The sequence below is a fragment of the Nerophis ophidion genome, linkage group LG14, assembly GCF_033978795.1.
Source record: "Nerophis ophidion isolate RoL-2023_Sa linkage group LG14, RoL_Noph_v1.0, whole genome shotgun sequence".
Taxonomy (NCBI): Eukaryota; Metazoa; Chordata; class Actinopteri; order Syngnathiformes; family Syngnathidae; genus Nerophis; species Nerophis ophidion.
Genome location: NC_084624.1, coordinates 12843518 through 12987333, shown reverse-complemented (window position 1 = coordinate 12987333; position 143816 = coordinate 12843518). Strand labels below are relative to the sequence as shown.

The following is a 143816-nucleotide window of genomic DNA, read 5'->3' as shown; positions in this document are numbered from 1 at the left end:
CACTAGCAAGCTAATATTAACATGCTAACTTTGTCCAGCAAATTTTTTTTTTTTCTCTCTCTCTCTCAATATGCAGCCATACACCTTAGTCATATAACTTGGCATGCAACACTTTGTAACTGTTAGCATGCTAGCATTAACATGCTAACTTTTTCCAGCAAATTTTAGATTTTTTTTTTTTCTCTCATTACGCTTTAGAGTTTGATATCCTGGTATGTGACACATGCTTTTAGCATGTAAACATTAGCGCACTAGCAAGCTAATATTAACATGCTAACTTTTTCCAGCAAATTTTTAATTTTTTTTCTCTCTCTCTCTCTCTCTCAATATGCAGCCATACACCTTAGTCATATAACTTGGCATGTAACACTTTGTAACTGTTAGCATGCTAGCATCAACATGCTAACTTTTTCCAGCAAATTTTAGATTATTTTTTTTTCTCTCATTACGCTTTAAAGTCTGATATCCTGGTATGTGACACATGCTGTTAGCATGTAAACATTAGCGCACTAGCAAGCTAATATTAACATGTTAACTTTGTCCAGCAAATTTTTTATTTTTTTTTCTCTCTCTCTCTCTCAATATGCAGCCATTCACCTTAGTCATATAACTTGGCATGTAACACTTTGTAACTGTTAGCATGCTAGCATTAACATGCTAACTTTTTCCAGCAAATTTTAGATTTTTTTTTTTTCTCTCATTACGCTTTAGAGTTTGATATCCTGGTATGTGACACATGCTTTTAGCATGTAAACATTAGCGCACTAGCAAGCTAATATTAACATGCTAACTTTTTCCAGCAAATTTTTAATTTTTTTTCTCTCTCTCTCTCTCAATATGCAGCCATACACCTTAGTCATATAACTTGGCATGTAACACTTTGTAACTGTTAGCATGCTAGCATCAACATGCTAACTTTTTCCAGCAAATTTTAGATTATTTTTTTTTCTCTCATTACGCTTTAAAGTCTGATATCCTGGTATGTGACACATGCTGTTAGCATGTAAACATTAGCGCACTAGCAAGCTAATATTAACATGTTAACTTTGTCCAGCAAATTTTTTATTTTTTTTTCTCTCTCTCTCTCTCAATATGCAGCCATTCACCTTAGTCATATAACTTGGCATGTAACACTTTGTAACTGTTAGCATGCTAGCATTAACATGCTAACTTTTTCCAGCAAATTTTAGATTTATTTTCTCTCATTACGCTTTAGAGTCTTATATCCTGGTATGTGACACATGCTGTTGGCATGTAAACATTAGCGCACTAGCAAGCTAATATTAACATGCAAACTTTTTCCAGCAATTTTTTTATTTTATTTGTCTCTCTCTCTCTCAATATGCAGCCATACACCTTAGTCATATAACTTGGCATGTAACACTTTGTAACTGTTAGCCTGCTAGCATTAACATGCTAACTTTTTCCAGCAAATTTTAGATTATTTTATTTTCTCTCATTACGCTTTAGAGTCTGATATCCTGGTATGTGACACATGCTGTTAGCATGTAAACATTAGCGCACTAGCAAGCTAATATTAACATGCTAACTTTTTCCAGCAATTTTTTTATTTTTTTTCTCTCTCTCTCTCTCAATATGCAGCCATACACCTTAGTCATTTAACTTGGCATGTAACACTTTGTAACTGTTAGCCTGCTAGCATTAACATGCTAACTTTGTCCAGCAATTTTTTTTTTCTCTCTCTCTCTCTCTCAATATGCAGCCATACACCTTAGTCATATAACTTGGCATGTAACACTTTGTAACTGTTAGCATGCTAGCATTAACATGCTAACTTTTTCCAGCAAATTTTTGATTTTTTTTTTTTCTCTCATTACGCTTTAGAGACTTATATCCTGGTATGTGACACATGCTGTTAGCATGTAAACATTAGCGCACTAGCAAGCTAATATTAACATGCTAACTTTTTCCAGCAAATTTTTTATTTTTTTCTCTTTCTCTCAATATGCAGCCATACATTTTAGTTATATAGTTTGGCATGTAACACTTTGTAACTGTTAGCATGCTAGCATTAACATGCTAACTTTTTCCAGCAAATTTTTGACTTTTTTTTTTTTCTCTCATTACGCTTTAGAGTCTTATATCCTGGTATGTGACACATGCTGTTAGCATGTAAACACTAGCGCGCTAGCAAGCTAATATTAACATGCTAACTTATTCCAGCAAATTTTTTATTTTTTTTCTCTCTCTCTCTCAATATGCAGCCATACACCTTAGTCATATAACTTGGCATGTAACACTTTGTAACTGTTAGCATGCTAGCATTAACATGCTAACTTTTTCCAGCAAATTTTAGATTATTATTTTTTCTCTCATTACGCTTTAGTCTTATATCCTGGTATGTGACACATGCTGTTAGCATGTAAACATTAGCGCACTAGCAAGCTAATATTAACATGCAAACTTTTTCCGGCAAATTTTTTATTTTTTTTCTCTCTCTCTCTCTCTCTCTCAATATGCAGCCATACACCTTAGTCATATAACTTGGCATGTAACACTTTGTAACTGTTAGCATGCTAGCATTAACATGCTAACTTTTTCCAGCAAATTTTAGATTTTTTTTTTTTCTCTCATTACGCTTTAGAGTCTTATATCCTGGTATGTGACACATGCTGTTAGCATGTAAACACTAGCGCGCTAGCAAGCTAATATTAACATGCTAACTTATTCCAGCAAATTTTTTATTTTTTTTCTCTCTCTCTCTCAATATGCAGCCATACACCTTAGTCATATAACTTGGCATGTAACACTTTGTAACTGTTAGCATGCTAGCATTAACATGCTAACTTTTTCCAGCAAATTTTAGATTATTATTTTTTCTCTCATTACGCTTTAGAGTCTTATATCCTGGTATGTGACACATGCTGTTAGCATGTAAACACTAGCGCGCTAGCAAGCTAATATTAACATGCTAACTTATTCCAGCAAATTTTTTATTTTTTTTCTCTCTCTCTCTCTCAATATGCAGCCATACACCTTAGTCATATAACTTGAATGTAACACTTTGTAACTGTTAGCATGCTAGCATTAACATGCTAACTTTTTCCAGCAAATTTTAGATTATTTTTTTTTCTCTCATTACGCTTTAGAGTCTTATATCCTGGTATGTGACACATGCTGTTAGCATGTAAACATTAGCGCACGAGCAAGCTAATATTAACATGCTAACTTTTTCCAGCAAATGTTTTATTTTTTTTCTCTCTCAATATGCAGCCATACACCTTAGTCATATAACTTGGCATGTAACACTTTGTAACTGTTAGCATGCTAGCATTAACATGCTAACTTTTTCCAGCAAATTTTAGATTATTATTTTTTCTCTCATTACGCTTTAGAGTCTTATATCCTGGTATGTGACACATGCTGTTAGCATGTAAACATTAGCGCACTAGCAAGCTAATATTAACATGCTAACTTTTTCCGGCAATTTTTTAATTTTTTTTCTCTCTCTCTCTCTCTCTCTCTCTCTCTCTCAATATGCAGCCATACACCTTAGTCATATAACTTGGCATGTAACACTTTGTAACTGTTAGCATGCTAGCATTAACATGCTAACTTTTTCCAGCAAATTTTTGATTATTTTTTTTTCTCTCATTACGCTTTAGAGTCTTATATCCTGGTATGTGACACATGCTGTTAGCATGTAAACATTAGCGCACTAGCAAGCTAATATTAACATGCTAACTTTTTCCAGCAAATTTTTTATTTTTTTTCTCTCTCTCTCTCAATATGCAGCCATACACCTTAGTCATATAACTTGGCATGTAACACTTTGTAACAGTTAGCATGCTAGCATTAACATGCTAACTTTTTCCAGCAAATTTTAGATTATTTTTTTTTCTCTCATTACGCTTTAGAGTCTTATATCCTGGTATGTGACACATGCTATTAGCATGTAAACATTAGCGCACGAGCAAGCTAATATTAACATGCTAACTTTTTCCAGCAAATGTTTTATTTTTTTTCTCTCTCTCTCTCAATATGCAGCCATACACCTTAGTCATATAACTTGGCATGTAACACTTTGTAACTGTTAGCATGCTAGCATTAACATGCTAACTTTTTCCAGCAAATTTTTTATTATTTTTTTTTCTCTCATTACGCTTTAAAGTCTTATATCCTGGTATGTGACACATGCTGTTAGCATGTAAACATTAGCGCACTAGCAAGCTAATATTAACATGCTATCTTTTTCCAGCAAATTTTTTATTTTTTTCTCTCTCTCTCTCAATATGCAGCCATACACCTTAGTCATATAACTTGGCATGTAACACTTTGTAACTGTTAGCATGCTAGCATTAACATGCTAGCTTTTTCAGCAAATTTTAGATTATTTTTTTTTCTCTCATTGCGCTTTAGAGTCTGATATCCTGGTATGTGACACATGCTGTTAGCATGTAAACATTAGCGCACTAGCAAGCTAATATTAACATGCTAACTTTTTCCAGCAAATTTTTTATTTTTTTTCTCTCTCTCTCTCTCAATATGCAGCCATACACCTTAGTCATATAACTTGGCATGTAACACTTTGTAACTGTTAGCCTGCTAGCATTAACATGCTAACTTTTTCCAGCAAATTTTAGATTTTTTTTTTCTCTCTCTCTCAATATGCAGCCATACACTTTAGTCATATAACTTGGCATGCAACACTTTGTAACTGTTAGCATGCTAGCATTAACATGCCAACTTTTTCCAGCAAATTTTAGATTATTTTTTTTTCTCTCATTACGCTTTAGAGTCCTATATCCTGGTATGTGACACATGCTATTAGCATGTAAACATTAGCGCACGAGCAAGCTAATATTAACATGCTAACTTTTTCCAGCAAATGTTTTATTTTTTTTCTCTCTCTCTCTCAATATGCAGCCATACACCTTAGTCATATAACTTGGCATGTAACACTTTGTAACTGTTAGCATGCTAGCATTAACATGCTAACTTTTTCCAGCAAATTTTTTATTATTTTTTTTTCTCTCATTTCGCTTTAAAGTCTTATATCCTGGTATGTGACACATGCTGTTAGCATGTAAACATTAGCGCACTAGCAAGCTAATATTAACATGTTAACTTTTTCCAGCAAATTTTTTATTTTTTTTCTCTCTCTCTCTCTCAATATGCAGCCATACACCTTAGTCATATAACTTGGCATGTAACACTTTGTAACTGTTAGCCTGCTAGCATTAACATGCTAACTTTTTCCAGCAAATTTTAGATTTTTTTTTTCTCTCATTGCGCTTTAGTCTTATATCCTGGTATGTGACCCATGCTGTTAGCATGTAAACATTAGCGCACTAGCAAGCTAATATTAACATGCTAACTTTTTCCAGCAAATTTTTTTTTTTTTCTCTCTCTCTCAATATGCAGCCATACACTTTAGTCATATAACTTGGCATGCAACACTTTGTAACTGTTAGCATGCTAGCATTAACATGCCAACTTTTTCCAGCAAATTTTAGATTATTTTTTTTTCTCTCATTACGCTTTAGAGTCTTATATCCTGGTATGTGACACATGCTGTAAGGATGTAAACATTAGCACACTAGCAAGCTAATATTAACATGCTAACTTTCTCCAGCAAATTTTTTTTTTTTCTCTCTCTCTCTCAATATGCAGCCATACACCTTAGTCATATAACTTGGCATGTAACACTTTGTAACTGTTAGCATGCTAGCATTAACATGCTAACTTTTTCCAGCAAATTTTAGATTTTTTTTTTCTCTCTCTCTCAATATGCAGCCATACACTTTAGTCATATAACTTGGCATGCAACACTTTGTAACTGTTAGCATGCTAGCATTAACATGCCAACTTTTTCCAGCAAATTTTAGATTATTTTTTTTTCTCTCATTACGCTTTAGAGTCCTATATCCTGGTATGTGACACATGCTATTAGCATGTAAACATTAGCGCACGAGCAAGCTAATATTAACATGCTAACTTTTTCCAGCAAATGTTTTATTTTTTTTCTCTCTCTCTCTCAATATGCAGCCATACACCTTAGTCATATAACTTGGCATGTAACACTTTGTAACTGTTAGCATGCTAGCATTAACATGCTAACTTTTTCCAGCAAATTTTTTATTATTTTTTTTTCTCTCATTACGCTTTAAAGTCTTATATCCTGGTATGTGACACATGCTGTTAGCATGTAAACATTAGCGCACTAGCAAGCTAATATTAACATGCTAACTTTTTCCAGCAAATTTTTTATTTTTTTTCTCTCTCTCTCTCTCAATATGCAGCCATACACCTTAGTCATATAACTTGGCATGTAACACTTTGTAACTGTTAGCCTGCTAGCATTAACATGCTAACTTTTTCCAGCAAATTTTAGATTTTTTTTTTCTCTCATTGCGCTTTAGTCTTATATCCTGGTATGTGACCCATGCTGTTAGCATGTAAACATTAGCGCACTAGCAAGCTAATATTAACATGCTAACTTTTTCCAGCAATTTTTTTTTTTTTTCTCTCTCTCTCAATATGCAGCCATACACTTTAGTCATATAACTTGGCATGCAACACTTTGTAACTGTTAGCATGCTAGCATTAACATGCCAACTTTTTCCAGCAAATTTTAGATTATTTTTTTTTCTCTCATTACGCTTTAGAGTCTTATATCCTGGTATGTGACACATGCTGTAAGGATGTAAACATTAGCACACTAGCAAGCTAATATTAACATGCTAACTTTCTCCAGCAAATTTTTTTTTTTTCTCTCTCTCTCTCAATATGCAGCCATACACCTTAGTCATATAACTTGGCATGTAACACTTTGTAACTGTTAGCATGCTAGCATTAACATGCTAACTTTTTCCAGCAAATTTTATATATATTTTTTTCTCATTACGCTTTAGAGTCTTATATCCTGGTATGTGACACATGCTGTTAGCATGTAAACATTAGCGCACTAGCAAGCTAATATTAACATGCTAACTTTCTCCAACAAATTTTTTATTTTTTTTCTCTCTCTCTCTCAATATGCAGCCATACACCTTAGTCATATAACTTGGCATGTAACACTTTGTAACTGTTAGCATGCTAGCATTAACATGCTAACTTTTTCCAGCAAATTTTTGATTATTTTTTTTTCTCTCATTACGCTTTAGAGTCTTATATCCTGGTATGTGACACATGCTGTTAGCATGTAAACATTAGCGCACTAGCAAGCTAATATTAACATGCTAACTTTTTCCAGCAATTTTTTTTTTTTTCCTCTCTCTCTCTCTCAATATGCAGCCATACACCTTAGTCATATAACCTGGCATGTAACGCTTTGTAACTGTTAGCATGCTAGCATTAACATGCTAACTTTTTCCAGCAAATTTTAGATTATTTTTTTTTCTCTCATTACGCTTTAGAGTCTTATATCCTGGTATGTGACACATGCTGTTAGCATGTAAACATTAGCGCGCTAGCAAGTTAATATTATCATGCTAACTTTTTACACTTTATCTCTGCTTTTTTTTTATTACAGCCATATTAATTGGTATGTGAGACATGCTAACTGTTAGCATGCTAATGTTTTAGGCTGGCACTTTAGCTCGTTTTGCACGCTTACACGTAAAACCCACAGAGTCACACACTTTCGAGCCAGAGGTCCAAGGCACAGATAATCATCACACCAAATGAACCATTGTGGGAATCGGTTTGAATCGAGACTCGATGCTGGATCGTCAGGAGCCCAAAGATTGATTAATGCAATACCAGTTTTGGGCCCTAGGGGCGCACTCGGGTCAAATGACTGCCCATTGTCGCCCCCAGCTTTTAAGACGGAGCCCCGAACGCCGGCTGGGAGCGGGAGAACGTGACGCCGAGGAGGTGAAGAAGCATTTATTCTTCCGGGTGAGCGACACACTCCACTTTTAAATTTGTCCCGAGCGGCGCTCGCTGATGTCCTGTGGCCCGCAGAGCACGGACTGGGAGGGCCTGATGGCCAAGAAGGTCAAGCCGCCATTCGTGCCGACCATCCAGGGCGCCAACGACGTCAGCAACTTCGACGACGAATTCACCTCGGAGGCGCCCATCCTGACGCCGCCCAGGGAGCCTCGGATGCTGAACTCCGGGGAGCAGAACCTGTTCACGGACTTCGATTACATCGCAGACTGGTGCTAGTCTTTTTTTTTTTTAAATCACCATGAAGAACTGTCCCTTTTTTTTTTTTAAGGAGGAAAAACACAAACTTGTGGGAGAAAGCGTGGCTCCTCCTGAACGCTGTCTGACCACTGAGAACATCTTTTACTTGGTCTCCGTGCAGACCTCCTTTTTATTGCTCGCCCTTCTCATCCCTGAAAGCGGCACAAAGTGCTCAAACCACGCGGGACTTCAACTCCGCCCCCTTTTCTGTAACCACGCGTCCACTCGAACGTTTCCATCCAGCGTTAGGAACCACTCCGTCTATCAAAATGTTCTCATTCCACCCCAACAACGACGTGGTTTCACTCAACAATAAATCCCGCAGCAGATAGTTTTGCTCCGTGTTTACCTCAGTGGACGCCGCTCCAAAGACACGCCCACAAATGATCGGCGGCGAATGAAAGGAAAAATGTGATCAAGCAGAAAATCCCGGAGCTGAATTTGTTGGGAATCTTCTCTGAATGTCAATTTGCATGATTGATGTCACTGCAGGGTCTATTAAAATATAAATATCATTCATGCACACTAATTTCATCGAAACATTCAGATCGTTATCGACATTTACTTTTGGAACGAGATTGCACAACAGGGGTAGGGAACCTATGGCTCGAGAGCCAGATCTGGCTCTCGGATAAATCTGAGCTGACATCGCTTGACACGATAAGTAATAAATAATTCCACTTGTTAAAAATAACGTTCAAAATACAAAACATTCTCATGCTCTTTTATGTTCAAGAAGTTGCATTAATGGTAAGGAGTGATTTATGTATTATTGGTTAGTGTGGGGCTTGTTACATATAGTTTTATTTTTCAATTATACAAAAAAAGAAGGGAAAAACCAAAGGAAAAAAAAATGAAGACAGCAGAAACAAAAGGGAGAGAAAAAAAAGATTAAAAAACAAATTTAAAATGAAAAATAAACGAGAGAAAACAAAAAGAAAAAAAAACAGGAAAAATTATACAAAAAACAAAAATAAAAAGGGGAAAAAACAAATGGAAAAACAAAAAATTAATGAGATAGACAAAAATGAAGAAAAAGAACAAGAAAAATTATACAAAAAACACAAAACAAAAATAAAAAGGGGAAAAATTAAGTGAAGTGAATTATATTTATATAGCGCTTTTCTCTAGTGACTCAAAGCGCTTTACATAGTGAAACCCAATATCTAAGTTACATTTAAAACAGGTGGGTAAGTGTCTTGCCCAAGGACACAACGCCATTGACTAGGATGGCGGAAGCGGGAATCGAACCTGCAACCCTCAAGTTGCTGGCACGGCCACTCTACCAACCGAGCTGTACCGCCCCAAGCAAAAAAGTTAAGTCAACAAAAACAAAAGAATAAAACAAATCAAAAATTGGCTCCAGTTTCAACCCCGTCACTCCTCCTGGCTGCTGCTTATAACAGAGCGACAGGTGATTACATAACAAGGCCCAGATGGGCCGTCCACGCACCTGTCGCTGATTTCGAGGCCGATCCTGGCACACCCTGCTTCGCTGCAGGCCTGCAGGCCACGTCCCCTCCACAGTTAGCATCAGAATAACAATGTTATTCCAAACAATAAGAGACTTATTATACTCTAGAAATGTTGGTCTTAGTTAAAAATGCACGCGTTTAGTTGTGTTCAGGGTTAAAAAAAAATATATGGCTCTTACAGAAATACATTTTAAAATATTTGGCTTCTTCGCTCTCTCAGCCAAAAAGGTTCCCGACCCCTGTTGTACAAAGTTGTTTTATTTTCCCGCCTTGTTACCAGGACACAAACTTTCCAGATGGTACATCAACATTCAAGTCATGAGTGTTGCTCAGCAAAGAAAAACTTATTTTTTGCAGTCTTTGTTTGTTGCCTATCTTCAATGCACACATTAAACATGTTATAGTGGAAAGTTACGGGAACCCCGACGTTCTATCATCTTGGTTATTACAAAACCCGTATGAGTTGGAAAATTGTGTTAGATGTAAATATAAACAGAATACAATGATTTGCAAATCCTTTTCAACCCATATTCAGTTGAATATGCTACAAAGACAACATATTTGATGTTCAAACTCATAAACATTATTTTTTTGTGCAAATAATCTTTAATAACTTTAGAATTTGATGCCAGCAACACGTGACAAAGAAGTTGGGAAAGGTGGCAATAAATACTGCTAAAGTTGAGGAATGCTCATCAAACACTTATTGGGAACATCCCACAGGTGTGCGGGCTAATTGGGAACAGTTGGGTGCCATGATTGGGTATAAAAACAGGTTCCATGAAATGCTAAGTCATTCACAAACAAGGATGGGGTGAGGTCACCACTTTGTAAGCAAATTGTCGAACAATTTTAGGACAACATTTCTCAACGAGCTATTGCAAGGAATTTAGGGATTTTACCATCTACGGTCCGTAAAATCATCAAAAGGTTCAAGAATCTGGAGAAATCACTGCACGAAGCGATGATATTACGGACCTTTGATCCATCAGGCGGTACTGCACCAAAAACTGACATCAGCGTGTAAAGGATATCACCACATGGGAACACTTCATATAACTACAGTTGGTTGCTACATCTGTAAGTGCAAGTTAAAACTCTACTATGCAAAGCCAAACCCATTTTTCAACAACATCAAGGAACGCCGCCGGCTTCTCTGAGCCCGAGATCATCTAAGATGGACTGATGCAAAGTGGAAAAGTGTTCTGTGGTCTGACGAGTCCACATTTCAAATTATATTTGGAATCTGTGGACGTGGTGTCCTCCGGGACAAAGAGGAAAATAATCATCCGGATTGTTATAGGCGCAAAGTTGAAAAGCCAGCATCTGTGATGGTATGGGGGTGTATTAGTGCCCAAGGCATGGGTAACTTACACATCTGTGAAGGCACCATTAATGCTGAATGGTCCATACAGGTTTTGGAACAACATATGTTGTCCTCCAAGCAATGTTATCATGGACGCCCCTGCTTATTTCAGCAAGACAATGCCAAGCCACGTGTTACAACAGCGTTACTTTGTAGTAAAAGAGTGCGGGTACTTTCCTGGCTCGCCTCCAGTCCAGACCTGTCTCGCATGGAAAATGTGTGGCGCATTATGAAGCGTAAAATACGACAGCGGAGACCCCGGACTGTTGAACGACTGAAGCTCTACATAAAACAAGAATGGGAAAGAATTCCACTTTCAAAGCTTCAACAATTAGTTTCCTCAGTTCCCAAACATTTGAGTGTTGTTAAAAGAAAAAGTGATGTAACACAGTAGTGAACATGCCCTTTCCCAACTACTTTGGCACGTGTTGCAGCCATGAAATTCTAAGTTAATTATTTGCAAAAAAAAACAAACGTTTATCAGTTTGAACATCAAATATCTTGTCTTTGTAGCATATTCAACTGAATATGGGTTGAAAATGATTTGCAAATCATTGTATTCTGTTTATATTTACATCTAACACAATTCCCCAACTCATATGGAAAAGGGGTTTGTAGTATGGGGTGCAGTTGGTAGAGCAGCCGTGCCAGCAACTTGGGGGATCCAGACTCGATTTCCGCTTCCGTCATTGCCGTTGTGATATTTGTGATGCCCTGCGGCGAGGTGGCGACTTGTCCAGGGTGTGCCCTGCCTTCCGCCCGAATGCAGCTGAGATAGGCTCCAGCACCCCACCCCGACCCCAAAAGGGACAAGTGGTAGTAAATGGATGGATATTTGTGATTGATTACAAAACTTTAAGAGTGTTGTCATGGAAGTAACCAACTTTCACATACTCTTAATATCCATCCATTTTCTACCACTTATTCCCTTCGCGGTCGTAGGGGGCACTGGTGCCTATCACAGCTACAATCGGGCGGAAGGCGGGGTACACCCTGGATAACTCGCTACCTCATCACATGGCCAACATAGATAGACAGACAACATTGTCAATTTTTTGCAACTCAACGTCAAAAAAACGGAAATGCTGATTATCGGTCCTGCTAGACACCGACCTCTATTTAATAATACAACTTTAACATTTGACAACCAAATAATTAAACAAGGCGACTCGGTAAAGAATCTTGGTATTATCTTCGACCCAACTCTCTCCTTTGAGTCACACATTAAAAGCGTTACTAACACGGCCTTCTTTCATCTCCGTAATATCTCTAAAATTCGCTCCATTTTGTCCACTAACGACGCTGAGATCATTATTCATGCGTTTGTTACGCCTCGTCTTGATTACTGTAACGTATTATTTTGGGGTCTCCCCATGTCTAGCATTAAACGATTACAGTTGCCCACATTTGAGGTCCTCTCCAAGGTTCTCATAGTCATCATTGTCACTGGCTATTCTGTTTTTTTTCCCGACCCTAAGTAAAGATTCGTTTACTTGCCGATTCGTCTTTTGTAATCGAGAGGTGGCTTATATTACGCCGTAGTTGATTGGTCGATATGTTCCTTGTGACCAATCAGGACATCTGTTATGAATGATGACGTTATGACCGCCATTTTCCAAATGTAAACGATGTCGGTTCTCGAGAGAAAGGACGCTTCACGAGTAAAAGAAATTAATAAACGTGTCAAAAAAAAGTTTCGTTGGGACTGGATGGAAAGGGAAATCACTGATACTGTTGGGAAGAAGGAAGTTACGACTTTGTTCGGCCATTTTATTCGGGAAATCGATCGTCCCGGAAACGTTTTGTGAACGTGGTGTCATGATAATATTGACCTTGGATCTTGAGGTTATTGAATTTAGTTTTTGCTGGAGCTTGGACCCTCTTCCAAGCTTTCTTTAATTATGTCCCAAGACCCAGCGCAGGTTCCAGCCGTATAATATTTTACAGGGGCAAACCCTGTGGAGGCCGGGAGTATCTCCCGCATTGCTCTAACCAGTTATCCCAATTTGGTTTGTCCTCATGCGTAAATTTCCGGATCATGGTTTGCAACGTCTTATTTAGCTACTCCACCAGTCTGTCAGTTTGCGGGTAGTATACGCTGGTGCAGATTGCTTTAATTCCCAATAATCCGTATATCAGGCATGTGATTTGACCACAATGAAAAAGACTGAAAACATTTCCTGGGGTCTGGGGGCGGTGCCCTGGTGGGAGGACAAGGAAGCTCCTGGTTTTTCACCTATTTAATATGCTAAAATTAACAAAGACAGCACCATGAATTGATTAACGTGGACCCCGACTTAAACAAGTTGAAAAACTTATTCGGGTGTTACCATTTAGTGGTCAATTGTACGGAATATTTACTGAACTATGCAATCTACTAATAAAAGTATCAATCAATCAATCAATTTGAAGAAAATATTTTAGTGTTTAAAGACACGAAAACATCATTAATAGAACAAACATTCCCCAATTATTATCCCACTAATAACAATTCACAGTTTTAATGTATATGCCTGATTGCCTACAAGTTTAGTTATAAATATGACAAAATACCAAATGAAAACATTTCTTTCTTTTCACCCAAATAGGATATACATTTATGAAAATAATTAAACATGTTTAGTATTGTTTACTCATATTTGAAAATAGGAAATAATAATAATGTGAGGACACTTGACATATTGCATGAAACAAGTGTGAAAATATTTACCTTCAAGATTGTTCCACCACTGACAATATTGTTTCAAGAGACTACATAAGAACTTAATATTACAAAATAGTATTATATGCAAATTTATTTCCAAAAAAATTGTTAACTGGAATCAATAATGCAACTCTTTGAATTTCTGTAATTTCATAATATATTTTCACGTGGCTTTTTATTTTTAGAAAAACCCATTTATATTTCGCAAAGCAATGATTGGTTAATATTTAAAACAAACATGCGTATTTCGCAAGCAAATATTTTTTAGCTTACCTCATTATTAACTACCCTGTCTGCAACTGAAGTGGGTTTTTTGGGTGGATCTTTCCTCCCGATGTCTACGGCAGTTGTCCATGTAAACAAAGGATGAAGTCCGTGAGGTTTGCTCACATCCAAGAGTACCAGCTAGTAAAAAGTTAGTTTTCCTTGCTTCAAGTTTTTTCATGTTTTTGGCTTTTCATATGTACTTCCAAAGCCTTGAAACCTCATGATCCATAGTCAATATTATCATGGTGCACAAAACTTTTCCGGGACGATCGATTTTCCGAATAAAATGGCCGAACAAAGTCGTAACTTCCTTCTTCCCAACACCATCAGTGATTTCCCTTTCCATCCAGTCCCACCGAAACTTATTTTTGACATGTTTATCAATTCCTTTTACTCGTGAAGCGTCCTTTCTCTCGAGAACCGACATAGTTTACATATAGAAAATTGTGGTGATAACATCATTCATAACAAATGTCCTGATTGGTCAACAGGAATATATCGACCAATCAACTACGGCGTAATATAAGCTACGTCTCCATTACAAAAGACGAATCGGCAAGTAAACGAATCTTGACTTAGGGTCAGGAAGAAAAACGGAAGATAATTTTTTTTCCCCGCCGAGATTAAAAAAGACGGAATTCCGACTTTAGACAGAAAAAAATCACATAGTTCCTTTATCGTACTTGACATAAAGGACGTACCCTGGTCAGTTAGAATCTCTTTTCGGGATTCCGACTTGGGAGATGACCTGAAACAGTGCTTGTGCTAACTCTTTGCGGAGATGGAGCGCAGCGGCACTGCTTCGGGATAACGAGTTGTGTAATCCACCAGGACTAGCACAAAACAATATCCCCGTGTGCTCGGGTGGAATGGTCTGATGAGGTCCATACCAATTCCTTCGAAGGGGACCTGCATGAGTGGTAATGGGCGCAAGGGCGCCTCGGGGGTGGCCACTGGAATGACCAGCCTGGACCAGCAGTCCGGGCAGGTAGATAGAACTGGACCATTACGCGATTGAGTGTCTTATCATACCCCTTGTGGCCAGCCATGGGGTTGAAGTGCGCCGCCTGGAAAATCCTTTTCCGACGGCGTTTCGACTCCAACAACTGGGTGATTTCCTCTCTTGTCTCAGTGTCGCGGCTCACTCGGTATAATCTGTCCCTAATGATTGAAAAATGAGGAAATACCCGCGCTGACCGTCAATGGAAGATAGAAAAGTGACCGTTTCCAATGAAGATTTATTTTTAAATTACTTAATACAGTTCAAACAAACTAACAAAATAGAACACCTCCTTTTTCTACAAAAGAATGTTTTATGTATACAAATATGAAAGCAGCCTAAAATCGCAAGCATCGGTTCTGTGTCCTTGTGTGTGTTGGTGTGTACACACACACACACACACACACACACACACACACACACACACTGGGGCAAAATAGTATTTAGTCAGCCACCGATTGTGCAAGTTCTCCCACTTAAAATGATGACAGAAGTCTATAATTTTCATCATAGGTACACTTCAACTGTGAGAGACAGAATGAGGGGAAAAAAAATCCAGGAATTCACATTGTAGGAATTTTAAAGAATTTATTTGTAAATTATGGTGGAAAATAAGTATTTGGTCAACCTTTCAAAGCTCTCACTGATGGAAGGAGGTTTTGGCTCAAAATCTCACGATACATGGCCCCATTCATTCTTTCCTTAACACGGATCAATCGTCCTGTCCCCTTAGCAGAAAAACAGCCCCAAAGCATGATGTTTCCACCCCCATGCTTCACAGTAGGTCTGGTGTTCTTGGGATGCAACTCAGTATTCTTCTTCCTCCAAACACGAGGAGTTGAGTTTATACCAAAAATTTCTATTTTGGTTTCATCTGACCACATAACATTCTCCCAATCCTCTGCTGTATCATCCATGTATCCATTTTGGTATAAACTCAAGTCGTCGTGTTTGGAGGAAGAAGAATACTGAGTTGCATCCCAAGAACACCAGACCTACTGTGAAGCATGGGGGTGGAAACATCATGCTTTGGGGCTGTTTTTCTGCTAAGGGGACAGGACGATTGATCCGTGTTAAGGAAAGAATGAATGGGGCCATGTATCGTGAGATTTTGAGCCAAAATCTCCTTCCATCAATGAGAGCTTTGAATGGTTGACCAAATACTTATTTTCCACCATAATTTACAAATAAATTCTTTAAAATTCCTGGATTTTTTTTTCACATTCTGTCTCTCACAGTTGAAGTGTACCTATGATGAAAATTACAGACCGCTGTCATCATTTTAAGTAGGAGAATTTGCACAATCGGTGGCTGACTAAATACTTTTTTGCCCCACTGTGTGTAGAGTAGGTGAGGGTCCATTCGTGATGACTGGAATGTGTGTCCATCTTTCTTGGGGAGGGGGGGGGGGATTTCCTCTCAAAGGCTTGAAATCTTAGGGACTGGAAAAATCTTCCAAAACCGAAAAAAAGATGGAGAAAAAAATCCAAAGAACAGCAGAAGTGCTGCTGAGTTTTCACAGGAGTGGAAGTTTGTCCACGGGTGTGTCGAATTTGAAGTCTGGGGGGAAAAGTTCGGCGGCACGAGGGTAGATGAGGCGATACGACTGTCGGATTGTAACGTCGGCGACGCCAGCGATGTCGCCGATTTCTGTGAAGGCACGGAGAGTGTTGACAAGTGGACTGATTACCGGAAAGGGTGTGCTGACTCACCCTTCTGGGTCTTCTTGTCCGCCGAGGCCTGGGAGGCCATGTAGATGGCGGCGGCGGCCACAGAGATGGGGCTCCTCCCGGGCACCAGGTCCAGCTCCACGGCCTTCATGGCGATGTAGGTGGCGGCCATCTGCACCTGCTTGGGCAAGCCCAGGTTGGAGCAGAAGCGGGACATGAAGTCTCCTGTGGTGATGAGGTCCACGCTGGTCTCCAGGGCCTTCAGGATCAGCTTGAAGCACCTGCCGATCTCCTTCTTGGAGATGCGGGACACGGCGCAGATCTCTGCGGACACGAGAGCATGTCGACTTTAGTGTGGGGATGGCAGTGAATGCATCGTGTCGTCCTCAAGGTTGTTGACCTGCTCAGATCTTTTCACCAAGTTGTTGTTTTTACCACGCTTATAAACACTATTTTGTGTTTCAGGATTTTATTGTTTTAAATATTACTTTGTACTGCAGCACATTCACAGGTATTTATTTGAAGTGCCTAACAAATTAAATAGTGTCACTTAATATTTCTGGCGGGTGTTATGACGTCCTACTCTGTTCAGTGGTCCTTGAATGCACCAAAAAAAACCCTCGTTCTAATATAAGAGTCTTTGCTAAGAGAACACAGCTTGTAGTTGTTCATGTGTTTATACAAGTTTAAATTGGAGTTGTTCATGTGTTTATACAAGTTTAAATTGGAGTTGTTCATGTGTTTATACAAGTTTAAATTGTAGTTGTTCATGTGTTTATACAAGTTTAAAGTTTACATTTTAGTTCGTGTTTATACAAGTTTATATTGTAGTTGTTCATGTGTTTGTATATTGTAGTTAATCTGTTCATACAAGTTTAAATTGTAGTTGTTCATGTGTTTATACAAGTTTAAATTGTAGTTGTTCATGTGTTTATACAAGTTTACATTGTAGTTGTTCATGTGTTCATACAAGTTTAAATTGTAGTTGTTCATGTGTTTATACAAGTTTAAAGTTTACATTTTAGTTCATGTGTTTATACAAGTTTATATTGTAGTTGTTCATGTGTTTGTATATTGTAGTTAATCTGTTCATACAAGTTTATATTGTAGTTGTTCATGTGTTTATACAAGTTTATATGGTAGTTGTTCATGTGTTTGTACCAGTTTAAATTGTAGTGGTTCATGTGTTTATACAAGTTTAAAGTTTACATTTTAGTTCATGTGTTTATACAAGTTTAAATTGTAGGTGTTCATGTGTTCATACAAGTTTAAAGTTTACATTTTAGTTCATGTGTTTATACAAGTTTAAATTGTAGTTGTTCATGTGTTTATACAAGTTTATATTGTAGTTGTTCATGTGTTTGTACAAGTTTAAATTGTAGTTGTTCATGTGTTTATACAAGTTTAAAGTTTACATTTTAGTTCATGTGTTTATACAAGTTTATATTGTAGTTGTTCATGTGTTTGTATATTGTAATCTGTTCATACAAGTTTAAATTGTAGTTGTTCATGTGTTTATACAAGTTTAAATTGTAGTTGTTCATGTGTTTATACAAGTTTAAATTGTAGTTGTTCATGTGTTTATACAAGTTTAAAGTTTACATTTTAGTTCATGTGTTTATACAAGTTTATATTGTAGTTGTTCATGTGTTTGTATATTGTAGTTAATCTGTTCATACAAGTTTAAATTGTAGTTGTTCATGTGTTTATACAAGTTTAAATTGTAGTTGTTCATGTGTTTATACAAGTTTACATTGTAGTTATTCATGTGTTCATACAAGTTTAAATTGTAGTTGTTCATGTGTTTATACAAGTTTAAAGTTTACATTTTAGTTCATGTGTTTATACAAGTTTATATTGTAGTTGTTCATGTTTGTATATTGTAGTTAATCTGATAATACAAGTTTATATTGTAGTTGTTCATGTGTTTAAACAAGTTTATATGGTAGTTGTTCATGTGTTTGTACCAGTTCAAATTGTAGTTGTTCATGTGTTTATACTAGTTTTAATTTTAGTTCATGTGTTTATACCAGTTTACATATTAGTTGTTCATTTATACAAGTTTAAATTGTAGTTGTTCATGTGTTTATACAAGTTTAAAGTTTACATTTTAGTTCATGTGTTTATACAAGTTTAAATTGTAGGTGTTCATGTGTTTATACAAGTTTAAAGTTTACATTTTAGTTCATGTGTTTATACAAGTTTAAATTGTAGTTGTTCATGTGTTTATACAAGTTTAAATTGTAGTTGTTCATGTGTTTATACAAGTTTACATTGTAGTTGTTCATGTGTTCATACAAGTTTAAATTGTAGTTGTTCATGTGTTTATACAAGTTTAAATTTTATATTTTAGTTCATGTGTTTATACAAGTTTATATTGTAGTTGTTCATGTGTTTGTATATTGTAGTTAATCTGTTAATACAAGTTTATATTGTAGTTGTTCATGTGTTTATACAAGTTTATAAGGTAGTTGTTCATGTGTTTGTACCAGTTCAAATTGTAGTTGTTCATGTGTTTATACTAGTTTTAATTTTAGTTCATGTGTTTATACCAGTTTACATATTAGTTGTTCATTTATACAAGTTTAAATTGTAGTTGTTCATGTGTTTATACAAGTTTAAATTTTATATTTTAGTTCATGTGTTTATACAAGTTTATATTGTAGTTGTTCATGTGTTTGTATATTGTAGTTAATCTGTTAATACAAGTTTATATTGTAGTTGTTCATGTGTTTATACAAGTTTATAAGGTAGTTGTTCATGTGTTTGTACCAGTTCAAATTGTAGTTGTTCATGTGTTTATACAAGTTTAAATTTTAGTTCATGTGTTTATACCAGTTTACATATTAGTTGTTCATTTATACAAGTTTAAATTGTAGTTGTTCATGTGTTTATACAAGTTTACATTGTAGTTGTTCATGTGTTCATACAAATTTAAATTGTAGTTGTTCATAAGTTTATATGGTAGTTCATGTGTTTGTACCAGTTTAAATTGTAGTTGTTCATGTGTTCATACAAGTTTACATTTTAGTTGTTCATTTATACAAGTTTATGTTTATACAAGTTTATATTGTAGTTGTTCATGTGTTTATACAAGTTTAAAGTTTACATTTTAGTTCATGTGTTTATACAAGTTTATATTGTAGTTGTTCATGTGTTTGTATATTGTAGTTAATCTGTTCATACAAGTTTAAATTGTAGTTGTTCATGTGTTTATACAAGTTTAAATTGTAGTTGTTCATGTGTTTATACAAGTTTAAAGTTTACATTTTAGTTCATGTGTTTATACAAGTTTATATTGTAGTTGTTCATGTGTTTGTATATTGTAGTTAATCTGTTCATACAAGTTTAAATTGTAGTTGTTCATGTGTTTATACAAGTTTAAATTGTAGTTGTTCATGTGTTTATACAAGTTTACATTATAGTTCATGTGTTCATACAAGTTTAAATTGTAGTTGTTCATGTGTTTATACAAGTTTAAAGTTTACATTTTAGTTCATGTGTTTATACAAGTTTATATTGTAGTTGTTCATGTGTTTGTATATTGTAGTTAATCTGATAATACAAGTTTATATTGTAGTTGTTCATGTGTTTATACAAGTTTATATGGTAGTTGTTCATGTGTTTGTACCAGTTTAAATTGTAGTTGTTCATGTGTTTATACAAGTTTAAAGTTTACATTTTAGTTCATGTGTTTATACAAGTTTAAATTGTAGGTGTTCATGTGTTTATACAAGTTTAAAGTTTACATTTTAGTTCATGTGTTTATACAAGTTTAAATTGTAGTTGTTCATGTGTTTGTACAAGTTTAAATTGTAGTTGTTCATGTGTTTATACAAGTTTACATTGTAGTTGTTCATGTGTTCATACAAGTTTAAATTGTAGTTGTTCATGTGTTTATACAAGTTTAAATGTTATATTTTAGTTCATGTGTTTATACAAGTTTATATTGTAGTTGTTCATGTGTTTGTATATTGTAGTTAATCTGTTAATACAAGTTTATATTGTAGTTGTTCATGTGTTTATACAAGTTTTTTTAAGGTAGTTGTTCATGTGTTTGTACCAGTTCAAATTGTAGTTGTTCATGTGTTTATACTAGTTTTAATTTTAGTTCATGTGTTTATACCAGTTTACATATTAGTTGTTCATTTATACAAGTTTAAATTGTAGTTGTTCATGTGTTTATACAAGTTTAAATTTTATATTTTAGTTCATGTGTTTATACAAGTTTATATTGTAGTTGTTCATGTGTTTGTATATTGTAGTTAATCTGTTAATACAAGTTTATATTGTAGTTGTTCATGTGTTTATACAAGTTTATAAGGTAGTTGTTCATGTGTTTGTACCAGTTCAAAGTGTAGTTGTTCATGTGTTTATACAAGTTTAAATTTTAGTTCATGTGTTTATACCAGTTTACATATTAGTTGTTCATTTATACAAGTTTAAATTGTAGTTGTTCATGTGTTTATACAAGTTTACATTGTAGTTGTTCATGTGTTCATACAAATTTAAATTGTAGTTGTTCATAAGTTTATATGGTAGTTCATGTGTTTGTACCAGTTTAAATTGTAGTTGTTCATGTGTTCATACAAGTTTACATTTTAGTTGTTCATTTATACAAGTTTAAATTGTAGTTGTTAATATGTTTATACAAGTTTATATTGTAGTTGTTCATGTGTTTGTACATGTTTATATTGTAGTTGTTCATGTGTTTGTACATGTTTACATTGTAGTTCATGTGTTTTTACAAGTTTATATTGTAGTTGTTCATGTGTTTATACAAGTTTACATTTTAGTTGTTCATGTATTTATACAAGTTTACATTTTAGTTCATGTGTTTATACAAGTTTATATTGTAGTTGTTCATGTGTTTGTATATTGTAGTTAATCCGTTCATACAAGTTTATATTGTAGTTGTTCATATGTTTGTACCAGTTTAAATTGTAGTTGTTCATGTGTTCATACAAGTTTAAATTTTAGTTGTTCATATGTTTGTACCAGTTTAAATTGTAGTTGTTCATGTGTTCATACAAGTTTACATTTTAGTTGTTCATATGTTTGTACCAGTTTAAATTGTAGTTGTTCATGTGTTCATACAAGTTTACATTTTAGTTGTTCATGTGTTTATACAAGTTTACATTGTAGTTGTTCATTTATACAAGTTTAAACTGTAGTTGTTCATGTGTTGATACAAGTTTATATTGTAGTTGTTAATGTTTATACAAGTTTGTATTGTAGTTGTTCATGTGTTTATACACATTTATATTGTAGTTGTTCATGTGTTAATCCAAGTTTACATTTTAGTTGTAATTTGTTTTTCGAAGTTTACATTATAGTTCATGTGTTTGTACAAGTTTATATTGTAGTTCTTCATGTGTTTGTATCTGGTAGTTGTTAATCTGTTCATACAGTTTTATATTGTAGTTGTTCATGTGTTTATACAAATTTACATTTTAGTTGTAATATATTTATACAAGTTTACATTTTAGTTCATGTGTTTATGTAGTAGTAGTTCATGTGTTTATACAAGTTCATATTGTAGTTGTTTGTGTTTATACAAGTTTACATTTTAGTTGTTCAACCTCCTCCTGCTCTCTCAGGGAGAGCATGTCCCAAATTCTAAGCTGCTGTTCTGAGGCATGTCAAAAAAAATAATGCACTTTGTGACTTTAATAATAAATATGGCAGTGCCTTGTTGGCATTTTTTTCCTTAACTGGAGTTGATTTTTTTTGGAAAACCTCGTTACATTGTTTAATGCATCCAGCGGGGCATCGCAACAAAATTAGGCATACTAATGTGTTCATTCCACGACTGTATATATCGGTATCGGTTGATATCGGAATTGGTACAATATCGGATATTGGTGAAAAAAAGCTATTATCGGACATCTCTAAAAAAGTAGCGGCTTTCCAGAATGTACGGTAGATTCTGGTCGCGAGTGAGCCACTAATCAAAGAGATAGGTGGAGTCTTGTTGAAAGTGGAACTAATCAGCCTTAACAAAGCGTGTCGCCAATGATAATGCACTTTGGAGTGGAGTAGCCTGGTGTTGCACAGAGCAGTAATCATGTCAGTGTGTTGACTGTATCGGGATATCAGTGTTACAAAACAGGTGCTGACCTTTAAAGGTCCTCGGGACGCCCTCCTGTCTGCAGGCGATGTAGAGACAAGCTGATGCGATGGCGTCATTTGCTCGCCCTTTCAGGCTCTTCTGTTCATAAACTTGCTTGAAAAGGTTATTGGTTCTATCCTGCGAGGCAAAAAGACACGGAGAACACAAAGTGAGATGGTCAAGCGTCCCCCGTCGGCGCTGCGGGCGGTGGACACGTACGATGATGTTCCTGGGCAGGTTGATGCGGTCGGCCATGGTGGTGATTTCCTTGAAGGCGTTCAGCATGGCCCGGTCGGAGCTGCTCATGGTGCGACGGTTCTGGTACTTGGAGTTGCCAAACTCATCGAAGCTCGCAGCACCCGTGCCCTGTGGCGGACGTCACTTCTGATTAGGGGGAAGGCCAGGAGAGATGTGGACTCACCTTGCTGATCATGGTGGTGAGGTCTCCTCCATTCAGCAGCGTGTTCTGAGCGTCTCCCACTCTGGACGGGTCTTTGAGGGCTTTCTCGTTGGAGAACGTCCTCCACTCTGAGCCCACGTCAATCACTCGGTCACCTGGACAGGTAACAGGAGACCAGTCATGACCACCACATAACCTCCCAAGACACATATCCAACATTTGTAGAAAGGTTTTACAGACATGAGCTTGGATGGAAAAGAAGATTTCCCGTAGATGTGAACACAAAAGCTACTCATCATTTATGGGCCGAAGCCCTCTTCCAGGCCAAGACGCCGAGAAGTGAAAGTTCAAATAATATGATTGCTAGTTAGACAGAGATGTCTTCTTTCACACCTCCCTCACACAAACGGTACTTCCTGTCCCTCCTGTTACCATGAATTGATTAACGTGGACCGTGACTTAAACAAGTGTAAAAACTTATTGGGGTGTTACCATTTAGTGGTCAATTGTACGGAATATGTACTGAACTGTGCAATTTAATAAAAGTCCCCATCAATCAATTGATCCGTTTAGCACTCGGCTTCTAAAACTTATTGCTCATCCTCTTTGTGTTCGGGCTCAAAAATATAAGGTTCTGGATCATAAGTAATCGTTGTTGGCTCTCGCAAAGTCTGCTTGATTGGCATTGTTTACCATGAATTGATTAACGTGGACCCCGACTTAAACAAGTTGAAAAATTATTCGGGTGTTACCATTTAGTGGTCAATTGTACGGAATATGTACTGTACTGTGCAATCTACTAATAAAAGTCCCCATCAATCAATCCATCCGTTTAGCACTCTGCTTCTAAAACTTATTGCTCATCCTCTTTGTGTTCAGGCTCAAAAATATAAGATTCTGGATCATAAGTAATCGTTGTTGGTTCTCCCAAAGTTTGCTTGATTAGCACTGTTTACCATGAATTGATTAACGTGGACCCCGACTTAAACAAGTTGAAAAACTTATTCAGGCGTTACCATTTAGTGGTCAATTGTACGGAATATGTACTGTTCTGTACAATCTACTAATACAAGTTTCAATCAATCAATCCATGATTTGGACATCAAAGAAACACGTCTCTTCTTTTTGAGAGACCAATCGACTACTGAGAGCAGGAGACATTTTCATACTTGCCAAACCTTCCCGAATTTTCCGGGAGACTCACGAATTTCAGTGCCTCTCCCGAAAATCTCCCGGGACAACCATTCTCACGAATTTCTCCCGATACAAGTTATATTGTAGTTGTTCATGTGTTTATACAAGTTTACATTGTAGTTGTTCGTGTATTTATACAAGTTTACATTTTAGTTGTAAATATGTTTTTACAAGTTTACAATTTAGTTAATGTGTTTATACAAGTTTACATTGTAGTTGTTCATCTGTTTATACAAGTTCATATTGTAGTTCATGAGTTTATACAAGTTCATATTGTAGTTGTTCATGTGTATATACAAGTTTATATTGTATTTGTTAGCCGGACAACACTGTCCGGCTGCCCTCACGTCCGCTTTTCCTCCATATAAACAGCGTGCCGGCCCAGTCACGTTATTACATCTAGGGCTTTTGGAGAGTGCACAACTGCACACACAACAAGAAGGAGACGAATCAGAAGAACGAAGAAGAGACAGTCATGGCGACGACGAGTAAGAAGAAAACGTAAGCTTGAAAAGGAGACTATTATATATGTCTCCGTTATCCGTAGGTTTATTTATAACCCATAAAGTAGGCAGGCACGGAGCTATTTCTCAGCGTGTGTTTATTCCAGCCGGCACGTTAATATACTGACACACAACATCCGGATTCCCATCATGCACTGCTTCAAAACTACAGCAAGTAGTAATGTCCAAAAACATAAGAGACAAAGCAGAAGAATGAAGAAGAGACATGGCGATGACGAGAAAGAAGAAGTACGCTTGCAAGTTCCAAGATGATTGGAAAAAAAGAATTTCAGTTCATCCAGGACAGTTTGAAGGGGAAGGGATAGGCTGCCTGCATATTTTGTAGATCAGACTTCTCCATTGAACACGAATATACTCATTCATGAACGGATAGAGAAGCACAAGGCGGCGGCAATGCAGCACCGCTCACAGCCCAGTATTATGGGCCACCTTGCTAAATGGAGACCTGAGGGTGTAACATGCCGAGGCAAAGATGGCTATGCTGATGGCCGCAAGCAACATCCCCTTCTCATTTGCGGATATTTTCAACAAATCCGTGAAGGATATGGTCCCGGATTCAGAGATTGCTCGCCAGTACTCAAATGGCAGACCAAAGGCTACTCAAATAGTGAAAGGTAAGTGTAAGCAAGTACAGTACAGTTAGTAGAACAACTGTGTTTTCATCTTCTTCCGCTTATCCGCGGTTGGGTCGCGGGGGCAGCAGCCTAAGCAGGGAAGACCAGACTTTCCTCTCCCCAGCCACTTTGTCCAGCTCTTCCCAGGGGATCCCAGGCCAGCCGAGAGACATAGTCTTCCCAACGTGTCCTGGGTCTTCCCCGTGGCTTCCTACCGGTTGGACGTGCCCTAAACACCTCCCTAGGGAGGCGTTTGGGTGGCATCCTGACCAGATGATCAGACCTCATCTGGCTCCTCTCGATGTGGAGGAGCAGCGGCTTTACTTTGAGTTCCACCCGGATGGCAGAGCTTCTCACCCTAGGGGAGAGCCCCGTCACCCGGCGGAGGAAACTCATTTCGGCCTCTTTTACCCGTGATCTTGTACTTTCAGTCATGACCATAGGTGAGGATGGGAATGTAGTTCGACCGGTAAATTGAGAGCTTTGCCTTCCGGCTCAGCTCCTTCTTCACCACAACGGATCGATACAGCATCCGCATTACTGAAGACGTCGCACCGATCTGCCTGTCTATCTCACAATCCACTCTTCCCTCACTCGTGAACAGGACTCCGAGGTATTTGAACTCCTCTACTTGGGGCAGGGTCTCCTCCCCAACTGTATACTGTACTATGTATATGAGAAATTCCAGCTATAAATATACTCAAACCCCCCCAATCTCCCTAATTCGGGGGTCTCAAGGTTGGCAAGTATGGACATGTTGCAAAATATACTCACTCACCTACTACAAGGCCACATTCAGGGCAGATCATGTCCCCTGCACGGTAGTCCTCCACCAGGATGGCATCGGGATGGTTGGGACACTGAACTCTGGGCAGAGTCAACCCATCTCCACTGCAAAAACAAAAGGTACCAAGTGAGGTAAACGTGCTTGGATGAGCTACTCATCCTTTTTTAGAAAAAACTCCATCAAAATAGTAAACCATAATTATGCTTTGTAATTCGGGAGAGATTACAAATATAATGTTGACATCTTGGTGAGCTGCAAGGTTCACAGTCAGGATATCTGTGTTTGAATCTCCGTGGGATCATGCTTAATTTATCACAGCATTTGGGAAGCCTCTAGTTGATTTTTATTATGTAAATGTTATATTTGTATCAACATGTGATAGCAGGAACCCTGCCATTAAAATCTAGGCTGCTAATGTAACTATAGCTGAAAAAATAGTACAATAGCAATAGGAGAGACTATTCATCCTTGAACACCATGGAGTTCATGTAGGCTTTATGATGCAGTTACATTATTATATCAACTATCACAGACAGAAACTCTTCATTTAACATCATGTCCTTTTTGCTGCTTCAACACAGAAAAAGGTCAAATGGATTGTAGCTGAGATAGGCACCAGCGCCCCCCCGCGACCCCAAAGGGAATAAGCAGTAGAAAATGGATGGATGGATGGAAATAACAGACGGACAGGGCTTTGCTGCCGTAACACACACACACACACACACACACACACACACACACACTGCTGATTGGCTCTTATCGCTCTGAATACGCACTGCTGATTGGCTGTTACCACCTTCTGGCAGAATGTCTGCATGATGGACATACTTGTATATATTCGAGTTATACCCGCGAACAGCGATCTAAAAAATGTGTGAATATTAAGAGGCCAATGATGCTCTTGAAAGGAGACAAATTGCACAGGGCGGCGGTGCGAAAGAGGTTGGCGCCAGCCAGCTCAGCTGTGTTGTGTTGTGCTAACTTTTGGCTCTGGCAGTTGACTATTTGCCAATTGAAGCCAATCCTTGTCCCAAAGGATCTGACTTGCCGACGTCTCTTACAAGCCTTGTTCTAACATACCTGAGGCCTTTCACCTTGGACACCTGCTGTGGATTTGGCTATACTCTGTAAGGAAATGCTGATTGCTCTGAGACGGCAAGGGAAGGTCTATAGAGGCATAACAAATATATAAGTTAATTCTAATTCCAGGTAAAGATTAGTTTTTAAATATATGTACAACTTTTTTTATTTTAAAGAAAATAGAGGAACCATCCATGATTATGCCAATTATATAGTGATGTCACGTTGACTGTGCCCACAGCCACGCCCCCACCACTGCAACTATATTGGCAAGCTGGGGGAACTTCAAGTATGCCCAATTTGCTTTTCCCAACTGGTAAAACACTGCACTTCCAAATGTTCAATATTTATTCAAGTGCACTTTTCGCTAACAGAGTCAACTTTATTTTTATCGTTTGTTATTATTTACTTAGAAAGGTTAACATTTTTAATTATCCTATTAGAATGGCAAACAATACTAATGAGAAATCGTGTTTAGTTTGTGTTTTAAAGGAATACTTGCATTATTATTATTATCATAATTACATAATATAATTTAGTGCTTATAATACATAATCCTTATGAGGGACAAGAACACATGTTTTATTCATTGAAACTCGTAGATCAGGGGCGCTCACACTTTTTCTGCAGGCGAGCTACTTTTCAATTGACCAAGTCGAGGAGATCTACCTCATTCCTATTTATAATTTATATTTATTTATTTATGAAAGAGACATTTTTGTTAACAGGTTAATGATGTTTAACAATAATACAAGCATGTTTAACAAACATAGATTCCTTTCTTTCATGAAGACAAGAATATAAGTTGGTGTATTTGATTCTGATGACTTGCATTGATTGGAATTAGACAGTGGTGCTGATAACGTCCGCATTTTCAAATGGAGGAAAAAAAAAGTCCTCCTTTCTGTCCAATACCACATGAAAGTGGTTGGATTTGGCATCTCATTTGTCCAACTTGCATACTCGTTTTCAAACACTTTGTTATGAGAGTAGCATATGTGTGTGGCCTTTTAATGTCTGGCAGCAGGTGAGTGACGTCAGTGAGAGTGCGGGTGGGCAAGCAAGTGAGATAGCGGTCGCTGAGGGCGGGGGAGAAATACATTGGCATCAAACTCCGTAGTTTGCTAGCTTGTGCACGCTAGCTTTCTGAGACTCTTATTTTGTTAGCACAGGCAGGATGAAACAGGTCTTTTATGGTGAAGACAGGAACTGTTCGTTCGGTCTTTAGAGTTTTGACAGTAGGTACGGAGTCTCTAGAAATAAAATGTGTTTCTCTGCGTCCGCCCTGTTAGTGATTTTTTTCTTAAATATGAGCTTGCAGCAGCCAGCGTCATCTCACGCGATCCTCGGGTGCCTAGAATGTCAAACAACTGACGAAAGTGAAGTCTTGGTATGATTGATGATTTCTCATTTTTATGTCTATTTTTTAATGCCTGGCTTGAGATCGACTGACACACCCTCCGAGATCGACCAGTCGATCGCGATCGACGTAATGGGCACCCCTGTCGTAGATAAACGTAAATAAAAGTTTGCTTATAATGGCGTGAATAAGAAACATAAATCCAAACATAAAACCCGATAAATAATCATCCTAAAGTATTAGCGATATCGTTTTATTAAGCACTAACTTTACGGACCTACATTTGTTATCCACCGGGGCTAATTGCTGCATATAGTGAGTGTACCAATATGGCGGACTCAGACAGAGTAACACAAATGTGATTTTTTTTTCCTATTCAAACTATAAATATTTTTTTACAACTACTTGAGTGAAAATGGATGTTGTGTTTTCTCAATGTGTAGAAAATAGTGTAACTTCAAAATAAATAAGTGCTACAAGCGTGTCGTTATTATCTACACTATTGTTGTTTATGTTTCACTCCTATTGCAGCAACATTAGATGACCGCGAGCAGTGTACTTCATCCCGGATCGTATCGTGAGGTCGATGGTGTACCCCACCTCACACCCAAAGTCCGCTGGAATATACTAAGATTGCTCATTGAGGACACGTAGTATTGAAAACCGATAGATGACATCACCACAGGCTACTTTCCTTTCTGCTGTTTGCTGGATGGATCTATAACGTGACCTTTTATAGTGTTAAGGTTGCTTTAGTCCACAAATCAGTTTCAAGAATTACACTTGCCGTATTTTTTTAACTATAAGTCACAGTTTTTTTCATAGGGGCTGCGACTTATACTTCGGAGCGACTTATGTGTGAAATTATTAACACAACTGTAAAACATCAATATTATTTTGCTCATTCACGTAAGAGACTAGACGTATAAGATATCATGGGATTTAGTGATTAGGAGTGACAGATTGTTTGGTAAACATATAGCATGTTCTATATGTTATAGTTATTTGAATGACTCTTACCATGATACGTTACGTTAACATACCAGGCACCTTCTCAGTTGGTTATTTATGCCTCATATTATTTCTGGCTGGAAAAAAATGTCCGCTACAACCGGTGACGTCAAACGCACGCATCATCATACCGCGACGTTTTCAACAAGACACTTCGCGGGAAATTTTAAATTGCAATTCAGTAAACTAAAAAGGCCGTATTGGCATGTGTTGCAATGTTAATATTTCATCATTGATATATAAACTATCAGACTGCATGGTCGGTAGTAGTGGGTTTCAGTAGGCCTTTAAAATGAGCATATATTAAAGGCCATCTGAAATTAGATTTTCCTATTTAAACGGGGATAGCAGGTCAATTCTATGTGTCATACTTGATCATTTCGCGATATTGCCATATTTTTGCTGAAAGGATTTAGTAGAGAACATCGACGATAAAGTTTGCAACTTTTGGTCGCTAATAAAAAAGCCTTGCCTGTACCGGAAGTCGCAGACGATGACGTCACAAGGGTGAGGGCTCTTCACGTCCTCACATTGTTTATAATGGGAGCTTCCAGCAGCAAGAGCTATTCGGACCGAGAAAATGACAATTTCCCCATTAATTAATGAGGATGAAAGATTTGTGGATGATGATATTAATAGCGAAGGACTAGAATTTTTTATTTTTTTTTAAATACAGTTTTAAAAAAAAGGCGATTGCATTGGGACGGATTCAGATGTTTTAGACACATTTACTAGGATAATTCTGGGAAATCCCTTATCTTTCTATTGTGTTGCTAGTGTTTTTGTGAGATTAAATAATACCTGATAGTTGGAGGGGTGTGTCCACGCCAGTCTCTGAGGGAAATCGACGCCAGCGGCATGGACGGCGCAAGCTCAGCTGATCTCCGGTAAGAGGCGACTTTTTACCGCAATTTTCTCACTGAAACCTTCCGGTTGACAAGTGGTCGGGAACCATGTTCGCTTGACCGCTCTGATCCATAGTAAAGCTTCACCTCCGGGAATTTTAAACAAGGAAACACCGTGTTTGTGTGGCTAAAGGCTAAATCTTCCCACCTCCATCTTTCTACTTTGACATCTCCATTATTAATTGAACACATGTCAAAAGATTCAGCTACACAGATGTCCAGAATACTGTTTAATTGCGCAATGAAAAGAGACGACTTTTAGCCGCAAATGGTGCTACGCTAATATGTCCTGACAGTCCGTGACGTCATGCGCACGCGTCATCATTCCGTGACGTTTTCAACAAGAAACTCACGGGAAATTTAAAATTGCAATTTAGTAAACTAAAAAGGCCGTATTGGCATGTGTTGCAATGTTAATATTTCATCATTGATATATAAACTATCAAGACTGCGTGGTCGGCAGTAGTGGGTTTCAGTAGGCCTTTAATGCAGTATGAGCAAGAATGTTTTAATGTAGAGATAAAATAGTCATACTGCTGTGATTATATGATTCAAGTGTTCATTCAAGGCCAATGCAAAATATCGAGATATACATTGTGTATCGCGATATGGCCTGAAAATATCCAGATATTAGAAAAAGGCCATATGTTCCAGCCCTGATGTGAAGTTAAAACTAAAAAATAATATTAAAACAGAACAATTACTAGGTTTAAAAGCATACCAAACGTCGGACCCATTTAGTTCGTAAGAAACAACGGTAGTTCACAACAAAAAAGAACTTGCCAACCTTGAGAACTCAGATTTCGGGAGGTGGGGTGTGGGGAGGGCGTTGTCGGGGGTGGGGCGAAGGCGTGGTTGGGGCGTGGTTAAGAGGGGAGTATAATTTACCAACTCGAGTATTTCATATATTTTTCATATATATATATATATATATATATATATGTATATATATATATATATATATATATATATGTATGTATGAAATACCTGACTTTCAGTGAATTATAGCTATATATTTTATTATATATATAAATAAAAGAAATAGTTGAATTTCAGGCGGCACCTATCAAATACACAGTAATAAAAACACAGTCGTTCTACTAACTGTACTGTGCTTGCTGGTTACTAAAATAAAAACAACACTTGCCTTTCACTATTTGAGTAACCTTTGTTCTTCCATTTGCATACTGGCAAGAGTCACTTTCCGTCAGGTGCGCAACACCACGTAAATCGTTGGCCAATCAAAAAGCAACCCCATAACGCTATAGCCAACATTCACCAGAGGATGGCGACAGAAAACATAGAATCACTCTATTACAGACGGCGTCGCCATGGCTGTAACTTCCTCGTTCTTCTGCTTCGTCTCCTTGTTTGTGCAGTTTTTTATTCAAATCTGTAGATGTTGTAACGTCGTTGGGCAGGCAAGCTGTTTATATAGTGCAAGAGTCGGCAACCTTTACCACTCAAAGAGCCATTTTGACCCGTTTCACAAAATAAAGAAGACGATGGGAGCCGTAACCGTTCTCGCGAATATCTGCTTGCGGTCACCCAGATAACAATAATAAGGTCGTGCTATGAAGCCATTGCCTTAGACGCCTTCTACAACATGTACAAACTGCTTGACAGTCCAGCAACGTGTTGTATGTGGCTTCCGCAGATACACGTACACGACTGCAAGGCATACTGGGTGATACAGGTTACACTGAAGGTTTTGATATAAACTACTTCAACACGCTTACTAATATGCACCACATTGTGAACCCACACCAAACAAGAATGACAAACACATTTCGGGAGAACACCCTCACAGTAACACAACATAAACGCAACACAACAAATACCCAGTATCATTTCAATCAATCAATCAATGTTTACTTATATAGCCCTAAATCACTAGTGTCTCAAAGGGCTGCATCCATGACTCTTCCTGACTATATTATACATCCTGCTAGCACCAAACCCCCCCCTCCCTTCCGTGCGTCGGTTGAGGGGGCCGAGTTGGGGGTGCAGTGGTGTAAAATATAGTCAGGAAGGAAGAGTCATGAATGCAAAGGATTCAGGGTATTTGTTGTGTTGCGTTTATGTTGTGTTACTGTGAGGATGTTCTCCCGAAATTCTTGTTTGGTGTGGGCTCATAGGTGTTTATATCACAACCTTCAGTGTAACCTGTATCACCCAGTATGCCTTGCAATCTCGTACATGTGACGATAGAAGCAGCAAAGTGCATGCGTCCGGTTGGCACGCAGATAGCATTGCGTGAAAGGCCGGCGCGATGACATGTTGTAGAGGACGTTAAAAGTAAAGCCATCACGGCACGCCCTCAATGTTGTAGTCCAAGTGAAAATCGGAGAACGTCCGGGAGAGGCACCGAAATCCGGAATCCTCCCGTAACAGTCTGGGGGGTCGGCGATTATGCAGCTGAGCCGCATCAGAGTTGCCAAAGAGCCGCGGGTTGCCAACCCCTGATGGAAAGCGGGAGTGAAAACAGGCTGTCCCCATTCAGGTCCGCTGAATTTCGGGAGAAAATTTCTTCGGGGGAGGCGCTGAATTTCGGGAGTCTCCCGGAAAATCCGGTAGGGTTGGCAAGTACGGGTTACGCCTTAATAGAAACAGGACATTTTTGGAGCGTGATGACGCTGCGCAATACCTGCCAACGCAAACCTCCCCTGGGGCTCGCTAAACTGTTCGCTGGCCGAAAGCGTGTTTACAAAACACAAACATGTTAAACATCCGTGACAAGCGACGTTTGAATGTTTTTAATGAGATATGAAGAGCCGACATTAAAGAAGACGAGCAACAGGGGAGCTAAATATGCTAACCACAAGATGCTACTTCTGCCGCGGAGAGAGGCGCAAGGTACTAATAACACTTCTCTTGTCTGCTGAGTCGACTTCGAGCACTTAAACGCTTTAATGTGTCACAAAGAAAGAAACTATTGGCGTTAATGTATGTACGACAAATAAAGAATCCCCTACTCACCGGCTCGTCGACGCCATTGCACAACCGACACTGACTGTCAGAGGAACAAACGACTGCGATGCGAGGAACCCTTATTTATAGATTTAGGGTCACGTGGTCAGTCCAGTAGGGCAAGACAGGCAGCCCAAAAGAGTCTGCATACGCTTTCTGCGTATGGGTAAATAACACTTAGTACTTATGTTATATCACACTGAAGAGAATGTTTCAAATATGTGGACAAGACGCTACTACTGTTCTGAAATTGATCATCACGCCCAATGTATAATTAATGACGTGTGCCATTGTCTAAAGTTGTCATTCTTAGTATGGTACAAGACATGCTACCTTACAGCAGTGGTCCCCAAACTTTTTGTAGCTGCTGACCGGTCAACGCATGATAATTTGTCCCGCGGCCCAGGGGGGAGGAGTCATTTTTTTTTTCTTTTGTCATGAAAAAGGGAGGTTTTTGTCATGAAAATGGGAGGTTTTTTTGGGTTGGTGGACTAATTGTAAGTGTATCTTGTGTTTTTTATGTTGATTTAATTTAAAAAAATAAAATAAAAAAAAAGATAAACAATTCTTCTGCGGCGCGGTACCTATCGGTTAGGGACCACTGCCTTACAGTATTAATGTATAAAATAATATGCTGATTTTAAGTTGCAAATTATTCCACATAAATGTCTCCATTTTTTTTGTAGTCAAACAGAATATTATTACCTACAGCTAGATTAATCACTCGAAAGTTACTGCATTTTGGGGGAATTATTGCCGATCATTCACAATCGTTAAGACGGACAAAAACACCTTTTTTATATATGTGTATATGTATATATATATACTCTCTCTATATATATATATATTATATATATATATATGTATATATAAATGTGTGTGTATATATATATATATATGTATATAGAGAGAGAGAAAAAAATATATATGTATAAATGTGTATATATATATAGAGAGAGAGAGAAAGAAATATATATATATATATATATATATAGAGAGAGAGAGAGAGAGAGAGAGAGTATAGAGTATATAAATATACTCTCTATATATACATATATAGAGAGTATAGAGAGTATATACTCTCTATATATACATGTATATAAAAAAATATATATATGTATATAAATATATATATATATATATACATATATATAGAGAGAGAGTATAGAGAGTATATAAATATACTCTCTATATATACACATATATAGAGAGTATTGAGAGTATATATGTATATATACTCTCTATATATATGTATATAAATACATATATATATACTCTATATATGTATACAAATGTGTATATATATACATATATGTATGTATATATATATATATATATATACACATATATGAGAGAGAGAGAGAGAGAGAGAGAGAGAGAGAGTATATATACATATACACATATATACACACATAAAAAAGTGTTTTTGTCTCTCATGATTGTGAATGATCGGCAATATTCCCCCCAAAATGCAGTTCCCCTTAAGTAATTAATTTAGCTGTAGGTAATAATATTCTGTTTGACTACGAAAAAAATGGGGACATTTATGTGGAATAATTTGCATGAGTATATATAATATATATATACTCTATATATATTACAAAAATGTTCGTTTCAGACATCTCAGGATACCGTTTGCGTGGGCACAAAAGGCTGAAACGACACATTTTTTTAACGTTTTCACTTTTAAAAAAGGTTCAAAATACTTTACTATTTAATGGGGAACTGCACTCTTTAAAATTTTGCCTATCATTCACAGTGATTATGAAAGATAAGACGACCGATGGATTTTTTTTAATGCATTCTAAATATGAAATAAAGGTAGATAAATGTCTGCTTACTAAAAAAAAGCACCAAATATACTCCATTTACATTTGGTGACTCGAATATTAACAAGTATTCGTGATATTGTTATTATTTTTATAATAACAAAACAGCGTTTGCTACCGCGGACAAGACTATTTATAGCGGCGACGTGATCACTTCCTGCGTGCCTAAGTTTACATCATCGAGTAGTCTGCTGCTTTTTGCTCCCTGGAACTTTATTGTAGCACAAAAATCCTGCCTCTCACCTGGAAAGTAGATGGCTGGGAATATAATCCAACAAATTGGGACACTTTGACAGCCGTTTTGGAGCTGAAACTGGCGAGGACGACACAAAAAATTGCTTGGCTTGGCAATTGCGCATTTTTAGCAGACTTTTGATTGCCTTTCTTTCTTAATTAATGTTCAAAAAAAGCAAACAAAAATATCATGTCTTTCATAATGACTGTGAACGACAGGCACAATTGGGTGGGAGGCTACTGCTTGACTGTTGCGCTGTCCTTATCACCCCCTTGTGGTGAAAAAACATGACAGTAATAAACTCCCTGAAAATTGATTGATTGAGATTTTATTAGTACAATGCACAGTACAGTACATATTCCATAGAAATGACCACTACACGGTAACACGAGAATAAGTTTTTCAACTTGTTCTAATCAGGGTCCATGTTAATCAATTCATGGTAAAGAACCAGCCGTCCAACGTGGGGCTCGAACCCACGGCCCTGAGATTAAGAGTCTAATGCTCTACCGACTGAGCTCGCTGGGCACATGTAGCACCTTTCCCAAACATTTGATGGTGGGTCAGGGTGTTGGGTGGGACGCAACTGCTTGACTATTGCGCTGTCCTTATCACCCCCTTGTGGTGAAAAACTATAAAAGTAATAACTTCCTTAAACTTTGATTGATTGATTGAGATTTTATTAGTAGATTGCACGGTACAGTACATATTCCATACATTTAAAGACTAAATGGTAACAACCGAATAAGTTTTTTAACTTGTTTCAAGTGTGGTCTATGTTAATCAATTCATGATAAAAGTGCAACCGCCCACCATGGGGCTCGAACCCATGACCCTGAGATTAAGAGTCTCATGCTCTACCGACTGAGCTAGCCGGGCACGTTCACCAACTTCCCTGACATTTTTGATGGTGAGTCAAGTTCTTGGGTGTAATGCTACTGCTTGACTATTGCAGCACCTTTATCACCCCCTTGTGGTGAAAAAACATAATGATAAAAAATTCCTTAAACATTGATTGAGACTTTTATTAGTAGATTGCACAGTACAGGACATATTATGAACAATTTTGATCACAAAATGGTAACACCAAAATACGTTTTTCAAATTGTTTAAGTCAGGGTCCATGTTTTGTTAATTCATGATAATAGTGAAACTGCCCAACGTGGGGCTCGAACCCACGACCCTGAGATTAAGAGTCTCATGCTCTACTGACTGAGCTAGCCGGGCACATTGACAGAATTGCCTGACAAAAATATCATGTGTTTCATAATGACTGTGAACGACAGGCACAATTCCCCCAAAAGTGCAGTTTGCCTTCGTCAGAATAATTGTATCTAAGTTATCACAAAACTTTGTGTTGCCATGAGTTCCCGGCGAGCAGACAAAAGCTGTCTTTGATCCGACCAAGCAAAAGGCTTGTAAAACTCCACTGTGTAGGATGGGAAGCAACATGAATGTGTTCTGTTTCTCTCATGTATTGTAATGAACAGAGATTGTCTTGACCTAAGAACTACAAAGCGAAGAGGAGCCAGGACCTGACTTCCCTCCAGAGACTTCTCCTTTAAACTCTTTTAGGACCTTTTCTTCGAACTGTGTGTGGCCAAAGGCAGCACATGTTTACGACCCCCGTCCCTTAGAAACAGCTGTTGCCATGTAATCAGGGAAAGTCCAAATAAAAGAGGAGTCGTACAAACTTTTTGCCAGAGCGGGATGGAGACTGTACAAGAGTACAGCCCAGACTCGCTCTCCTCAATTGAGCCAAATTTAATTCAGTCTCTGTTTTATTCCTTGCTTCTTGTCTTGTTTAATAGATGTCATCAGTGTTTCAAGCCTATAAATGACATCACACGGCTCAAAAGCACTTAAATTTGTAAATAAAGACGATGCTACTATTGCTCTTGACTTGATGATCACAGAAAACGTATAATTAATGACGCAGGTTTAAAGGTTTACTATTTAATGGGGAACTGCACTCTTTAAAATTTTGCCTATCATTCACAGTGATATGAAAGATTCCATCTTTAGCAATAGCACCGCAATGTCGCAGCCCGTCCGGGCGCCGCCATCTTGGAATATCAAGACACCGAACTCTATTTAATAATACAACTCTAACATTTGACAACCAAAGGTGGCGACTTGTCCAGGGTGTACCCTGCCTTCCGCCCGATTGTAGCTGAGATAGGCGCCAGCGTCCCCCGCAACCCCGAAAGGGAATAAGCGGTAGAAAATGGATGGATGGACAATTAAACAAGGCGATACGGTAAAGAATCTGGGTGTTATCTTCGACCCAACTCTCTCCTTTGAGTCACACATTAAAAGCGTTACTAAAACGGCCTTCTTTCATCTCCGTAATATCGCTAAAATTCGCTCCATTCTGTCCACTAAAGACGCTGAGATCGTTATCCATGCGTTTGTTACGTCTCGCCTCGACTACTGTAACGTATTATTTTCAGGTCTCCCCATGTCTAGCATTAAAAGATTACAGTTGGTACAAAATGCGGCTGCTAGACTTTTGACAAGAACAAGAAAGTTTGATCATATTACGCCTGTACTGGCTCACCTGCACTGGCTTCCTGTGCACTTAAGATGTGACTTTAAGGTTTTACTACTTACGTATAAAATACTACACGGTCTAGCTCCATCCTATCTTGCCGATTGTATTGTACCATATGTCCCGGCAAGAAATCTGCGTTCAAAGGACTCCGGCTTATTAGTGATTCCCAAAGCCCAAAAAAAGTCTGCGGGCTATAGAGCTTTTTCATTTCGGGCTCCAGTACTCTGGAATGCCCTCCCGGTAACAGTTCGAGATGCCACCTCAGTAGAAGCATTTAAGTCTCACCTTAAAACTCATTTGTATACTCTAGCCTTTAAATAGACTCCCTTTTTAGACCATTTGATCTGCCGTTTCTTTTCTTTTTCTTCTATGTCCCACTCTCCTTTGTGGAGGGGGTCCGGTCCGATCCGATGGCCATGTACTGCTTGCCTGTATATCGGCTGGGGACATCTCTGCGCTGCTGATCCGCCTCCGCTTGGGATGGTTTCCTGCTGGCTCCGCTGTGAACGGGACTCTCGCTGCTGTGTTGGATCCGCTTTGGACTGGACTCTCGCGACTGTGTTGGATCCATTATGGATTGAACTTTCACAGTATCATGTTGGACCCGCTCGACATCCATTGCTTTCCTCCTCTCCAAGGTTCTCATAGTCATCATTGTCACCGACGTCCCACTGGGTCATTATTGTCACTGATGTCCCACTGGGTGTGAGTTTTCCTTGCCCTTATGTGGGCCTACCGAGGATGTCGTAGTGGTTTCTGCAGCCCTTTGAGACACTAGTGATTTAGGGCTATATAAGTAAACATTGATTGATTGATTGAAAGGCCTACTGAAACCCACTACTACCGACCACGCAGTCTGATAGTTTATATATCAATGATGAAATATTAACATTGCAACACATGCCAATACAGACTTTTTAGTTTACTAAATTGCAATTTTAAATCTCCCCTTAAGTGTCCTGTTGAAAACGTCGCGGAATGATGACGTGTACGCGTGACGTCACGGACTGTTAGGAAATATTAGCGCTGCACACACACAGCTAAAAGTCGTCTGCTTTAACCGTATAATTACACAGTATTTTGGACATCTGTGTTGCTGAATCTTTTGCATTTTTTTCAATTAATAATGGAGAAGTCAAAGTAGAAAGATGGAGTTGGGAAGCTTTAGCCTTTAGCCACACAAACACACGGTGATTCCTTGTTTAAAATTCCCGGAGGTGAAACTTTACTATGGGTCAGAGTGGTCAAGCGAACATGGTTCCCGACCACTTGTCAACCAGCAATTTTCAGTAAGAAAATTGTGGTAAAAAGTCACCACTTACCGGAGATAAGCTGAGCTTGTGCCGTCCGTACAGCTGCCGTCGACTTCCCTCAGAGACTGGCGTCATGGACACAGCCCTTCCGATTATCAGGTACTATTAAAGTCACTAAAACACTGGCAACACAATAGAAAGATAAGGGATTTCCCAGAATTATCCTAGTAAATGTGTCTAAAAACATCTGAATACGTCCCAATGCAATCGCGTTTTTTTTTAACTTGATTCTTTTTTTCTTTTTCTTTTTCTAGTCCGTCGCTATCAATATCCTCAAACATGAATCTTTCATCCACGCTCAAATTAATGGGGAAACTGTCGTTTTCTCGGTCCGAATAGCTCTTTTTGTTGGAGGCTCCCATTATAAACAATGTGAGGATGTGAGGAGCCATCAACGGGTGACGTCATCGTCTGCGACTTCGGGCAAAGGCAGGGCTTTTCTCTTAGCACCGAAAGTTGCGAACTTTATCGTCGATGTTCTCTACTAAATCCTTTCAGCAAAAATACGGCAATATCGCGAAATGATCAAGTATGACACATAGAATGGACCCGCTATCCACGTTTAAATAAGAAAATCTCATTTCAGTAGGCATTTAATACTTTTTTTGTCGACCCCAGAACATTGTTAGCCACAGCCAAACTGCAGACTTGAGCAGTGACAATGGTGGGTGGAGGCTGGATGGAGGCGTCAGCCGCCGTCTGACCGCACCAGCCCGTGATGGTGCTCATCCTTTGTCTTGCAGGAAGGTCACAAAGAAACGATTGATGGCAGCAACCCGAGGGTCTTTGAGCCGGGTCTCAGAAACACTTGCTACGTATTGATTGCAGACACAACAAAGACAATGGTTTGTATGAACAACAAAACCTGGGAGGAAGGACAACTGATTATTGGAAATCGAGGAGCACTTGTTGCCGCCATGCAGGCTCCACCCACTACCAGTGGGTATCAATGGGTACTGACATTGCAACTTTTTCTTATCATAGCTTCATAGCTTTTTGAGCGCCGTGTGTAATGTTCTGTATTCTCAATGGAACCTTTAAAGTTTTGGCGTTTTTTACTGGCGTCATATTGCAGTCTACACGTATTTCTTATGTGTAACTGCCAACTACTGGTTACACTTATCATTACACCATGTACCAAATAAAATAGCTTCTAGGCTGGTAAGCACAACCAAAATTATTCCGTACGTTAGGCGCACCTGTTTGTAAGGGTTTATTAGGGTCTTTGATCGGCCGCAACGGCATGTTTATTGCGTCACCCTTATCACCCCCTTGTGGTGAAAAACGATAAAAGTAATAACTTCCGCAAAAATGCTTTAACCTTCCTGAAATTTTTGAAGGGTAGGTAGGTCATGGTGTTGGGTGAAACGCTACTGCTTGACTATTGCCCAGTTCTTACCACCCTCTTGTGGTGAAATACCAGCAATAACAGCAATAACTTCCTTGAATATTGATTGATTGATTGAGATTTTATTAGTACAATGCAAAGTACAGTACATATTCCTTACATTTAAACACTACATGGTAACACCCAAATGAATTTTTTAACTTGTTTCATCGTAGTCCATGTTAATCAATTCATGATAAATGTGCAACCGCCCAACGTGGGGCTCGAACCCACGACCCTGAGATTAAGAGTCTCATGCTTTACCGACTGAGCTAGCCGTGCACATTCGCAAAACTGCCTGACATCTTTGATAGTGGGTCAGGGTGTTGGGTGGGAGGCTACTGCTTGACTGTTGCGCTGTCCTTATCACCCCCTTGTGGTGAAAAAACATGACAGTAATAAACTCCCTGAAAATTGATTGATTGAGATTTTATTAGTACAATGCACAGTACAGTACATATTCCATAGAAATGACCACTACACGGTAACACGAGAATACGTTTTTCAACTTGTTCTAATCAGGGTCCATGTTAATCAATTCATGGTAAAGAACCAGCCGTCCAACGTGGGGCTCGAACCCACGGCCCTGAGATTAAGAGTCTAATGCTCTACCGACTGAGCTCGCTGGGCACATGTAGCACCTTTCCCAAACATTTGATGGTGGGTCAGGGTGTTGGGTGGGACGCAACTGCTTGACTATTGCGCTGTCCTTATCACCCCCTTGTGGTGAAAAACTATAAAAGTAATAACTTCCTTAAACTTTGATTGATTGATTGAGATTTTATTAGTAGATTGCACGGTACAGTACATATTCCATACATTTAAAGACTAAATGGTAACAACCGAATAAGTTTTTTAACTTGTTTCAAGTGTGGTCTATGTTAATCAATTCATGATAAAAGTGCAACCGCCCAACCTTGGGGCTCGAACCCACGACCCTGAGATTAAGAGTCTCATGCTCTACCGACTGAGCTAGCCGGGCACATACACCAACTTCCCTGACATTTTTGATGGTGAGTCAAGTTCTTGGGTGGGATGCTACTGTTTGACTATTGCAGCACCTTTATCACCCCCTTGTGGTGAAAAACCATAATAATAAAAAAATCCTTAAACATTGATTGAGACTTTTATTAGTAGATTGCACAGTACAGGACATATTATGAACAATTGATCATGAAATGGTAACACCCAAATAAATTTTTCTACTTGTTTAAATCAGGGTCAACGTTTTGTTAATTCATGATAAGAGAGAAACCGCCCAACGTGGGGCTCGAACCCACGACCCTGAGATTAAGAGTCTCATGCTCTACCGACTGAGCTAGCCGGGCACGTGTTGTACATTCTCTAAATGTTTGATGGTGGGTCAGGATGTCGGGTGGGATGCTACTGCTTGACTATTGCGCTGTCCTTATCACCCCCTTGTGGTGAAAAACTATAAAAGTAATAACTTCCTTAAACTTTGATTGATTGATTGATTGAGATTTTATTAGTAGATTGCACAGTACAGTACATATTCCGTACATTTAAAAACTAAATGGTAACACCTGAATAAGTTTTTCAACTTATTCCAACTAGGGACGGCGTGGCGCAGTGGGGAGAGTGGCCGTGCGCAACCCGAGCGTCCCTGGTTCAATTCCCACCTAGTACCAAATTCGTCACGTCTGTTGTGTCCTGAGCAAGACACTTCACCCTTGCTCCTGATGGGTGCTGGTTGGCGCCTTGCATGGCAGCTCCCTCCATCAGTGTGTGAATGTGTGTGTGAATGGGTAAATGTGGAAGTAGTGTCAAAGCGCTTTGAGTACCTTGAAGGTAGAAAAGCGCTATACAAGTACAACCCATTTATAACTTGTTTCAGTCATGGTCCACGTTAATCAATTCATGATAAAAGTGCAGGCTCGAACCCACGACCCTGAGATTAAGAGTCTCATGCTCTATCGACTGAGCTAGCCGGGCACATTCACAAAACTGCCTGACATCTTTGATAGTGGGTCAGGGTGTTGGGTGGGAGGCTACTGCTTGACTGTTGCGCTGTCCTTATCACCTTGTGGTGAAAAACCATTGATTGATTCTTTTATTGGTAGATTGCACAGTACAATTGGTCACGAAATGGTAACACCCAAATACGTTTTTCAACTTGTTAAAGTCAGAGTCCGCGTTTATCAATTCATGATAATAGTGAAACTGCCCAACGTGAGGCTCGAACCCACGACACTGAGATTAAGAGTCTCATGCTCTACCGACTGAGCTAGCCGGGCACGTGTTGCTCCCTTCCCAAATGTTTGATGGTTTGATGGACGCAACAGCTTGACTATTGCGCTGTCTTTATCACCCCCTTGTGGTGAAAAACTATAAAAGTAATAACTTCCTTAAACTTTGATTGATTGATTGAGATTTTATTAGTAGATTGCACAGTACAGTACATATTCCGTACATTTAAACACTAAATGGTAACACCTGAATAAGTTTTTCAACTTGTTTCAAGTGTGGTCTATGTTGATCAATTCATGATAAAAGGCCAACCGCCCAACGTGGGGCTCGAACCCACGACCCTGAGATTAAGAGTCTCATGCTCTACCGACTGAGCTAGCCGGGCCTATTCACCGAAATGCCTGAAATCTTTGATGGTGGGTCAGGGTGTTGGGTGGGATGCTACTGTTTGACTATTGCAGCACCTTCATCACCCCCTTGTGGTGAAAAACCATAACAGTAAAAAATTCTTTAAACATTGATTGAGACTTTTATTAGTAGATTGCACAGTGCAGGACATATTTCAAACAATTGATCACGAAATGGTAACACCCAAATACATTTTTCAACTTGTTTAAGTCAGGGTCCACGTTTTGTTAATTCATGATAATAGTGAAACTGCCCAAAGGGGGGCTCGAACGCACGACCCTGAGATTAAGAGTCTCATGCTCTACCGACTGAGCTAGCCGGGCACATGTTGCTCCCTTCCCAAATGTTTGATGGTGGGTCAGGATGTTGGGTGGGACGCAACTGCTTGACTATTGCACAATCCTTATCACCCCCTTGTGGTGAAAAACTATAAAAGTAATAACTTCCTTAAACTTTGATTGATTGATTGAGATTTTATTAGTAGATCGCACGGTACAGTACATATTCCATACATTTAAACACTAAATGGCAACACCCGAATAAGTTTTTTAACTTGTTTCAAGTGTGGTCTATGTTAATCAATTCATGATAAAAGTGCAACCGCCCAACGTGGGGCTCGAACCCACGACCCTGAGATTAAGAGTCTCATGCTCTACCGACTGAGCTAGCCGGGCACGTTCACCAACTTCCCTGACATTTTGGATGGTGAGTCAAGTTCTTGGGTGTAATGCTACCGCTTGACTATTGCAGCACCTTTATCACCCCCTTGTGGTGAAAAAACATAACAATAAAAAATTCCTTAAACATTGATTGAGACTTTTATTAGTAGATTGCACAGTACTGGACATATTTCAAACAATTGATCACGAAATGGTAACACCCAAATACATTTTTTAACTTGTTTAAGTCAGGGTCCACGTTTTGTTAATTCATGATAATAGCGAAACTGCCCAACGTGGGGCTCGAACTCACAACCCTGAGATTAAGAGTCTCATGCTCTACCGACTGAGCTAGCCGGGCACATGTTGTACATTCTCTAAATGTTTGACGGTGGGTCAGGATGTTGGGTGGGATGCTACTGCTTGACTATTGCGCTGTCCTTATCACCCCCTTGTGGTGAAAAACTATAAAAGTAATAACTTCCTTAAACTTTGATTGATTGATTGAGGTTTTATTAGTAGATTGCACAGTACAGTACATATTCCATACATTTAAACACTAAATGGTAACACCCGAATAAGTTTTTTAACTTGTTTCAAGTGTGGTCTATGTTAATCAATTCATGATAAAAGTGCAACCGCCCAACGTGGGGCTCGAACCCACGACCCTGAGATTAAGAGTCTCATGCTCTACCGACTGAGCTAGGCGGGCACATTCTCAAAACTGCCTGACATCTTTGATAGTGGGTCAGGGTGTTGGGTGGGAGGCTACTGCTTGACTGTTGCACTGTCCTTATCACCCTCTTGTGGTGAAAAACCATAACCGCAAAAACTTCCTTAAACATTGATTGATTGAGACTTTTATTAGTAGATTGCACAGTGCAGGACATTTTCCGTACAATTGGTCACGAAATGGTAACACCCAAATACGTTTTTCAACTTGTTTCAGTCATGGTCCACGTTAACCAATTCATGATAATAGTGAAACTGCCCAACGTGAGGCTCGAACCCACGACCCTGAGATTAAGAGCCTCATGTTCTACCGACTGAGCTAACCGGGCATGTGTTGCTTCCCAAATGTTTGATGGTGGGTCAGGATGTTGGGTGGGACGCAACAGCTTGACTATTGTGCTGTCTTTATCAACCCCTTGTGCTGAAAAACTATAAAAGTATTAACTTCCTTAAACTTTGATTGATTGATTGAGATTGTTCCATACATTTAAACACTAAATGGTAACACCCGAATAAGTTTTTTAACTTGTTTCAAGTGTGGTCTATGTTAATCAATTCATGATAATAGTGCAACCGCCCAACGTGGGGCTCGAACACACAACCCTGAGATTAAGAGTCTCATGCTCTACCGACTGAGCTAGCCGGGCACATTCACCAACTTCCCTGACATTTTTGATGGTGAGTCAAGTTCTTGGGTGTAATGCTACTGCTTGACTATTGCAGCACCTTTATCACCCCCTTGTGGTGAAAAACCATAACAGTAAAAAATTCCTTAAACATTGATTGAGACTTTTATTAGTAGATTGCGCAGTACAGGACATATTTCAAACAATTGATCACGAAATGGTAACACCCAAATACATTTTTAACTTGTTTAAGTCAGGGTCCACGTTTTGTTAATTCATGATAATAGTGAAACTGCCCAAAGGGGGGCTCGAACCCACGACCCTGAGATTAAGAGTCTCATGCTCTACCGACTGAGCTAGCCGGGCACATGTTGCTCCCTTCCCAAATGTTTGATGGTGGGTCAGGATGTTGGGTGGGACGCAACTGCTTGACTATTGCACAATCCTTATCACCCCCTTGTGGTGAAAAACTATAAAAGTAATAACTTCCTTAAACTTTGATTGATTGGTTGAGATTTTATTAGTAGATTGCACAGTACAGTACATATTACGTACATTTAAACACTAAATGGTAAAACCCGAATAAGTTTTTTAACTTGTTTCAAGTGTGGTCTATGTTAATCAATTCATGATAAAAATGCAACCACCCAACGTGGGGCTCGAACCCACGACCCTGAGATTAAGAGTCTCATGCTCTACCGACTGAGCTAGCCGGGCACATTCACCAACTTCCCTGACATTTTTGATGGTGAGTCAAGTTCTTGGGTGTAATGCTACTGCTTGACTATTGCACAATCCTTATCACCCCCTTGTGGTGAAAAACTATAAAAGTAATAACTTCCTTAAACTTTGATTGATTGGTTGAGATTTTATTTGTAGATTGCACAGTACAGTACATATTACGTACATTTAAACACTAAATGGTAAAACCCGAATAAGTTTTTTAACTTGTTTCAAGTGTGGTCTATGTTAATCAATTCATGATAAAAATGCAACCGCCCAACGTGGGGCTCGAACCCACGACCCTGAGATTAAGAGTCTCATGCTCTACCGACTGAGCTAGCCGGGCACATACACCAACTTCCCTGACATTTTTGATGGTGAGTCAAGTTCTTGGGTGTAATGCTACTGCTTGACTATTGCAGAACCTTTATCACCCCCTTGTGGTGAAAAACCATAACAATAAAAAAATCCTTAAACATTGATTGAGACTTTTATTAGTAGATTGCACAGTACAGGACATATTTCAAACAATTGATCACGAAATGGTAACACCCAAATACATTTTTAACTTGTTTAAGTCAGGGTCCACGTTTTGTTAATTCATGATAATAGTGAAACTGCCCAAAGGGGGGCTCGAACCCACGACCCTGAGATTAAGAGTCTCATGCTCTACCGACTGAGCTAGCCGGGCACATGTTGCTCCCTTCCCAAATGTTTGATGGTGGGTCAGGATGTTGGGTGGGACGCAACTGCTTGACTATTGCACAATCCTTATCACCCCCTTGTGGTGAAAAACTATAAAAGTAATAACTTCCTTAAACTTTGATTGATTGGTTGAGATTTTATTAGTAGATTGCACAGTACAGTACATATTACGTACATTTAAACACTAAATGGTAAAACCCGAATAAGTTTTTTAACTTGTTTCAAGTGTGGTCTATGTTAATCAATTCATGATAAAAATGCAACCGCCCAACGTGGGGCTCGAACCCACGACCCTGAGATTAAGAGTCTCATGCTCTACCGACTGAGCTAGCCGGGCACATTCACCACCTTCCCTGACATTTTTGATGGTGAGTCAAGTTCTTGGGTGTAATGCTACTGCTTGACTATTGCACAATCCTTATCACCCCCTTGTGGTGAAAAACTATAAAAGTAATAACTTCCTTAAACTTTGATTGATTGGTTGAGATTTTATTAGTAGATTGCACAGTACAGTACATATTACGTACATTTAAACACTAAATGGTAAAACCCGAATAAGTTTTTTAACTTGTTTCAAGTGTGGTCTATGTTAATCAATTCATGATAAAAGTGCAATCGCCCAACGTGGGGCTCGAACCCACGACCCTGAGATTAAGAGTCTCATGCTCTACCGACTGAGCTAGCCGGGCACATTCACCAACTTCGCTGACATTTTTGATGGTGAGTCAAGTTCTTGGGTGTAATGCTAGTGCTTGACTATTGCAGAACCTTTATCACCCCCTTGTGGTGAAAAACCATAAGAATAAAAAATTACTTAAACATTGATTGAGACTTTTATTAGTAGATTGCACAGTACTGGACATATTATGAACAATTGATCATGAAATGGTAACACCTAAATGCGTTTTTCAACTTATTTAAGTTAGGGTCCACTTTTTGTTAACTCATAATAATGGTGAAACTACCCAACGAGGGGCTCGAACCCACGACCCTAAGATTAAGAGTCTCATGCTCTACCGACTGAGCTAGCCGGTCATGTGTTGTACATTCTCTCAATGTTTGATGGTGGGTCAGGATGTCGGGTGGGATGCTACTGCTTGACTATTGCGCTGTCCTTATCACCCCCTTGTGGTGAAAAACTATAAAAGTAATAACTTCCTTAAACTTTGATTGATTGATTGATTGAGATTTTATTAGTAAATTGCACAGTACAGTACATATTCCGTACATTTAAACACTAAATGGTAACACCTGAATAAGTTTTTCAACTTGTTTCAGTCATGGTCCACGTTAATCAATTCATGATAAAAGTGCAACCGCCCAACGTGGGGCTCGAACCCACGACCCTGAGATTAAGAGTCTCATGCTCTACCGACTGAGCTAGCCGGGCACATTCACAAGGTTTCCTGACATTTTTGATGGTGGGTCGAGTTCTTTGGTGTAATGCTACTGCTTGACTACTACAGCACCTTATCACCCCCTTGTGGTGAAAAACCATAAGAGTAAAACATTCCTTAAACATTGATTGAGACTTTTATCAGTAGATTGCACAGTACAGGACATATTTCAAACAATTGATCACGAAATGGTAACACCCAAATACATTTTTCAACTTGTTTAAGTCAGGGTCCATGTTTTGTTAATTCATGATAATAGTGAAACTGCCCAACGTGGGGCTCGAACCCACGACCCTGAGACTAAGAGTCTCATGCTCTACCGACTGAGCTAGCCGGGAACATGTTGTACATTCTCTAAATGTTTGACGGTGGGTCAGGATGTTGGGTGGGATGCTACTGCTTGACTATTGCGCTGTCCTTATCACCCCCTTGTGGTGAAAAACTATAAAAGTAATAACTTCCTTAAACTTTGATTGATTGATTGAGATTTTATTAGTAGATAGCACAGTACACTACATATTCCGTACATTTAAACACTAAATGGTAACACCCGAATAAGTTTTTCAACTTGTTTCAGTCGTGGTCCACGTTAATCAATTCATGATAAAAGTGCAACCGCCCAACGTGGGGCTCGAACCCACGACCCTGAGATTAAGAGTCTCATGCTCTACCGACTGAGCTAGCCGGGCCTTTTCACTTGTCTGCCTAAAATCTTTGATGGTGGGCCAGAGTGTTCGGTGGGAGGCTACTGCTTGACTGTTGCGCTGTCCTTATCACCCCCTTGTGGTGAAAAAACATAACAGTAATAAATTACCTAAAAATTGATTGATTGGTTGGGATTTTATTCGTACAATGGACAGTACAGTACATATTCCGTACAATTGGCCACTAAATGGTAACACGCGAATAAGTTTTTCAACTTGTTTGAGTCAGGGTCCACGTTAATCAGTTTTATTATAAAGAATAAGCCTCCCAACGTGGGGCTCAAACCCACGACCCTGAGATTAAGAGTATCATGCTCTACCGACTGAGCTAGGCTAGGTGTTGTCCATTCTCTAAATGTTTAATGGTAGGTCAGGGTGTTGGGTGAGACGCAACTGCTTGACAACTGTGCAGTCCTTATCACCCCTTGTGGTAAAAAACCATAACAGTAAAAACTTCCTTAAACATTGATTTATTGACTGAGACTTTTATTAGTAGATTGCACAGTACAGTACATATTCCGTACAATTGACCACGAAATAAGTTTTTCAACTTGTTTGAGTCAGGGTCTATGTTAATCAATTCATGATAAAAGTGCAAGCGCCCCACGTGGGGCTCGAACCCACAACCCTGAGATTAAGAGTCTCATGCTCTACCGACTGAGCTAGCCGGGCACATTCACCAAATTGATATAAATCTTTCATGGTGGGTCAGGGTTTTGGGTAGGACTCTACTGCTTGACTATTGCGCTGTCCTTATCACCCCCTTGTGGTGAAAAACTATAAAAGTAATAACTTACTTAAACATGCTCTAACTTTCCTGAAATTTTTGATGGTGGGTCAGGGTGTTGGGTCAGTTGCAACTGCATGAGTATTGCACCACCTTTATCACCCCCTTGTGGTGAAAAACTATAGTAATAACTTCCGTAAACATGCTCCAACCTTTCTGAAATTTGTGATGGTGGGTCAGGGTGTTGGGTGGGACACTATTGCTTGACTATTGCGCTGTCCTTATCACCCCCTTTTGGTGAAAAACCTATAAATGTAATAACCTCCTTAAATGATAAATGGGTTGTACTTGTATCGCACTTTTCGACCTTCAAGGTACTCAAAGCACTTTGACACTACTTCCACATTTATGGAGGGAGCTGCCATCCAAGGCGCTAATCACCACCCATCAGGAGCAAGGGTGAAGTGTCTTGCTCAGGACACAACGCACGTGACGAGGCTGGTACTAGGTGGGATTGAACCAGGGACCCTGGGGTTAAGCATGGCCACTCTCCCACTGCGCCTCACCGTCCCATGCTCCAACCTTCCCGAAATTTTTAATTGTAAACTGGGGTGTTGGGTGGATCGCAACTGCATTACTACAACGGTACCTTTATCACCCCCTTGTGGTGAAAAACTGCATCAGTAAAAATTTCCTTAAATATTGATCGATTGATTGAGACTTTTATTAGTATATTGCACAGTACAGGACATATTCCGTACAATTGACCACTAAATGGTAACACCTGAATACCTTTTTCAACTTGTATAACTTGGGGTGCACCTTAATCAATTGATGGTAAGAGTTGAACCGCCCAACGTGGGGCTCGAACCCATGACCCTGAGATTAAGAGTCTCATGCTCTACCGACTGAGCTAGCCGGGCCCATGTGCCAATGTTCCTGACATCGTGGGTTCGAGTGTTGGGTAGATCGCAACTGCATAACTACTGCAGCACCTTTATCACCCCCTTGTGGTGAAAAACTATAACAGTACTAATTTCCTTAAACATGCTCCAAACTTCCCGAAATGTTTAATGGTGGGTCACGGTGTTGGGTGGGAGCTACCGCTCGACTATTGTGCAGTCCATATCACCCCCTTGTGGTGAAAAATCATAACAGTAATTTCTTCCATAAACATGCTCCAACCTTCCTGAAAATTTTAATTGTGGGTCGGGGTGTTGGGTGGATCGCAACTGCATAACTACCTGAGCCTCTGGGGGACCGATGATGGCTCTTGACCTCACTTAACCCTTCACCATCAAAACATCTAACAAACAAATGCCTCCTGACCTCTGAAGTCTGCAAGGCCCACAAACCACAGTGCTGCACAGTTTGTGGAATAGGTCTTCTTTTGGGGTCATGCACAACTTATATACTGTATATTATATCAAACATGTGATCCGCAAAGTCACATAATACGATCCAAGGCTTGTTTTCTTTTCCCCCCACTTCAAAGTACTTGAGTAGCGTGAGAACAGAGCGCCAGCAGCCAGCAGCCCAAGACCGGTTCAAACCTGTACGGGTGAGACACTTCCTCTGGTAGGTGCATCATCAACCCAAATCCAGAAAAAGCTGGTCCTGAGTAGCCCTTAAGACAGACCTGGGCAAATTAAGGTCCGGGGGCCACATGCGGCCCGTTGAACTTTTCAATCCAGCCCGCCGGACATTCCCAAATATTTTTTTTATATCTTTAAGAATCAAAGTGTAGCTGCCATTATGATGTGCAGTGATGTTTTCTAATTGCCATAAGTCTTGAACTATACAACATATTTCTATGGTTGGAATCTGCACTTTTGCATGATATTTTAGTGACTAGTGTTGTCCTGATACCAATATTATTTTGATACTTTTCGGTACTTTTTGATACTTTTGTAAAAAAAAGGAGACTAGAAAAAATTACATGTTTGACTTTTTTTTAACAAAAAATCTTAGGGTGTGGCAGACCGGTATGGTACCGAATATGATTCATTAGTATCGCGGTACTATACTAATAACCGTATAACCCGACTAGTTACTATGGTAATCTACATCATAGTAGGTCAGACGAGGCACCAAGCAGTGTGGGTGGGGAGCGTTTCCACAGAGTGGTTCCAGAGCAGAGGGAACCTACACAGTCACGGGGAGAACATGAAAACTCCACACAGGAAGATCTCGAGACAGAGATAGAACTCAGGACTACTCAGGACCTTTGTATCGTGAGGCAAATGCACTAACCCCTGTACCACCGCGCTGCCCTGTTTTTTTTATATATATATATATACATCCATTTTCTATTTATATACATACATTTTCTCTCTCTCTCTCTCTCTCTCTCTCTCTCTCTCTCTCTCTCTCTCTCTCTATATATATATATATATATATATATATATATAAACATACAGTATATATATATTTACCCCGCCTTCCGCCCGATTGTAGCTGAGATTGGCACCAGCGCCCCCCGCGACCCCAAAGGGAATAAGCGGTAAAAAATGGATGGCGATTATATATATATATATATATATATATATATATATATATATATATAATTAGGGCTGCGAATCTTTGGGTGTCCCACGATTTGATTCTATATCGATTCTTGGGGTCACGATTCGATAATATATTAATTTTTTTCGATTCAACGTGATTCTCGATTCAAAAATGATATTTTTCCGATTCAAAACAATACTGCATTCATTCAATACATAGGATTTGAGCAGGATCCACCCCAGTCTGCTGACATGCCAGCAGAGTAGTAGATTTTCTTTAGAAGCTTTTTGTGACGGCGTGGCGCAGTGGGAGGGTGGCCGTGCGTAATCCGAGGGTCCCTGGATCAAATCCCACCTACAACCAACCTTGTCATGTCCGTTGTGTCCTGAGCAAGACACTTCACCCTTGCTCCTGATGGGTGCTGGTTGGCGCCTTGCATGGCAGCTCCCTCCATCAGTGTGTGAATGTGTGTGTGAATGGGTGAATGTGGAAGTAGTGTCAAAGCGCTTTGAGTACCTTGAAAAGCGCTATACAAGTACAACCCATTTGTTTATTTATAATTGTAAAGGACAATGTTTTATTAACTGATTGCAATAATGTAAATTTGTTTTAACTATTAAAGGAACCAAAAATATGACTTATTTTATCTTTGTGAAAACATTGGACACAGTGTGTTGTCAAGCTTATGAGATGCGATGCAAGTGTAAGCCACTGTGACACTTTTTTTTAATTTTTATAAATGTCTAATGATAATGTCAATGAGGGATTTTTAATCACTGCTATGCCGAAATTATAAATAATATTGATACTGTTGTTGATGATATTCATTTTTGTTTCACTGCTTTTGGTTTGTTCTGTGTCTTCTCTCAATTGCTCTGTTTATTGCAGTTCCGAGTGTTGCTGGGTCAGGTTTGGTTTTGGAATTGGATTGCATTGTTCTGGTATTGCTGTGTATTGGTTTGTTGGATTGATTAAAAAAAAAATAAATAAATAAATAAATAAATAAAAACATGAAAACATCGATTTAAAAAAAAAAGAGAATCGATTCGTATTCGAATAGATTTTTTCCCACACCCCTAATTATGTATATATATATTGGATCCATTATGGATTGAACTTTCACAGTATCATGTTAGACCCGCTCGACATCCATTGCTTTCCTCCTCTTCAAGGTTCTCATAGTCATCATTGTCACAGACGTCCCACTGGGTGTGAGTTTTCCTTGCCCTTATGTAGGCCTACCGAGGATGTCGTAGTGGTTTGTGTTGTGGTTTGTGCAGCCCTTTGAGACACTAGTGATTTAGGGCTATATAAGTAAACATTGATTGATTGATATGGCAGCTCCCTCCATCAGTGTGTGAATGTGTGTGTGAATGGGTAAATGTGGAAGTAGTGTCAAAGTGCTTTGAGTACCTTGAAGGTAGAAAAGCGCTATACAAGTACAACCCATATATAATTTAGTCAGTTTACAACCCCCTGGCGCTGTTTTTTTGTACTTTTTTTGTACTTATTTTATTATTGTTATTCCTCAATTGTGTGTAAATGATGAAATTCATAAATAAAGGTTTATAAAATTAAAAAATAAATAAATAAAAAATAAAACTCCTGTGCTAACAGGTGTCTGTCTGTTGATTCTCATATTTCCATTTGAACTTGAACGCAGCAAGACAGCAGGCCGGCTTCTTCAGGAAGTCGCCTTCGCTTCGAGCGACCAATCAGACGCGAGCAAAGCACAACAAGGGCTCCATGTTGGATCAGCGTCCTTCCTTCCTTTTCTTCACCCGCCGGGGCCCTAACATTTCCCCCGCAGCTTTTCTCCTCAAGCTCGGCTCTGAAAGGATGTAGCGGTACTACCACGCGAGCCACACCCGATTGCCGCCTTTTGACAACGGTGACGTCAGTGGAGGGAACTGTGACATGCAGGCTGAGGAAGGAATAACTGTCCGCGCCACACCGGCAGTAAGTACTTTACTTCTGTGGGCGCTATTATGTCGTAAATCTGCAAATAATGCCTTAAAAAGACTACAATAGTTTAACTGCAACAAGTCACCAGACTTGGGTCCAACAAGACATCATTTGGAGGCAGCGGGAGATGTCACGTCCAGCAGTTCTTGCAATGCGCTTTTAAAAGTCTGTCCCGTTAGAAGAAGACAAAAAATGGGTAAATTATGCCCTGCCAAATAAGCCTGATTTTAATTTTTCGAATTAGTGATTGTACTGTTTAAAAAAAAAAAAAGTATTACACCATATATCAATCAATCAATCAATGTTTACTTATATAGCCCTAAATCACTAGTGTCTCAAAGGGCTGCACAAACCACTACGACATCCTCGGTAGGCCCACATAAGGGCAAGGAAAACTCACACCCAGTGGGACGTCGGTGACAACGATGACTATGAGCAACCTTGGAGAGGACCGCATATCTCCCGTCCAAAGGCAAAACCTAGTAACTCCCTTCTAGCTGATTTGGAGAAAACAAAGGTCAAACCAATCTATCTTGATGCTGTCTTACAAAGATCTACAAAGTCATCAAACGTATAGATCAGGGGTAGGGAACCTGTGGCTCTTTTGATGACTGCATCTGTCTCTCAGACAAATCTTAGCTGACATTGCTTAACACGATAAGTAATTAATAATTACGCTCAAAATATAAATAACGTTATAACACTCTCATGCATTTTAATCCATTCATCCGTTTTGTACCGCACCTGTTCAATCAATCAGTCAATGTTTACTTATATAGCCCTAAATCACTAGTGTCTCAAAGGGCTGCACAAACCACAACAACATCCTCGGTAGAGCCCACATAAGGGCAAGGAAAACTCACACCCAGTGGGACGTCGGTGACAATGATGACTATGAGAAACCTTGGAGAGGACCGCATATCTCCCGCCCAAAGGCAAAACCTAGTAACTCCCTTCTAGCTGATTTGGAGAAACCAAAGGTCAAACCAATCTATCTTGATGCTGTCTTACCGAGATCTACAAAGTCATCAAACGTATAGATCAGGGGTAGGGAACCTATGGCTCTAGAGCCAGATGTGGCTCTTTTGATGACTGCATCTGGCTCTCAGACAAATCTTAGCTGACATTGCTTAACACGATAAGTAATTAATAATTACGCTCAAAATATAAATAACGTTCAAAATATTAAAAATTCTCATGGATTTTAATCCATCCATCCGTTTTGTGCCGCACCTGTTCAATCAATCAATCAATCAATGTTTACTTATATAGCCCTAAATCACTAGTGTCTCAAAGGGCTGCACAAACCACTACGACATCCTCGGTAGGCCCACATAAGGGCAAGGAAAACTCACACCCAGTGGGACATCGGTGACAATGATGACTATGAGAACCTTGGAGAGGAGGAAAGCAATGGATGTCGAGCGGGTCTAACATGATACTGTGAAAGTTCAATCCATAATGGATCCAACACAGTCGCAAGAGTCCAGTCCAAAGCGGATCCAACACAGCAGCGAGAGTCCCGTTCACAGCGGAGCCAGCAGGAAAACATCCCAAGCGGAGGCGGATCAGCAGCGCAGAGATGTACCCAGCCGATACACAGGCGAGCAGTACATGGCCACCGGATCGGACCGGACCCCCCCCACAAGGGAGAGTGGGACATAGGAGGAAAAGAAGTTGCATTAATTGTAGAATTATTTTATCTATTACTGGTTTACTATTTACTATTACTATTTATTACTAGCTTCAGAATAACAATGTTAATAAAAAGAATAAGAGACTTATTATACTCTGAAAATGCTGGTCTTACTTAAAATGCACGCATTTAGTTGAATTCAGTGTTAAAATTTTTTATATGGCTCTCACGGAAATACATTTTAAAATATTTGGCTTTCATGGCTCTCTCAGCCAAAAAGGTTCCCGACCCCTGGTATAGATGTTTTCTTGAGCTTTCATTTTCTTGCCGGTCGAGCCATGGATTGAATCTGCTCTCATCAACGTGTGCCCTTTTTCCAGATATTTTATCACAATCTCGGGTGGGCCCCATTCTGCGTTTGCACATTGGGCAAAGAGCCGTGTACAGCGTCCAGTTTTTATTTTGACCGCCACAGTTATCTGCCCAAAAGAGTATGCAAGGGGAAGAATCAAGAACAATACATTTAATGAAGGTGCTTGCAACGTCCTGGGCCAATCTTCCAAATATCCCCTCGTGCCATAATATCACATAATCAGGTTGACCCATTCGTGCAAATGTCTCATTAAAGACAATAAGGCGACTGACAAAGAAGCTCCGATTGGTCCCTTGAGGTACTAGGTTTTTCTGTTGTATCTACGCGGTTATGTGGTAGTTGCTAGGTCCTGCCATGCGCGTAACAGCTTACTTATGGAAAAAATTACAATATCGCATACACTAATGTAAAGCATATCACCTAGGAACTCCAAAATTATTATCAACTCAGTTTTGACCAAAATTTAGTTACTGGGTTTTGCCTTTGGACGGGAGATATGTGGGCAATCCCCCCTCTAGGGGAACCGAAAGCAATGGATGTCGAGCGGGTCTAACATGATACTGGGAAAGTTCAATCCATAGTGGATCCAACGCAACCGTGAGAATCCAGTCCAAAGCGGATCCAACACAGCAGAGAGAGTCCCGTTCACAGTGGAGCCAGCAGGAAACCATCCCAAGTGGAGGCGGATCAGCAGCGCAGAGATGTTCCCAGCCGATACACAGGCGAGCGGTCCATCCTGGGTCCCGACTCTGGACGAGCAGTCCATCCTGGGTCCCGACTCAGGACAGCCAATACTTCATCCATGGCCACCGGACCAGACCCACTCCACAGGGGAGAGTGGGACAGGAGAGAAAAAGAAAATAAACAATTTCCAAAGGGTTAAAAACAATAAAAATCAGTTCCCAGTGGCTTGTTGTATTTTTTGAAGTTTTTTTCAAAATTTTACCGGTCCCGGAATATCCCTAAAAAAAGCTTTAAAGGAGACAAAAAAGAAAGGAGACAACCGCTCTAGGTCACTTTATCGATTACCTCTAATGTACATTGGTGGGTACGTACTCATATACAGTGGGGCAAAAAAGTATTTAGTCAGCCACCAATTGTGCAAGTTCTCCTACTTCAAATGATGACAGAGGTCTGGAATTTTCATCATAGGTACACTTCCACGGTATGGTGTTCTTGGGATGCAACTCAGTATTCTTCTTCCTCCAAACACGATGAGTTGAGTTTATACCAAAATGGATACATGGATGATACAGCAGAGGATTGGGAGAATGTCATGTGGTCAGACGAAACCAAATTAGAACTTTTTGGTATAAACTCAACTCGTGGTGTTTGGAGGAAGAAGAATACTGAGTTGCATCCCAAGAACACCATACCTACTGTGAAGCATGAGGGTGGAAACATCATGCTTTGGGGCTGTTTTTCTGCTAAGGGGACAGGACGATTGATCCGTGTTAAGGAAAGAATGAATGGGGCTATGTATCGTGAGATTTTGAGCCAAAACCTCCTTCCATCAGTGAGAGCTTTGAATGGTTGACCAAATACTTATTCTCCACCATCATTTACAAATAAATTCTTTAAAATTCCTACAATGTAAATTCCTGGATTTTTTTTTTCCCACATTCTGTCTCTCACTGTTAAAGTGTACCTATGATGAAAATTACAGACCTCTGTCATCATTTGAAGTGGGAGAACTTGCACAATCGGTGGCTGACTAAATACTTTTTTGCCCTATTGTATTTTTTAAGTTATTATTTACTATCCGTTTATAATATTTTATTTTACTTCTGATTATAATTTTTTTTTAATTGTTTTTATTTATTTAATTGATTGATTTGTAAATATTATTTTGTTTTCATGCTGTTTCGTTCTTTTGGGGGGTGGCATAACTGTGTTATGAACAAAAAAAATATTTTGACAATTAGGGCCAACCACAAATATATAATGTATGTAATTATGATGAATGTCTGATACTGGATGTCAACAATTAAATGAAAGGAAAAAAAAGAGACAACCACTCTAGGTCACTTTATCGATTACCTCTAATGTACATGGGTGGGTACGTACTCACATATGTTGATGTGCTTTACGTTTACCGTATTTCCTTGAATTGCCGCAGGGCATATAGTATGTGTCTGCCTTGAATTACTGCCGGGTCAAACTCGCTTCCCAAAATAATTAGCGCATGCTTAGTAGTATTACCGCCTGGTCAAACTTGTGACGTCACGAGTGACACTTCCCCTGTCATCATTTTCAAAATGGAGGAGGCTGATTTCAATACCGGTAATTTGAAATCGCATGAAGGGAAGAAGATTAAGAGCTATTCAGTAGGATTTAAGGTCCAAGCTTACATCACACTCAATTTTTTACTGCAGGCCTTTGGTAAGTGCCGGAGTGAAATGAGGTTTTAAAATAATTAGCGCATGCTTACTTTTACCGCATGCCTTTGGTAAGCGCAGGAGTGAGAAGAGGTTTTAAATTAATTAGCGCCCCGGCGGCAATTCAAGGAAATACGGTATGTTGACTGTTGATTTCTATCATCTATTTAAACGCATCGCGAGTTATGCTAACTACTATATTTTAGCTTAGTGGTTCTCAAATGGGGGTACGCGTACCCCTGGGGGTACTTGAAGGTATGCTAAGGGGTACGTGAGATTGTTTTATACATATTCTAAAAGTAAAAACAATTCAAAAATCCTTTATAAATATATTTATTGAATAATACTTCAACAAAATATGAATGCAAGTTCATAAACTGTGAAAAGAAATACAACAATGCAATATTCAGTGTTGACAGCTAAAAAAATTTGAGGACATGTTCCATAAATATTGATGTTAAAGATTTATTTTTTTGTGAAGAAATGTTTAGAATGAAGTTGATGAATCCAGATGGATCTCTATTACAATCCCCAAAGAGGGCACTTTAAGTTGATGATTACTTCTATGTGTAGAAATCTTTATTTATAACTGAATCACTTGTATTTTTCAACAAGTTTTTAGTTATTTTTGTATATTTTTTTCCAAATAGTTCAAGAAAGACCACTACAAATGAGCAATATTTTGCACTGTTATACAATTTAATAAATCAGAAACTGATGACATAGTGCTGTATTTTCCTTCTTTATCTCTTTTTTTCAACCTAAAATGCTTTGCTCTGATTAGGGGGTATTTGAATTAAACAAATGTTTACTGGGGGTACATCACTGAAAAAAGGTTGAGAACCACTTTTTTTTAGCTGATAAACATTTATTTTAGTATCATTACCTGCCTTATTGTTATCAACGATGTCATGTCGCCATCATTCAGTGCTGCGTTCAATTGAAACGGGAATATAGGAAACTGCAAAAAGTTTCCACACCAACACGAGCTGCATTTGTTTTCTAAACTCACCCTTAAAAATGGCTAAAGTTGTACATTGGCACTTTGAAATAACTGGCGTCGTTGGATTTTGGTTTACAAATGAAGAGCTCGTCTGACGACCAACGAGCTGCACCTCGTCCGAAAGGGCCCAAAACAAAGAAGACGCGTGCACGTGAACGTCACACACGAAAGTATTGTGTGACGACACATTTTTAAGCGTCTTTGTTTTCATTGATGGAGACGATAAAAAAAAAAGAAAAAATCACACAAAATATATATTTTTGGCCGTTTTTACGTCTCGTGAACACATGGGGGTATGTTGCTTTTGTTTACATCTATTATTCAAATCGATTTGTTTTACTTGAAGTCGGTGTTTATTTAACTTGGTGTGTTTTTTTAAATCGAGGTTACTGTGAACAAAATCATTAGGATTATCATTATGGTATTGTTGAATGTGCTCAAATAGTCTTTTGATTAAGTTATTTTTTTGAAATAACTAGAATAAATAGACACACTGTTAGAAAATCCACTATTTTGCATGATTTGTGTTTTTTATGCTTCACTGATAGTATTTGTCAGCTTTTTTTGAGGGGGGAGGGGCTAAACTTTGTACTGTAGCACTTATTTGCAAATAAAATCTATTAATAAATCAAATCTTTTAATATTATTTAATATTCCTGCCAGGCATTTAGGCGTCCTGCGTATTATGTAGAGATGTCCGATAATGGCTTTTTTGCCGATATCCAATATTGTCCAACTTGTAATTACCGATTGCGATATCAACCGATACCGATATACAGTTGTGGAATTAATACATTATTATACCTAATTTTGCTGTGATGCCCCGCTGGATGCATTAAACCAGTGTTTTTCAACCACTGTGTCGCGGCACACTACAGTCTGGTGTGCGGTGGGAGATTATCTAGTTTCACCTGTTTGGGTTACAAATATTTTTTGCAAACCAGTAATTATAGTCTGCAAATGATGTGTTGTTGTTGAGTGTCTATTCTGTCTAGAACTCGGCAGATTAACCGTGTAATACTCTTCCATACCAGTAGGTAGCAGCCGGTAGCTGATAGCTTTGTAGATATCGGAAACAGGTAAAAAAGTGTCTAATGCTTGAACCAAAAATAAAGAAAAGGCGAGTGCCCATAAGAAAAGGCATTGAAGCTTAAGGAAGGCTATGCAGAACAACATCAAAACTGAACTGGCTACAAAGTAAACAAAAACAGATTGCTGGACGACAGCAAAGACGGAGCAAACATCCAAACATGACAATCAACAATGTCCCCACAAAGAAGGATAAAAACAACAGAAAAATGTTTGACTGCTAAAACAAAGTAGATGCGGGAAATATCGCTCAAAGGAAGACTACAGGAAAATACCAAAAAACAGGAAAAGCCACCAAAATAGGAGCGCAAGACAAGAACTAAAAACACTACACACAGGATAACAGCAAAAAAGTCCAAATAAGTCAGGGATTTGATATGACAGGTGGTGACCGTACATCTATTTTGAGACAAGAGCTATTTTGATGCATGCTTGGTTATGCTTTAAAGTCATATCCAACAATTGCGACAATTACTTTTTACTGTCAACAGAGTTTTGTTTTTTAAGGATTTCTGCTGGCGGTGTGCCTCCGCATTTTTTCAAAGCAAAAAATGTGCCATGGCTCAAAAAATGTTGTAAAACACTGCATTAAACAATGTAACAAGGTTTTCCGAAATACATTAACTCAAGTTATGGAAAAAAAGTGCCAACATGGCACTGCCATATTTATTATTGAAGTCACAAAGTGCATTATTTTTTTTTAACATGCCTCAAAACTGGTAATCCTGATACCCACCACAACTGTGGGAAATGCTATACTTTGACTTTCACAAAGTGCATTCTTTAAAAAAATAAATTATTGTTCATACTGCATTAATATATGCTCATTTTAAATTTTCATGCAGAGAGGGAAATCACAACTAAGTCAATTTACCAAAACTCCATTCATCACTACAACACTAAATTAAAGTGCACTTTTTGTACAGAACGCCACCACAATAGTTTAAAACAAATAAAGTGCACTTTTGATATTTCAATAACTGTAAAATAGAAATGAGCTGCATAATAGGAAACCAAATAGTGTATGTCTTTTGCTATGTGGTAGGTCCTGTGGACCAGGTGTCGGCAACCTTTACCACTCAAAGAGCCATTTCGACACGTTTCACAAAATGAAGACGGCAATGGGAGCCGCAACTATTCTCGCCAATATCTGTTGGTGGTCACCCAGATGACAAGAATAAGGGCATGCTATGAGCCATAGCCTTAAACACCTTCTACAACATGTACAAACTACTTGCCAATCCAGCAACATGTTGTGAGAGGCTTCCGCAGATGCACGCACACGACTGGAAGGCATACTGGGTGACACAGAGTACACTGGCGGTTGTGATATAAACAACTTTAACACTCCTACTAATATGCGCCACATTGTTAACCCACACAAAAGAAGAGTGACAAACACATTTCGGGAGAAAATCCTCACAGTAACACAACATAAACGCAACACAACAAATACCCAGAATCCTTTGCATCCATGAAACTTCCTGACTATATTATACATCCCGCGAACACCAAACCCCGCCCACCTTAACCATGCAGGGAGGGAGGGGGTTTGGTGTTCGCGGGGTGTATAACATAGTCAGGATGTGTCATGAATGCAAAGGATTCTGGGTATTTGTTGTGTTGCGTTTATGTTGTGTTACTGTGAGGATTTTCTCTCGAAATGTGTTTGTCATTCTTCTTTTGTGTGGGTTAACAATGTGGCGCATATTAGTAGGAGTGTTAAAGTTGTTTATATCACAACCGTCAGTGTTATCTGTGTCACCCAGTGTGCCTTGCAATCTCATACATGTGCCGATAGAAGCAGCGAAATGCATGCGTCCGGTCGGCACGCAAATAGCATTCCGTGAATAGGCGGGCGTGTTGACGTTCAAGAGGAGGTAAAACGCATTCCGCGAATGGCGGGCGCGAGGACGTTCAAGAGGACGTTAAGAGTAATATCACGGCACGCCCTTAATATTGTAGTCCGAGGGAAAATTGAAGAACGTTGACTCCGGGTGATGTCCGGGAGAGGCATTGAATTCCGGAATCTCCCCGCAACAATCTGGGGGGTCGCGAATTGTGCAGCTGAGCCGCATCAAAGTTGCCAAAGAGGCTCCGGAGCCGCGGGTTGCCGACCCCTGCTGTGGACGTTATCTCCTGTTTTTGACTATTTGTTTCATACGGTGTTGATGTGCAGGTTGCTTCGGCATTTTGTTGGCCGAGATGTTGACATGCGGAGTTTCAAGCACTCTTCATTCTTTAGCGGGGGACTTTTCAAAAGATGCTAGTAGTGCTGCTACTTTTTGTAGCAACGCTTTTGCCGCATACTTGACATATTTTGGTCGTCTGTTCAACATCTTCCCGCTTGAAGCCAAACCACCGCCAGACGATGGACCCACTGTGCTGTTTTTCCTGGGAATCAATACTTCCTCCATTTGTTACCAGATTTGCACCTTCTGTCTCTTGTTTTACCACTTGCACCTGCCACAGCTAACTTTACCTATGGTACATTTCTCTCTGCTCGGTGAGGGCATACGACGTTGCACGCGCGACAGTATGTGACGTATGTAAGAAGGTGCGCTTGTTTTATCTCTCTGTGAGAAGGAGAGAGAAGAAAGAGTGAGAAACGCATGAAGTGTAATGCCCGAAGCTAAAAGCAACAGCATGAGAATGTATACTCGAATACTCACGATATAGTCATTTTCTATATCGCACAGAGACAAACCTGCTATATATCGAGTATATCGATATATCGCCCAGTCCTAATTGATAGCCGTACTTCGATAAACTCCCGGACTGACTGGGCGCTAGCTCGCTAGCTTAAATTTGAACACGAATAGGCATTAACGTCCTTCCCCATTACAAAAGGACATAACTAAATGTAAACTTATACAAACACATTGCTGTCTTAGCAACTATCTTACCAGAGTGATTTATATATACTCGGAGAAATTCGATAAACTCCCGGACTGACTGGCGCTAGCTCGCTAGCTTAAATTTGAACACGAATAGGCATTAACATCCTTCCCCATTACGAAAGGACATAACTAAATGTAAACTTATACAAACACATTGCTGTCTTAGCAACTATCTTACCAGAGTGATTTATAAATACTTGGAGAAATTCGATAAACTCCCGGACTGACTGGCGCTATGTAATTGGAGTTGTTTTTACGGTCCGTTCAAGGACCGCTGAACAGAGTAGGATCCACAACACCCACCAGAACATTTATCAAGCATAAGATACACACAAGAGGCAAAAAGTTGGCATTCTATCAGTGGGTTTAGCTATTTCCGTTATTAAAAAAAATAAATAATTCAGTGTCCGTATAAGTACTTTTTGAGCGCATTCAACATTATTACCATGGTCATTTTGCTTACGATAACCGTGGTTTGCAATTTTTGCTGAATCTGTCTTATTAGCTGACCACTCACAAAGCTAATGCGTGTGCATTTTGTATTATTTTATTACTCAATACTTATTGACTAAATTTGAGAAGATGTAAAAAAAAATGCTTGAAAAGAACAAGATGATGTAATGTCGATTATTTATTGACATTTTCACACATTGTACTTACAGCTTGAATAAGTGACTTGATTTTAGTGGAGGAGCAATGGCCCTTTACGCTCTTGTGGATTTTAAAGCTGAGAGCTTTAACTTTCTGACCTGGTTTTTACTTCTTTTTTCCCCCCCTATAAGATGAGACTAACAAAAGCAGAAGCAGGCGGAACAGGAAGGATTATTCATGTTTGATTGTAAGTAACATTGCACTTTCCAAAGAGGCCAGTTGCAACCAGCAGTGTAAATAACATCCGTTTCAGTACTGCACATCTCTGCAACATTCTGGGAAAAGAATTGAAATAGAAAATGATTTGTTCCAAAGTCCAATCTTCACTGTCATAGAAGTTTTATGAACTATGGAGGCCAGAGGTCTTCATCAAGGTTCTGCAACCACCAAAGTCATGAAATCCACTAATTGTTGGGGTATCTACTGTCGCGTTGGGATGTAACGTTTTTAGATTTTTGACTGTACGATATAGTCTGAGTAATAATCAGGGTTTCAGGATTATTATGGATTGATTAATTTCAAATAAACTGGAGGGATTCTACTCCACCGCAGATTCCCGGCGCATGTGGCAATCAATCAATCAATCAATGTTTACTTATATAGCCCTAAATCACTAGTGTCTCAAAGGGCCTCACAAACCACACCACAAACCACTACGACATCCTCGGTAGGCCCACATAAGGGCAAGGAAAGCTCACACCCAGTGGGACGTCGGTGACAAGGATGACTATGAGAACCTTGGAGAGGACGAAAGCAATGGATGTCAGCCAGCTCTAATGAACACACCCTGAGGGCCTGGCCAGGGTTGTTGTCTGGGCCGGCTGCCTTCCGTGGGCAAGGCCTGCAACACATCACAGACGACAAGAAGGGGAGCATGGGGCTCACAAACAGCCAACACTCACTGCCAGATGAGCTGATTGAGTTCTACGCCCGCTTCAAGGTCCTCAACTCCAACCAACAGAGAGGGGTTCTGACCACCAAGCACATGCGGGACCCACCACTCACTGTGACAACAGCAGAGATACGTACAGTTCTGAGGAGAACAAACCCACGGAAGGCAGCCGGCCCAGACAACATCCCTGGCCAGGCCCTCAGGGTGTGTTCATCAGAGCTGGCTGACGTACTTGCTGACATACAACTTGTCACTAGCACAAGCTGTTGTGCCCACCTGCTTCAAGACCACCACCATCGTGCCCCTGTCAAAGAAAAACACTGTGACCTGTCTGAATGACTATCGCCCTGTTGCTTTCACCCCAGTAGTGATGAAGTGCTTCGATAGGTTAGTCATGGCACACATCAAGAAGACCATCCCAGACATACTGGACCCTCTACAGTTTGCCTAGACTAAGTTTCATCATTAGAGCCACATATGATGTCCTGCCCTCACCAACCAACCTACATCTCTGGTATGGAGAGGACCCAGCCTGTCGCCAGTGTACAGCCCCAGCAACCCTCAAACACATCTTGGTAGGTTGCAAGACCAGTCTGACTCAAGGGAGATACACTTGGCGCAACAACTAGGTGCTTGGGTGCCGAACTTGAGAATAAGAGAGTAGTCACCAATGCCATGCCTCTAAATGCTCAGGCTACCTTCCCACGCAAAACAACTTTCATCCAGGAAGGAGAGAAATGGCGGACCAAGCCATCACCTCCAGACTTAGGCCCACTGAACGCAGCCCGAGATTGGGAAATGTGGGTAGACCTCAGCCAGAGACTTATATACCCACCAGAAATTGCAGCAGCCAGCCTGCGTCCAAACCTGGTCCTCTGGTCAATGTCCTGCCGGCGTGTCTTCATCGTTGAGCTAACGGTCCCATGGGAGGACGCCATTGATGAAGCATTCGAACGGAAGAGGCTGCGATATGCCAACTTGGCAGCTGAAGCAGAGGCACGGGGCTGGAATGGAGGTGGTAGAGGCTTTGTAGCCAGTTCCACCACAAGGCTCCTGAAAGAAGTAGGAATCAGAGGACAGGCCCAACGTAAGGCTATTAAAGAACTTGCCACTGCAGCAGAACGGAGCAGTCGCTGGCTTAGGCTGAACCGCAGGGATGCAGGACGGGCTGCCAAATAACCACGTGGTGCCACCATGCGACACGCACCCAGGTCTGATCAGCCTGTGGTGGGCCAACCTCGGCAGAGGGTGTCTTGTGATTAATGGCCGAAACGCCCAATGACGTCTGGGAACACAACGGAAGATGTGTTGTACTGGTGGCACCACATGATTATTGCCAAACTCCACCCCACCCAAGAGGACACCTCCAACCCCATTTAATTGTTGTGCTGAATGTTTAGGGATCTTTAACAACTAGTCCTATTAATAATCCAATATATATATGTATGTGTATATATATGTATGTGTTTGTGTATGAAGATAAGGTAGAGCACCTCGAATTGGTCATTTGAAAAGTAGCTCGCCTGCTGAAAGAGTGTTGGCACCCCTGTAGTAGAGCCTTTGCAATCAAATAACTGACATTTTTTATCATGGTTATTGGTTGATAGTACAACTAGTTATTTTTATATCCCAAATGTAGCGTAGTACAAATAGGGCATTGCCTTGGGCAACATATAAAAAAGGGAAAGGTGGCCTTTGTTATTCTTTAGTAAGCTTCCCTTCTTCATGTTTTGATGATGTTTGGAAATAATAAGTAGGTCTAACAAGAGCGCTAAGTTCATTGAATGCCATTTCTTCTGTTGCAGTAATGTTCACAGTGTCCGAGTTTGCGTCCTTGAATGACGTACAACCGACGTACCGTATCCTGAAGCCATGGTGGGACGTCTTCATGGACTACCTGAGCCTGGTCATGCTGATGCTGGCCATTTTCGCCATGACCATGCAGATTACCAAAGACCAAGTCGCTTGCCTGCCTTTATTGGAGGAACCGCGTCAGGTAAAAGACTCCCCCCTCATTCATGAAGTTGCAACCGCAGCGGTGTCCACCATTTCTTTGGACTCCCAAGACAGCAAACAAGCAAACGCATACAAAAATTCGCCATCTGCTTCTGGGATCAATACCAATCTGGACTTTCAGCAGTATATGTTTATCAACCAAATATGTTATCATCTTGCCTTGCCCTGGTATTCCAAATACTTCCCCTACCTCATCCTCATCAACACCGTCATCCTGATGGTCAGCAGCAACTTCTGGTTCAAATTTCCTAAGACCAGCTCAAAAATTGAGCATTTTGTCTCAATCCTGGGTCGATGTTTTGAATCTCCTTGGACGACAAAGGCTGTGTCCGAAACGGCCTGTGAAGACTCTGAGGAGAACAAGCATAGGTTGAGCGGCACTTCTTTTGCACATAAGGCGTCTGTGGAGGGGACGGAGGATAGTTCAAACGCCCCCGCCAGCTCCACCATGCCCGAAGGGGTTGTCTCTGCTGATATGCCAATTGCAGAAGCCCCTATCATTATGCCAATCTTGGATAAAAAGGACGGAGAGCAGGCCAAAGCCCTGTTCGAGAAAGTGAGGAGGTTCCGCGCTCACGTGGAGGAAGACGATTTCATTTACAGGTTTTACGCAGCGCAGACTATTTTCAAAACGGTCACGTTCATGACCATGATTTCCTACACGTCAAGCTTCTTGATTCAAATTGAGTTCATACACATCTGTGAGGTGGACGTCAAAGCCTTGGTAGGGTACGAAAGGTTTTTTTGTACGCAAAACATGGCGTACATGTTGGACAAGATGCTCATTTGCTACATAGCTCTGATGATCCTGTATGGGATAGTGTGCCTCTACTCTCTCTTCTGGGTATTCCGAGGACCTCTGAAGGAGTATTCCTTTGAGAAGGTCAGGGAAGAGAGCAGCTTTAGTGACATTCCCGATGTCAAAAATGATTTTGCATTCCTCTTTCACATGGTTGACGAATATGATCAGCTCTACTCCAAACGCTTTGGCGTCTTCCTGTCAGAGGTAAGCGAGAACAAGCTGAGGGAGATTGGCCTCAATCACGAGTGGACCTTCAAAAAAGCCAGAAAGTGCGTGACTCGTAACGCACAAGACCAGCAGGAGCTGCATCTTAAGAATCTCTTTGGTCTACCGAATGTGGTTTTCGACCTCACAGACTTGGAGGTGCTGAAGCTGGAAAAGATCCCTGAGGTGAGATTCTCTGCTAAGGTGTCCCAGATGACCAGCCTGAGGGAGCTCCATCTCTACGAGTGTCCGGCCAAAGTGGAGCAGACCGGTTTTGCGTTCCTCAGGGACCATCTATACTCTCTGCATGTCAGCTTCACGGACGTCGCTGAGATCCCGACATGGGTCTACTTGCTCAGGAACCTGCGAGAGCTTAACCTCATCGGGAACTTGATCTCGGAAGGTAACAGGACGGTTGGTCTGGAGTCTATGCGGGACTTGAAGCACTTAAAGACGTTACGTCTGAAGAACAACCTCAGCAAATTACCCACAAACATTGCAGATGTGTCGCAGCACCTTATTAAGTTAGCGGTGCACAATGACGGCACGAAACTAACGCCGCCCAACGGTCTTAAAAAGATGATCAACCTCATCGAACTAGAGCTGATTAGTTGCGAGTTGGAGAAGATTCCTCACTCCATTTTCAGCTTGATCAACCTGCAGGAGCTTGATATGAAATCCAACAACATCCGATCGATAGAGGAGACCGTCAGCTTCCAGCACCTCAAGAGGCTAACGTGTCTCAAACTGTGGCACAACAAAATAATCGCAATCCCCTCATCCATCGGCCTAGTGAAGTCTTTGGAGTCTCTCCACGTCTCGCACAACAAACTGGAGACCCTGCCCCAGGCCTTGTTCAAGCTCCCTAAACTCCGACATTTGGATGTGGACCACAACCTCATCACGGTCTTTCCGGAGGATGTGGGTCTCCTGCTGGACCTGCAGCATCTGGACATCACTTCCAACAAGCTGGAGGTGTTGCCCAAGAATTTGTTCAAGTGCACCAAGCTGAGGGTGTTATGCGTGGGCCACAACGCCCTTACAGACCTGCCAGAATCCGTGGGTGAGCTGGTTCAGCTCACTCGTCTGGAGTTGAAAGACAACTGTCTCTGCAGGCTGCCTTCACAGCTGGGCAACTGCCGCCGGCTGCGCAGAAGCGGCCTGGTCGTGGAGGACCAACTCTACGAAACGCTACCTCCGGAAGTTAAAGAGAGCATCGGCCGAGACTACAACCTGGCCAGCACAAGTGTCTTATAGCACCGTAAAGGGACGGCTTGCGGCAGCTTTGTGGCGATAAGTAGTCCTTTCACGACCATTGTTTTTTTTACGATAGCTACACAAATTATTGCACATTTTATTATTTCAAAGGCTTGTTTTTTGATGCTCATTGTATGTAAAAAGAAAATGAATGTGCACCTGGTGTTTTATAACCGTAACATTGTTAGCTTGAAACCAAACCTGTGTGAAATCACTTTTAAAATGTAGAGCCTCTCAGGTATATTTATATACTGCGTCATGTTGTTCAGAGTGGGACCCCAAAAAATAATTTTGTTCTGCACACACAATTGAAAAATGTTTTCCCTTTTTTCACTCCTTATTTGTCAGGATTCAGGATTTGTTTGGTGGCATCCATAGCCTAGGAAAGTCATTTTAGAATTCACTAAAGACGAATGTTATAGAAATGGTCATTTATTTGTACATTGAGGTCAGTGAACGTCTTCCGTGACTGGCAAAACATTAGGACTCAAGCGGTAAAATGTAAACCCATGTACTAGACGTGTCTTAGATAAAAGGACTAATTGTGCTAGAAGAATGAACTTGAATGGTAAACCTGTACGCCTTTTATGTCTTTTCAGTGTCTGTTTATATGTATTGTTGGTCGATGTATTCTTCAGAGCTGCTAACAAGTTCAAATCTTTTACGGCTCAATAAAATACTTTCCATGATTATTTATTGTCAGTTCTAGGATAACAGGTGAGCTTGAAGGTATGTTTTCCATGTCCGATTGTGAGGCCACTTTTTAAAGTATATTTTAGTTATTAAGTGATTTTTACAGATACAAATCATAACATACCGGTAGGTCAATTGAAACAAGTGCAGCGTCATGAAAAAGTGTGTTTTTTAAAAGAGTCTACAGCAGGGGTGTCAACCTCAAATACAGAGTGGGCCAAAATTTAAAACTGAACAAAGCCGCAGGCCAAGGTTGAGCAAATTAACCTTTTAATAGGGACCCAAACAAGTTTTGCATTGAACATTGAACAAGCAAGGCTTATATACAGTAACTTTATAGTGACATGCAAAATTGAGTTTCAAATAATAATAATAATAATTAAAAAACATCAATGGCATATCAAATACAATTTAAATACAAATTTAATGCCTCTTTTCTATTTGCAACCTTCTGAGGTAAATATCAAAATATATTGTAGCGTCCTGAAAGGGTTAGTGCTGCAATGGATTCTGGGTATTTGTTCTGTTAAGTTCATAGTATGTTACATTGCAGATGTTCTCCCGGAATGTGTTTGTCATTCTTGTTTGGTGTGAGTTCACAGTGTGGCGCACATTTGTAAGAGTGTTAAAGTTGTTTATACGGCCACCCTCAGTGTGACCTGTATGGCTGTTGACCAAGTATGCTGGCATTCACTTATGTGTGTGTAATAGCTGCATATATTATGCGACTGGGCCGGCACGTTGTTTGTATGGAGAAAATGTGGACGTGACGACAGGTTGTAGAGAATGCTAAAGGCAGTGCCTTTTAGGCACGCCCTCAATATTGTTGTCCGGGTGGAAATCGGCAGAATGCTTGCCCCGGGAGGTTTTCCGAAGGGACACTGAACTTTGGGAGGATTGGCAAGTGTGAGAAATTGCGGTGTTACAGCGGCACCGCTGCTATGTAATAATGGCGGTCCAGCTGTAATGTTAATTTGATATTGCCTCAAGGGCTAAATTAAATTACACGCAAATTTGGCCCGCGGGCCAGAGTTTGACACCCATGGTCTACAGAGTCAAGCTCATAGAGGGACTGGTGCAAGTCACTCCAAAGTCTGGGGGCTACAGTCTGGGCCACGTCTCCCCAGGTTTAAAAATGAGTTTCTGAGATCTTTAGGAGACCTGGGCCTGGAGAAGGAAGGCTAAGCCCTGAAGTGTAGGGGTACAACAAATCAGCAATGTACTGAGGGGCCCCACCATGCTACGCACAGAAAGTTGGGACTAAAATCAATCAATCAATCAATGTTTATTTCTATAGCCCTAAATCAGAAATGTCTCAAAGGACTGTACAAACCATTACGACTACGACATCCTCGGAAGAACCCACAAAAGGGCAAGGAAAATTCACACCCAGTGGGCAGGGAGCATTCACATCCAGTGGGACGCCAGTGACAATGCTGACTGTGAGAAACCTTGGAGAGGACCTCAGATGTGGGCAATGGATGTCGAGCGAGTCTAACATGATACTGTGAAAGTTCATTCCATAGTGGCTCCAACACAGCCGCGAGAGTTCAGTTCAAAGCAGATCCAAGACAGCAGCGAGAGTCCCGTCCACAGGAAACCATCCCAAGCTCTATGCGGAATTTGACCGGAAGTCATTGAAGACTGGCTAAGATGAAGGTCATGTGGGCTGCTCTGGGTGCACCGGTCAAAAGTCTGGCAGCCGCATTCTGTACAGTCTCTTTAGAGTTGACTTGTTGAAATAAGTGACAACATAGTTACAATGATCAACGCGAGACAAGATGAACACGTGAATGATCATTTTGAGATCTGATTTTGACCAAAACCCTTTCACTTTAGAAATATTTCTCAGGTGATAGAAACCGTTTTGGTCAGTTGACGCTCCAAGGACAACCCCAAGGTTTCTGAGGCTGGTTTTTATAGACGCACCTAGAACACAGAGGGAGTTCTTGATCAGGGGGATCCTTTAATCGGGAGCAATGATCAGAGTTTCCGTTTTGTAAGAATTTCAAAGACAACCAGTTTTTGATACAGGATACAGATTGCCACAGCAGTTTTTAATTTAGTTATAATCGACACATGTCAAAATGAAGGCCCGGGGGCCAGCTCTGGCCCGACACGTCATTAAACGTAGCCAGGAAATAATGTGCGTACTTCATCTTTCTTACTAAATATTTTCATTATTTCCATTTTGACAGGAAAAAAAATGTAATAGAGGAAATTTCATATGTTTTAAACTTTGTTATTATCTGCTCTTGCAACAAATATTCAATTGTTATTGGAGTAAATCTTTGGGCACCTTGTCATTCGATTCCAATTCTTGGGGTGAGGATTTGAGTCATAAATGATTAATTGAAAATGTTATTAGTAGATTGCACAGTACAGTACATATTCCGTACAACTGACCACTAAACGGTAACACCCGAATACGTTTTTCAACTTGTTTAAGTCGGGGTTAATCAATTCATGGTAAGATGAATACTAAATAATACTCGATTCAACACAATTCTCGCTTCAAACTGATTTTTGCAATGTATTATTTGGTATAATAATAATAACACCTTAACAAAACAGCTTAGAGGTTACAAAACCTCCTTTTTGGTTGCTGACGGATGACATATACCAAGTAATTAAATAATTTGTCCCAAAAAATAAAACATTTCGATTTTTGAAAATTAGTAATCAGTTGACAATGGAGATGAATAAGAATCGTGATTCATATGTGATAAAAAAAAAATGTAAATATAAACGGAATACAATGATTTGCAAATCCTTTTCAACCCATATTCAATTGAATGCACTACAAAGACAACATATTTGATGTTCAAACTCATAAACTTTATTTTCTTTTTTGCAAATAATAATTAACTTAGAATTTCATGGCTGCAACACGTGCCAAAGTAGTTGGGAAAGGGCATGTTCACCACTGTGTTACATCACCTTTTCTTTTAACAACACACAATAAACGTTTGGGAACTGAGGAAACTAATTGTTGAAGCTTTGAAAGTGGAATTCTTTCCCATTCTTGTTTTATGTAGAGCTTCAGTCGTTCAACAGTCCGTGGTCTCCGCTGTCATATTTTACGCTTCATAATGCGCCATACATTTTTGATGGGAGACAGGTCTGGAATGCAGTCGGGCCAGGAAAGTACCCACACTCTTTTTTTACGAAGCCATGCTGTTGTAAAACGTGCTGAATGTGGCTTGGCATTGTCTTGCCGAAATAAGCAGGGGCGTCCATGTAAAAGACGGCGCTTAGACGGCAGCATATGTTGTTCCAAAACCTGTATGTACCTTTCAGCATTAATGGTGCCTTCACAGATGTGTAAGTTTCCCATGCCTTGGGCACTAATGAACCGCCATACCATCACAGATGCTGGATTTTGAACTTTGAGTCGATAACAGTCTAGATGGTTCGCTTCCCCTTTGGTCCGGATGACACAATGTCGAATATTTCCAAAAACAATTTGAAATGTGGACTCATCAGACCACAGAACACTTTTACACTTTACATCAGTCCATCTTAGATGATCTCGGGCCCAGAGAAGCCAGCGGCATTTCTGGATGTTGTTGATAAATGGCTTTTGCTTTGCATAGTAGACCTTTTAACTTGCACTTACAGATGTAGCGACAAACTGTATTTAGTGACAGTGGTTGTCTGAAGTGTTCCTGAGCCCATGTGGTGATATCCTTTAGCGACTGATGTCAGTTTTTGATACCGTGCCGTCTGAGGGATCGAAGGTTACGGTCATCCAATGTTGGTTTCCGGCCCTGCTGTTTACGTGGAGTGATTTTCCAGATTCTCTGAACCTTTTGATGATATTATGGACTGTAGATGTTGAAATCCATAAATTTCTTGCAAATGCACTTTGAGAAACGTTGTTCTTAAACTGTTTGACTATTTGCTCACGCAGTTGTGGACAAAGGGGTGTACCTCGCCCCATCCTTTCTTGTGAAAGACTGAGCATTTCTTGGGAAGCTGTTTTTATACCCAATCATGGCAACCACCTGTTCCCAATTAGCCTGCACACCCGTGGGATGTTCCAAAAAAGTGTTTGATGAGCATTCCTCAACTTTATCAGTATTTATTGTCACCTTTCCCAACTTCTTTGTCACGTCTGCTGGCATTAAATTCTAAAGTTAATGATTGTTTGCAACAACAACAAAAAAATGTTAATCAGTTTGAACATCAAATATGTTGTCTTTGTAGCATATTCAACTGAATATGGGTTGAAAATGATTTGCAAATCATTGTAATCCATTTATATTTACATCTAACACAATTTCCCAACTCATATGGAAACGGGGTTTGTAAGTTCACAAGACATACACTACATAATTGTTTCAATAAGTATATTCTACACTAACTGTACTTTGCTGGTTGAACTGGAGCCTATAGGTACTACCCTAGCCTGGTCGCCAGCCAATCACAAAGCGTGTAGACAAAACAAAAGTAACCACACGTCTGAACTTTTTAACCAACCTAACAAGCCAACCATTGACTTTGAGGCCAACATGAGGTCAAGGCTGGTAAAACATGATTCATTAAGAAATATTCAACTGGGAGCCTGCACAAGTATAACCAATACCATCTGGACAACTATCGACATAAATGAGGATCGATACAAAACGAATTCCCAATGGAGATGGAATAAGTTTTAATTCAGCATGAGTATAAATAACACATTTATTTTAACCTGTTGGTAAATGCAAAAATTCAACTGCTCGTATGTCTTAAAACATGCCGAGGGTTATGGGTCCACGGTCATGGACTCTGAAAAGTGTAATCTGCACTACAAAGGAGGAGTTTGTCTCTGAAAACATTCTCTACCCAAATTAAAAACCCTTTTTAATCATGCTGCTGTTCCATCTCAGCACAGGTTAAATTTATTTTTGACTTATGCGGTTATTGCAAAATAAATATTCTCCATCCATTCATTTGATACCGCTGGGGCGGTATAGCTCGGTTGGTAGAGTGGCCGTGCCAGCAACTTGAGGGTTGCAGATTCGGTTCCCGCTTCCGCCATCCTAGTCCCTGCCGTTGTGTCCTTGGGCAAGACACTTTACCCACCTGCTCCCCACGGCCGCTCTACCAACCGAGCTATACCAGAAATTTTAATTTATTCTTCATTTTATCAATCAATCAATGTTTATTCATATGGCCCTAAATCACAAATGTCTCAAAGGACTTTTAGCTTCTGTTTTTCGACGAAGAATATTTGTGAAATATTTCTTCAAATTTATGATTATAATTAGAAAAAAAATATATTCTGGCAAATTTTTAAAATCTGTAGAATTAAGTTTAAATCTTATTTCAAAGTCTTTTGAATTTCTTTTAAAATGTTTGTTCTGGAATATCGAGAAGAAATAATTATTTGTCCTTGTTAGAAATATAGCTTGGTCCAATTTGTTATATATTCTAACAAAGTGCAGATTGGATTTTAACCTATTTAAAACATGTCATCACAATTCTAAAAATAATCCTAATCAGGAAAAATTACTAATGATGTCCCATAAATTACTTTTTTTAATTTTTCAAAAAGATTCGAATTAGCTAGTTTTTCTCTTCTTTTTTTCGGTTGAATTTTGAATTTTAAAGACTCGAAATTGAAGATAAACTATGTTTCAAAATTTAATGTATTTCTTGTTTACTCCTCTAAACCGTTCAATTAAGTTTTTTTTCATAATTTATTCTCTACAAAAAAACCTTCCGTAGAAGGAAAAAAAATGTACGACGGAATGATAGACAGAAATACCCCTTTTTTTTATATATATTTATCTGTTTCTATTTATATTTATTGTGAGAAATCATTAAGATGATCAGTGTTTCCACAAATATAAATATTAATTATTAACAATAACATAGAGTCAAAGGTAAATTGAGCAAATTGGCTATTTTTGGCAATTTTTTTTAAGTGTGTATCAAACTGGTAGCCCTTCACATTAATCAGTACCCAAGAAGTAGCTTTTTGTTTCTAAAAGGTTGGTGACCCCTTTCCCAGCGTGCTGCCACATACATTTACATATGTATACAAATTTGTTTTCTTTTTTATAATGAATTAAGTAACGTTTATGACAACATTTTTCCAAGACACAACATATAATGTGAAATATGACAGTATAATGCGTACGTGTATCATTTTTTTTGTCAAAACGCTTACAAAAAAGTGGGACCCCATTTAGAAAATTCCTAACCCCAACACTGCTGTCAACAGAGGAGATAAAAATGCTTTATTTAAATAAGTATATTATTTATAAAGTAAGTTCTAGTATCATTGGCAACTTTTCACCTAGTCCCAGCCTTGGCACATACATATTTGTGCAGAGTATGGTCAGCATACTTGCCGACCCTCCCGGATTTTCCGGAAGACTCCCGAAATTCCGCGCCTCTCCCGAAAGAAATTTTCTCCCGAAAATCTCCCGAAATTCAGCCGTAGCTAAAGGCCACGCCCCTCCAGCTCCATGCGGACCTGAGTGGGGACAGCTTGTTTTCATGTCCGCTTTCCCACTATATAAACAGCTTGCCTGCCCAATCACGTTACAACATCTACGGATTTGAATAAAAAAAACTGCACACACAAGGACACGAAGCAGAAGAACGAGGAATGATGACGCCGTCGACGGGCAAAATGAAGAAAAACGCTAGCAAGTTCCAAAACGAATGGAAACAATTTCAGTTTATCCAGGAGAGTTCGAAGGGGAAGGGGTTTGTTGCCTGTAAATTTTGTAGAACAGACTTCTCCATTGAACATGGGGGCCGAACGGATATACTCAGCCATGAACGGTCAGCGAAGCACAAAGCGTCCGCAGCGCAGCATCGTTCACAACCCAGTATTATGGGCCACCTCACAAAATGGAGACCCGATGGTGTATCTTATGCTGAGAGAAAGATGGCTACGCTGATAGCTGGAAGCAACATCCCGTTCTCCTTTGCGGGATGTCTACAACAAATCCGTGAAGGATATGTTCCCGGATTCGGAGATCGCTCGCCAGTACACAAATGTCAGAACAAAGGTTACTCAAATAGTGAAAGGTAAGTGTTGTTGTTTTTTTTAGTAACCAGCAGGCACAGTACAGTTAGTAGAACTGTGTTTTTATTACTGTGTATTTGATAGGTGCCGTCTGAAATTCAACTATTTATTTTATTTATATATATGATAAAATAAATATATATTGCTAGAATTCACTGAAAGTCAAGTATTTCATACATATATATCTATATATTTATATTTGTATATATATGTATATATATTAGGGTGGCAAATCTTTGGGTGTCCCACGTATCGATTCAATATCGATTCTTGGGGTCGCGATTTGATTATATATCGATTTTTTTCGATTCAACGCGATTCTCGATTCAAAAGCGATATTTTTCCGATTCAATACGATTCTGTATTCATTTATTACATAGGATTTCAGCAGGATCTGCCCCAGTCTGCTGACATGCTAGCACAGTAGTAGAGTTTAAAAAAAAAACAAAGCTTTTATAATTGTAAAGGACAATGTTTTTTCAGCTGATTGCAATAATGTAAATTTGTTTAAACTATTAAACGAACCAAAAATGTGACTTATTTTATTTTTGTGAAAACATTGTACACAGTGTGTTGTCAAGCTTATGAGATGCGATGCAAGAGTAAGCCACTGTGACACTATTAGTCTTTTTTATTATTTTTATAAATGTCTAATGATAATGTCAATGAGGGATTTTTAATCACTGCTATGCTGAAATTATAACTAATATTGATACTGTTGTTGATAATATTCATTTTTGTTTCACAACTTTTGGTTTGTTCTGTGTCGTGTTTGTGTCTTCTCTCAATTGCTCTGTTTATTGCAGTTCTGAGTGTTGCTGGGTCAGGTTTGGTTTTGGATTTGGATTGCATTGTTATGGTATTGCTGTGTAGTGGTTTGTTGGAGTGATAAATAAAAAAAAAAAATCGATTTAAGAAAAAAAAAAAGAGAATCAATTGTGAATCGCACAACGTGAGAATCGCGATTCGTATTCAAATCGATTTTTTCTCACACCCTTAATATATATATATATATATATATATATATATACAGTATATGAAATACTGTATTTCCTTGAATTGCCGCCGGGCATTTAATATGCGCCTGCCTTGAACTATTGCCGGGTCAAACTCTCACCCCAAATATATTAGCGTATGCTTAATTTTACCGCCAGGTCAAATTTGTGATGTCACGAGTGACACTCCCCCTGTTGTCTTTTTCATAATGGTGGAAGAGTTTTTTGATGCTTTTACTACGTGTAGACCAGGGGTCTTGTTCCACAGCCATACCGATCACACTGATGGTTGTAATATAAAACAACTTTAACACTCTGACTAATATGTGCCACACTCTGTGAACCCACACCAAACACATTTCGGGAGAACATCGGCTCCGTAACACATTATGAACGCAACATAACACTTACCCAGGATGCCATGCATCTATGACTCTTGGCTATATCATACCATGAATTGATTAACGTGGACCCCGACTTAAACAAGTTGAAAAACTTATTCGGGTGTTACTATTTAGTGGTCAATTGTACGGAATATGTACTGAACTGTGCAATCTACTAATAAAAGTATCAATCAATCAATACACCCCGCTAGCACAAAATCCCCCCCCCCCCTCTCCGTGCGTCGGTTGAGGTGGGCGGGGCTGGGGGCGCGTGTATAATATAGCCCAGATTAATGGATGCATTGCATTCTGGGTAAGTGTTATGTTCCGTTTACAATGTGTTACAGAGCCGATGTTCTCCAGAAATGTGTTTGGTGTGGGTTCACAGAGTGTGGCGCATATTAGTAAGAGTGTTAAAGTTGTTTATTACACAACCATCAGTGTAAAACGTATGGCTGTTGACCAACTATGCATTGCAATCTTGTATGAGAACCTTCAAAATGCATGCGTCCGGCCGGCACGCAGATAGCAAGATGTAAAGGTCCCCAACCGCGGCCGCAAAATAATTTTTTATTAACTTTTTTTATTTTATCACACTCAAATCGTTACTGTATGCAATTAGTAAGCGCAGGGGTGATAAAATTATTAGCGCCTGCTTGCTTTTACCGCAGCGCCTGCTTGCTTTTACCGCATGCCTTGATTAAGCGCAGGAGTGAGAAGAGGTGTTGGATTAATTAGCGCCCCGGCGGCTATTCAAGGAAATGCGGTAAATATGAAATAGTTGGTGAATTGTAGCTGTAAATATACCCCTACCCTCTTAACCACGCCCCTTACCATCTTAACCGCGCCCCCCATCGCCCGAAATCGGAGGTCTCAAGGTTGATGGTCAGCCTAATTTAAGTAAACACGGACTGAAAAAAACCCTCTACCGACATAAATCTTTAGGAGTTAACTTTATTTCAACATCTGGTGACAAAAGACCAGACACATGTCTACCAGCTATGCTTACGTTCAACAGGAGAGAGGCGACACGAAAAAAGGTAAACAAACGGACGCCATATTGAATGCTTTAACCGGAAGTTGCTGTAGTCACGTGGTTGCGACCCAGGCTTCCCTCTTCCGTCGTGCGAGCCAGCTCGATTTTCTCTTGTTTTGTAGCTGCAGCGCCAGGCTGATTAAAGATGAATCGGCAAGCGCATGAAAGAGGAACCGCAAAGGTCGTTCGAGTAGGACTGAAAACTGGAACCGCGGAGCTCGGTCGAGTGGGACTATGCAAAGACGAACAGTCTCACAGGTAATAATGTACCGTCGGAACCATTATCCAGCTACTATTAACCTACGTTTTTCTTCTACCATATTTTAAATAATACCACTTTTCCTAACTAACTAGTGCGTTTTCGATGTAATTTGCTTGTGTTTGTAAGCTTCGCGGCTAAGGCTAGCTTGGAACTGTTGATGAAACGACACCCACCGGGAATGTATTAACGCATTATGACGTCATAGAATTTTTTTATTATTTTATTTTTTTATTCATGGCTATAATGTGTAGTTTTCTTGACAGAGTGCCCCTGGACTTGAAAGAAGGCGCGGTGCACATTGCAGCTGCTGGGAGAAACGCAGGTAACGGTTTGTCAACGTGAGTGTGAATGTTGTCTGTCCGTCTGTGTTGGCCCTGTGATGAGGTAGCGACTTGTCCAGGGTGTACTTCGCCTTCCGCCCGATTGTAGCTGAGATAGGCACCAGCGACCCCAAAGGGAATAAGCGGTAGGAAATTAGATTAGATTAGATAGATTAGATAGTACTTTATTTATTCCGTCAGGAGAGTTCCTTCAGGAAAATTACAATTTTCAGCACAATCCCATTCAAAATCAAACAAACATTACAGGTAGACAGAACAGGATCGCTGACGGGTTTGCCGGCTTCCAGCGCCCCTTACAAAAAAGATGAGATACAGGTAAACAAGGGGGGGGGATGGATGGACGCATTGTCCAAGTGAATTACAAACCCCGTTTCCATATGAGTTGGGAAATTGTGTTAGATCAGTGGTTCTTAACCTTGTTGGAGGTACCGATCCCCACCAGTTTCATGTACCCTTCTTTCGTGAAAAAAGAAAAAAAAATTCTCAAATTCAAGACAAAGTTATATGTTGTTTTTTTTACTGGTGCACAAAATAAACCGTGCATGAACATCATTTTGTTCAAAGAACAAACTAAGTTTGAAAAACAAATTACACACTTGCGAATCAGATGGAATCTTAGAGGGAACATTGTTTGAGGGTAACCATAATACGGCGATAGGGAGAGGTTTTTATTTACACAATGAGTCGGGTGTGTCTTGACCTCCGCGGCGGAGGCTCCGCCGAACCCCTGAGGCCGACTCGCGGAACCCGAGGGTTCCATTAAACCCTGGTTAAGGACCACTGTGTTAGATGTAAATATAAACGCAATACAATGATTTGCAAATCATTTTCAACTAGGGCTGGGCGATATTGCCTTTTTTTAACATCGCAATATTTTTAGGCCATATCCCGATATACGATATGTATTACGATATTTTGCCTTGGCCTTGAATGAACACTTGATGATTCTATGTGTCTACATTAAAACATTCTTCTTCATACTGCATTAATATATGCTTATTTTAAGCGTTCATGCAGAGAGAGAAATCACAACTAAGTCAATTGACCAAAAGTGTATTTATTAAACCGTTATTAAGCAATGGCACAAACATTCAAGTCATTTCCAAAACATAGAGTGCAAGATTGTCAGAGACATTTTAAAGGCCTACTGAAAGGAGATTTTCTTATTTAAACGGGGATAGCAGGTCCATTCTATGTGTCATACTTGATCATTTCGCGATATTGCCATATTTTTGCTGAAAGGATTTAGTAGAGAACATCAACGATAAAGTTCGCAACTTTTGGTCGCTAATAAAAAAGCCTTGCCTGTACCGGAAGTCGCAGATGATGACGTCACCCTTGGCGATGACCAAGAAGAACGCGGAGTTGGAATATAATTACAACACTTTATGTACATATTTATATACATATTTATATGATATTTACATATTTATATAACATGTAACTACAAGCTCCATTCACAGACAGAGTCCCATTGCTTTTATGAGCGGTCCAGCGAGTCAAAAGCCGGGAAAAAAAAAAAATATATATATATATATATATATTTTTTTTTTTGTGACGGCCGTAATTCTTTCGTGGCGGGCCGCCACAAATAAATGAATGTGTGGGAAACCCTGTATATATATATATATATATATATATATATATACACACACACACACACATACAGCCTGGCTAAATTGTTCTAACCCAATGCGGCCCCCGAGTCAAAAAGTTTGGGGACCCCTGGCTTTGATGCGGCTGCTCAAAGTCGTGGCTACAGGATAGGGTTGCCAAATGGGAAATGTTTTCTGAGATTTTTGTTATATAATTTGACATGATGTTCATAAATAATCACTAAAAAATGTGTGGTACATTACATGGTACATGTAAGTGTCAAGAAGACAACCAAAGAGACTGTTGGATGAGAATAAACCTAAATGTAAAATATTGTGTAGAAATGCTCCCATTTATAGAAAATGTAGTCTTGATTTTCACCCAAAAAGTTGGGCACTTGTGTAGCAGCATTTTGTGCCAATTTTCTTCTTTTTTTTTACTACAGTTTGACGATTTCATTCCCCCTCACATCCCATAACTTTATTTGTAAAATTCAGGTTTTTCCATAGAATAACTGATTCAAACTGGCCAATATTTCGCTTGTGATACGTTTTTGTCACATTTAGCCAACTTGCTGCATCACAATCCCAAATAAAAGCATTTGTAAGTCTTATTTTGTCATCCTAATATCTCTGAAAAATGGATAAGTATGAATGAAAAAACAAAGTTGATGTCCAATCAATTAAGATAACGTGTTCTTCGTTATTTCCGTTAGCACGAGCCTCTGTTGAGAAATGGAAGTCTTCGTTCACACCAGCAGGCGGTAAAAATCCTGAAGGTGATATCCAAGAGCATAGCAGGTATGTAGAAATTTATATTTATACAATACATACTATATGTGGAGTATATACAGTGGGGCAAAAAAGTATTTAGTCAGCCACCGATTGTGCAAGTTCTCCCACTTCAAATGATGACAGAGGTCTGTAATTTTCATCATAGGTACACTTCAACTGTGAGAGACAGAATGTGAAAAAAAAATCCAGGAATTTAGAATTTAGGAATTTTAAAGAAATGTATTTATAAATTATGGTGGAAAATAAGTATTTGGTCAACCATTCAAAGCTCTCACTGATGGAAGGAGGTTTTGGCTCAAAATCTCACGATACATGGCCCCATTCATTCTTTCCTTAACACGGATCAATCGTCCTGTCCCCTTAGCAGAAAAACAGCCCCAAAGCATGATGTTTCCACCCCCATGCTTCACAGAAGATATGGTGTTCTTGGGATGCAACTCAGTATTCTTCTTCCTCCAAACACCACGAGTTGAGTTTATACCAAAATGGATACATGGATGATACAGCAGAGGATTGGGAGAATGTCATGTGGTCAGATGAAACCAAAACACGACTTTTTGGTATAAACTCAACTCGTCGTGTTTGGAGGAAGGAGTTGAGTTGCATCCCAAGAACGCCATACCTACTGTGAAGCATGGGGGTGGAAACATCATGCTTTGGCGCAGTTTTTCTGCTAAGGGGACAGGACGATCGATCCGTGTTAAGGAAAGAATGAATGGGGCCATGTATCGTGAGATTTTGAGCCAAAACCTCCTTCCATCAATGAGAGCTTTGAATGCTTGACCAAATACTTATTTTCCACCATAATTTACAAATAAAGTTCTTTAAAATTCCCAAATTGTAAATTCCTGGATTTTTTTTTTCACATTCTGTCTCTCACAGTTGAAGTGTACCTATGATGAAAATTACAGACCTCTGTCATCATTTTAAGTGGGAGAACTTGCACAATAGGTGGCTGACTAAATACTTTTTTGCCCCACTCTAGCTACCTCTCTGCTCAGGCAGGGCGTGTGACTTTGCACACGTGACGTATGTAAGAAAGTGCGCTTGTTTATGTCTCTGTGAGAAGGAGAGACAAGAAAGAGTGGGAAACGCCTGCAGTGTAATGCCCGCAGCTAAAAGCAACTGCGTGAGAACGTATACTCCAATATCACGATATAGTCATTTTCTATATCGCACAGAGACAAACCCGCGATGTATCGAGTATATCGATATATCGCCCAGTCCTACCCAGTCGTGATTTTTAGAATTCAAGTTGAGCCTCAACAGAGATGCCACAAGGGAGATTGGAACCCTTGGTGTCCTAACTGGGCTTTGGACAGTATGCTTTATAGCAGGGCTCACCAACGTGAGCTAGAAATAGCTCAAATAATCCAATCAATCCAATCCACTTTATTTATATAGCACATTTAAACAACAAAAAAGTCTCAAAAGTGCTGCACAGCCATGTTAAAAACTGAAAATACAATTATGCTCCACCAATAACTGAATATAAATAGCAGCACTTACCAGTGAGCTGCCTCTATTTTTTTAATTGTATTTATTTACTAGCAAGCTGGTCTCGCTTTGCTCAACATTTTTGATTCTAAGAGAGACAAAACTGAAATAGAATTTGAAAATCCAAGAAAATATTTTAAAGACTTGGTTTTCACTTGTTTAAATAAATTCATTTATTTTTTTACTTTGCTTCTTATAACTTTCAGAAAGACAATTTTTGAGAAAAAATACAACCTTAATAATGGTTTTAGGATTTTTATTCTTTATTGTAAAGAATAATAAATACATTTCAATTTAATTCTTCATTTTAGCTGCTGTTTTTTCGCCGAATAATATTTGTGAAATATTTCTTCAAACTTATAATTAAAATTCAAAAAAATTATTCTGGCGAATCTAGAAAATCTGTAGAAGCAAATTTAAATCTTATTTAAAAGTCTTTTGAATTTTAAAAATGTTTGTTCTGGAAAATATAGAAGAAATAATGATCTGTCTTTGTTAGAAATATAGCTTGGTCCAATTTGTTATATATTCTAACTAAGTGCAGATTGGATTTTAACCTATTTAAAACATGTTATCAAAATTCTAAAAATAATCCTAATCAGGAAAAATTACTAATGATGTTCCATAAATTATTTTTTTAATTTTTTCAAAAAGGTTCAAATTAGCCAGTTTTTCTCTTCTTTTTTCAATTGAATTTTGAATTTTTTTCAAAATTTAATTTTCTTTTTTTGGTGTTTTCACCTATTTTAAACTGTTCAATTAAGTGTTTTTTTCATCATTTATTCCTTACAAAAACCCTTCCGTAGAAGGAAAAAAAATGTACGACGTAATGACAGACAGAAATACCAATTATTTTTTGGGGATATTTATCTGTTTCTGTATATATTTATTGTGAGAAATCATTAAGATGATCAGTGTTTCCACAAAGATAAATATTATTAATAATAACATAGAGTTATAGGTAAATTGAGCAAATTGGCTATTTCTGGCAATTTATTTGAAGTCTGTATCAAACTGGTAGCCCTTCGCATTAATCAGAACCCAAGAAGTAGCTCTTGGTTTCAAAAAGGTTGATGACTGTCTAATAAAAGTGTTTTACTGCATTGTTCCAGCCCACAGCACAGTTTTGAGAGAAAATGACACTTAACAGTCATCCTTCCTCTGTCACCTGCAGGGGTGAACTGTATGACCCCTTTGACCAGGAGACGTATGAATCGGTCAATGACAGCTTCCAACTTGCACAGGCTGACAGCCTGGAGCAACACCAACGCTTGTCCCCGGGCAGGACCTGCCGTGACGCTGCCCCATGGGAGTTAAGGCGGCCCCTTGACCTACACGGCGAGGGCAGTCCTGTTGACGGTCTGCCCAAATGGCGGTCCTACTTCCCGGACAAAGAATCATTGGAGCCACCAGCGTATGGATCCATCAGCAGAGCTCTCAGGCTCGGCGACAACTCGTCGGGTCTGGAATTGCCTGCACGCTATGGAGATGAAAGGATGTCATGGCCAGAGCAGAGAAGCACGGTATGTCATCGGTGTCAAAAATGGTTCTGTTTGAGCATGATAAGACAACACGGTAAAACTAATGGATTAGATTTATATAGCCCTTTTTGAGACACTCAATGCACTTCACAGAGAAGTGAAAACCCATCATTCATTCACTCACATTCCCACCTGGTGATGGTAAGCTACATTTGTAGCCACAGCTCTCCCGTCCAAAGGCAAAACCTATTAACTCACTTCTAGCTGATTTTGAGAAAACAAAGGAAAACCAATCTATCTTGATGCTGTCTTACCAAGATCTACAAAGTCATCAAACGTATAGATGTTTTCTTGAGCTTTCATTTTCTTGCCGATCGAGCCATGGATTGAATCTGCTCTCATGAACGTGTGCCCTTTCTCCAGATATTTTATCACAATCTCGGGTGGGCCCCATTCTGCGTTTGCACATTTGGGCAAAGAGCCGTGTACAGCGTCCAGTTTTTATTTTGACCTCCACAGTTATCTGCCCAAAAGAGTATGCAAGGGGAAGAATCAAGAACAATACATTTAATGAAGGTGCTTGCAACGTCCCGGGCCAATCTTCCAAATATCCCCTCGTGCCATAATATCACATAATCAGGTTGACCGTCGGCCCCCATTCGTGCAAATGTCTCATTAAAGACAATAAGGCGACTGAGAAAGAAGCTCTGATTGGTCCCTTGAGATACTAGGTTTTTCTGTTGTATCTACGCGGTTATGTGGTAGTTGCTAGGTCCTGCCATGCGCGTAACAGCTTACTTACGGAACAAATTACAATATCGCATACACTAATGTAAAGCATATCACCTAGGAACTCCAAAATTATTATCAGCGCAGTTTTGACCAAAATTGAGTTACTGGGTTTTGCCTTTGGACGGGAGTGCTGCCTCCAGGGTAGACTGACGGCCAGTTTGCGCCGACGGCTCCTCCGACCAATACCCATCATTCATTCACCAGTGTGAGCGGCACTGGGGGGAAGGGTGAAGTGTCCCACCCAAGGAGGGGAGCGAACCTGCAACCCTCAAGTTTCTGGCAGGGCTGCTCTACCCACCAAGCCATGTCGCCGTCCACGATGCAGATCAATTAAGTTTTCCACGATTTATCAGCTTTTACACTTTACACCAGGGGTGTGTTTTCACAAGTGGTCCAAAACAATTTGTCCAGGGGGTGAAAGTTGACCGCATGTGAAGTAATTTTATTTATATATGTGTGTGTGTATGTATATGTATGTATATATATATATATGCATGTATGTATATATTTGGATTTGGATAGTAGTTTATTTATTCCGTCAGGAGAGTTCCTTCAGGAAAAATAAATTTTTCAGCACAATCCCATTCAAGATCAGACAAACAATACAGGGAGACAGAACAGGATCGCTGACGGGTCTGCCAACTTCAATCAATCAATCAATGTTTATTTATATAGCCCCAAATCACAAATGTCTCAAAGGACTGCACAAATCATTACGACTACAACATCCTCGGAAGAACCCACAAAAGGGCAAGGAAAACTCACACCCAGTGGGCAGGGAGAATTTACATCCAGTGGGACGCCAGTGACAATGCTGACTGAGAAACCTTGGAGAGGACCTCAGATGTGGGGACCGAAAGCAATGGATGTCGAGCGGGTCTAACATGATACTGTGAAAGTTCAATCCATAGTGGCTCCAACACAGCCGCGAGAGTTCAGTTCAAGCGGATCCAAGACAGCAGCGAGAGTCCCGTCCACAGGAAACCATCTCAAGCGGAGGCGGATCAGCAGCGTAGAGATGTCCCCAACCGATACACAGGAGAGCGGTCCATCCTGGGTCCCGACGAGCGGTCCATCCTGGGTCTCGACTCTGGACAGCCAGTACTTCATCCATGGTCATCGGACCGGACCCCCTCCACAAGGGAGGGGGGGACATAGGAGAAAGAAAAGAAGCGGCAGATCAACTGGTCTGAAAAGGAGGTCTATTTAAAGGCTAGAGTATACAGATGAGTTTTAAGGTGAGACTTAAATGCTTCTACTGAGGTAGCATCTCGAACTGTTACTGGGAGGGCATTCCAGAGTACTGGAGCCCGAACGGAAAAAGCTCTATAGCCCGCAGACTTTTTTTGGGCTTCCAGCGCCCCTTACAAAAAAGATGACATACAGGTAAACAAGGGAGGGGGAATGGGAGAAAAAAAAATAAAAGATTAAAATAAAATTTAAAAAATCGGTCTTTGCCTGGGCCCTGGAGAGGGGGTGCAGACTTAGGCCAAGGGAAAAAAACAACTCATAGCCATAGTACACATCCCTCTTACATGTGTGTAAGAGGGAAACATCAAACATCAAAGAACACAGAGGACATTAAAGCAGCAGATACAAGCAGACACTTCTACATACAGCTATGAATAAAAAGTAAAACAAACATGTCCACTGTGGTGGCCTCTGCGGTGTTCCATGCCATCGTCCGCTGGGGTGGAGGGAGCATGGCCAGAGACAGAAGCAGACCCAACAAAGCAACTAAGACAGCCGACTCGACTCTCAGCCAGTGTCCAGTCCACATGGATGAGCGAGGATACGTCCAAGGTGACTGAGGTGTCCGACACCTGCTCACCCAGCCAAGACACCGCGAAGCCTCTCCGTCCCAGCGCTCAGTGCTAGCTCCGCAGCCCTGTCCCCCTCATCCGCATCTCCTCCAGTCCCTCCAAACCGACTCCGGTGTGGCAGACAGCCAGTAGCTGGTCTCCATGGCCAAAAGGCTCCCGGGAGGCAGATCCAGAAGTCCACAAAAAAAGCACCGCAGAGGTCACAAAAGTGCCACCCCTTGTCACACAGTCCCAAAGGGTCCCGGACCAAAAGGCAAAAAAAATATAATAACACATGAAAACAAGAGGGAAACACAAAAGGATGACACAAGAGCACAGAGCTCCTGCCAACAGCAGCCACTACAGCAGCGCCATCGTGGGAAAAAAATATGTGTATGTTTATATATAAATGTATATGTATATACAGTGGGGTAAACAAGTATTTAGTCAGCCACCGATTGTGCAAGTTCTCCCACTTAAAATGATGACAGAGGTCTGTAATTTTCATCATAGGTACACTTCAACTGTGAGAGACAGAATGTGAAAAAAAAAATCACATTGTAGGAATTTTAAAGAATTTATTTGTAAATTATGGTGGAAAATAAGTATTTGGTCAACCATTCAAAGCTGTCACTGATGGAAGGAGGTTTTGGCTCAAAATCTCACGATACATGGCCCCATTCATTCTTTCCTTAACACGGATCAATCGTCCTGTCCCCTTAGCAGAAAAACAGCCCCAAAGCATGATGTTTCCGCCCCCATGCTTCACAGTAGGTCTGGTGTTCTTGGGATGCAACTCAGTATTCTTCTTCCTCCAAACACGACGAGTTGAGTTTATACCAAAATGGATACATGGATGATACAGCAGAGGATTGGGAGAATGTCATGTGGTCAGATGAAACCAAAATAGAACTTTTTGGTATAAACTCAACTTGTGGTGTTTGGAGGAAGAAGAATACTGAGTTGCATCCCAAGAACACCATACTTACTGTGAAGCATGGGGATGGAAACATCATGCTTTGGGACTGTTTTGCTGCTAAGGGGACAGGACGATTGATCCGTGTTAAGGAAAGAATGAATGGGGCCATGTATCATGAGATTTTGAGCCAAAAACTCCTTCCATCTGTGAGAGCTTTGAATGGTTGACCAGATACTTATTTTCCACATTCACATTCCGTCTCTCACAGTTGAAGTGTACCTATGATGAAAATTACAGACCTCCGTCATCATTTTGAAGTGGGAGAACTTGCACAATCGGTGGCTGACTAAATACTATTTTGCCCCACTGTATGTGTATATACATATGTATATATGCGTATGTGTGTATATATATATGTGTGTGTGTGTATGTGTGTATATATATATGTGTGTGTGTGTGTGTGTGTGTGTGTATGCATGTATATATATATATGTATACATGTATTTATTTATGTGTATATATATATGTATGTATGTATGTATTATGTATATATATATGTATATGTGTATGTATGTATACATATATATAAATGTATGTCTGTGTATGTATATATATATATATATACATATATATATATATATATATATATATACATACATACATAAATGAATGTAGCTTTTGCAAACAGGCATATTTGGCACGTTCTAAAAGTTGGCAAACAGAGGTGGTTCATAAATGGAGGTTCCAGTGTGCTTTGAACCAATTACTGCCTCTTCTCCTCTGCAGATCGTCTCACGTGTTAGACTGTCCTCACCCAGGTTGCAGCCAGACCATCCAATGGTGGCGCCTGTCGAAGAAGGTAAAAAAACTTATTATTTTCAGTTTGATGTTTACACAAGAACAAGATGGACAGATTGTCACCTGAACTCCCTTAACTTTGGTGTCTATGAGAGCAAATCTTCCCCCCAAAATTGCCCGTAGGCTGTTGTTGTTTTTGTAGAAATTCCCCCAAAATGGCAGTTTCTGCATTTGAAGCACAAAACTCAAAACCAGTGAATTTGGCACGTTGTGTAATTTGTAAATAAAAACAGAATACAATGATTTGCAAATCCTTTTCAACTTATATTCAATTGAATAGACTGCAAATACAATAACTGACCACATTTTTAAGCTTTTCAGGTGGAATTCTTCCCCATTCTTGCTTGATGTACAGCTTAAGTTGTTCAATAGTCAGGGGTCTTCATTGTGGTATTTTAAGCTTCATAATGCACCACACATTTTCAATGGGAGACAGGTCTGGACTACAGGCAGGCCAGCCTAGTTCCCACACTCTTTTGGTATGAAGCCACGCTGTTGTAACACGTGGCTTGGCATTGTCTTGCTGAAATAAGCAGGGGCGTCCATGATAACGTTGCTTTGATGGCAACTTATGTTGCTCCAAAACCTGAATGTACCTTTCAGCATTAATTTTGCCTTCACAAATGTGTAAGTTACTCATGCCTTGGGCTCTAATACACCCCCATACCATCACAGATGCTGGCTTTTGAACTTTGCGCCGAGAACAATCCGAATGGTTCTTTTCCTCTTTGTTCCGGAGGACACAACGTCCACAGTTTTCAAAGAACAATTTGAAATGTGGACTCATCAGTCCACATACCATTTTAAGACTTTCCATCAGTCCATCTTAGATGAGTTGGGGCCCAGTGGTAAAGAAGGATCTGAGCCAAAAGGCAAAGCTCTCAATTTACCGGTCGATCTACGTTCCCATCCTCACCTATGGCCATGAGCTTTGGGTTATGACCGAAAGGACAAGATCACGGGTACAAGCGGCCGAAATGAGTTTCCTCCGCCGGGTGGGGGGGCTCTCCCTTAGAGATAGGGTGAGAAGCTCTGCCATCCGGGAGAAACTCAGAGCAAAGCCGCTGCTCCTCCACATCGAGAGGAGCCAGATGAGGAGGTTCGGGGCATCTGGTCAGGATTTAGTAGAGAACATCGACTATAAAGTTCGCAATTTTTGGTCGCTATTAAAAAAGCCTTGCCTTTACCGGAAGTAGCAGACGATGACGTCACCCGTTGATGGCTCCTCACATCCTCACATTGTTTATAATGGGAGCCTCCAGCAGCAAATTGATAGCGAAGGACTAGAAAAGAGAAAAAAAAAGTATAAAAAAAAAAGGTGATTGCATTGGGACGGATTCAGATGTTTTAGACACATTTACTAGGATGATTCTGGGAAATCCCTTATCTTTCTTTTGTTTTGCTAGTGTTTTAATGAGATTAAATAGTACCTGATAGTCGGAGGTGTGTGTCCACGGGTGTTAGAGATGCGCGGTTTGCGGTCTCATCCGCGGAGTCCGCGGATGAGACCGCAGGTCGGGCGGGTGACATGACGAAAAAATAGATTTTAATTAGATTCGGGTGGGTGGCGGTTGAACCATTCGGAAATATTTGATATACATGGTTCAGGGATCGGTATCCTTTACCATTCAAAGAGCCATTTAGGACTCGTGTCACAAAGCGAAGGAGGCAACAGGAGACGCAAATATTCTCTAGAATGACTGCCGTCAGTCACCCAGTAAATAAGTATTAAGGCGTGCTATGAAGACATTGGTTTTGACGTCTTCTACAACATGTACAATCTGCTTGTCAGTCCAGCAACATGTGTGTGGCTTCCGCAGACACACGCACACGACTGCAAGGCATACTGGGTGACACAGAGTACACTAATGGTTGTGATATAAACAATTTTAACGCTCTTAATAATATGCGCCACGCTGTGAAGCCACACCAAACAAGATTGACAAACACATTTCGGGAGAACGTCCTCCCAGTAACACAACATAAACGCAACACAACAAATACCCAGAATAATTTGCATCCATGACACATCCTGACTATTTTATACACCCCGCTAGCAGCAGGGTGCGTCGGTAAGGTGGGCGGGGTTGGGGGCGCGGGGGGTTTAAAATATATTCAGGAAGGGTCACGGATGCAAATGATTCTGGGTATTTGTTGTGTTGTGTTTATGTTGTGTTACTGTGAGGATGTTCTCCCGAAATGTGTTTGTTAATCTTGTTTGGTGTGGCTTCACAGCGTGGCGCATATTACTAAGAGCGTTAAAATTGTTTATATCACAACCATCAGTGTACTCTGTATCACCCAGTATGCCTTTCAATCTTGTACGTGTGATTGCGGAAGTTGCGTACAACATGTTGCCGGACTAACAATTGGCTTGTACATACATGTTGTTGAAGGTTGAGGTGGCGACTTGTCCAGGGTGTACCCCGCCTTCCGCCCGATTGTAGCTGAGATAGGCACCAGCGCCCCCCGCGACCCCAAAAGGGAATAAGCGGTAGAAAATGGATGGATGGATGGATGTTGTTGAAGGTGTCTAAGGCAATGGCTTCACAGCACGCCCATATTCTTGTCATCAGGATGAACACCTTCGGATATTCGCGAGAACGTACTCTGTGAAATGGGTTTGAATAGCTCTTTGAGTGGTAAAGGTAGCCGACCTCTGGTGTATTTCAACGGGCGGGTGGCTGGCGATTGCGGTTCTGATAAAATGTTGGTTCGGGTGGACGGCGGGTGGATGACGACTTTGGTGATGCGGTTGCGGATGATATATTTGCCTATCCGCGCATCTCTAACGGGTGTCTTGACGTCAGTCTCTGAGGGAAGTCGACGGCAGCTGCATGGTCAGCTGATCTCCGGTGAAAGAGGACTTTTTACCACAATTATCTCACAGAAAACTGCCGGTAGACATGTAGTTGACTGCTCTGATCCATAGTAAAGTTTCACCCCCGGGAATTTTAAACAAGGAATCATCAAAAAATTGTAATTTAGTAAACTAAAAATGCCGTATTGGCATGTGTTGCAATGTTAATATTTCATCATTGATATATAAACTATCAGACTGCGTGGTCAGTAGTAGTGGGTTTCAGTAGGCTTTTAAGAGCTGCAGGAAACCCTGAGATGAGAGGAGAAGTGGTCCATATCATTTTTCGAGGGGCAATTAGAGCCTTGGCTCGCGTGAAATTCCTGCTCCGATTATAGCGATCATAATTAGCAACCCTGTTTGGAACGTCCCTGGTTCTAATTTTTGTCTCATGTGTGTCTCCAATCGTCATCACAAGTGTTTGCTTTGTGTGTCCTTCATAGAAGAGGAAGACTGCGCACCTTCAAGTAGTATGAAAAGGTCCAAGACCAAGTCCGTACAAATGGATCAGTGAGTTCCACTCCGATGATACCTCTCCAAATGACTTGTGAAAGTGGGAAAAAAAGCAACAGGATTTGAAGGAAAAATCCTAATAATCAAAAATGTGATGAAATTGTGTCTTAAAGGATAACCATCAACTGCGACCTGTGCGACATTCAAGTGAGCAACGGGCAGGAGCTGGAGGAGCACTTGGAGAGCAAACTTCACTGGGACCTGATGGCACACATCCAGCTGCATAATCATTATGATGACATCATCATGGCCTTCCTGCAGGTAAACCAGTCCCTCCCTTTAGGAGACAAAGTCAGTCTGACTTCTCTTGGAATGTTGCCTATCATTCACAATCCTTATGTAAAACAAGAATACATTGTTTTTCTTTTTTTATGCATTCTAACTAGTAAGTGAATGTTGGCAAAAAGTCAGCTAACAATGAGGTCGCTCTATTCCGCCTCTAATGGACCTCGGTAATTATTTTAGACTCACAGTGTCGTGTTAAAGGCCTACTGAAACCCACTACTACCGACCACGCAGTCTGATAGTTTATATATCAATGATGAAATATTAACATTGCAACACATGCCAATACGGCCTTTTTAGTTTACTAAATTGCAATTTTAAATTTCCCGCGAAGTATCCTGTTGAAAACGTCACGGAATGCTGACTTGTGCGTTTGACGTCACCGGTTGTAGCGGACATTTTTTTCCAGCCCGATCCAAGCTATAAGTAGTCTGCTTTAATCGCATAATTACACAGTATTCTGGACGTCTGTGTTGCTGAATATTTTGCAATTTGTTCAGTAATATTGGAGAAGTCCAAGTAGAAAGATGGAGTTGGGAAGCTTTAGCCTTTAGCCACACAAACACACGGTTATTCCTTGTTTAAAATTCCCGGAGGTGAAGCTTTATTATGGATCAGAGCGGTCAAGCGAACATGGTTCCCGACCACTTGTCAACCGGAAAGTTTCGGTGAGAAAATTGTGGTAAAAAGTCGCCTCTTACCGGAGATCAGCTGAGCTTGCGCCGTCCATGCAGCTGCCGTCGACTTCCCTCAGAGACTGGCGTCAAGACACCCGTGGACACACCCCTCCGACTACCGGGTTCTATTTAATCTCACTAAAACACTAGCAACACAATAGATGGATAAGGGATTTCCCAGAATTATCCTAGTAAATGTGTCTAAAAACATCTGAATCAGTTCCAATGCAATCGCCTTTTTTTTTTTCTAATCCTTAGCTATCACTATCCTCATCCACGAATCTTTCACCCTCGCTCAAATTAATGGGGAAATTGTTGTTTTCTTGGTCCGAATAGCTCTTGCTGCTGGAGGCTCCCATTATAAACAATGTGAGGACGTGAGGAGCCCTCACCCTTGTGACGTCATCATCTGCGACTTCCGGTAAAGGCAAGGCTTTTTTATCAGCACCAAATGTTGCGAACTTTATCGTCGATGTTCTCTACTAAATCCTTTCAAAAATATGGCAATATCGCGAAATGATCAAGTATGACACATAGAATGGACCTGCTATCCCCGTTTGAATAAGAAAATCTCATTTCAGTAGGCTTTTAAAGATCAGAACTGAAAATATAAGACTAGTAAATTTTGTCACACAATTATCAGTCAGTCACTGTGTATACGAGGACAGACTGACTGACGATTGTCATCACAATACAAACACTCACAATATGACTGATAAAATGCTAAAAATATTACAACAGACCACCACGAAAAATGTAGTGGAATTTTACAGCCGTTTTGTTGAGTAAAAGAATGTACATAAATATAAATAATGTGGGATTTGTAATAATTATGAATTAGGGCTGGGCGATAGGGCTTTTTATTAATATCTCAATATGTTTGGGCCATGTCACGATATATCTTGCGATGATTCTATGTGTCTGCATTAAAACATTCTTCTTTCATGAAGACAGGGAAATCAGAACTAAGTCAATTTAGCAAAAGTGTATTTATTAAACAGTTATTAAGCAGTGGCACAAACATTCATATCATCTCCAAAACAGAAAATTGCAAGATTGTCAGACATTTTAAAACAAGCTGAGTGCACTTTTGTGCATGATGTCACTAAGATGACATATCAAAACAACAGTAAATTAAAGTGCACTTTTTGTACAGAACGCCACTACAATAGTTTAAAACAAATAAAGTGCACTTTTGTGCATGATGTCACACAAGATATTTCAATAACTGTCAAATAAAAATGAGCTGCATAATAGGAAATCAAATTGTGTATGTCCTTCGTTCTGTGGTAGGTTCCTGCGGACGTTATCTCCTTCCGTTGATTTTTTTTCATACGGTGTTGATCTGGAAATGTTGGTATGGCACCGAACGGAGATGTTGACATGCAGTTTCAAGCACTCTTCATTCTCTAGCGGGTGACTTTTCCAATGATGCTACAAATTAGCAGTGCTGCTACTTTTTGTAGCAGCGCTTTTGCCGCATTAGAGAGGGACAAGCGGTAGTAAATGGATGGATGGATGAATTATTGACCTATCCAAGGCTCCGATTACGTCATATCAAATATTCCACTTTGAAAAATATTTTTGGTAGAAGATTTAGCATATTTTGTGTGTTTTGCCATTAAAAACATTGTTTTGTTTGACAAAAAAGGAAGGAAAACAAACAAACAATAAAATAACATAAAAAAAATAATAAAACATTTTGAAATGAGGAACAGATCTGAAGTTGATGTAGACGCCAGAGATTTAAGCGTTAAATATAAAATGTATGTATGCCCTGGCACACCATTATCATCATTTCATGACCCAAGCAAAACACTTTTTATAGTTTTGTACTGAAATAAATACACCTACAACTTATTCAATAAAAACATAGAAAAAACTACCAGCAGCGGTAATGTTTACATCCATGAAGGAAAGAAGAAAGTGAATGAATGTTAATAACTGAATACATTTACATATGCATACAAATTTGTCTTTTTTTAATGATTTTTTTAATGAATAAAGTAATGTTTATGACAACCTTTTTCCAAAACACAATATAGAATGTGAGATATAACAGGACAATGCATACATTTATCATTTGTTTTTAAAACGCTTACAAAAAAGAGGGACACCAAAAATGTACTGTGGGGCCCCATTTTTATGACTTGATGGGGTCCCTGGGACCCCATTTTGAAAATTCCTAGCGCCAACACTACTGTCAACAGAGGAGAAAAATACTTTATTTAAATAAATATATCATTTATAAAGCAAGTTCAAGACCAAATTTCCAGAATATGGTCAGCCTAGTTTACTCATGCAAACATTATTTTACATCTAACTGTCTTCCAGTAAGCACACAAGTTTGATCTTATTTTGTATTTTACTCAAAGTTATTTAAAAAGATAAACATGCTAGACTACTAGGAGCTGAGCACACAAGCTAGATATGGGTAATAATTCTCCAAAATTGAACAATATTGCAGTAAAAAGGTGCCATTTTTCATTATAAAGGAGAATCAAGTCATTATAGTTGCATATTGCACATACACAGAAGCTTTTTAGAATGTATCCAGTAAATTATTCAACTTCCTGCATCGGGCCTGAAGGTAATGGCCTAGTATGACCGCTAGATGTCGCCAAAATACAAATTAGGTAATTTATTTTGGCAGCAGGAGGTGTGACAGATACATAGCACTAATTCTTTATTTGAATATTAGACACAATTATAGTTTTTAAGTACAAACCCTGTTTCTATTTGAGTTGGGAAATTGTGTTAGATGTAAATATAAACGGAATACAATGATTTGCAAATGCTTTTCAACCCATATTCAGTTGAATTTGCTACAAAGACAACATATTTGATGTTGAAACTCAAACTTTATTTCTTTTTTTTGCCAATAATAATTAACTTAGAATTTCATGTCTGCAACACGTGCCAAAGTAGTTGGGAAAGGGCATGTTCACCACTGTGTTACATCACCTTTTCTTTTAACAACACTCGATAAATGTTTGGGAACTGAGGAAACATAGTGAATCTAACATAAGATTAGATTAGATTAGATTAGATAGTACTTTATTTATTCCGTCAGGAGAGTTCCTTCAGAAAAATTACAATTTTCAGCACAATCCCATTTAAGATCAGATAATAGTGAGAGTCCAGTCCATAGTGAATCTAACATAATAGTGAGAGTCCAGTTCATAGTGGATCTAACATAATAGTGAGAGTCCAGTCCATAGTGGATCGTGGATCTAACATAATAGTGAGAGTCCAGTCCATAGTGGATCTAACATAATAGTGAGAGTCCAGTCCATAGTGAATCTAACATAATAGTGAGAGTCCAGTCCATAGTGGATCTAACATAATAGTGAGAGTCCAGTCCATAGTAAATCTAACATAATAGTGAGAGTCCAGTCCATAGTGGATCTAACATAATAATGAGAGTCCAGTCCATAGTGGATCTAACATAATAATGAGAGTCCAGTCCATAGTGGATCTAACATAATAGTGAGAGTCCAGTCCATAGTGGATCTAACATAATAGTGAGAGTCCAGACCATAGTGGATCTAACATAATAGTGAGAGTCCAGTCCATAGTGGATCTAACATAATAGTAGGAGTCCAGTCCATAGTGGATCTAACATAATAGTGAGAGTCCAGACCATAGTGGATCTAACATAATAGTGAGAGTCCAGACCATAGTGGGGCAGCAGAAGACCACCCGAGCGGAGACAGGTCAGCGATGCAAAGGCTGTAAAATACCAAAATGTGAAAAAAAAATTCAGCGCTGTGAATACTTTCAGGTTGCACTGTAAATGAAATCTAACACAAATGTGAAATAAATCAGTGTTAGGTTGTGAGTGCATAAAAACACTTCTAGTCATCTGTTGACACTTTGTCTTCTGGGCAACACTAAGGCACACCTCTGGAGCCTCCAGCGGGCACACAGTCCCACGAGACACTACCAGCCAATCTGTTTTTGTTGTTCTGGTTTTTGCAGACGGTAATGAACGTCACTCTAATCCTTTCTGGCTGAATTTATTTATTGTTTTCATTTTGACTGCCAAAAAAAGACTCCTATAATACAAACCCCGTTTCCATATGAGTTGGAAAATTGTGTTAGATGTAAATATAAACGGAATACAATGATTTGTAAATCATTTTCAAGCCATATTCAGTTGAATATGTTACAAAGACAACATATTTGATGTTCAAACTCAAAAAACTTTTTTTTTTGCAAATTATAATTAACTTAGAATTTCATGGCTGCAACACGTGCCAAAGTAGTTGGGAAAGGGCATGTTCACCACTGTGTTACATCACCTTTTCTTTTAACAACACTCAATGAACGTTTGGGAACTGAGGAAACTAATTGTTGAAGCTTTGAAAGTGGAATTCTTTCCCATTCTTGTTTTATGTAGAGCTTCAGTCGTTCAACAGTCCGGGGTCTCCGCTGTCGTATTTTACGCTTCATAAGTCCTGGGTCTTCCCTGTGGCCTCCTACCGGTTGGATGTGCCCTTAACACCTCCCTAGGGAGGCATTCGGGTGGCATCCTGACCAGATGCCACCTCATCCGGCTCCTCTCGATGTGAAGGAGCAGCGGCTTTACATTGAGTTCCTCCCAGATGGCAGAGCTTCTCACCCTATCTCTAAGGGAGAGCCCCGCACCTGGAAGAGGAAGCTCATTTTGGGCACTTGTACCCTTGACTTGTCCTTTCGGTCATAACCCAAAGCTCATGACCATAGGTGAGGATGGGAACGTAGATCGACTGGTAAATTGAGAGCTTTGCCTTCCGGCTCAGCTCCTACTTCATCACAACGGATCGATACAGCGTCCACATTACTGAAGACGCCGCACCGATCCACCTGTCGATCTCACCATCCACTCTTTCCTCACTCTTGAACAAGACTCCAAATACTTGAACTCCTCCACTTGGGGCAAAGTCTCCTCCCCAACACAGAGATGGCACTCCACCCTTTTCCGGGCGAGAACCATGGACTCGGACTTGGAGGTGCTGATTCTCATCCCGGTCGCTTCACACTCAGCTGCGAACAGATCCAGTGAGAGCTAAAGATCCTGGCCAGATGATGCCACCAGGACCACATCATCTGCAAAAAGCAGAAACCTAATCCTGCAGCCACCAAACCAGATCCCCTCACGCCTTGACTGTGCCTACAAATTCTGTCCATAAAAGTTAAAAACAGAATCGGTGACAAAGGTCACTGGAAACGGGTCCAACTTACTCCCGTTCTGACACTGATAATACAGAGAGCTGACCGCCACAATCAGATACTCCTTGAGCACTCCCCGCAGGACTTCCCGAGGGACACGGTCCAAGTCCACAAAGCACATGTAGACTGGTTGGGCAAACTCCCATGCACCCTCAAGGACCCTGTTGAAAGTATAGAGCTGGTCCACAGTACCACGACCAGGACGAAAACAACACTGTTCCTCCTGAGTCCGAGGTTCGACTATCCGGCGTAGCCTCTGTCAGGTTCAAACACTGATGACATCTATTAAACAAGACAAAAGGCAAGGAATCAAACAGAAACAGACTTAAATTTGGACTCTGATCCAAGGAGAGACATGGCCACTGTACACTCTTTGCACAGTCTTCACCAAGCTCAGACGAAAAAGGTTTTCGTCTCCTCTTTTATTTAGATATTCAATGTTTACGCAACAACACATGTCACAACAGAAATGGAGAGTATGTATCAATCAATCAATCAATGATCATTTATATAGCCCTAAATCACTAGTGTCTCAAAGGGCTGCACAAACCACAACACAAACCACTACGACATCATCGGTAGGGCCACATAAGGGCATAGAAAACTCACACCCGGTGGGACGTCGGTGACAATGAGGACTATGAGATCCTTGGAGAGGACCACATATGTGGGCAACCCCACCCTCCTCTAGGGGACCGAAAGCAATGGATGTCGAGCGTGTCTAACATGATACTGTGAAAAGTTCAGTCCATAGTGGATCCAACACAGCCACGAGAGTCCAGTCCAAAGCGGATCCAACACAGCAGCGAGAGTCCCGTCCACAGCGGAGCCCGCAGGAAACCATCCCAAGCGGAGGCGTATCAGCAGCGCAGAGATGTCCCCAGCCGATACACAGGCAAGCGGTCCATCCTGGGTCCCGACCCCAGACGAGTGGTCCATCCTGGATCCCGACTCTGGACAGCCAGAACTTCATTCATGGACATCAGACCGGACCCCCTCAACAAGGGAGAGTGAGACATAGGAGAAAAAGAAAAGAAACGGCAGATCAACTGGTCCAAAAAGGTAGTCTATTTGAAGGCTAGAGTATACAAATTAGTTTTAAGGTGAGACTTAAATGCTTCTACTGAGGTGGCATCTCGAACTGTTACCGGGAAGGAATTCCAAAGTACTTGAGCCCGAACGGAAAACGCTCTATAGTCCGCAGACTTTTTTTGGGCTCTGGGAATCACTAATAAGCCTCAGTCCTTTGAACGCAGATTTCTTGCCGGGACATATGGTACAATACAATCGGCAAGATAGGATGGAGCTAGACCGTGTAGTATTTTATACGTAAGTAGTAAAACCTTAAAGTCACATCTTAAGTGCACAGGAAGCCAGTGCAGGTGAGCCAGTACAGGCGTAATGTGATCAAACTTTCTTGTTCTTGTCAAAAGTCTAGCAGCCGCATTTTGTACCAACTGTAATCTTTTAATGCTAGACATGGGGAGACCCGAAAATAATACGTTACAGTAATCGAGACGAGGCGTAACAAACGCATGGATAATGATCTCAGCGTCTTTGGTGGACAAAATGGAGCGAATTTTAGCGATATTACGGAGATGAAAGAAGGCCGTTTTAGAAACGCTTTTAATGTGTGACTCAAAGGAGAGAGTTGGGTGGAAGATAATACCCAGATTCTTTACCGAGTCGCCTTGTTTAATTGTTTGGTTGTCAAATGTTAAAGTTGTATTATTAAATAAAGTAAACAGTCATCGTTTTCCGTCACATTGAGCACTAAAGAAGAAGATGCCTCAGGCTTGGGCTTGTCCTGGATTCAGCTCCCGGCAGGTGTTTGAGGACAATAGAAAACCCCTCTCGTCGCATTCCAACGTACACAGCGGAATCTTCCAAGACCTTGCTTGGTCGAACAAGGACAGCTCTCATCTCTTCAATGGAAACTCAGAGAGCGGAAATTTCTTTGATAATTTACACACAATTTTTCTAACAGCCTCCTCTCCAGTACACCTGAATAGACTTTACCGGGAAGGCTGAGGTTTGTATTAGTGTTACCCGGGCCTGGTGTAACCTTTTAAACAGTTTTAGGGGCAAAGTGTACAACATTGTCACCGCTTTGAAGGACCTGACGCCTGCCGACCAAAGTGTCTTGTGTGATTTGAAAAGGGTGTCCAGTTCTGGCCCTGGAGTGTGAGGGTCCTTGTAATGTTCTGGTCCTATGTTCCCATGTTGCAGGACATCTTGCTGTACAAAAGCATCAAGTGCAGCCCGCCCGTAGATGACCGCGATCTTCCAGGTAAGCAAGATGTCTTCATGGAAAGTCCAAACCCGCTCCCATCATCTTCATCCTCATCTTTATCATCAGCTCTGCAGGAGAAGGAGCACATGACCAAGGTGGCGTTGTTCCACTGCGCCGCGTGCCAGCTGCTCCTATCCACCACCAAGGAGGCGGTGCAGAATCACATGAGGTCTGCGGAACACCTGGCCAGGGCGAAGGTAGCGTCCGTGCGCTCGCTGTGTGCCGCCTCCGGCTGACGTGGACTTGTTTGACTCCTCCCAGGAGTTTGGAGCGCAGCAGAAGCATGCGTCACTTGACAGGGCCGAGACCATCATGAAGGAGCTGCAGCCGCAGTTTGACGACTTCCTCAAGGTATTCTCCATCGGCTAAACGCCCGCATCGTGTCCGACCAGGCCCTCATCTGAACGAACACACGTGCTATTTCCTTTCTTCTTCTTCCTAATACAAACCCTGTTGCCATATGAGTTGGGAAATTGTGTTGGATGTAAATATAAACGGAATACAATGATCAGCAAATCCTTTTCAACCCATATTCAGTTGAATGCACTACAAAGACAAGATATTTCAAATTCTAACTCATAAACTTTATTTTTTTTTTGCATATAATTAACTTAGAATTTCATGGCTGCAACACGTGCCAAAGTAGTTTGGAAAGGGCATGTTCACCACTGTGTTACATCACCTTTTCTTTTAACAACACTCAATAAAGGTTTGGGAACTGAGAAAGCTAATTGTTGAAGCTTTGAAAGTGGAATTCTTTCCCATTCTTGTTTTATGTAGAGCTTCAGTCGTTCAACAGTCCGTGGTCTCCGCTGTCGTATTTTAGCTTCATAATGCGCCACACATTTTCCATGGGAGACAGGTCTGCACTGCAGGCGGGCCAGAAAAGTACCCGCACTCTTTTATTTACGAAGCCACGCTGTTGTAACACATGCTGAATGTGGTTTGGCATTGTCTTGCTGAAATAAGCAGGGGCGTCCATGAAAATGACGCCTCGTAGATGGTAGCATATGTTGTTCCAAAACCTGTATGTACCTTTCAGCATTAATGGTGCCTTCACAGATGTGTAAGTTACCCATGCCTTGGGCACTAATGCACCCCCATACCATCACAGATGCCGGCTTTTGAACTTTGCGTCGATAACAGTCTGGATGGTTCGCTTCCCCTTTGGTCCGGATGACACGATGTCGAATATTTCCAAAAACAATTTGAAATGTGGACTTGTCAGACCACAGAACACTTTGCATCAGTCCATCTTAGATGATCTCGGGCCCAGAGAAGCCGTCGGCGTTTCTAGATGTTGTTGATAAATGGCTTTCGATTTGCATTGTAGAGCTTTAACTTGCACTTACAGATGTAGCGACAAACTGTATTTAGTGATAGTGGTTTTTCGAAGTGTTCCTGAGCCCATGTGGTGATATCCTTTTAGAGATTGATGTCGGTTTTTGATACAGGGCCATCTGAGGGATCTAAGGTCACAGTCTTTCAATGTTGGTTTCCGGCCATGCCGCTTACGTGGAGTGATTTCTCCAGATTCTCTCTGAACCTTTTGATGATATTATGGACCGTAGATGTTGAAATCCCTAAATTTCTTGCAATTGCACTTTGAGAAACGTTGATCTTAAACTGTTTGACTATTTCCTCACCCAGTTGTGGACAAAGGGGTGTACCTCGCCCCATCCTTTCTTGTGAAAGACGGAGCATTTTTTGGGAAGCTGTTTTTATACTCAATCATGGCACCCACCTGTTCCCAATTAGCCTGCACACCTGTGGGATGTTCCAAATAAGTGTTTGATGAGCATTCCTCAACTTTATCAGTATTTATTGCCACCTTTCCCAACTTTTGTGTCACGTGTTGCTGGCATCAAATTCTAAAGTTAATCAAATATGTTGTCTTTGTAGCATATTCAACTGAATATGGGTTGAAAATGATTTGCAAATCATTGTATTCCGTTTATATTTACATCTAACACAATTTCCCAACTCATATGGAAACGGGGTTTGTAAAAAGTAGCCATCCCTAGTCCCATCGCGCCGTAGTGCTCGCACTTCCAACTTTCTTTGACACCCTTGGTTGCTCTTTTTGAGGTCCAAGGAGGGTGACCTACACTTTATTACTTAAATGCACGTTATCCACAGAGTTGGACTCAGGCGAAGTATTGATAACACCACAATGATACACAATACTTTGTCACATGCATGCCACTACTTCAGACTGTCGACCAAAAGTCTTCCCTACAAAAACTGAGGTACCACTTTATTTGCATTATGACATTTTTAACACACAACAAACAAAAATAAATACTTAGGTATTTAGAACCTTGGCTCAATACTTAGTTGATGCCCCTTTGGCAGAAATTCCAGCCTGAAGCCTTTTTGAAAACGATGCCACACCACAAGCTTGGCACACCTATCTTTGGACACTTTGTGTTGTATTTTTAATTGTTTTTATTTACAAATAACTTGCAATTAAAAAAAACAACTTTTCACATTGTCATTATGGGGTATTGCGTGTCAAATTTTGAGGACAAAAATGAATTTATTCCATTTTGGAATGAGGCAGTAACATAAGAAAATGTGGGGTGGGAGGGAGAGAGCTGCCCATGTCTGAAAAATGGTCTTTTTCAGGGGTTCGGCAAGCTGGAGTGAAGACCCCCAAACATCTTCTGCTGTCTGCCACAAGTTTACCGTGGACTTGACTAACTTTCACCATCACACGCATTTTGAAGCTTTTCAGGTATTTTTTTTGAACAATTAAAGCAGATTGTACTTACTCAGAAGCCGAAATGTTCTTATTGTAGAACATGTGTGTGTGTGTTCTGGCAATTCTGACATAATGGGGACATCGCTCTGTTTATACAGTCACCTTTAGGGGACATCTGAGGGTATGGGGGCCAGAAAACAGGTCCTTAAAGGGAAACCTTTTTAAATGATAGTCAGAATCATTCTGAAGATGCTTAAGTGATTTTAAGCTGGATCATGTCATATTTAATTTGAGCTTCTTTTTTTTTTTTAAATGGTCCCCAGTAGTCACGTACAAATTTGTGTGAATTATGCAAAATTATTTATATTTTGGTCCCCATGAGCCATATTAACTTTTTCTCCCCAGGGTAAGTATCATCAGCACATTACTTCATCCAAGACGTGCATGAGCTAACTGGGCAGTGGCCATTTTACCAACATTTTTTATGCCTCCACGACCTGTAGAAAGGGTGGTCCCCACAAGTCATGAACAAACACTTGGTCCCCATTCCAAATGATAACCAGTGTGTGTGTGTGTGTGTGCTGGCAATGCTTAGTTAATGGGGACATCGCTCTACTTACACAGTCACCTCTCGGGGTCTTCTGACGGTATGGTGACCAAAAAAACAAAACAGGTCCACAACCTGTAGAAAGGGTGGTCCCCACAAGTCATGATCAAAAACTTGGTTCCCATTCTGAATGATAACCTGTGTGTGTGTGTGTGTGTGTGTGTGTGTGTGTGTGTGTGTGTGTGTGTGTGTGTGTGTGTGTGTGTGTGTGTGTGTGTGTTTGTGTGTGTGTGCTGGCGATTCTGACTTAATGGGGACATCGCTCTACTTACACAGTCACCTTTAGGGGACTTCTGACGGTATGGGGACCAAAAAAAAATAAAACAGGTCCATAACCTGTAGAAAGGGTGGTCCCCACAAGTCATTAACAAACACTTTGTCCCCATTCCAAATTATAACCTGTGTGTGTGTGTGTGTGTGTGTGTGTGTGTGTGTGTGTGTGTGTGTGTTGGCGATGCTTACTTAATGGGAACATCGCTCTACTTACACAGTCACCTTTAGGGGACTTATGACAGTATGGGGACCAAAAAAAAAACAGGTCCACAACCTGTAGAAAGGGTGGTCCCCACAAGTCATGATCAAACACTTGGTTCCCATTCTAAATGATAACCTGTGTGTGTGTGTGTGTGTGTGTGTGTGTGTGTGTGTGTGTGTGTGTGTGTGTGTGTGTGTGTGTGTGTGTGTGTGTGTGTGTGTGTTGGCAATGCTTACTTAATGGGGACATCGCTCTACATGCAAAAAAACAGGTCCACAACCTGTAGAGAGGGTGGTCCCCACAAGTCATGATCAAAAACTTGGTTCCCATCCCAAATGATAACCAGTATGTGTGTGTTCTTGATGTTCCCAATACGGAAAAACCATTGCATCCGGTGGTGAAATCTATCAAAATGAGGGTGGTCCCAAAAAAGGGGATTTTTTTTTTTTAATTGACTGTGTGTCTGTTTTAAAAGTGCTCCTTTTTTGGTCAGCATATGAAATAACAAGTGTGTGTAAAAAAAATTGAAGTGCTCCCCCTCTGGCTAAAATATGTAATAAGTGTGGGTAAGAAGATGAAATGCGCTCCCTTTCGCCAAAGTTAATTAAAATATAAAGTATATAGAGACATGCTGCAGTAACTTGAAGTAATTATTTAATTAAAAAACAATTACAAACACAAAATTCAATTAAAACATTTTTTTTGACTAAAACCTTACCTTTTTTATATTTTACATGGTATGTATATATAATTAATGTTGTAAATACAAATCTTTTTATATCTAGAAATGGTGGTCCTAAAAGGGTAGGCATTTTTCGGAGGTCTCAAGAAGGTCAGAACTACAAAGATGTGTGTGTGAGACACGGGAGAAAAATCAACATGTGCATTTATTTTAATTTTGAACATAATCGTTTTTTAAACATTGTATTTGTGATATAATACATTTGAAATGAAGTTATTGAAAAAGTGTCTTTGTTAAATGGTGTAGACAAGGATGAAGGGCGTGGCTAGTAGTTGTTGTTCACCATTTGACAGTAGAACCTGCAAAGTGAAACACACCCGTTGAATAATTTTGGCCATCAGTGTGACAATCTGCCTCCCAAAATCAAAACATTGCTTTTTGGAGCGGTCATCACGCAGAACGTCACATCATTCCATTGTTGTCGTTTTACTAAGCAAGATTAAAAGGAGCCATATGTAATAATGTGGCTAGAAGTGGCACTGCAATCAAAGTCAAAATTCTGGAGTCCCCGGCCTCTGGATGGACTGGGCTACTCCAAGGAACCGGAAATTTCCACTGCCCATTAGGGGGTTGAGGTACTGCGACTATAATAACTGAACAGACGCGCCTTCTGTCGATAACAAATCTCTAACCAACACATTTTACACAGAAATGAGGCTATTTTGAGGAAGTTTGTCATGCCTGCGTACATCACAACAAATGGCAATTATAGGGTTATTGTCAGTACTATCAGAAAACAAAAGACTACAAAAAACTACGACAAAAGCTAGCAATGGTTACAGTGGGGTTAAAAAGTATTTAATCAGCCACCGATTGTGCAAGTTCTCCCACTTACAATGATGACAGAGGTCTGTAATTTTCATCATAGGTACACTTCAGCTGTGAGAGACAGAATGTGAAAAAAAAATCCAGGAATTTTAAAGAATTTATTTGTAAATTATGGTGGAAAATAAGTATTTGGTGAACCATTCAAAGCTCTCACTGATGGAAGGAGGTTTTGGCTCAAAATCTCACGATACATGGCCCCATTCATTCTTTCCTTAACACGGATCAATCGTCCTGTCTCCTTAGCAGAAAAACAGCCGCAAAGCAAGATGTTTCCACCCCCATGCTTCACAGTGGGTATGGTGTTCTTGGGATGCAACTCAGTATTCTTCTTCCTCCAAAGATAAGTTGAGTTTATACCAAAATGGATACATGGATGATACAGCAGATGATTGGGAAAATGTCATGTGGTCAGATGAAACCAAAATAGAACTTTTTGGTATAAACTCAACTCGTCGTTGATGACATCTATTAAACAAGACAAAAGGCAAGGAATCAAACAGAAACAGACTGAAATTTGGACTCGGATCCGAGGAGAGACATGGCCACTGTACACTCTTTGCACAGTCTGGACCAAGGTCTGATGAAAACGGTTTTCGTCTCCTCTTTTATTTAGATATTCAATGTTTACGCAACACATGTCACAACAGAAATGGGGAGTATGTAAACAGTCATTGTTTTCAGTCACATTGAAGACAAAAGAAGTATCCATTTTGCTATAAACTCAACTCGTCTTGTTTGGAGGAAGAAGAATACTGAGTTGCATCCCAAGAACACCACACCTACTGTGAAGCATGGGGGTGGAAACATCATGCTTTGGGGCTGTTTTTCTGCTAAGGGGACAGGACGATTGATCCGTGTTAAGGAAAGAATGAATGGGGCCATGTATCGTGAGATTTTGAACCAAAACCTCCTTCCATCAGTGAGAGCTTTGAATAGATGACCAAATACTTATTTTCCACCATAATTTACAAATAAATTCTTTAAAATTCCTACAATGTGATTTTTTTTTTCACATTCTGTCTCTCACAGTTGAAGTGTACCTATGATGAAAATTACAGACCTCTGTCATCATTTTAGGTGGGAGAACTTGCACAATCGGTGGCTGACTAAATACTTTTTTGCCTTACTGTATATTGTTATTGTCAGTACTATCAGAAAACAAAAGACTACAAAAAACTACTACCAAAGCTAGCAATAGTTATACTGGTAAAAAAAAAAATAAGTAGAGCATGCTTAGCAGCCTTATGTACACCCAAAACTAAAGAGGAGACATTTTACCGAGGTGTAACGACGTGTTCAGGGTGTACCCCACCTTCCGTTCGGATGCAGCTGAGTAGGCTCCAGCACCCCCCCGCAAACCCCAAAAGGGACAAGCAGTAGAAAATGGATGGATGCCAATAGGCTACACGAATGAGGAATTATTTTATCATGTGATTTAACTATCTCCATATGTTTCACTTTGGCAGGATGCCAGCCGTGCTAGTGTTGGAACTACAGATGTCCGATAACGGCTATTTTGCCGATATTCTGATATTGTCTCAACTCTTAATAACCGATTCCGATATTAACCGATTCCGATATTAACCGTCGTGGGATTAACACATTATTATGCCTAATTTTGTTGTGATGCATTAAACAATGTGACAAAGTTTTCCCCAAATAAATAAATTAAAGTTATGGTAAATAAATGCCAACATGGCACTGCCATATTTATTATTGAAGTCACAAAGTGCATTATTTTTTTTTGAACATGCCTCAAAACAGCAGCTTGGAATTTGGGACATGCTTTCCCTGAGAGAGGACGAGGAGGTTGAGGTAGGGGTAGCATGAGTGTATATTGTAGCCTCCCAGCCTCGAGATAGTGCTGCAAGGGGTTCCGGGTATTTGTCCTGTTGTATTTATGTTGTGTTACAGTGCGGATGTTCTCCCGAAATGTTTGTCATTCTTCTTTAGTGTGGGTTCACAGTGCGGCGCATATTTGTGGGTGTTAAAAGTTGTTTATACGGCCACCCTCAGTGTGACCTGTATGGCTGTTGACCAAGTATGCATTGCATTCACTTGTGTGTGTGTGGAAAGCCGTAGATATTATGTGATTGGGCCGGCACGCAAAATGCAGTGTTGTCTGGGTGGAAAATTGGGAGAAATCCGGAAAAAAATTACCCCGGGAGATTTTCGGAAGGGGCACGGAAATTCGGGAGTCTCTCAGGAAAATCGGTAGGTTTGGCAAGTATGATTGGGAGACGCAACTGCTCTGTACTACTTCTCCCTACGTCCGTAAAGCGGCGTTTTAAAAAGTCTTGAATTTTACTTTTTGAAACCGATAATTACATTTTAAAGCATTTATCGGCCGATATTATCGGACATCTGTAGTTGAAACCCATTTTCCTCAGCATATCAGCCGATTGAGAATGAAATAGGCACTCAAACTACCCAAATCCACATAGATTTTATTTGTCAAAAATATATTTTGCCCTGTCAGTTGGATGATATATCGACATACAAGCTAACGTCGATATGTCATTGACCGGGCTAGCATGCTAAGCATTACGCTCGGAGCTGAGCACCATCACACTAAGCATTCGTTGCAGGAACTTACAAGCTTTGTTAGACAAGGTCATAGCCTGTATTGGACAATATACTTTACATATCAAATCTCCATTTCCATTTATTACAAGTAATAATAAAACTTAAATGCCTGACTAACCTATTAAGGAGGAAATTAGCAAGTTTGGCTTCAGATGAAAAAATTGTCTCCATCTTTCAAAGGCATCCCCGATACAAATCCTGGTTTTGTTCCTGGCTTTGTCATGGATAAGTTGCGAATGGGAACGAGGCCTTTTAGATTGACTAAGGTCCAACATGTTTAGTAACTCTACCGGTGGCAGTAGCTCGACAAAGATGAACCTGGATGTGACACACTCAGACTTTCTAAATGGTCAATTGAAATGAAAACAATATTTCGGGGCTGTAAATCTAATTTTGAAATGAACATATCCCAGCTGAACTACTGTTATCTGTTACCAGTATTGGAAAAGAACATGATTTATTGATGCCATTTAATGATGACTTTACATGAAATTATTACATATGACTCCTTTTATTTAAAACTAACTTTACTATATATACTGTAAACGTAACCCTAACTCTTCACATGAAGTAAGTCATGAAATGGATGGTTTTTCTACTGCAAAGGTTCCACTGGATCGTTAAAAACAGAACCAAAAAAATTAAATATTTAGTATAAGTTTTTATTTTTGTCAGGTTGGATACTAAGTGTGCATGAAGATGGGGTAGAAGAAAGCAGGTTTTCATACAAGTGCTCCTAATTTACAAACCCCGTTTCCATATGAGTTGGGAAATTGTGTTAGATTTAAATATAAACGGTATACAATGATTTGTAAATCATTTTCAACCCATATTCAGTTGAATATGCTACAAAGACAACATATTTGATGTTCAAACTCATAAACTTTTTTTTTTTTTGTGTTGCAAATAATAGTTAACTTTAGAATTTGATGCAGGCAACACGTGACAAAGAAGTTGGGAAAGGTGGCAATAAATACTGATAAAGTTGAGGAATGCTCATCAAACACTTATTTGGAACATCCCACAGGTGTGCAGGCTAATTGGGAACCGGTGGGTGCCATGATTGGGTATAAAAACAGCTTCCCAAAAAATGCTCAGTCTTTCACAAGAAAGGATGGGGCGAGGTACACCCCTTTGTCCACAACTGCGTGAGCAAATAGTCAAACAGTTTAAGAACAACGTTTCTCAAAGTGCAATTGCAAGAAATTCAGGGATTTCAACATCTATGGCCCATAATATCATCAAAAGGTTCAGAGAATCTGGAAATCACTCCAAGTAAGCGGCATGGCCGGAAATCAACATTGAATGACCATGACCTTCGATCCCTCAGATGGCACTGTATAAAAAACCAACATCACATGGGCTCAGGAACACTTCAGAAAACCACTGTCACTAAACACAGTTCGTCGCTACATCTGTAAGTGCACGTCAAAGCTCTACTATGCAAAGCGAAAGCCATTTATCAACAACACCCAGAAACGCCGCCGGCTTCTCTGGGCCCGATATCATCTCAAATGGACTGACGCAAAGTGGAAAAGTGTTCTGTGGTCTGACGAGTCCACATTTCAAATTGTTTTTGGAAATATTCGACATTGTGTCATCCAGACCAAAGGGGAAGCGAACCAGCCAGACTGTTATTCACGCAAAGTTCAAAAGCCAGCATCTGTGATGGTATGGGGGTACATTAGTGCACAAGGCATGGGTAACTTACACATCTGTGAAGGCACCATTAATGCTGAAAGTTACATACAGGTTTTGGAACAACATATGCTGACATCTAAGCCTGGACGCCCCATATTTCAGCAAGACAATGCCAAGCCACATTCAGCACGTGTTACAACAGCGTGGCTTCGTAAAAAATATTGCATGTACTTTCCTGGCCCGCTTGCAGTCCAGACCTGTCTCCCATCAAAAATATGTGGTGCATTATGAAGCGTAAAATATGACAGCTGTTGAACGACTGAAGCTCTACATAAAACAAGAATGGGAAAGAATTCCACTTTCAAAGCTTCAACAATTAGTTTCCTCAGTTCCCAAACGTTTATTGAGTGTTGTTAAAAGAAAAGGTGATGTAACACAGTGGTGAACATGCCCTTTCCCAACTACTTTGGCACGTGTTGCAGCCATGAAATTCTAATTATTAGTTTATGAGTTTGAACTTTAAATATGTTGTCTTTGTAGTGCATTCAACTGAATATGGGTTGAAAAGGATTTGCAAATCATTGTATTCCGTTTATATTTACATCCAACACAATCTCCCAACTCATATGGAAACGGGGTTTGTAGAAGAAAAGGTCGATTGGATTCCGAGTCTGAGGTAAAGGTTGTCTTCCTTACTGCGGTGGAACTCTTCTTCCACGGGGGCAGGGGGGGAAATATCCAAAATCATTGTCAAAAAAGTCTGGGCAATCTGAACAATGCAGATTGTACTTTTGGCCAGTTTGTCCTTAAAAAAAGTGAAAAAGCATCCCGTGTACGTAAAGCAACAGTTGAGGTTGTGTTCAGGAGGCGGCGATGGGAGTGTCCTCCTGGTCGCTCTTGACGCCCGCCAAGTCTGCGGAGGGCGATGTGGCCTCCACCATGCCCAGCCCAGTGTGTGGGACCCCAGTGTTCATGATGTGTCTCTGGAGGTGCTTCACCCAGTCCTCCTGGACCGACAAAGGACCCTGGAAGACCAGGTCACAGAACCTGCGAGGAGAAGCACGCCGGCATGCGGTCAAACGGCACACGCGCCCGCCCGCCATGAAGACGTTACCTGCACGTGAGTCTGTACATATCCTCGGGTGTTTGGGTCAACGGCGGCGACTTCTTCTTGGAGCTCTGCCGTAAACGCTGCCTCCTCGCTTTGCAGTCAAACGCTGAAAGACAATTAGTGGACAATTAGGACTTGGTTCATGAGTTATCTTTTTGCTTCCAATCTATCCTGCCGTCAAAAAGTCAACATATTAGGCATAGTCCCCTAATTGGATAAACAACTCAATTGTTCTAGAACGCTAAGGACCGGACTTCCTCCTTCACTATTAGCCCAGGAGATGTCCGATAATGGCTTTTTTGCTGCTATCGTCCAACTCTTATTTACCGATTCTGATATCAGCTGATGCTGATATATTTAACACATTATTTATTATACCTAATTTTGTTGTGATGCATTAAACAATGTAACAAGGTTTGCCAAAATAAATCAACTCAAGTTATGGAAAAAAATTGCCAACATGGCACTGCCATATTTATTATTGAAATCACAAAGTCACGAACTCATTCATGAACAGAATATATATATATATATATATATATATATATATATATATATATATATATATATATATATATATATATATATATATATATACACATACATATATGCATATATATAGAGTGGGGCAAAAAAGTACTTAGTCAGCCACCGATTGTGCAATTTCTCCCACCTAAAATGATGACAAAGGTCTGTAATTTTCATCATAGGTACACTTCAACTGTGAGAGACAGAATGTGAATAAAAAATCCAGGAATTCACATTGTAGGAATTTTAAAGAATTTATTTGTAAATTATGGTGGAAAATAAGTATTTGGTCACTTCAAACAAGGAAGATCTCTAGCTCTCACAGACCTGTAACTTCATCTTTAAGAAGCTCTTCTCTCCTCCACTCGTTACCTGTATTAATGGCACTTGTTTGAACTCGTTATCCGTATAAAAGACACCTGTCCACAGCCTCAAACGGTCAGACTCCAAACTCCACTACGGCCAAGACCAAAGAGCTGTCGAAGGACACCAGGAAAATAATTGTAGACCTGCACCAGACTGGGAAGAGTGAATGTACAATAGGCAAGCAGCTTGGTGTGAAAAAAATCAACTGTGGGAGCAATTATCAGAAAATGGAAGACATACAAGACCACTGATAATCTCCCTCAATCTGGGGCCCCAAGCAAGATCTCATCCCGTGGGATCAAAATGATCATGAGAACGGTGAGCAAAAATCCAGCAAAGAGCTAGGACCAAAGTAAGAAAGGTTACTATCAGTAACACACTACGCCGACAGGGAATCAAATCCTGCAGTGCCAGACATGTCCCCCTGCTTAAGCCAATGCATGTCCAGGCCCGTCTGAAGTTTGCCAGAGAGCACATAGATGATACAGCAGAGGATTGGGAGAATGTCATGTGGTCAGATGAAACCAAAATAGAAATTTTTGGTATAAACTTAACTCGTCGTGTTTGGAGGAAGAAGAATACTGAGTTGCATCCCAAGAACACCATACCTACTGTGAAGCATGGTGGTGGAAACATCATGCTTTGGGGCTGTTTTTCTGCTAAGGGGACAGGACGATTGATCCGTGTTAAGGAAAGAATGAATGGCGCCATGTATCGTGAGATTTTGAGCCAAAACCTCCTTCCATCAGTGAGAGCTTTGAAGATGAAACGTGGCTGGGTCTTCCAGCATGACAATGATCCCAAACGCACCGCCCGGGTAACGAAGGAGTGGCTCCGTAGGAAGCATTTGAAAGTCCTGGGGTGGCCTAGCCAGTCTACAGACCTCAACCCCATAGAGAATCTGTGGAGGGAGTTGAAAGTTTGTGTTGCTCAGCGACAGCCCCAAAACATCATTGCCCTCGAGAAGATCTGCATAGAGGAATGGGCCAAAATACCAGCTACTGTGTGTGCAAACCTGGTAAAGACCTATAGTAATCTTTTTACCTCTGTAATATAACCTTTGTTGGCAATAAAGTATTGAGTTGAATTTTTGTTATTGACCAAATACTTATTTTCCACCATAATTTACAAATAAATTCTTTAAAATTCCTACAATGTGAATTCCTGAATTGTTTTTCCACATTCTGTCTCACAGTTGAAGTGTACCTATGATGGAAATTACAGACCTCTGTCATCATTTTAAGTGGGAGAACTTGCACAATCGGGGGCTGACTAAATACTTTTTTGCCCCACTGTGTGTGTGTGTATATATATATATATATATATATATCCTCCACTAACCCCTCCCTCCCGATTTGTTGGTCCCAAGGTTGGCAAGTATGCTATAAGTAGCTACTTTTTTTTTTACACTTTGAACCCTGCGGCTCATAAAACAGTGAGGATAACTCATGGATTTTTTTTTAATACAAAAAGCTAAAACTAAACAAAACAAGCAAATGCATTAAATAGATGTCTTATTGAGTGTGCTGTGGTGCCATCTATTGGACAAGTTTGCTCACTGCAGGTGCTGCAATGTCCTCACGTTTACTGCTTTCAACCAGAACTAGAAGTGACGTCTGGTGTTCCAAATCGTCCGTAACGTTGCTACATGTAAGGATTCCTAATTCATCACTTCAAGCAACATCTGTAAGTTTTACTATATAACTAAAACAAGTCATACTTACTAAGCCATTCCATGTGTGATGTCTGTAGGAGTGTTTTCATGCATACTTGTACGTGCTATCATTATGTAATGAAGCTAGCGTCGTTAGCCTGGACTAATATGCCAATTGATTGAAACTTTTATTAGTAGATTGCACAGTACAGTACATATTCCGTACAATTCACCACTAAATGGTAACGCCCCAATAAGTTTTTCAACTTGTTTAAGTTGGGGTCCACGTTAGTGACATCATGCACAAAAGTGCACTCATAGCTTGTTTTAAAATGTCTCTGACAATTTTGCACTTTGTTTTGGAAATGACATAAATGTTTGTGCCACTGCTAAATAACTGTTTGATAAATACACTTTTGCTAAATTGACCTAGTTGTGATTTCCCTCTCTGCATGAAAGTTTAAAATGAGCATATATTAACAAGAATGTTTTAATGTAGACACATAGAATCATCATACTGCTGTGATTATATGCATCAAGTGTTCATTCAAGGCTAAGGCAAAATATGGAGATATATATCGTGTATCGTGACATGGCCTAAAAATATATAGATACTAAAAAAAGGCCATATCACCCAACCCTACAACAAATGTAAACATACTTTTCAAACATTTTTTGTCTAATTAAAAATAAATACCAAGATATCTGTTTGACTTATGATTTTGCAGCAAATTACCCATCAAATTAATAAAAATGACAATAATTGTTAAATGTTCTTTACAGCACATTACTGTAAATTGAAAAAAAATAGTTTTGTGTAAAAATTCTGGCGCATGATCAGAATTGTATCACCTCAGCCTCAGTTTGAGCTGGAAAAAACCCTGATTAAAGGGCTCATATTATAATTTATTTTCTACATTTAAAATACCTCAATGTGGTTCACATAACATGTCATGGTAGTTCTATGGTCAAAATGTTGCATCGATGTTTTACAGACCATCTTGAAGCCCTTTTTCTGACCATCTCTTCAGGATGCGCCGTTTTGTGGGCGGTCTTATCTACGTGCCTCCACTTAGACAGCGTCTTCTCCCCGTCATCTTTGTTGTACCAGTTTGATTTTAGCACTTCCATAGTGAGTCTACAGATACACTGTACTAGGAACAGCAAAGGCAGAACGCCCCACAACAAGAGGATAGAGAAAAAGGAGCTTATTGACCACGGCGCGGACTACAGTGATGGAAGTGTACCCCCGTTTTCAGGACTCATGCAGATCCCACATACACGTCTACAGCTACCAGAAGGTAAGAAAGTTGCCGTTGCATAATATTGCGAAACAAAACGCCAGATAATTTCTGCTAATAGGTGCCATCTTGTGGTCCTTATACAAACCCCGTTTCCATATGAGTTGGGAAATTGTGTTAGATGTAAATATAAACGGAATACAATGATTTGCAAATCATTTTCAACTCATATTCAGTTGAATATGCTACAAAGACAACATATTTGATGTTCAAACTGATAAACATTTTTTTTTGTGCAAATAATCATTAACATAGGATTTCATGGCAGCAACACGTGCCAAAGTAGTTGGGAAAGGGCATGTTCACCACTGTGTTACATCACCTTTTCTTTCAACAACACTCAAACGTTTGGGAACTGAGGAAACTAATTGTTGAAGCTATGAAGGTGGAATTCTTTCCCATTCTTATTTTATGTAGAGCTTCAGTCGTTCAACAGTCCGGGGTCTCCGCTGTCGTATTTTACGCTTCATAATGCGCCACACATTTTCCATGGGAGACAGGTCTGGACTGCAGGCGGGCCAGGAAAGTACCCGCACTCTTTTTTTACGAAGCCACGCTGTTGTAACACGTGCTGAATGTGGCTTGGCATTGTCTTGCTGAAATAAGCAGGGGCGTCCATGAAAAAGACGGTTCTTTGATGGCAGCATATTTTGTTCCAAAACCTGTATGTACCTTTCAGCATTAATGGTACCTTCACAGATGTGTAAGTTACCCATGCCTTGGGCACTAATGCACCCCCATACCATCACAGATGCTGGCTTTTGAACTTTGCGTCGATAACAGTCTGGATGGTTCGCTTCCCCTTTGGTCCGGATGACACGATGTGGAATATTTCCAAAAACAATTTGAAATGTGGACTCGTCAGACCACAGAACACTTTTCCACTTTGCATCAGTCCATCTTAGATCTCGGGCCCAGAGAAGCCGGCTAAGTTTCTGGATGTTGTTGATAAATGGCTTTTGCTTTGCATAGTAGAGCTTTAACTTGGACTTACAGATGTAGCGACCAACTGTATTTAGTGACAGTGGTTTTATGAAGTGTTCGTGAATGATTATTTTCACATAAAAAAATGTTTATCAGTTTGAACATCAAATACGTTGTCTTTGTAGCATATTCAACTGAATATGGGTTGAAAATGCTTTGCAAATCATTGTATTCCGTTTATATTTACATCTAACACAATTCATAATTTCCCAACTCATATGGAAACAGGGTTTATATACACACCATAATAATACCGTATGTTGAAGCACACTACATCTGAATATGATAGCGGTAACGCTCCGACAATCCGTCCAGCGGTTTGACTTTGTAGCTTACCAAAGATGTACTCAAACTCTTTGACAGATTTTTGAGCGCTGTGTGTAATGTTCTATATTCCCGATGAAATATCAATCAAAGTTTTGATCTTGCTTCGCGAGCGTCAGTCGGCAGTCTACACATATCTCTTAAGCCTGGTGGTTAGAGTGTCCACCCTGAGACGGGTAGGTTGTGAGTTCAAACCCCGGCCGAGTCATACCAAAGACTAAAAAAATGGGAGCCATTGTGACAATCATTGTGTACTTTAACTAAATGTTCATTTATATACTTCAATTATTTCCAAATGGTTTCTGTAACAAGGCAGTAAAACGGCTGATCAAACAAAACAGAAGTCATCGTCATGGACCCACGAGCTGCGCAAGCTCGCTCCCAAACCCGCTAAACAAATTCAATAACTCACGGTGACGTTTTGGTGAATTTATTGCTCGGTGGCCTAGTGGTTAGAGTGTCCGCCCTTAGATCGGTAGGTTGTGTGTTCAAGGCCCGGCCGAGTCATACCAAAGACTATATAAATGGGAGCCATTACCTCCCTGCTTGGCACTCAGCATCAATGGTTAAATTAGGGGGTGAAATCACCAAAAATGATTCCCGGGCGCGGGCACCGGTGCTGCTGACTGATCCCCTCACCTCCCAGGGGGTGATCAAGGGTGATGGGTCAAATGCAGAGAATAATTTCGCCACACCCAGGCCATTGGTACTTTAACGTTTTAATGTGTTACTGCTATCTAATGGTCCCACTTATCATGACACCATGTGCCAAAGAAAATTGCTTGAAGGTTAGTTTGCACAACCAGAATTACCGTACATCCCGGAATATAAGCCGGCTTATCAACTGGTGCTGCTAAATAATGGATTTTTCCTTGCTGACGGCCAAATTGCAAATAGTTTTCATGAAACGCATGCAAAGACACTTGAATAGTGGGTTTTGTGCTACGGCACCAAATTTTTGACTGGTTTGCTCACTGCAGGCGCTGCGGGGTGGATGCCTACATGTGTTTCCTGCTGTTTCAAGCACTGAACTGGAAGTACAAGTACCGTTCCACCTTTATGTTGTCCGTCGCACTTCTAGTCGTATGGATTTTTCATGCATGTACCATGTACCAAATAAAATTGTTTCGAGGTCGGTTAGCACAACCAGAATTACCGTACATCCCAGAATATAAACCGCTACATTTTTCGTACACTTTGAGCCCTGTGGCTTATCAACAGGCGCTGCTAATTTATGGATTTTTCATCGCTGACGGCCATATTGCAAATAGTTTTCATTAAACGCATGCAAAGACAGATGAATAGTGTGTTATTGTTTTGTGCTACGGCACCAAAATTTAGACGGGTTTGCTCACTGCAGGTGCCGCAGAGTGGATGCCTACTAGTGTTTCCTGCTGTTTAAAGCCCTGAACTGGAAGTACAAGTCCTGTTCCATCTTTTAGTCGTCTGTCGCATTTCTAGTCGTATGGATTCATCATGTATGTACCAAATAAAATTGCTTCAAGGGTCTGTTTGCACAACCAGAATTACCGTACATCCTGGAATATAAGCCGCTACATTTTTCCTACACTTTGAGCCCTGCGGCTTATCAACTGGTGCAGCTAATTAATGGATTTTTTCTTCGCTGACGGCCATAATGCAAATAGTTTTCATGAAACGCATGCAAAGACACTTGAAGAGCATGTTATTATTTTTTGCTACGGCGCAACATTTTGGACGGGTTTGCTCACTGCAGGTGCTGCAAGGTGGATGCCTACTAGTGTTTCCTGCTGTTTAAAGCCCTGAACTGGAAATACAAGTACCGTTCCACCTTTAAGCTGTCCGTCGCATATCTAGTCGTATGGATTTGTCATTCATCACTCCGGGGCGGTATAGCTCGGTTGGTAGAGTGGCCATGCCAGCAACTTGAGGGTTCCAGGTTCAATCCCCGCTTCCGCCATCCAAGTCACTGCCGTTGTGTCCTTGGGCAAGACACTTTACCCACCTGCTCCCAGTGCTACCCACACTAGTTTAAATGTAACTTTGAAATTGGGTTTACTATGTAAAAGGGCCTTGAGTCACTAGAGAAAAGCGCTATATAAATATGATTCACTTAAATCCAAGCAACGTTTGTAAGTTTTACAATATAACTACAACCAGTCGTACTTACTAAAGCGTCCCACGTGTGATGTACTGTTTGTAGGAGTGTCTTCATGCATATTTGTACATGCTATTGTAATGTAATCAAGCTAATGACCCTAGCATTAGCTAATATGCTAACACATTTACGAGTGTCTGCGCTATATTAACTCAAAATGGCATTCTTTTTGTATTGTTTCAGTTTCGTAAATTCCTCAGTAAATTCACCAAAACGTCACCGTGAGTGTGTTTCGCTGATTGGAGAGCTGGCTTGTGAAGATGGTGGCTCCATTTTGATGACTTCTATTTTGTTTGATCAGCCGTTTTACTGCCATGTTACAGACACCGTTTGGAAACAAATTAGGTATGTAAATAAACATTGAGAAAAATACTTCCACGATTTATAGTCCGGTTTAACTTATATATGGAATTTTAAGCAATTCTAAAATTTAGTGGGTACGGATTATATTCCGGTGTGCATTATAGCGCATGACGTTAAAGTGCATCCGGCAGTGGAGGCTCCTCTATGGGGTGATGGGGCACCAGGAGGTTAACCCCTTTACTACTTTTACCCCAGGTGGCCCTTGGCAAAGGCCTAGTACCTGACTTACCCCTAGCCAGGGATACGGTGAAGACCTCAACGGCGAAACAAGCGGAAGAGGGTAGATTTAAGAACTACCACAACGGCTGGATTGCAGAAGAAGGCTGCAGCAAAAAAAGTGTTCCCTGTCGTCTTGGGACTCCATGCCACTGGGCCCTGACCCTGATCTGTCAAGGACCGTGTGGTGACTGTCTGTGCACCGGTCTCCCCACGTTAAACAAAGTCACGCACAAGCATCCTCCATAAAGGGATACACCCCTACCAGGATTGTCCGAGTGACCGCCGATGATGAGTCCGGAAAATGGGGTAAAACGTACATTAGGCGCACCAACAGGTACGGCGTGGCGCAGTGGGAGAATGGCCGTGCGCAACCCGAGGGTCCCTGGTTCAAATCCCACCTAGTACCAACCTCGTCACGTCCGTTGTGTCCTGAGCAAGACACTTCACCCTTGCTCCTGATGGGTGCTCGTTGGCGCCTTGCATGGCAGCTCCCTCCATCAGTGTGTGAATGTGTGTGTGAATGGGTAAATGTGGAAGTAGTGTCAAAGCGCTTTGAGTACCTTGAAGGTAGAAAAGCGCTATACAAGTACAACCCATTTATCATTACCTGTTATTTTTTGAAAAAAGTAAAATATTTCAAATGTGCTTGATAGTCGGGAAACAGGGTAATCATATTTTTAAAATGTGCAACTTATGGCATTCTGTGCAGCCCTGAGTTAAAAAGTTAAAGTACCAATGATGTGGCAAAATTATTCCCTGCATTTGACCCATCGCCCTTAATCACACACTGGGAGGTGAGGGGAGCAGTGAGCAGTAGCGGTGGCAGCGCCCGGGAATCATATTTTGGCGATTAAACCCCCAATTCTAACCCTATGGAGCGTCACAATGGCTGAATGGCAGATGAAGGCTGCAGCAGAAAAGGGTCCCCAGTCGTCTTGGACTCCATGCCACTGGACCCTGACCCGGATCCGTCAAGGATCGTGTGGTGACTGTCTGCACAAGTCTCCCCGCGTTAAACTAAGTCACGCACAAGCATCTTCCATAGAAGGATACAACCCTACCAGGACGATCGTCATACTCGCTCCGAGTAACCGTTGAGGATGAGTCTGGAAAATGCGGTAAAACGTACATTAGGCGCACCGGTTATTTTTTGAAAAAAGTAAAATATTTTAAATGTGCTTTATAGTCGGGAAATAGGGTAATCATATTTTTTAAATGTGCAACTTATGGCACTCTGTGCAGCCCTGAGTTAAAAAGTTAAAGTACCAATGATGTGGCAAAATTATTCCCTGCATTTGACCCATCGCCCTTAATCACACACTGGGAGGTGAGGGGAGCAGTGAGCAGTAGCGGTGGCATCGCCCGGGAATCATTTTTTGGCGATTAAACCCCCAATTCTAACCCTATGGAGCGTCACAATGGCTGAAGAAGGCTGCAGCAGAAAAGGCTCCCCAGTCGTCTTGGACTCCATGCCACTGGACCCTGACCCGGATCCGTCAAGGATCGTGTGGTGACTGTCTGCACAAGTCTCCCCACGTTAAACTAAGTCACACACAGGCATCTTCCATAAAGGGATACAACCCTACCAGGAGGATCGTCATACTCGCTCCGAGTGACCGCCAATGAGTCCAGAATATGTGGTAAAACGTACAAAACGTGGTAAATAAGGAAAATATTTTAAATGTGCTTTATAGTCTGGAAATAGGGTAATCGCCCTTTATCACCCCCTGGGAGGTGAGGGGAGCAGTGAGCAGTAGCGGTGGTCATGCCCAGTCATGATTTTTTTAGTGATTAACCCCCAATTCCAACCCTTGATGCTGAGTGCCAAGCAGGGAGGTAATGACTCCAGTTTGTATAGTCTTTTGAGTTCCAGAGTTACATGAAAGGCACTTACTGTTTCCTTCGAGCGAGGCGGTTCTTTTCCGCTTCACACACGCTCGCACGTGATTGGACAGACTCACGCCGCTGTGGAAGCTGGCGTTGCAGTGGACACACGCTTTCCTGTTGAACTCGCCTTTCTCTGCAAGAGGAATAAACAAGCAGACGTCAAAGTCAGTCACCCAACACAAGAGTTGCCGCTGTTGGGAGTGCACGCATTCTACACTCGTTGTGCTACACCTGCCCGTTACTTGTGTTGTTGTTCTTTCCACAGCCTTCGGGGACGACTGCCGCCAGCCCAGTGTTGCCCAAATAAAGAGGGTGCTGTCATGCTCGTGTACTGGAGCAAGACGGCGGCCATTGACTGCAAGGTCAATCAGTAAAGTGCCCAACAGCCACTCGTAGATTGTCCCTGTTCACTTAATATTCTCTCATCTCTGCACCAATCAACCGCTTCATCCTTTGATTGATTGATTGATTGATACTTTTATTAGTAGATTGCACAGTACAGTACATATTCCGTACAATTGACCACTAAATGGTAACACCCGAATAAGTTTTTCAACTTGTTTAAGTCGGGGTCCACGTTAATCAATTCATGGTCCTGTCTTCTGTCCCTCATTTACTCTCACTTTGCTCCAGTGGGGTCCAAATTACAGATGTCCGATAATGGCTTTTTTGGCCGATTATCCGAAATTGTCCAACTCTTAGTTACAGATACCGATATAAACAGTCGTGGAATTAACACATTATTGTGCCTAATTTTGTCGTGATGCATTAAATAATGTACCAAGGTTTTCCAAAATTAATCAAGGGACCAAATATCCCTTTGGGACAGAGGACCCTATTGTATTTCTAAGGTTTTATTATTATTATACCGCCGCCTCTTTGATGTAAACAAACACCATTGGTGGCGCTATACCTAACATCCACTGTAATGATACCAAACACAATAGCGTATCTAGTCGATACGATGATTACATCGATATTTTCTATCGTCACAATCTTTTTCCTTTTAAAAAAAATTCATATTATGTTTATAAAGTCAAGAAATATGTCCATAGACCAGGGGTCGGCAACCTTTACCAATCAGAGAGCCATTTTGATCCGTTTCTCAAAATAAAGAAGACAATGGGAGCCGCAACCATTCTCGCGAATGCCTGCTGGTGGTCGGTCACCCATATAACAATAATAAGGGCGTGCTATGAAGCCATTGCCTTAGAAGCCTTCTACAACATGTAGAAACTGCTAGCCAGTCCAGCAACATGTTTTATGTGGCTTCCACAGAGACACGTACACGACTGCAAGGCATACTGGGTGATACAGGTTACACTGAAGGTTGTGATATAAACAACTTTAACACTCTTACTAATATGCACCACACTGTGAACCCACACCAAACATTTCGGGAGAACATCCTCACAGTAACAACATAAACGCAACACAACAAATACCCAGAATTCTTAGCATCCATGACTCTTCCTGACTATATTTTACACCCCCCCCCCCCCCCCCCCCCATTGCGTCGTTGGAGGTGGGCGGGGTTGGGGGGCGGGGGTGTAAAATATAGTCAGAAAGAGTCATGGATGCTAAAGATTCTGGGTATTTGATGTGTTGCGTTTATGTTGTGTTACTGTGAGGATGTTCTCCCGAAATGTGTTTGTCATTCTTGTTTTCTGTGGGTTCACAGTGTGGTGCATATTAGTAAGAGCGTTAAAGTTGTTTATATCACAACCTTCAGTGTAACCTGTATCACCCAATATGCCTTGCAGTCGTGTAGGTGTATCTGCTCAAGCCACATACAACATGTTGCTAGACTGGCAAGCATGCGTAAAGTCGGCACGCAGATAGCATTGCTTGAAAGGCAGGCGCGATGACATGTTGTTGAGGACGTTAAAAGTAAAGCCATCAGAGTACGCCCTCAATGTTGTAGTCCGAGTGAAAATCGGAGAACGTTGACCCCGGGTGATGTCTAGGAGAGGCACCAAAATCCAGAATCCCCCTGTAACAGTCTGGGGGTTAGGTGATTATGCAGCTGAGCCGCATCAGAGTTGCCAAAGAGCCGCATGCGGCTCCGGAGCCGCGGGTTGCTGACCCCTGCCCTAGACATATGAAAACTTTGAATATGACTAATGTATGATCCTGTAACTACTTGGTATCGGATCGATACCTAAATTGGTGATATCATCTAAAATTAATGTAAGGTATCAAGCAACAGAAGAATAAGTGATTATTACATTTTAACAGCAGTGTAGATAGAACATGTTGAAACGGAAAATAAGCTGATATTAACAGTAAATGAACAAGTGGATTAAGAGTACATTTTTACAGTTTGTCCTTCATATTTTTACAAAATAGAATGATAAATGACACAATATGATACTGCATACGTCAGCAGACTAATTAGCAGTCTTTGTTTGCTTACTTAAAACTAAAGACAAGTTGTCTTGTATGTTCACTATTTTATTTAAGGACAAAATTGTTCTTTGTTCTATGTTTAATGTACAGCAACATTTTTGGTTAAATTCAAGCCAATAATACAATTTTTTTGTGGTCCGCCTTATTTAGAAAAGTACCAAAAAGTATCGAAATACATTTTGGTACCGGTACTAAAATATTGGTATCGGGACAACCCTAGATTCGATCACTACATACTAATATTTCTCAACTAAACCTCCACATAAAGGAGCGCTGTCCTAGACTTGTCCTAAAGTGCCTCGAGATAACGTTTGTTGTCAGTTGGCAATATACAAATATTTCTAAACTTGTCGAGAATGGTAGCAAAAAAATTGTCGGTGATATCTCTTTGCAAATACAAACGGTCGGTACTTGCTCGGTGGATGTTTCTTTGGTATGGAGGTTGGTGAACCTGGCCCCATCCTTGTTTGGGAATGACTTAGCATTTCACGAAAGCTGCTTTCATACCCAAACATTGCACCCACCTGTTCCCAATTAGCCCGTTCACCTGTGGCATGTTCCGAATAAGTGTTTGATGAGCATTACTCAACTTTTTAGTCTTTTTTGCCACCTGTGCCAGCCTTATTTTTTAAACATGTTGCAGGCATCAAATGCCAAACTAGCTAATATTTGCAAAAAATATCTTGTTTTTGTAGACTATTCAATTGAATATAGGTTGAAAAGAATTTGCAAATCATTGTATTCTGTTTTTATTTAACATTTACACAATGTGCCAACTTCACTGGTTTTGGGTTTTGTAGATTAATATTGGCCCATTCCTAAAAATCCTACCCCCCTGGGAACCTTACTCGAGTGCTTACATGACGTCGATGCCTGGTTGGCCCAGAACTTTTTAAAGCTAAACGAGGAAAAATCTTTAGTTGTGCTGCTAAGCAAAAGTGATCCTCTGCTGGACTCGGACTTTCTTAAGAACTCTGTACGTCCCACAGCCACCCGCCTTAGAGTCATCATAGACCCATCCATCCATTTTCTTCCCTTTATCCGAGGTTAGGTTGCGGGCCAAGCAGTCTAAAAGCATGGAAGCCCAGACTTCCCTCTCCCCAGCCACTTCGTCCAGCTCTTCCCGGGGGATCCCGAGGCGTTCCCAGGCCAGCCGGGAGACATAGTCTTCCCAACGTGTCCTTGGTCTTCCCCGTGGCCTCCTACCGGTTGGACGTGCCCTAAACACCTCCTTAGGGAGGCGTTCGGGTGGCATCCTGACCAGATGCCCGAACCACCTCACCTGGCTCATTTCGAAGTGGAGGAGCAGCGGTTTTAATTTGAGCTCCTCCCGGATTGCAGAGATTCTCACCCTATCTCTAAGGGAGAGCCCCTCCACCCGGGGGAGGAAACTCATTTCGGCCCGTGATCTTGTCCTTTCGGTCATAACCCAAAGCTCATGACTATAGGTGAGGATGGGAACGTAGATCGACCGGTAAATTGAGAGCTTTGCCTTCCGGCTCAGCTCCTTCTTCACCACAAAGGGTCGATACAGCGTCCGCTTTACTGAAGACGCCGCACTGTTCCACCTGTCGATCTCACCATCCACTCTTCCCTCACTCGTGAACAAGACTTCGAAGTACTTGAAAGGCCTACTGAAACCCACTACTGCCGACCACACAGTCTGATAGTTTATATATCAATGATCAAATATTAACATTGCAACACATGCCAATACGGCCTTTTTAGTTTACTAATTTGCAATTTTACATTTTCCGTGAAGTGTCGTGTTGAAAACGTCGCGGAATGATGACTCGTATGATGACGCGTGCGTTTGACGTCTCGGGTTGTAGCGGACATTTTCCAGCCCGATCCAAGCTATAAGTAGTCTGCTTTAATCGCATGATTGAAAAGTCTTCTGGACATCCGTGTTGCTGAATCTTTTGCAATTTGTTCAATTAATAATGGAGAAGTCAAAGTAGAAAGATGGAGGTGGGAAGCTTTTAGCCTTTAGCCACACAAACACAGTCGGCGTTTCCTTGTTTAAAATTCCCGAAGATGAAGCTTTACTATGGATCGGAGCGGTCAAGCGAACATGGATCCCGACCAAATGTCAACCGGCAGTTTTCGGTGAGAACATTGTGGTAATAAGTCAGTTCTTACCGGAGACATCAGCGGAGCTTCCGTCTTGCTGCTGCTGTGTGACTTCCCTCAGAGACTCTGGCGTCAACACACCCGTCGCCACACCCCTTCGACTTTCAGGTACTTTATAATCTTACTAAATGACTAGTAACACAATAGGCAGATAAGGGATTTTGCAGAATTATCCTAGTAAATGTGTCTAACAACATCTGAATCGCTCTCACTGCCCTCGACTTTTTTTTTTCTTTCTAGTCCTTCACTTTGAATTTCCTCATCCACAAATCTTTCATCCTCGCTAAAATTAATGGGGAAATTGTGGCTTTCTCGATCCGAATAGCTCTAGCTGCTGCTGGCTATGATTGTAAACAATGTGAGGAGCTCCACATTGTCACGCGCACATCGTCTGCTACTTCCGGTAAAGGCAGGGCTTTTTTATTATCATTTTTATTATCATGTTATTTTTATTATCATGTTAGACCCGCTCGACGACCATTGCTTTCCTCCTCTCCAAGGTTCTCATAGTCATCATTGTCACCGATGTCCCACTGGGTGTGAGTTTTCCTTGCCCTTATGTGGGCCTACCGAGGATGTCGTAGTGGTTTGTGCAGCCCTTTGAGACACTAGTGATTTAGGGCTATATAAGCAAACATTGATTGATTGATTAGTGACCAAATGTTGCAAACTTTATCCTCGATGTTCTCTACTAAATCGTTTCAGCAAAAAAATGGCAATATCGCGAAATGATCAAGTATGACACTTAGAATGGACCTGCTATCCCCGTTTGAATAAGAAATCTCATTTCAGTAGGCCTTGAACTCCTCCACCTTTTCCAGGCGAGAACTACTTGCCAACAATTTTGTCCAGTCCGTTTTTGGAGTTCTGTATCAAATAATATCAGAGTTGGCTTTTTTTCTGTGTTGTTCCAATGCAAACAAAATAAACAAACATGTGAATACAAAAGTGTTTGTAATTTCAACAATTTTCTGGGAGAAGTGGTGCAATATCTGACAGAAATGCCACTATTTTTGGCGACTTGGATGCGGTCACTTACCCGACACGGGGACTGGCAGTGAAGCGGCCCCTTTTGGTCCAGGACTGTGTTCCCTGTTTGAGGAGACCGCCACAGGAGACCTGGATACATGTAGAACTCCCTTGGGTTTGGAGTCTTCCTGGCACTTTCTCTTCTTCAGAATTCCTATCAATGCGGTGGTGTCGGAAAGAGAATGTCCGTCATCTAACTTGGTCTGTATTCGCCTCTTGTCATCGTCCGTTTCCAGGAATGAAAACACAGGCAGGTGTTTGGGTTTGACATCCTCGCACACGCTTGAGTCCAACTTATTCTGAAGGTTTTCGAAGGAAGCTGGCGTGAAGCGACCGGCACCCTGATGGAAATGGTTTTGTTTCTTTCCGAGAATCTCGACTGCCCTCAGGTACTCCTTTTTGTTACGCATCAACTCCTTGAACGCGATTAATGGGGATCGGTTCTTTGATAAGTAGCCCCGACCAATCTTCTTGAGGTGGCCACGTACGTGGTTGGACTGTCCTTTCCTATTGCTAAAAAAGCCCCCACATAACGGGCAGGAATGAAGACCTGGGTCCTCAGAATCCGGCGGCAATTGCAACACTGCAAAACAACACAAAGAAAGTCAGCATTAAACTGTTTCATCCAGTAGAACGTTCAAAAAGTTCAAGTCCGTTCAATCAGAACGAGGTGATGGCATCATAAAATGTACCAGTTCCCTATGGACTATCACTATAAAACTATTTTCTCTTAGGTCTAAAGATTTATATGCAAACCCCACTTTCTTCCTGTCACTCACACACACCCCAGACCCACTCCGATAAAATAACCCACCACCACTAACGGGGCCCGGACTACCGCAAGGAGAAGAGAAGGACGAAGACTGCTCACTGATCTCTCTGGTCGGCTAGTGAAGAGATTTTACTCGTATACTTTTCTACCTTCAAGTCTATGCTGTGGCTTTTGTTACATTCGTCCAGAGGTGGGTGTGGCTTGTATAGCCCGGAAACTACAGTACTCAAATCTTATCAATCACAACAATGCGGTTTTATCACCCAGCAGCTAAAAAAAAGAAAGAATGTATAACCGGTACCTGTTTTCAGTTTCCGGAACGTTGTGCTCTTCTGTGGAATTTTGGGCTTGCGGTCTTTACAAGCCACCTGCTCAGGAGTCAGAACATGGCGCGCTCTATAGGTCAGTCCAACCCTGTGAAGATGTCCTCTCACGTGATTGGACAACCCCACTCCCGACTTGAAGACTGCAGAACAGTAGGGACAGCTCTTTTGGTACGGTTCCAACTCGGCCTTGTCTTCTGCTTGGGATTCTTGGAAAGCCATCGGATGAGAGTCGTACACTTCTGTTTCGATGCACTCTTCTTTTATGGTAGGTTCACTGTACTTCTGCTCGTCATTCTTCGTTTCCTCAAAAATACGTTTAGAGGCCTGCAGAGCGTCATGTATCGACATACTCCTGCTGTAGGTATAAATTAAATTGTGATTCTCTGGATTGACACCATCGCCATCCGAATCTTTAAGACGGAAAGTGTCTTTCCTGTCATATTCGTCTGCGTCTCCTTGGTTTAGTCTCTTTGGGCTTGGCGAGGGTTTTGGCGAGATGAAACGTGAGTCTTGGTCCGACGTGTTGCGATATGGGGTTGACATCTTTCTTTTAGATGGCGACTTCTTGATCGGCGATTGAGCTGGGTTGCAATTGGGAACTCTATCAGCGTAATGGGACGATCCTGTGAGGCCATTTGAAGATAATGTCGTATCTTCCTTAACGGTAGGGGGCGCTACCTGATCAGAACCTTCATTTTCATAGTTGGAAGCAGTTACAGATTTAGTCTTCTTCACATGATTTTGCCGGGACAGCAAAACATTAATGGATTTGTCCAGTTTGGATTCAGTTAGTTCAGACTTGAAACCGCTCCTGATCTTGTTACCTTTAAATAAATCAGATATGTCGTTTGACTCGGCAGGCCTTTTTGAGGAGACTTGATTTTTAATCATAATTTTTGACGTTAGCTCTGCATCTTGTACCGGTGTGCAAAAAGGAATGTGCTTCTTGCCGAATGGTTGTGCATTGTTCTCTGCATACCGCGCAAATTCATACTCCTCATACTCTTGCTGGTGGCGACGCATCAAGTGATTTTTAAAAACCGTTTTGCTAAAAGTTTTATATGAACAAATGTTACAGGAGAGGGTTTGAGAGTTATTGCCCCAGATTTGCTTGCTGTAAACTGGTTTTGCTGTATGCTGTATGAGACTGTGTCTGCGAAGATCGTAGCTGTTGTCAGTCCTGTAGCTACATTTGTCGCATTTAAACTTTCTCCTATCGTGGGTTTTTGCATGTTGAACAAACGTGTTGGGGCAGTTTGTAACGAATGGACACTGCGGGCAGAAAAGTTTCGTGTTTTTCTCCTCGTTGTTCTTGTCCGTGCATCCTTTGAGTTTGCCGGGTAGCCGTGATCTTTTTTCATGGTGTACGGTCATGTGCTCGATAAGAAGACTACTTTGTCTGAAAGAATCTCCACATTCACTGCAGGCAAAAGTCTTTGGCGAATGATTTGGTGGCTTTTCGTGAGTTTTCATATGACGCTGCAAATGGGACTTCTTGAAAACAAGCTTACATTTTGGGCATGGGTAAAAGGACGCTTTCTCCTCTGAATGAGAATTTGGTGTGAGCCTGTTCTTCAACAATGAAAGGCCACGGCTTGGGTTGTCTTCATGCGACTGTCTTTCCGGTACATCGCGAAGGACTTGCTTGATGGCTTTCATGGTTCCGTTGGGATAACTCGGAACAATTGCTGTCTTGGATGCCTGCAGCTTGGAAAAAGTCCTTGACTTTTTGACATCTTTAAAAGGAATGGAGCCCACTTGGTCTTCTGTATGAGAATAATCCTCAGATGACTTGTGATTCAAATCAGGGTGCATGTCCTCTGAGGGGTCGGCCATGGCAACCATGTCCATTTTCCGTTTTCTTCTTCCCTGGCTGTTTAGAGGATGTAACACCTCTTTAGGTTCGTCACTTGAGGAATCATTGTGTTTCTCCAAGAGAAAATGCATAAATTCTTGATGAGGATTCCATTGGACATCACTGGGGCTGCTGAAATCATCTGATGAGTTTTCTGGAGAGTCCACATCAAAACCCCAAATTTCTGCAGTATCTATTTCCTGCACTGTTTTCAACTGGGTTATGCTTTTCCCCTCATCTTTCTCTATGAGCATACTGTTGAGTTCATCAGCCTGTGTGGCCTCGTGTAAAGAAAGTCCATTGCCTAAGCCAACAGGAGAAAAAATGTCTGCGTTTGATAGAACATCTAGGACACTGGATTGCTTCAGAGTCAGTCTGTGAAAAGAGTCATCGCCAGAGGTTGATTCTTCCGCCATTTTCACTGATTCTTGCAGAAGGATGAGGGTGTTAATGTCCGGATCTGCATCTTTGTCATCTCCATCAAGACCAGTCAGACATTACATTTCAGCTGCCATGACCTAAAAAAGATAAGAGGTAATATTTTTCAGTTTAGTTTTTTTGGGGGGAGCAAAACCTGTATGACTGCAGTGATGAGAGAGTAACACATTTCATGAGCAATGTTTCGTGGTTCACACTAGAAGGTTCTGGGTTTGAACTATCTCAGGTGGCTGTTTGCATCTTGTGTGTGAGGTAGGGGTGTAACGGTACGTGTATTTGTATTTAACCGTTTCGGTACGGGGGTTCCGGTTCGGTGCGGAGGAGTACCGAACGAGTTCCACACGAACATATGAAGTACCCGCCTATGCTAAAGTCTTAACAAGCTGCTCCGCTCCGTTCTGCCTCCGTCTCTGCACCCTGCATTGTCCCTCTCACACAACCATCTGATTGGTTATAACCGTAGCGGTAGCAAGCCAATCAGCAGTGCGTATTCAGAGCGCATGTCGTCAGCGCTTCAGCGTCGAGCAGATAGGTCTTTAGCAGGGGCGCAACGTACTCTCCCCAAATTGTACTAAACATTTCCAAGTCAACTACTTTCTAAACATCAGTATGAGCCCGTTGACCTTCTAGAAACAAACTGCAGCTCAGCTCACTCGCAGTCCTGGGTTTAGGTAAAGGTTAGTTAGCTTTTAGCGTAACGTTAGCTCATTTTGCAGTGTGTTCGTGTGTGTGTCTGTGTGTGTGTGTGTTACGGACAGTGTTGTTTGAGGTGTGTTGAAGCAGCAAAAAAAGTACATATTAAATGAAGAGTGTCTGTCTCTGATAGTGTATATAATAATGCAAGTGCATCATAAAGCCTCTATGAACTCCATGGTGTTCAGGGATGAATAGTCTTTCCTATTGCTATTGTACTATTTTTTCAGCAATAGTTACATTAATCAGTAGTAATGTAGCAGCCTAGCTTTGAATGGCAGGGTCCCTGCTATGACATGTTGATACAAATAAAACATTTACATAATAAAAATCAACTACAGGCTTCCCCAATGCTGTAATAAATTAAGCATGATGAGTTGAATTGAAACTGTTTAATGTTGCACTTTTTATATGTAGAAGAAAAGTTGTCATTTTATTTCATCTAAGCAACAACTTGAGGCAGTTTAATGTGGATTAACGTAGGCAGAATTATTATAGTGTTCCCAGTGTTAAAAGGATCAAGCCATTGTTTACAAATTTGGTAAATAAATAACCCAAAAATTTATATTTTGTGGTTTTCTTACTGTACCGAAAATGAACCGAACCGTGACCTCTAAACCGAGGTACGTACCGAACCGAAATTTTTTTGTACCGTTACACCCATAGTGTGAGGGGAGTTGTATGGGTTCTTTCGGGATTTCCCTTCCAGGGTCCAAAAACATTCTACATACGTACTTTGTCGGTTGGTGGTTGTTTGATCAAATTTAGCATAAGGTTATGTTTTACAGACCGTTTGAGCCGCTTTCTGACTGTCTCTTCAGAATGGGCCGTTTTGTGGGCGGTCTTATTTACGTGGCTCCACTTGGACTGCATCTTCTCCCCGCAGATTTTGTTGTACTTTTTAGCGCTTCCATTGCAAGTTAATTATTTTTATTGGTTTGATTTCAAATTTTCAGGACTTATGCAGATCCCAAACAAACAGTAGTTACTAATAGGTAAGAAAAGTTGGTTTTGCATAATAGGGCCTCTTTACGACAGCCATAGATCGACACAATCGTGCACCTCTATTTTACAACTAACCAAACAACCATCCATCCATCCATTTTCTTCCGCTTATCTGAAGTCTACAGCCTAAGCAGAGGAGCCCAGACTTCCTTCTACCCAGTCACGTTGTCCAACTCCTTCCAGGGGATCCCTGAGGCGTTACCCAACCAGCTGGGAGACAGTCTTTACACCATGTCCAGGGTTATCCCCGTGGTCTCCTTCACCTAACCAGGAAAGCATTCGGGGGGCATTCTGACAAGATGCCTGAACCACCTCATCTGGCTCCTCTCGACGTGGAGACGCAGCGGCTTTACTCTGACCTCCTTCCAAATGACAGAGTTTTTAACCCTATGTCTAAGGGAGAGCCCTGTCACCAGACATGGGAAACTCATTTTGGCCGTTTGTACCCCTGATCTTGTCCTTTTGGTCATAACCCAAAACTCATGACCATAGGCGAGGATAGGGACATAGATCTACCAGTAAATGGAGAGCTTTGCCTTCCGGCTTAGCTCCTCCTTTCCTCGACGGACCGATACAGGGTCCGCATTACTGCAGATGCTGCACCAATTTGCCTGTCAATCTCACGATTCACTCTTCCCTCACTCGTGAACAAGACCCCGAGGTACTTTAACTCCTCCACTTGGGGCAGGATCTCCTCTCCAACCCGGAGAAAGCACCCCACCCTTTCTATGGGTGTGAACCATGGACTCGGACTTGGAAGTACTGATAGTAATCTCAGTCACTTCACACTCTGCTGCAACCTGATCCAGTGAGAGTTGAAGATCCTGGCCAGATGAAGCCAGCAGGACCACATAATCGGCAAAAAGCAGAGACCTAATCCTGCAGCCACCAAACCAAATCCCCTCAAAGCCCTGACTGCACTTATAAATTCTGTCCACAAAAGTTGTAAACAGAATCTGTGACAAAGGGCTGCCCTACAAAGGACTTCCTGAAGGACACGGTCGAATGCCTTCTCCAAGTCCACAAAACACATGTAGACTCGTTGGGAAAACTCCCATGCACCCTAAAGGATCCTGCCGAAAATATGGAGATGGTCCACTGTTCCACGTCCGGCACGAAAACCCTCAGTGTTGGTGTGCACCAGCAGGTTTTGAGATTACCGACCACCTTGCGGCCACAGCTCTGATTGGCTACCTCGACAATAGAGGCACGGAACATGGTCAACTTGGACTCAATATCCAGCACATCCCTTGTAACATGTTCAAAGTTCTCTCACGTTGGGAATTGAAACTGTCTCCGACGGAAGACTTTGCCAGCCGTTCCTAGTAAACCCTCACTATGGGTTTGGGCCTGCTCGATCTGTCCAGCATTCTCTCCCACTATCGGAGCTGACGGCTGAAAGCTTCACCCCTCTCTTGTGACAAAAACATGAGACCGCAAATCCAATGATACGACCACAAAGTCGATCAAACTGCGGCCTACGGTGTCCTGGTGCCAAGTGTACATTTGAACATGGTGTTTGTTATAGACAATTTGTGACGAGCACAAAAGTCCAATAACAAAACACCACTCTGGTTCAGATCAGGGCGGCCGTTCCTCCCAATCACGCCTCTCCAGGTCTCAGTCGTTGACAATGTGAGCGTTGAAGTCCCCCAGCAGAGCAAGGGAATCACCTGAGGGAGCACTATCTAGTACTCCCTCGAGGGGCTCCAAAAAGGGCAGGCACTCTGAACTGCTGTTTGGTGTGTAAGCAAAGACAACGATCAGAATCTGTCCCCATACTCATAGGCGGAGAGAAGCTACCCTTTTGTCCACCTGGTTAAACTCCAACGTACAGGCTCTGAGCCGAGAGGGCAACAAGTAGTAAGAGCCTCTCACTGCTGGCAACGCCAGACTGGAAGATAGTCCAGCCTCTATTGAGAGGACTGGTTACAGAGCTCTTGCTGTGCGTCGAAGAAAGACCGACTAGATCCAAATGGAACTTCTCTACCTAGTGCACCAATTCGTGACAGGAAATGCCAACTATCTAAATCGCTATTATTAGCTAACAACAGCTAAAGCTAATGCGTGTGCATGTGTTACGTACATAACTAGTTAAGTCAATTATGTCTTAGAAGAGGGCGGGATATAACGCTTAAAATACAGTGGAAATTAGCGCCCTCTATGCATCTATGTAAATGTTGCAAACAGCCCCTTTAACCATAGAGCCAGGGCCCATTATTGGGCCGCGAGAAAATACTAGAGGCCCGTCCAAATAACAGCAGTGGTCCGTATGCTGTAATACACTTCAGGGTTTCCCGCAGTGCTTCGTTGCTAAGGCGGCCGCCTTAACAACAAAGAGCCGCCGCCTAAGCTAAAGTCTTAACAAGCTGCTCCGCTTCGTTGTGCCTCTGTCTGTCAGTACTCGCTGCAGCACCCAGCATTGTACCACCCAAAGACCCATCTGATTGGTTATACGCAGAGTGGTAACAGCCAATCAGCAGTGCGTATTCAGAGTGCATGGAGTCTGTGCTCCAGCGTCGTGATGAGCAGAAAGGTGTTTAGCAGGTAAGCATAAGGCAGTGGATTCTCCCCAAATGATAATAAACACCTCCCAGTCAACTACTAGTATCAATCAATCAATCAATGTTTATTTATATAGCCCTAAATCACAAATGTCTCAAAGGACATCACTATGAGCCCGTTGACGTTCTAGAAACATAAACGGCAGCTCAGGTCGCTCGCAGTCCTTGGGGTGAAATCTAATTAGCTTCTAGCGTAACATTAGCTCATTTTGCGGTGTACGTGTGTGTGTTATGGACAGCAAAGCTGTCTGTCTGTTCTTTCACTTTACATTTTCTGTGTTGATTGAGCTGGGTCGAAGCAGCAAAAAAGGACATTAGGTTAAATTAAGAGTTTCTGTCTCTGAGAGTTGATATAATAATGTAACTGCATCATAAAGCCTACATGAACTCCATGGTGTTCAGGGATGAATAGTCTCTTATATTACTATTGTACTATTGTTTTCAGCTATAGTTACATTAATCATTAGTAATGTAGCAGCCTAGTTTTGAATGGCAGGGTCCCCGCTATCAAATCTTGATAAAAAATATAACACATAATAAAAATCTACTACAGGCTTCCCAAATGCTGTAATGAATTAAGCGTGACGAGTTAAATGTATGTATGCATTTGGCATAATAATGACATACTTAGGATCTGAGGCAACAAGGACCGTTATGTTTTTACTTTATTGATAAAATATCAAGATATATATCGTATATCGCCATTCAGCAAACAGAGCGAAAAACAACCAAGAATTTTAGGTTTCTTCATGCGACGAAGCCGGTCTACTTCACCACAGTCTGTAGTCTATTGCCCCCTCAGGCTATTTGTTGTTAGCGACGAGGTGGAGACGTGATGGCGACAGGTTGAGTTACACCGATCCTTACACCCACCCACCTCCTTCCCCGGTCTGTCCGCCGGAGAGACACCACCTTAACTAACATTTTCTGGAGGAAATACTGCACTTGTCCACCGCTTGTGGCAGTAAGGGCAATATCAAACAAACAGAAGGCGGAGGAAACTCATTTCGGCTGCTTGTAACCGTGCGTGATTTTGTCCTTTCGGTCATGACCCAAAGTTCAAGACCATAGGTGAGGATGGGAACATAGATCGACCGGTAAATTGGGAGCTTTGCCTTGCGGCTCAGCTCCTCCTTCACCACGTCCGCATTACTGAAGACGCTGCACCGATTTGCCTGTTGATCTCGCGATCCACTCTTCCATCACTGCTGAACAAGACTCCGAGGTACTTGAACTCCTCCACTTGGGGCAGGGTCTCCTCCCCAACCCGGAGATGGCACTCCACCTTTTTCCGGGCGAGAACCATTGACTCGGACTTGGAGGTGCTGATTCTCATCCCGGTCGCTTCACACTCGGCTGCAAACCGATCCAGTGAGAGCTGAATAGAAGCCATCAGGACCACATCATCTGCAAATAGCAGAGACCTAATCTTTCCGCCACCAAACCGGAACCCCTCAACGCCTTGACTGCGCCTAGAAATTCTGTCCATAAAAGTTATAAACGGAATCGGTGACAAAGGGCAGTCTTGGCGGAGTCCAACTCTCACTGGAAACGTGTCCAACTTACTACCGGCAATGCGGACCAAGCTCTGAAACTGATCATACAGGGAGCGAACCGCCACAGTCAGACAGTCCGATACCCCATACTCTCTGAGCACTCCCCACTGGACTTCCCGAGGGACACGGTCGAATGCCTTCTCCAAGTCCACAAATCACATGTAGACTGGTTGGGCAAACTCCCATGCACCCTCAACGACCCTGACGAGAGTATAGAGCTGGTCCACAGTTCCACGCCCAGGACGAAAACCACACTGTTCTTCCTGAATCCGAGGTTTGACTGGCCGGCGTAGCCTCCTCTCCAGTACACCTAAATAGACCTTACTGGGAAAGCTGAGGAGTGTGATCCCACGATGGTTGGAACACACCCTCCGGTTCCCCTTCTTAAAGAGAGGAACCACCACCCCGGTCTGCCAATCCAGAAGTACTGCCCCCGATGTCCACGCGATGCTGCAGAGTCTTACAGCCCCACAGCATCCAGAGCCTTAAGGAACTTCGGGCGGATCTCATCTACCCTTGCCACAGAAGGGGCTTTTTATCTACCTCGGCAACCTCTGCCCCAGATATAGGAGAGCCCACCACAGATTCTCCAGGTACCCAGATTGTAAGTAATGTAAATAATTCAATGTACAAACCCCGTTTCCATATTAGTTGGGAAATTGTGTCAGATGTAAATATAAACGGAATACAATGATTTGCAAATCCTTTTCAACCCATATTCAGTTGAATATGCTACAAAGACAACATATTTGATGTTCAAACTGATAAACATTTTTTTTTTTCGCAAATAATCATTAACTTTAAAATTTGATGCCAGCAACACGTGACAAAGAAGTTGAGAAAGGTGGCAATAAATAGTGATATAGTTGAGGAATGCTCATCAAACACTTATTTGGAACATCCCACAGGTGTGCAGGCTAATTGGGAACAGGTGGATACTATGATTGGGTATAAAAACAGCTTCCCCAAAAATGCTCAGTCTTTCACAAGAAAGGATGGGGCGAGGTACACCCCTTTGTCCACAACTGCGTGAGCAAATAGTCAAACAGTTTAAGAACAACATTTCTCAAAGTGCAATTACAAGAAATTTACGGATTTCAACATCTACGGTCCATAATATCATCAAAAGGTTCAGAGAATCTGGAGATATCATTCCATGTAAGCGGCATGGCCGGAAACCAACATTGAATGACCGTGACCTTCGATCCCTCAGACGGCACTATATCAAAAACCGACATCAATGTCTAAAGGATATCACCACATGATCTCAGGAACCCTTCAGAAAACCACGGTCACTAAACACAGTTCGTCGCTACATCTGTAAGTGCAAGTTAAAGCTCTACTATGCAAAGCGAAAGCCATTTATCAACAACATCCAGAAACGCTGCCGGCTTCTCTGGGCCCGAGATCATCTAAGATGGACTGATGTAAAGTGGAAAAGTGTTCTGTGGTCTGACAAGTCCACATTTCAAATTGTTTTTGGAAAATATTCGACATTGTGTCGGACCAAAGGGGAAGCGAACCATCCAGACTGTTATCGACGCAACGTTCAAAAGCCAGCATCTGTGATGGTATGGGGGTGCATTAGTGCCAAAGGCATGGGTAACTTACACATCTGTGAAGGCACCATTAATGCTGAAAGGTACATACAGGTTTTGGAACAGCATATGCTGCCATCTAAGTGTGGACGCCCCTGCTTATTTCAGCAAGACAATGCAAAGCCACATTCAGCACATGTTACAACAGCGTGGCTTTGTAAAAAAAAAAAAAAAAAAAAAGAGTGCGGGTACTTTCCTGGCCCGCCTGCAGTCCAGACCTGTGTCCCATCGAAAATGTGTGGCGCATTATGAAGCGTAAAATACGACAGCGGAGACCCCGGACTGTTGAGCGACTGAAGCTCTATATAAAACAAGAATTCCACTTTCAAAAGCTTTAAAAATTGGATTCCTCATTTCCCAAACGTTTGAGTGTTGTTAAAAGAAAAGGTGATGTAACAAAGTGGTGAACATGCCCTTTCCCAACTACTTTGGCACGTGTTGCAGCCATGAAATTCTAAGTCAATTATTATTTGCAAAAAAATAATAATAATTTATGAGTTTGAACCTCAAATATGTTGTCTTTGTAGTGCATTCAATTGAATATGAGTTGAAAAGGATTTGCAAATCATTGTATTCGGTTTATATTTACATTTAACACAATTTCCCAACTCATATGGAAACGGGGTTTGTACTTGTGCACATTAAAGCCAATTTGTATGCACCCATTGGTGTTTGTGTCTATAATGGAAGGGTTAATATGAAGTTATTCAAGCGTTAGTGGTTCAGTAATACATCATAGATGCTATTTGCTTAAAGATTTCATTTTAAGTAGGAATATAAGTGTCACAACAAGTGAGTGCATTCACCGTTTAAACAATAACATCAAAGACAAAAACTGAGAGTTCAAAGACAATAACGCCTGTGAATTGAGTGTAAAACTTTCGCCGGTGTAGTTGACAAATGTAAACCCGGCTTACATTTTTATGGAGCGGTCTTTATATTGGTTTGTTAATATTTGTTGCCATTATTATTAGCATGTGTTGTTGGATGCTGCTCTCCATTCCAACAAGGTTGTTCCATACCCAAAAAAAAAAAAAAAGCCATTACCCGGGCTGAACTGGAGCCAATGACAAATCACTCATAAGATTCCACACGGGTGGCAATATAATGTTTAAAAAAACAAACCCCAGCAAACATTACCTCTAAATGGTGCAGTTGGAGATAGGACGCGAGGAAAAACGGGGTATTTGATCATTTCTGACTTTCGTCGTCCATCTACTTCACAGTCGCCATTTTCCGTGGCGGTCTGGTGTGGCACAGATCATTTATTTTCTTGGTGGCCAGCCGTGCGTACATGTGCTCGTACAGACCCCAAACCAACACAACGGAGACGAGGAGACTTTCGATACGCCAACAAATTGCGCTTAAAAGCCGAATCGAAGTTATTATCGAGGTGGATTTAGCCACGTAATGTTAGGAGTCCAAGTGTGCACCCCCGCGGAGGTCTCACAATGGTACGTTCCACATAGGAGGCATAAAAGAGGAGTTAATGAACGCGATCTTTAGGTGGCGGATTTTTGATGGCTCCGTGGTGGATAACCGTCGTAAACTAGTTTAATCGGCATTGGAATTCAATTACCAGCTGTGGTTTTAAAAAACAGCGAGGCAATGATTCGGGTGTTGAAACTTCGATGTTAACATTAAGCTCCCATGGCTGCCTTCGCATTGCTCTTTGTTGCACTCAGGCCAACGTGTTCAACAGCGATATAGTCTCGAAATAAATCAGCGGACAAAATGTGTGTCTTTATTACAAAAGCTTGTTTTGGCATTGGAAATTGTGAAACTGGATTTTTATTTTTAACAGATTTTTTTTTTTACATCGAATCAAGCGGACAATATAATTGATTTTTTTTTATTGGTTTGTTGAAAACAGTGTTGTTGTTTTTTAATTCAGTGTGTGAAAATTCCGTGTGATAAAATCCAGTGCTTAAATATATTTCTTGCTTCAAAACTAATTTCCGGTTGACTCGAGTCGCGTGATTTCAAAACAAAACATCATTGCTCCAATCTCAATTTACCGGAAGTCCAATCTCATTTTACCGGAAGTCCGAAGGGAGCCCCCTGGCTTTGCCAACGTGTTCAACAGGAATGGGTTCCGAATTAATCAGGGGACACAAAAGTATGCATGTAAATTTGTGTCTTTATTACGAAAGCTGTTTTGGCACTGGAAATTGTGAATCTGGATTTTTTTAACTGATTTTTTTTTTTTTTACATCGAATCAAGCGGACAATATAATTGAATTTTTTTTTCATTAGTTTGTTAAAAAATAGTTTTTTTAATTCAGTGTGTTGTCAGGCTTTCCCCTGACAGTTTGTCTATGTTTTAGTTTTTTCCTCTGCATTTGTCTGTTTCCTCTGTGTTTAGTATCTCCTGTCTTTAGTTCCTGTCTAGTGCTCTTATTTTGTCAACTTCCTGTCTTGTTCCCTGAGTGCTGTGTTCCTCCTCAGCTGCGGCTGATTGGCACCTGGCCACACCCGTTGCCAATCAGCCTGCTCCTATTTGTACCTGCTTTGTCTTGTGTCAGTGGCTGGATCATTGTATTGTCGTTGCCATATATCACTCTTGTCATGCTACCTGTCGTGTAGTTTTGTTACAGCTACTACCTGTCATGCTACATTTTGTCCTTGTCGTTGTAGCGGTAAGCTGTTTCTGTTAGCATTAGTTATTTCCAGTTTTTCTGTTTGCTATCCACTAGCTTCCATGCGATAGTTCCTTTTTGTTTTCTAGCTTCCAGTGCTAGCTCCCTTAGTTTGTTATTCTGCCCACGTGTGTGCTTTTTGTTTGTTCTTATTTAGTTTTAATTCAAGCATGTTTTCATATTCTATGCCTGCCTCCGTCTCTGCATCTTAGGGTTCGTCAACAACAAAAAACTCTGACGTGTGAAAATTCCGTGTAATAAAATCCAGTGCTTAAATATATTTCTTGCTTCAAAACTAATTTCCGGTCGACTCGGGTCGCGTGATTTCATAATAAAACATCATTTCTCCAATCTCAATTTACCGGAAGTCCAATCTTATTTTACCGGAAGTCCGAAGGGAGCCCCCTGGCTTTGCCAACGTGTTCAATAGGAATGGGTTCTGAATTAATCAGGGGACATAAAAGTTTGGATGTAAATTTGTGTCTTTATTACAAAAGCTGTTTTGACACTGGAAATTGTGAATCTGGATTTTTTTTACTGATTTTCTTTTTTACATCGAATCAAGCGGACCATATAATTTAATTTGTTTTTTATTAGTTTGTTAAAAAAAGAGTTGTTGTTTTTTTAATTCGGTGTGTTGTCAGGCTTTCCCCTAACAGTTTGTCTATGTTTTAGTTTTTTTCTTTGCATTTGTCGGTTTCCTCTGTGTTTAGTATCTCCTGTCTTTAGTTCCTGTCTAGTGCTCTTATTTTGTCAGCTTCCTGTCTTGGTCCCTGAGTGCTGTGTTCCTCCTCAGCTGCGGCTGATTGGCACCTGGCCACACCTTTTGCAAATCAGCCTGCTCCTATTTGTACCTGCTTTGTCTTGTGTCAGTTGCTGGATTATTGTATTGTCGTTGCCACATATCACTCTTGTCGTGCTACCTGTCGTGTCGTTTTGTTACAGCTACTACCTGTCATGCTACATTTTGTCCTGGTAGTCGTAGCAGTAAGCTGTTTCTGTTAGCATTAGTTATTTCCAGTTTTTCTGTTTGCTATCCACTAGCTTCCATGCTAAAGTTCCTTTTTGTTTTCTAGCTTCCAGTGCTAGCTCCCTTAGTTTGTTATTCCGCCCACGTGTGTGCTTTTTGTTTGTTCTTGTTTTGTTTTAATTAAATCATGTTTTCATATTCTATGCCTGCCTCCGTCTCTGCATCTTGGGGTTCCGAATTAATCAGGGGACACAAGAATATGCATGTAAATGTGTGTCTTTATTACAAAAGCTGTTTGGAAACTGGAAATTGTGAATCTGGATTTTTTTAACTGATTTTTTTTTCTACATCGAATCAAGCGGACAATATAGAGTTTTTTTTATTAGTTTGTTAAAAACAGTGTTTTTTAAAATTCAATGTGTGAAAATTCCATGTAATAAAATCCAGTGCTTAAATATATTACTTGCTTCAAAACAAGTTTTCGGTTGACTCGGGTCACGCGACTTCAAAATAAAATTGTGAAACAGAATTTTTTTTGCATTTATATTTTTTGAACTGATTTTTTTTTTTTTTACATCGAATCACGCTGACTATATATTTTTTTATCAGTTTGTTGAAAAAAGTGTTTTTAAAATTCAGTTTGTGAAAATTCTATGTAATGAAATCCAGTGCTTAAATATATTACTTGCTTCAAAACTAATTTCCGGTTGACTCGGGTGGCACAACTTCAAAATAAAACATGATTTCTCCAATCTCATTTTACCGGAAGTCCGAAGCATTGCTCTTTTTTGCACTGCCAACATGTTCCAACAGCGATATAGTCTCTGAATTAATCAGGAGACACAAAACTATGGATGTAAATTGGGGTCTTTATTACGAAAGCTTTTTTGGCACTGGAAATTGTGAAACTGGATGTTTTTTTTATAATTTTTAACTGATTTTTTTTTTTTTTTTACACAAATCATGCCTGCAATATGTTTTTTTTAATCATTTTGTTAAAAACTGCGTTTTTAACATTCAGTAACAAATAGTTCTTCACTGAATTTGAAAACACTGTATTTTAACGAACTGATTTTTTTTAAATACACATAACTGCTAACACATTTTTATTAAATGAAATTGGCAGCATGGTTTGATGTAAAAAAAAAACAAAACAACTAACAATTCAGTGCACAAAATTTCATAAAAAAAAAATTATTTACATGAATTCAGAGTCCATTAAAGCTTTTGCAATAACAATAACAAGTTAAAAAGATGGTTTGACAAAAACAGACTATCATTGAATCTTAGTAAAACTAAAATAATGCTATTTGGTAACAGTCGAAGAGAAAGTCAAACACAAATACAAATAGATAGAAATTGATAGTGTAAATGAAACCAAATGTCTGGGTATAATGATTGATGATAAATTGAACTGGAAATCTCATGTAAAACATATACAACATAAAGTAGCAAGAAACACGTCAATAATGAATAAAGCGAAACATGTTCTAGACCAGGGGTCACCAACATGGTAGCCTGTAAGGACCAGATGAGTCGCCCCCTGGCCTGTTCTAAAAATAGCTCAAATAGCAGCA

The 143816-nt window shown here is 40.6% G+C and overlaps 5 protein-coding genes and 22 non-coding genes across 32 annotated transcripts in view; 3 read left to right on the top strand and 24 right to left on the bottom strand.

Annotated features, from left to right (window-relative positions):
• Positions 1-8669, top strand: part of pkn2a (protein kinase N2a) — a 131847-nt gene extending 123178 nt beyond the window's left edge. For all 3 annotated transcript variants that reach the window (XM_061919875.1, XM_061919876.1, XM_061919874.1), the window contains 2 exons: positions 7783-7863; positions 7930-8669. In XM_061919875.1, coding sequence (XP_061775859.1) covers positions 7783-7863; positions 7930-8133 — 285 coding nt within the window. In that variant the 3' untranslated portion in view covers positions 8134-8669. The remainder of the gene's footprint in view (positions 1-7782; positions 7864-7929) is intronic.
• Positions 8670-15184: 6515 nt separating this feature from the next.
• Positions 15185-33723, bottom strand: gtf2b (general transcription factor IIB). The gene is made up of 7 exons (XM_061919877.1): positions 33603-33723; positions 26259-26371; positions 23170-23303; positions 22968-23114; positions 22757-22886; positions 16679-16960; positions 15185-16616 (listed from the first exon to the last, which is right to left on the bottom strand). The coding sequence occupies exons 1-7, from the start codon at positions 33617-33619 to the stop codon at positions 16483-16485; spliced, it is 957 nt and encodes a 318-aa protein (XP_061775861.1). The 5' UTR covers positions 33620-33723; the 3' UTR covers positions 15185-16482.
• Positions 33724-36463: 2740 nt separating this feature from the next.
• Positions 36464-36536, bottom strand: trnak-cuu (transfer RNA lysine (anticodon CUU)). Its single transcript has one exon. It is a non-coding gene; the product is annotated as a tRNA-Lys (tRNA).
• A 275-nt stretch (positions 36537-36811) lies between these two features.
• Positions 36812-36884, bottom strand: trnak-cuu (transfer RNA lysine (anticodon CUU)). Its single transcript has one exon. It is a non-coding gene; the product is annotated as a tRNA-Lys (tRNA).
• Positions 36885-41120: 4236 nt separating this feature from the next.
• Positions 41121-41193, bottom strand: trnak-cuu (transfer RNA lysine (anticodon CUU)). Its single transcript has one exon. It is a non-coding gene; the product is annotated as a tRNA-Lys (tRNA).
• Positions 41194-41819: 626 nt separating this feature from the next.
• Positions 41820-41893, bottom strand: trnak-cuu (transfer RNA lysine (anticodon CUU)). Its single transcript has one exon. It is a non-coding gene; the product is annotated as a tRNA-Lys (tRNA).
• Positions 41894-42166: 273 nt separating this feature from the next.
• Positions 42167-42239, bottom strand: trnak-cuu (transfer RNA lysine (anticodon CUU)). The gene has a single exon. It is a non-coding gene; the product is annotated as a tRNA-Lys (tRNA).
• Positions 42240-43093: 854 nt separating this feature from the next.
• Positions 43094-43166, bottom strand: trnak-cuu (transfer RNA lysine (anticodon CUU)). Its single transcript has one exon. It is a non-coding gene; the product is annotated as a tRNA-Lys (tRNA).
• A 265-nt stretch (positions 43167-43431) lies between these two features.
• On the bottom strand, positions 43432-43504 carry trnak-cuu (transfer RNA lysine (anticodon CUU)). Its single transcript has one exon. It is a non-coding gene; the product is annotated as a tRNA-Lys (tRNA).
• Positions 43505-44128: 624 nt separating this feature from the next.
• On the bottom strand, positions 44129-44201 carry trnak-cuu (transfer RNA lysine (anticodon CUU)). The gene has a single exon. It is a non-coding gene; the product is annotated as a tRNA-Lys (tRNA).
• Positions 44202-44474: 273 nt separating this feature from the next.
• Positions 44475-44547, bottom strand: trnak-cuu (transfer RNA lysine (anticodon CUU)). The gene has a single exon. It is a non-coding gene; the product is annotated as a tRNA-Lys (tRNA).
• A 278-nt stretch (positions 44548-44825) lies between these two features.
• trnak-cuu (transfer RNA lysine (anticodon CUU)) lies at positions 44826-44898 on the bottom strand. The gene has a single exon. It is a non-coding gene; the product is annotated as a tRNA-Lys (tRNA).
• A 594-nt stretch (positions 44899-45492) lies between these two features.
• On the bottom strand, positions 45493-45565 carry trnak-cuu (transfer RNA lysine (anticodon CUU)). Its single transcript has one exon. It is a non-coding gene; the product is annotated as a tRNA-Lys (tRNA).
• A 272-nt stretch (positions 45566-45837) lies between these two features.
• Positions 45838-45910, bottom strand: trnak-cuu (transfer RNA lysine (anticodon CUU)). The gene has a single exon. It is a non-coding gene; the product is annotated as a tRNA-Lys (tRNA).
• A 278-nt stretch (positions 45911-46188) lies between these two features.
• On the bottom strand, positions 46189-46261 carry trnak-cuu (transfer RNA lysine (anticodon CUU)). The gene has a single exon. It is a non-coding gene; the product is annotated as a tRNA-Lys (tRNA).
• A 279-nt stretch (positions 46262-46540) lies between these two features.
• On the bottom strand, positions 46541-46613 carry trnak-cuu (transfer RNA lysine (anticodon CUU)). The gene has a single exon. It is a non-coding gene; the product is annotated as a tRNA-Lys (tRNA).
• Positions 46614-46885: 272 nt separating this feature from the next.
• Positions 46886-46958, bottom strand: trnak-cuu (transfer RNA lysine (anticodon CUU)). Its single transcript has one exon. It is a non-coding gene; the product is annotated as a tRNA-Lys (tRNA).
• A 278-nt stretch (positions 46959-47236) lies between these two features.
• Positions 47237-47309, bottom strand: trnak-cuu (transfer RNA lysine (anticodon CUU)). The gene has a single exon. It is a non-coding gene; the product is annotated as a tRNA-Lys (tRNA).
• A 279-nt stretch (positions 47310-47588) lies between these two features.
• Positions 47589-47661, bottom strand: trnak-cuu (transfer RNA lysine (anticodon CUU)). Its single transcript has one exon. It is a non-coding gene; the product is annotated as a tRNA-Lys (tRNA).
• Positions 47662-48289: 628 nt separating this feature from the next.
• trnak-cuu (transfer RNA lysine (anticodon CUU)) lies at positions 48290-48362 on the bottom strand. Its single transcript has one exon. It is a non-coding gene; the product is annotated as a tRNA-Lys (tRNA).
• A 272-nt stretch (positions 48363-48634) lies between these two features.
• trnak-cuu (transfer RNA lysine (anticodon CUU)) lies at positions 48635-48707 on the bottom strand. Its single transcript has one exon. It is a non-coding gene; the product is annotated as a tRNA-Lys (tRNA).
• A 278-nt stretch (positions 48708-48985) lies between these two features.
• On the bottom strand, positions 48986-49058 carry trnak-cuu (transfer RNA lysine (anticodon CUU)). Its single transcript has one exon. It is a non-coding gene; the product is annotated as a tRNA-Lys (tRNA).
• Positions 49059-49672: 614 nt separating this feature from the next.
• Positions 49673-49745, bottom strand: trnak-cuu (transfer RNA lysine (anticodon CUU)). The gene has a single exon. It is a non-coding gene; the product is annotated as a tRNA-Lys (tRNA).
• A 905-nt stretch (positions 49746-50650) lies between these two features.
• Positions 50651-50723, bottom strand: trnak-cuu (transfer RNA lysine (anticodon CUU)). The gene has a single exon. It is a non-coding gene; the product is annotated as a tRNA-Lys (tRNA).
• A 3304-nt stretch (positions 50724-54027) lies between these two features.
• Positions 54028-70166, top strand: lrrc8da (leucine rich repeat containing 8 VRAC subunit Da). Its single transcript, XM_061919873.1, has 2 exons — positions 54028-54267; positions 67001-70166. The coding sequence occupies exon 2, from the start codon at positions 67003-67005 to the stop codon at positions 69472-69474; it is 2472 nt and encodes an 823-aa protein (XP_061775857.1). The 5' UTR covers positions 54028-54267; positions 67001-67002; the 3' UTR covers positions 69475-70166.
• A 9483-nt stretch (positions 70167-79649) lies between these two features.
• LOC133568136 (DBIRD complex subunit ZNF326-like) lies at positions 79650-112988 on the top strand. Of its 4 annotated transcripts, XR_009809536.1 has the most exons (12): positions 79651-79869; positions 80125-80195; positions 82526-82610; positions 85276-85624; positions 89882-89954; positions 93257-93323; positions 93440-93587; positions 101732-101792; positions 101862-101992; positions 102057-102146; positions 104424-104532; positions 112243-112988. XR_009809536.1 is itself a non-coding variant. In XM_061919872.1 (11 exons), the coding sequence occupies exons 1-10, from the start codon at positions 79757-79759 to the stop codon at positions 102109-102111; spliced, it is 1125 nt and encodes a 374-aa protein (XP_061775856.1). In that variant the 5' UTR covers positions 79650-79756; the 3' UTR covers positions 102112-102146; positions 104424-104575. The 4 variants fall into 4 exon arrangements, 3 of the variants coding, with proteins under 3 accessions (XP_061775856.1, XP_061775854.1, XP_061775855.1); XM_061919872.1 differs by lacking the exon at positions 112243-112988 and having other exon boundaries at positions 79650-79869; positions 101862-101964; positions 104424-104575; XM_061919870.1 differs by lacking the exon at positions 112243-112988 and having other exon boundaries at positions 104424-104575.
• Positions 110379-140063, bottom strand: znf644a (zinc finger protein 644a). The gene is made up of 6 exons (XM_061919869.1): positions 139771-140063; positions 128897-131294; positions 127834-128406; positions 122260-122385; positions 112493-112595; positions 110379-112425 (listed from the first exon to the last, which is right to left on the bottom strand). The coding sequence occupies exons 2-6, from the start codon at positions 131190-131192 to the stop codon at positions 112239-112241; spliced, it is 3285 nt and encodes a 1094-aa protein (XP_061775853.1). The 5' UTR covers positions 131193-131294; positions 139771-140063; the 3' UTR covers positions 110379-112238.
• Positions 140064-143816: the final 3753 nt, after the last annotated feature.

Coding starts and splice junctions, on each gene's coding strand:
- gtf2b (XM_061919877.1), bottom strand. Junction 22,887..22,967: donor ACCTGCCCAGGAACATCATC/GTACGTGTCCAC, acceptor TTTGCCTCGCAG/GATAGAACCAATAACCTTTT. Junction 16,617..16,678: donor GGACAAGAAGACCCAGAAGG/GTGAGTCAGCAC, acceptor GTGCCTTCACAG/AAATCGGCGACATCGCTGGC.
- lrrc8da (XM_061919873.1), top strand. CDS start 67,003: ATGTTCACAGTGTCCGAGTTTGCGTCCTTGAATGACGTACAACCGACG.
- LOC133568136 (XM_061919870.1), top strand. CDS start 79,757: ATGAATCGGCAAGCGCATGAAAGAGGAACCGCAAAGGTCGTTCGAGTA. Junction 79,870..80,124: donor AAAGACGAACAGTCTCACAG/GTAATAATGTAC, acceptor TATAATGTGTAG/TTTTCTTGACAGAGTGCCCC. Junction 85,625..89,881: donor GGCCAGAGCAGAGAAGCACG/GTATGTCATCGG, acceptor TCTCCTCTGCAG/ATCGTCTCACGTGTTAGACT.
- znf644a (XM_061919869.1), bottom strand. CDS start 131,192: ATGGCGGAAGAATCAACCTCTGGCGATGACTCTTTTCACAGACTGACT. Junction 112,596..122,259: donor CGCCTCGCTCGAAGGAAACA/GTAAGTGCCTTT, acceptor ATTGTCTTTCAG/CGTTTGACTGCAAAGCGAGG. Junction 112,426..112,492: donor ATGTACAGACTCACGTGCAG/GTAACGTCTTCA, acceptor TTCTCCTCGCAG/GTTCTGTGACCTGGTCTTCC.